Source organism: Platalea leucorodia, assembly GCF_965183815.1.
Source record: "Platalea leucorodia genome assembly, chromosome: 20".
Lineage (NCBI taxonomy): Eukaryota > Metazoa > Chordata > Aves > Pelecaniformes > Threskiornithidae > Platalea > Platalea leucorodia.
The window spans coordinates 2528881-2650776 of record NC_138842.1 but is presented as its reverse complement, the minus strand read 5'-3'; the positions used below and the strand labels follow the sequence as shown (position 1 = coordinate 2650776).

At 47.1% G+C, this 121896-nt stretch overlaps 2 protein-coding genes across 7 annotated transcripts; one reads left to right on the top strand and one right to left on the bottom strand.

Moving 5' to 3' along the window:
• The first annotated feature begins 13406 nt into the window (after window positions 1-13406).
• APLP2 (amyloid beta precursor like protein 2) lies at window positions 13407-61941 on the top strand. Of its 6 annotated transcripts, none has more exons than XM_082330874.1 (18): window positions 13407-13553; window positions 37242-37415; window positions 38651-38780; window positions 42270-42382; window positions 43904-44079; window positions 44640-44860; window positions 46586-46753; window positions 48765-48880; window positions 49245-49319; window positions 50534-50692; window positions 51106-51234; window positions 53517-53616; window positions 54182-54352; window positions 54964-54999; window positions 57944-58023; window positions 58850-58924; window positions 59388-59543; window positions 60337-61941. In XM_082330874.1, the coding sequence occupies exons 1-18, from the start codon at window positions 13473-13475 to the stop codon at window positions 60436-60438; spliced, it is 2262 nt and encodes a 753-aa protein (XP_082187000.1). In that variant the 5' UTR covers window positions 13407-13472; the 3' UTR covers window positions 60439-61941. The 6 variants fall into 6 exon arrangements, with proteins under 6 accessions (XP_082187000.1, XP_082186999.1, XP_082187003.1 ...); XM_082330873.1 differs by having other exon boundaries at window positions 13408-13553; window positions 57944-58026; XM_082330877.1 differs by lacking the exon at window positions 46586-46753 and having other exon boundaries at window positions 13408-13553; window positions 57944-58026.
• Window positions 61942-77588: 15647 nt separating this feature from the next.
• Window positions 77589-92654, bottom strand: TMEM45B (transmembrane protein 45B; the record flags this gene model as incomplete). Its single annotated transcript, XM_082330526.1, has 10 exons — window positions 77589-77718; window positions 78002-78147; window positions 78804-78988; window positions 79349-79561; window positions 79838-80042; window positions 89311-89338; window positions 89718-89863; window positions 90732-90916; window positions 91916-92128; window positions 92471-92654. 10 exons carry the CDS (start codon window positions 92652-92654, stop codon window positions 77589-77591), a joined length of 1635 nt encoding a protein of 544 aa, XP_082186652.1.
• Window positions 92655-121896: the final 29242 nt, after the last annotated feature.

The window sequence follows — 121896 nt, the reverse complement described above, 5'->3', positions numbered from 1 at the left end:
TTAGCAGTGGGCTCACATTTTCCCTAGTCTTCCTTTTGCTACTGATATACTTGAGAAAGGCCTTCTTGTTGTCCTTGATATCCCTTGCCAGATTTAATTCCAAGTGGACCTTAGCCTTCCTCACCACATCCCTGCATACTCTAACAGTGTTCCCATGTTCCTCCCAAGTCGCCTTTCCCTTTTTGCACATTCCATAAGCTTTCTTCTTCCATTTGAGTTTTGCCAGAAGGTCCTTTCTCATCCATGCAGGTCTCCTGCCCCCTTTCCTTGATTTCTTACTCACAGAGGTGCATCAATCTTGAGCTTGGAGGAAGTGATGCTTGAAAATTAACCAGCTCTCTTGGATGCACCCTTAGCTTCTAGAGCCCTAATCCATGGGATTCTTCCAAATGGGTCCTTGAAGAGGCTAAAGTTACCTCTCTTGAAGTCCAAGGATTACAGTCCTACTTATTGTAGGCTCTGTTGCCTTTCCAGCAGAGATCAGGGTGCTTGAAGTCCCCCATGAGAACCAGGGCCTGTGATCATAAGGCTACTTTCAGCTGTCTGTAGAAGACCTCAGCAACAACTTCTTTCATCTTCCTTTGTGTAAGATGTTCTTTATTCCCTCATCTGTCACTAGCCCCTCTGCTAGAGTCGGACAACAGGGCATTTCAAAAGAAGCTTTCGCCTTATACAATACATTCTCCAAAGCAGCTTTAGAAACCCTTTGTGATTTGTAAGGGTAAAAAAAATAATCTTCCCTGGGAAGTCCCTAGCTCTTACCCAAAACTCTGGATCCCCAAGTTTGTAAAAGTACTCACCAGCTACAGTCTCATCCTTCAGCACCTGAATAAGATGAACAAGATTTATCTGGAGAGAGTAGTCAGGGTCATTTAAGGATGTAGGTCATCAGGCAAGTTCAAGAGGATGAGGCAGGTCTGAGATCCAGACAGGAATTAAATTTGCAGGTCATGATGCAGCCTAGTAAGGACAATCAGGATCAGACAAAATCCAGTAATCACTTACTAAGTCCATAGCAATGAGGCAGGCTTAAGATGAAGCTGGGAAGTGATGTTGGAGATCCATAGCCAGACCCCCAACACCCTTCTAGGACCACTCAGACACAGAATGAGGTCCCAGGGCTCGGCTTAAATAGAGCTCCTGGGCCCGTGGGTGGAGGCCACAGGTGAAGCTGCTCAGGATCAGTCAGATTTATTAGTGGCCTCAGGTCCCTAGCAGGGTGTTTGTCTGCTGCCTGGGTACTACAGGTAAAGCTTTGTCCCTACAGTTATTTCAATGTTAGATAGAGTAGGTTGTTGGGGTTTTTCCTATAAGTTTTGCTTTAGAGTTTGTCTTAAATGTAATGTTCGTGCTGTTACCCTATTTATTAAAAGCTCGTGGGTCTAGTTCAAAAAACTATAATTTTAGGTGAGTTTGCATGCTTTACTTACGTTTTTCCTGAGGTTTGAGTCTTTACTTATTGTATGTTCAAGTTTTCCACTAATCTTTTCTCATAATAATTTTGAAGTTAGACCTTTGAAAAGAAAAAATACTGTTGAAATTTTCCTAGAAGGTTCTGGGATTTTGTGGCTAAGTATAAGGAAACCCAACCTTTGCAGCATTAGCAGAGCTGTATTGCTATCAACATCTCTGGCACAGGAGCCTGCAGCGTCCTATTTGAGTACCTGACCCCGCAGGGAGAGCTGCGCAGACAGGCACCTGCAGCGGTGAGGGGCTGTATTGATTCAGATGTCATTCTGGATTGCATTTGAAATATTTTTGTAGAGCAGTTCTTTGCAGCTGGATGTGTCCTTCAAGAGGATAGTTGTGTCAGTAGAAGAAAAATGTTTGCTTTACTGACTGATTAAAGGAGAGGATGTTTTGAAACTAAACTGAGTTTGAAAGGTAAGTATATTCCACCCACACTATAGACTGATACCTTAATGCCTTTGAAAACAAGTGTCTTAGGAGAACAGTAGGTATCAAATGGAGTTAATGTATAGCAAGTGCCAAGATTTGTCAGTGAGTTCAATGCTGCCTTATCTCTAAAGCTGACAAAAAGAAAAGGGTATCATCTGAGACAGCCATTAAGATTGAAGCTGCAGCTTCTGCCCTGCTACAGATGGCTACAAATGAAAAACTCCTGCTGCCAGCCAGACAGGAAAAACATGAAAATTTGCTGCACAGAGGAAAAGCGCAGAGCTGCCCAGAGCAGGGAATTCTGGCAGATCCTCCACTGTGCCTCAGACAAATGACACTGGAGGAAAGATACAGGTACAGTAGGCTGCGAAGAAATAACGTGTCAATCTGCTTCCCCCAAATGTTTTAGTGAACAGAACATAACCCAATTATTTTGAGCCATTCTCTCTTTTTTTTTTTTCTTTTCTTTTTTCTTCTTGCAGGAAATACTCCTCATTGTCAAAGCTCATGTGATGTTATTTGGGTGCACCCAAATGTTATGTATTCCAGGTGTGCCCAGGCACCTGGCCAGCTTGACCTGAAACAGAGGTGTTTTCTTCAAAGCAGCGGATTTACACAGTAAGGTGAGAGCATGTTTTAAACACAGTGATGACAGGAGTTATCATTTCTCTGTTATTACAGAATTGTTCAACTGTTGCTTTGAACTCTTGTAACCTCAGCCTGCATACAGTGGAAAAATTCAGGATTTGCTTGCCTGAGCATGAGGCTGCAGTTCACAATAAAATATTTGCTGCAGTTCCAGCTGAGAGTGCTTGTGTGTCCTGCGTCATGTTAGGTTTGCTCTGCCTTAATTTTGCAGGGACTCTTCCAGAGATTTGTTTCAAGGGTTTTGCTGTCAGAGTAGAATTGCTATTTCCCAGGGCTCTAAAATCCTTCTGCTTGGGAAGACTGCCTTTAAAGCTAATGCACTACAGTGGGAGCTCAGGTAGGATCTGGGCTGTATGTTTTATCAAAGGATGCCAGAATTTGACCCCTGATTTTTAGAATGTTCTGAAATTTGCTGCTTAGTGAATTTGCCTGAGTAGTAGAGGACTGCATTAATAGCAAGGGCATTTCTTAAAGCAAATTTAGTCATTTTGATCAAGAGACTTGCCAGCTGCAGACCCATCCAATCAGTAGCCAATTTTTACACTGAAATGTCTTCTTTGCCACTGTGGTAAGACTGTCTTGAAAGTTACTATTTTAGTTGCTGAAGTATTTAGAAGGGCAAAGGAGAGGAATGTACCTAAGATGACTAGGTCATTTTAAACTTCTCAGATCAGTCTGATAAGGCTGAATTCATCTCCTGAGTGAGTTCCGTTTCATTCAAGAATATCCTAATAAGTTGAATGAGCCACTTCAAGTCCTTGTGGTCCTCCTCGAATGCAAAAGGTTGTAATGAGACTTCTCCCTCTGTGTTAATCTTTGTAATGAATTCCAGAGCCTGGCTCCCCTTCTCTGCCCTCCCTTCGCTAATTCCCTGCAGAACTTCTAGGAAACCTGCTGGTGATGTCTGTTTTCAGTTTTTCCTTCCCAAGTTTGGCCCTCACCTAGTTTGATTTTTACCCATTCAGTTCTCCTTATAGTGGTTGCAGAATCTGTAGAAAAAATATTTTCCAAAACACTATTTCATTTAATACAGAGCAACTGCAACACAGCAGAAACACATTAAAGGAGTAATTAAGACTAAAAGACAATTCAGTATTTCTGTAACACCTGCTGGGGGTCTATCTCCTTTCATAGTCTTTCACCAGGCTTTCTTTAACAGCTGACATGTTGGTTGATAACATAAATGCAAAATAAAAATGAATGAAAGAGCCCTCTACCGTACAGAATGCAGGCTTCTTTCACGATGAAATACTCAATAGTGAATCACGCGATTGTTGAAAAGCTATTGGCAAGCATTTGAGTCGAAGGCAGAAAAAAGTCTTAACGTGTGCGGTGTTTTTCCTTCCCTTACTTCTAAGAAACGTTTTCACAATGCAAGAACCTTTAACGAAGAGAAAAACTTCTGTAGCTGTAAACTCATTTGATTCTAATTTTTCATTGCTGTACTTCTTGGATGCTTTTTTGGTAAATTATTTCCTGCCCTGTGCCAGATGCTGTTTTCATTCACAATGAAGTAATAGTCCTTTGTGAGTGATATCACAGTATTATACCACAGCCCTTATTGTGACTTCTCAAATTTAACATACTGAAATACATTCTTTGTTGGTTGTTTGGGGAATTTTAGATCTAGGGTTTGACTGAAGTCAGTCTGTAACAAAAAAGAGAGAAGAGAGCCCAGAGAACTTGGACAGTATGCAATTTGCAGAAAAACACGGAAACAAAAGAAGGGCAAAAAGGAGAAGTTTGAATATTTGGTATATTCTCTCTCCTCTTGTATAGACAGAGGAAAAACTTGAAGTAAGACTTGTCATTTGTTGTTTTTCAGGTTTGGAGATGGTGTAGGTACTTAATTGCTGACCGTGCCAAGGGATCTACCCGTGTGCCCGCCCTGGGCTGCTGCAGCCGGCGCTGGATCAGCAGGTGGTGTTGGGCAGGGGTACCTGGGTTGGGGTCTGCTCCCATTTCACACCACTGCGTGTGCTCTGGCTCTGCGCCCACGTGCTAAAGCTAATGTATCCAAATACAAATAATTCCTGGTTCTTCAACTAGATCATGGGGTTAGGCCCTTCTAAATTTAGGCTAGAAACTTTGCTGTTCCCTTTTAGACATGTGATCTGTGGGTTTCATATCATGATGACACAGTTCCATCCTTTGCCGGTATAAGGCTTATTAAAACTGGTGTATGCGTTTGTGCCAGCGTCCATGTGCATAGAAATGAATTCTTTTGAAGGGTTATGTAAAGATATATTTTCCAGAAGACAGAACAAATACAAGGAATCCAGCTGAGTTACTTAAGGCCTGATCGTGCAAGGAGTGGAGCGCTCGGAATTTTAAATGGAGCACTTTGCATCCCCCAGGTCTGTCTAAGGTTGTCAGGGTGTGTCTGTGTGTGCACATGTATATGTATGTATTTAAGCATAAATTGATGTAAGGACATAATTATATATGCTTATTTCTTCCCCCTTAGAAGTCAGCTGGTAATTATGAAAAAGAAAGTGAGATGGAAGATGTTCCTTTTGAAATTGGTAAGTAAATATTAGCTTAATGTCTTTGCTAAGAGGACACTTTTTTGGGTAGCTTTTGAGCCTTTCCAGTCAACAAAGGAGCTGGCAAACAGGTCTGTCATCCAGCTCTATTTTCAGGAAGTATGGAAAAGGTCTCACTAGACTTTTCAACAGAAAAGAGGGAGATATTTATAATACCTGATAGAATATTGATACATTTAAATGTGCTGATAAATGAGATTTCAAGAAAACGAAAACGTGGTCAAATTTTGCCCTCGTTGTGGTCCACTGAGACTGCACCAGGTAATAAGTTGAGGAAAAATTTAGCCAAAAGGAGTTTTGAGGGAAACTATTAAAATGCAGATAAATGAAGATGTCTGGCTGACCAGAAGAATCTGTATTCATGTGGCGAATCTGTCATTACTCATACTGCAATGCTTTCTGAAGTATATTTTTGTATCATCATTTCCCATTTTAAATTCGGCTCTTAAATCCCAAAAGGGAATTAACTACCAGCCATTTGCATTTTAAAGGGAAAACTCAAACCTCAATAGAGTGCTCTACTTAAGACTCCTTTTATATAACTTAGCCAATGAGCTACATCTTGATAGAGACCTTAGGGAGTCAACCAAATGACTGAGACAAGGCAGGAAAACCTAGACTTGGAAGAAGCCTTGTAATTTGTTTCATAAAATGCAGAACATGCTGGTATCGGTGTGAAGCTCTCCTGCAAACTGGTGTTTTCATCCTTGTGGGGCAAAATGCCTTTATTGTTGGGGGAGAGAAAAGGGCCTTCGACCTTTTGGCAAACTGGGGACAGCTAGAGCACAGGCTGCTCTCTCTTCCCGTGTGCGAGGGAAAATCATAGTAAAAAGTTGTAAAATAAAGAGAGCGACTTTTAATTCAGCCTTTTGCAAGACATGGGAAATGACAACTGGAAAGTTACAGGAGAAGCGACATGGGTTTTGTTAAAACAAAGATCTCTCGGGGGCTGACTCATCTTCTGAGAAAAATGTGATTCAGGAGAGGGATGGAGGGGGCTGTTCTCCCCCTCGGGCCATGGGTTTGCTGGTGGAAGTTGTAGGCGGTCCCCTCCTTCCCTTGGAGACACTGGGATTCATCTTCTCAGATGTCCTAGTTCCTTTCCGCTGTGTCTTGCTGTATGCCTTTACTGAACTGATCCAGACTTCAAATACATGTATTTCTTTATTTCTTATCGCCAAGAGAACCTATCTTCTGACTTCTTGCTGCCTTAGGAGCTTGAAAGCTGCGAAAGTACTGCTACTTCTCATCATCTTGTGGCCCTCCAAAGAACCGTACATTTCAAAGGTTGAAAAACCCAGTGCAGAATATGAAGCTGCTCTCTTAAATGAGTTTATAAATAAATAGTACTACAGAGCACTGTCTGTATCTGGGGCATTTAAAAAAAGTTCTAGAGCAAGTTCTGCAAATATGAATTCCCGTGCCTGGGATTTCCAAAATCCCACTGATTTCCCCCTCACTGTGTTGAAGACTAAGCTGCTAATCCGCACAAGACCCTTCAGCTCCTTCCTGAAGCGTGGCTTGGTGACAGGCGCCGGAGGGCAAAGCTGCGGGTCCTGCTCGTCCCTGCGATACCTTGTGTGCAACTCCCTTCTCTCCAGGGTGTGCGTTTCAAGAAACTAAAATAAACATACCTCTGTTGATATAAGAATTGACTGGGTGACTGGGAGCCATGAAGCTTCTAATGATGATTGTAACAGGAAATCTGTCTTCATATTTGTTTAAATAGAATGATGCAAACCGCAGCAGTCTGCTGATATCAAATTAAAGCGAGGAGGTGATTTTTGGTGGAGTTATTTTGCTTTTAAGTGTACCAGAAAAATAAAGCACTTAAAAGTGTCACGCAGCTGATGGAGAACAACGGTTCCCATAATAAAGCTTTGCAGTGTCAGACGTGACATGTCTCCTAGACGTTTTAAAATCCCTTATTGCCTGTTCCTGTGTCACAAGTTACTTCCTAACACACCCTGTTGCTTGCAAACTGAGTAACTGCACAAACAAGGGATGGGGGGGGAAATAAAAGGCAACTTCTGTACGCAGTAAAAGAGCTTGTTAGCACAGGTTATTCCGTGATGCCTGATGTAACAGGCGCTGAATCAGACCTGATTGCGGAGGGAGGGGTAGATTTTTTTGTTGTTGAATTGCACTTATCTTCAAAGCTGCTGGAAGTGATTGTACATTTATTCAGCAGGACAAGTCCTGAGGTTTTTATATTTGATGTTGTTCATTGCCGTGCTATTTGTTAAGATGATTTGGCTTTTAATCCACCAATGAATACTGAATGAAGAATTCAGTCGTGAATCAGATCTCTTCTTTTGCTTGCCAGTAATACAAGCCATTTTTATTTTCAATTTCAGGTTTCTTTTACAGTACAGGACAAAAATAAATTATGAATGGAAAGAAGTTAAAATTGTTCCTCTCGAGCAACTCTCCTGCATCAATGCTTAATCCTTCCATTATGTGTGATATCGTTAATCATTCTACTGTAATACTTGACACGCACATTTGTGGGACAAATTCAGTTCTAATATAAAAGCTGCAATAATACTGACTTATGTGGAACTGCAGCTAATTATAACATATTTGAATTTTCATTTTTCATGAAAGACCTCTATAAAATGAACAACCTTTCACACTGTTCAAATGAGACTGTCTGAGTGAGACCGGCAAGCAGACGAGGGGAGAGGAAAGAAACATTGTCCAAGGACAACAGGAGAAATCTCAGCATCCTAATGAGCCAATATCTGTGGAAAATATGCTCGGGTGTTGGTGGATTTCTCTTAATTGTGTTTGTTTTTTCTTTAAGCTCTCATATGGCTTTTCTACCACAAACTGCACTGCTCGGCTTATTTCAGTTGGGATAGTTTGGTTGCCTTGATATATGAACACCTGATCCTGCCATCTTCGGAGACTAAACGATGCTTCTGTCTTCACAGGTAGACTAGAAGAGGTAAAGATGACAGGACGCCTTCAGCCCATTGTAGGAAGATATTACGATGCAACAGGGTGAGAGTTTACTAAATATTTTCTGCAATGCAGCCTCTCCTTCCTCTCTCCCCCCAGTGTCTTGACTATGCCTTTATTTATAGACCTTTAGATCCCCTGCCTTTTGAGTCCCGCGTGTCAGGTTAAGTGTTTGCTACAGCCCTTTGGAGAAGCATCAGGCGTTATTCTGCCTGGAGATCCTGCCAGCGCCCAAAACCTCGCATCCATCTGGAGGGAGAAAATGAGCAGCATAAACACCCAGTTTTTGTATGCTCTGAAAACCGATGGTCAGCTAAAAAGGTGGCTAGGCTCTCTTCTGGTTTTGCCTTTGGGATCCTAAATCTGAGTGTGGGCTCATTACTCTATTGAATTATGTATTAGAGGTAATTTCCTTTCCTGGATAATAAATCCTACAGATGTGCATATCTATTCCAAAAATGATAGCTGGTATCTTTCAGACATGGCATTTGTCTTGGGTAGCCTTCTTCAGACAAACAAATTGCCCAGTGAAATTCACCGTGATCATTGGTTTTGCCCTCCATCTAGAAAGTGAGAGATCATAGACTTAGCACATTTTCCAGACGCTAAGATTCATATGCAGCGTACTGAAGGAGCAGCGGCTTCCTTGAGCAGCCACATTCTTGTTGTTCTAGCCTTAAGCATCCTTGATAGATGTATTTTTCTTTTTCTGATGCATTGCCACCTTTTCTGTGCTGGTGTACTTCAGCAAAGCAGTAATATTTCTAAACCGAAGAGAAGGGGTTATTTTGAAGTTTGCCGTTAGGGTAGAGTGAGTGTTAATGTTATGATAGGTTCCCTAACAGTCTGTTACATGCTGTAGGCCAGGATCGTGCTGGTTGAGATTAACATAGCACAAACTGCTGTTTAAATCTCCCCCCAGAAAAATCTCAGCATACCTGCATGAAGTTATGATGTGAAAGCCAGATTAACGGCGCTGTTTTGGGCACAGAACAGAGCAGTAGGAAAATGGCCATCAAGAGTTAAGAATTCATTGATACAGTAAAGGGTAGACTTTTCCTCCCTTCCCTGCCAAGCCCTTTTAAAGATGTCTTTGAGTAGAAGCAGAAAGGCTTGTTGTCCACTATTCACTGTGTCGCTTCCTTTTCACGGATTCCTGTGCTGTTTTTCTTCACGCCTGCAATTACTCCTTTTATCCCTATTTTTAAGGTACGACTCCACTTGCAAGGCATCTGTTCTTATTTATTCTTCATCCTTTCACTTTTCTAAACTTCACTGTATTCTCGTAGAAATCACCTTTCTTTTTTTAAACTCCTATCTGCCTTGCATTTTCTTTCGAGGCCTAGGTCTCTGCATATTTTCTGTCGCCGTCTTTCTATGGAACATCTTCATCCTCTGTGCATACCTTTATATCTTAAACACAGTTTCTTCAGCAGTTTCCTTCATCTCATTGCTGCTGGGCTTTCTACACCTTGTCTGCAATGTGTTGTCCTTTTGAGTTACAGATGGAAGACTGAGTTGCAAAACTGCAGGAACCCTAGAATTCCACAAAGAAATTACGCAGCCAAATATAGATGTCCCATTCCAGAGCAGAATGGCAACTTTCTGATGTTATTTATGGGGTTTGGAGAAGTATTATTTCCCAAAGGCACATACATAGCTGGATGGTGGATCAAGTTTTAGTTGGCCAATAAGTTTTGCATTGCCTTATGCTCCTCATACAGCCTTGTTAACACATAGAGGTCTTGTCCTAAGCGCAGCATGGCTCGTGATGAGTTGTGCCAGTTAACTGTATATCACTCATGCAAGTTGGGTGGTGTATTTTTTTCTAGAAGCACCGTTTAGTATTTTTTATATTGCTGAATTGTGCTGGAGTAAGGAGTTCTCTTTACTCAAGCCCACCACATGCTGTAGTAATTTTCTAAATTCAGTTTGCATTCGACTTCCTAAAACCAAGGCTGACTCAGCTCTACCGCTGCAACCTCTAACTTGCACATATCTGTCACGTAGAGCTAGTACGAATGATGTGATCTGCCATTTAAATCTTCAATCAAGTTTTTTAATTAAAAGAACCGCATAACATTACCATTCACAGGCTAGATCAATTTTTAGGCTTTAATTTGTGGAGTTTAGGAGAATGGTGAGAATATTCAAAAACTTTCTCAATTCTTTGAGCTCATTCTCCAGGTACTGGCAGGATCTCGGCACATCAGGTTGCTGAAGTTGATGTTCCCAGTGACTTTAATGGTACCAGACACATTCCTAGCTGACTTCTGTTTGCCCTTTTCATCAAGAGTTTAACATTGCCCTTTCAGGGCACATTTTTGCAATCATAAATATGTTCTTTCCGATTACACAGTTGTGGTCTTGGAAGTGATAATGGGCAGAGATGTTCACATGAAACACTTAAAGAATAAACAGTAGCAGCCAAAGGTGAGGATGAGATTCTCAGTGCTTTGTTAGCACAGATGTACTGGGAAAAGGGCACTAAAAGCCCTGGAACCAAGCATATAAAATGGGATTCTTGGAAGGAAATGAAAGCTGCCACCTATCTAACGGGGTTAACAACAGGAAAGGTGTTCTAGGGAATGCCGCAGCCTTGCGGCATTCATTCAAACTGGTACTGTTGTCACAGGCAACAGATAACTACCGGTTCTCATCTGGAATATATCTACACGCTGAATTAACCGTGACCATTGCGAGTGTCAACACACCTGCAGTAGCGTAACCTGCTGTTTGTACTCATCTGAAAGCATCCAGCTCCAAAGCCTTTCTCTGCTGAAAGTGTTTGGCTTTTTTCAATTGCTGGAATTGCATTTGCATTTTCTGGAGACGCTGTCTGAATCTCCCTTCCTCCCTGCCACCCAGCAGCCGCATGAATTCAGTTGCTTACAGAGCTCTTGATGACCACCAAGGAAAGAACGAGATTTCTGGTGGCTTAGAACTTTTTTTTCTGGGGACGCTTTTTCCTGGGGAGGACTGATCTATGTATGAAGGGGAATTGGTTATTCTTAATGAATTCAAATTTTAATTTGTTGCTTGTTTTTTTAGGTAGTGAACTGAGCACTGATGGCCTCGCTTTTGAAGCAGAATATGCTGTGTTGCAGCCTCGCGACAGGACTTCGGCTCTTACACGCTGGCGTGTCTGCAGCGTAGCACTAGGAGAAGGCTATGTTACTGGAGGTGAGAATGAAGCTGAGGTCGTACCTCGTGCTTATCTGTGAGACTTCCTCAAAAGTTCCCAGATTGAAATTGCTTTTCAGAAAAAGGAGGATAACGCTGTTGTAATCAAGGCTGTCTCAGTAAAAATACTCCAAAGTGAATCAAGTATCTGTTTGGTATGTCATGCCTGCGTAGAGGGATGCCGCTTTCTTTTGCGTTAACAGCCACTGTCCTATCATAAATTATTATATCTGAATATGTTGAGGCAGAGGGCTAGGTGTATTCTGGTTGTACTGTTGCTCTGACCTCTGACACTGGCACCACATGGCCGTGGAAATTGAGACTCTCATGAGGGCCCACATGCTTTGCACGCCTCTGTACTTAGACATTTGTGACTTGATTGCAGGAGGTACTCGGTAACGTGCAGCCAATTACTTCAGTTTCTGCCGTGCCCCAAAAATCAAGTCTTCACATACCCCAAATTAACAAATCCTTTTTTTTTCTTTTTCAGCTTTTTTGCCATCCTCTAAATGTGTTAGCTCACAGAGGGATTGTGGACATTAATACTCACCAAGCACTATGTAAATATTTAAGTATTAAAAGTATATTAATTTATATAGCACTTTAAATGCTATATAAATTCAACCTCGAATGAAAGCCCCTATCCAAAGGTTTATAAAGAGCTTGTACATTTGGGGCTGGGGAGAAAGGAAAATACCTCCTTTTTTAAGAAAAGGGAAAAGCTTAACTCAGAGTGTTCTGTTATTTACTCATGTATTGATATTGCACAATAAAATATTTACATTAAAATGTATCAGTTTTCAAAAAACTTGTTAACTCCATTTTCCAACTGAATTTGGCCAAGCTGGAAAGAAAATTATATGTGCCAGAGGACTGCAGTAAAAAAGATTTAAAGGTTTTCAAATACCATAAAAAAGAGACTATAATAAGTGACTAGTGGACCAGTCAGCTGTTTTAATTAAAACTGGGCTGCTTATTGATCTATTGCAGATTTACCTCCATCTGCAACACTTCAGCAATATTCCCTTCAACCATTTCAGAAAATAGCGCTTGTCGGGGACACTAAAGACTATGGAAGTCGACAATGGAAATGTTGTATAACTATGTGACGTTTTGTACAAGGATCTATTGTTTTTTTATAAGTAATGTGGTGAAATTAAAATAGCAGCATCAATGCACGTTTGGCACAATTAGTTTTAAAGCCAGAAATGTGTCCTTAAATAGTGGCACCAGCTGTGGCAGAACACCTGCACTGAAAGAAACTGGTGTTTGGCGCTGACCGACACGCAAACTGGAGAAGAGGTGATGACAATGATGTCATGGGGATACATGCCTGTTGTTTAATTAAAGTTTACGGAGAGCTTTGCTGTTTACAGAGATCAGCAGCGTGTTCGCTGCCATCTCTTCCAGGTAGCGCCCGGTGAGCACTTGTCCTCAGTGGCGGTGGTGGGATGGAGCAACCTGTGATTGTTATTCAATACCTGGTTTTGAAGGAAAAAAAATATTAAGAAAAAACACAACTGTCTTGGTTTTTATTGCAAAACAAGAGGGGAGCTTGCTGATAGCACCATGGGGCAAGGGTTTTAAGACATCAGGGATAGATGTAGACATGGTTTACTCTTTAGAGTGGGAAACATCATGGTTTTCTTTTTAGAGGAGGAAATCACCTCATTTTCCTTTTATTACCCCAGGAAATCCCCTACTCATGGCGGTGGTAGGGAGAAGCAACGAGGCCAGAAGGCTTTTAGTCCCCGGACCGCTGTACAGCCCACGGCCACACCACCCCGCAGCCTTTTAGGCTCCTCGATGTAAGGAATTTCTATAGCAGCCTAAAAATAAGAGGGGTGAAAATTCCCCCCGGGGCGTTTCCCGCCCCGCGTTTCCTCTCAGGGCCTCCTCACCCTCGGCCGCCATTTCCCGAGAGGGCGGGGCTCGCCCCCGTGGGCGGGGCAGTCTGCCCCACGCCGCCTCCTATTGGCTGGTAGCGGGGGAGGGGGCGTGGCTCCGTCGCCCTGCCGTCCTTACTCACCCGGGGGCAGGGGCGGTTTTCCTTAGCGGCGCGGCGATTGGCCGCCAGCCGGGGCAGCGGGACGTCACTCCTCCGCGTCTCCGCGATAGGTCAGGGCGGCGGGGTGGGGCGGGGCCTCGAGAGGCGGCTCCCGACGCGCCGCCGAGGGGGGCGCCGAGGCCGCAGTAGCGTTTGGGCGGCGGCGGAGGAGGAAGGTGGCGGCGATGGGTTCCGCGCTGCGCTTTCCCCTCCTGCTCCTCCTGGGGCTGGCCGGCCCCGCCGCCATGCTGGCCGGCTACATCGAGGTGGGTAGCGGCCGGGGGAAGCCGGGCTTCGGCCGTTGCGGGGGGCGCCGGCGGCCGTTGGGGGCGCGCGGGCGGCCGTTGGGGGCTCCGCGCCGCTGCCCTTCTCCTCAGGCGGCTGAGGCGGCGGGTGCGGCCCCGCTCCGAGCCGGATCCCCCGGGGGGAGCCGCCCGCGGGGGCCGAGCATTGTCTGGCGGCGGCTGAAGGCGGAGGAGAGGCCGTGGGGGGAGCGGGCTGCGGCGCAGCCGAGGTGGGATTCTCTCGCCGTCGTACCGAGGTGTTTTATCGGGGGGGTGCTGCGTTATCGCCCGGGGTCAACCTGGTTGTGAAGGCGGCAGATAAAGCGGCGTGTTCAAGGTGCCTCCGCTCGCACGGGAGGACCTGGAGGTTGAGCAGCTCCTGCAGGGACCTTGTAGGGGTAGGCGGTGATGAGTTGGTGTTCTCCCCTAGTTTTCGGGAAAGCACTCCAACCAAATACCGCAGGTCTCTTATCTGGCCAGAGATCGCATGGTTTAGCAGCTTCGTTTCACTGGGATGCTTGGGGGATTTTAGTTTTGGTTTTGGTTTTTTTTTTTTTAATTGAGAAGTGACCTCTGCATTCTTGGCACGGTAGCAAGAGCTGTGAGCTTCAGATTGGTCTAGAAGCTTAGAAGAGTGTTAGAGGGCAATTTCGTAGAGAAAAGCCTCGGTGAAACGAATCCATTTGGTTGCTGCCCCCTTGGTAGATGCCGAATATAGCTTCGGGTTTGAACTCCTACCTTATCTTTCAGAGGGGATGCTTCAGCCAAGTGTAAAAGGTGTGCGTGTAATGTAGAAATGGCTTAGATGCCGCAATTTATGTATATACGCGCACATATACCCGCACACGCACGTATATATATTTATAGACATGATATATATGTATATAAATATATATATACACACGTATATATATTTATAGACATGATATATATGTATATAAATACATTGTGATGTATATATGTGAATAGATACTACATTTGTATCTCAATATATGAAAGTAATTGGAGGGGGGAAATTCCAACTTTATCCCTAAAAACAAAAACGTTGTGAAATCTAGCTATCCAAACGACGAGATGGGTAGGAAAAAAAATCTTGTCGATTTAAAAACTTCACGCTATAACCTATCTATTAGAGTGAAACGGCAAAACAAAGAGCAAAGTACGTGCTGCGCTTCAAACATGGCACATAAATAGAGTTTAATAATCTACATCTGAATGTTGTTTGGAAATGCAAAACAGCTACCTCCGTCTTGTATAGATTCTGGGTTATTTAGGGATGGGTAAAGAACGGGCTCGTGGCTACTTTGAATGGCTTGATTTGACAGTTTACAGTAAAATTTAACAAGCTTGGTTAAGCAGAACATCTACCTCGGTGCGATGCAAAAATCAGAAGCTGGCGGTAATTACTAACTGGCAATAAGTGTGGTTCTTTAATATTTTTAATATGTGTCGTGTGAAATTAGTCTAGTCAATGACTTTTGCTTATTCAGCCGCTACTGAGGAATAGTATTGCACCTACTTTGTACCAGACCTTCTGTTAAATTTCTATAAATCAATGGAAAGTGGGGATAATTGTCTTTGGAAAAACTTGTGTGGAGGTTACCTTGCAGGAAAGACAACTTAAGGCTCGGTAGGGCTGCTCTGAGGGTGTCTAGCTAAAGCCAAGGTCAGGTTACTTGGCATTGCCTTGGTGGTGGGGGACTGTCCTGGCTGCTCGGCGGCGGTGGCCGTGTTAAATCTGATCTCTTCCACCTGTTTCGAAACTCCTCCAGCTGTAGGTCACTTCCTCTGTCATATCCGAGGCAAATTCGGCTGCTATGCACATCCCTTCTGGAAGCTGCTGCTTGTGGATATGCGCTGCAAAACGGCAAGCTGGAAAACAAATCTAGCTGTAATTTTATTCTGAAGCCTTGTGTCCGTCTGGAGAAGCAGATCGCAGGATTCGCCAGTCACGGGACTGGCAAAGGGTTTGGCACAGAGGGGAGAGCAGCAGCGTCACACCTCGGCACCCCAGGAGGGGCCGGCAACCCCGGAGAATGGGGGTGTTGACCTCTTTGAAAAGGATTAAAATGAAACGGTTTCTGCCTCGTTCTTTTTCAGAGGATCAGCGCGGGGTTGGTTTTACAGGCTGTGGGTTCGCTCCTAACCTGCAGCAGTCTAGACTGGCACGAGTCGGTCCTAGCGTGGGGTTATGTTAGTGCACCAGGCTGTCCTCTGCGCCTCTTCGATCTGTTCAGCCATTCCTGCAGCAGAATTTGCATCCTCTGAAGGCACGACAGCCACCTTAATCTGCTGACACAAAATGTCAACGGTGACGTTTTAATTCTGATTTTTTTCTTCATCCTCTCCCGTTGTCTTGTCTGGGGGGGACTGCAGCTCTCGAGTCTTTATTGCTGCCAGATTTTCTCAAGAATAGCATCTTGATGCAGAGCTTAGGAAATGGTTACTTGTTTTTTATACTGTGATTGTTGCTGAATGATAGCAGGTAATGTGATGAAAAATATGCAAGAGTTTTGGTTGGTTTTTTTTTTAAATAATAAAGATGACGTTTGAAAGCATACTGGAGTTAAGGAAAATGCGTACCAGTGTCTGCAGTTATTAGTTTAGTTGGATTGGCACGGTCCCGTTAGGTGGATTTTCTTTCACTTGATTATCTTAGCTACCAGTCCCTGTCCCTAGAACACCCGGTAATCTTCTTATCGACTACAATTTGTTTTTCTTTCTTTCCTGCACAGAGGAAGGGGAGTGGCAGATTTTTTTTTAATTTTTTTTTTAAGTTATTGGTATGTGAAGCTTTGAATAGGGCGTTCCCAAGGGCTTGTCGTTGGTGACAGTCAGTCTCCCTTTCAGATCATCCTGTGTTGATGGCAGATAACCTTTGACAATCTCTCTTCCAAATGAATTTGAATAGAAGAGCCTGGAGAAATCATTGATACCCAGCAATTAATGTTTTTTTTTCCCACAGTAATATGTCGCGGGGTTGTGTCTGAATTCAGTGACTGCTGTGTTTTGCTTGTGAAGTCCCCGAGAACTTCAACTAGGACACTGATGCCAACTGGAAAATAGAAAATAAATCTATTCTAATTTGATCTGTATTCCAATGATAAACTACTTCTGCTGTGCCCTCAAGGCTTTTAAAGATGCAAAGTTTCTTTTTTATCACTTGACCTTTTGGTATAATCAAATCTGAGGCGATGCAGACTCGATATTGCTTTTTTAAATCACATTTGGTTATAGCGGTCTTTTTCCAAAGCTGTCTTGAATGCTTGTGTCTGTTACCCACCTGTTTCAAATGACTCGGATTTGGGGTGAGAAAAAAACCCCAGTGTGTTTTACAGCAGAATTGTGCATTTCATGTTATTATTCTTGTATTGCACGCTTAAATTCTCACCGACAAAAATATCAGTCTTGTGCCATTTCTGCAGACCGTAGGGACTTCTAATTGCCTGCTGCATTGAACAAAGAACTCCACCTAGGGGAAATTTCCACTCCGGTGTTGAAGTCCTGAGTAGAAGCAGCTCAGTAAAATTCCAGTCTTGAGCGTGCGGCCTTTAGTTTGCTTTCTGTTCCTAAAACTTCCCATCCCGGTAAGTGTTAGGAAATATACTGTCATATGAAAGTGGTTATATGCAACGCCTGTTCTAAGCCTCAACAAAAGCTGCTCTGAAGCAGAGATACGTATAAGGAAATAAAGCAAATCAGATGGACATCTGATATTGCAGAGGGGCTCTGGAATTTCTGCTGCGTTGTAGAATGCCACATGAAGGTAAGCTCTGCTCTTTGGAGAAGGCCTTCAGCTTGCCTTGTTTCACGTATGAAATATTTATGACCTTTCTTAAATGTTATTTAGACATTAATATCTCTACCAGGGATTAAATGATTTTTTTGTTAATACGTTCATTGCATTGCCGGAGAGTTATTCAAAACCTACTCTGTAGGTGGCTTTAGCTGGATGTGAGCCTTATTAGTACATACTGCTCCTCCTTCAGCACCTTATAGTGCGGGGAAGGATTAATGCCCTGTCTGTGTTCTATGTACCAGTTATGCTTCTCTCTAGATGTTGCTTGTAAAAATTCTGCCTTTGCTTTTTTCCTATGTGTGCGTCTTTTGGAGGCGTACGGACTCAATCTTCTAAATATAAGTTATTTTGACTGCGGCATCTGCTTCTACAAACGTACTTAAACCATAATCTTGTTCTTCAGTTGAAAATAGAAGAGAAATACGCTATCCCCAACTATCTCCTTCTTGTTAGAACAATAAAGGTTTCACTTCTGTTTCGACACTTTGGCATTTCAGACTCTTCTCATTAACTACTTAGGTTTTCCGAGTTGACGTAATCCTTCAGACGCTTGCTCTCGTGCTACTTATGCGCGGTAAAACTTAGTGTCATTGATTTTTAGTTCATGCAGTCAGCACCTCTGAAATATGTTGTTAATTTAAGATGATGCTCACTCTTAATTGAGTGCTTCAAATACTTGCAATGGCCTAGAAACCCTTCTGGTAAGGCTTCTAATTGGGAACTGTACTTGAACTTGCAAGATTGCCCCTTTTTTCTCCGAAAGTGTTGTCTACGCACATAGTGGGCATGCTCTGCTTTCCCTACTAGCAGTGAGTTTGTCGCGGGCAAATGGCATGTCCTATCATATCCTATCCTATCCTATCCTATCCTAAAGTAAGTTTTACCTTACTGTTTACCTTAAATGGAGTCCTTAGGGCACTTTGCCTGTATTAATTTTGTAATTTCCATTCCGATATTGTCATTTTCAGCTCTTTGCTGTAGGCGCCAAGTCTCAGGTTTGTGGGGAGAGGGAGAGGAAATGGATTGACAACATTGTGCAAAGTCTCAAAGTAACTCTTCCGTGTGTATGTATATATACTTATTGTATGCTTACAAGTGTGAATTATAAAGCAGTGAGAAGGAAGACGTGAGCAGAGTAAATTGTCAGGTTTCTCTTTATCGTGGATTGACCAAAACGGCATACTTCTTTCTTTCCTCTGGTTCAGGAGAGCTGGTGGCCGCTCGTTGGGCGCGGTAGGCTGAAAGTTACCTTGAGCATGCTACTACTCTTACGTACCTCGGGCAGGTGGTACTTCAGTCCTACAGGGGAAAGAAACAAATGAACCTTCGCTCCTGAGAGGCAGTGCACAAGGGAACATGCATTTCAGGAGAAACGGTTTGGCTGGGTTTTTTTAGGGTAATCTCTTAATGTTAGATTGGCACTTCTTTTAATTTCTGAATCCCTGCAACTGTAAGCAGGGATATGCTCCACTTGTAGATCTTGCATGTGAATAACACTTGGTTTTTTTGAACTTGTTCAGCACTAGATTTACTACCTTCACCCCCATCTGCCTTCTCAGTGGCAGTTAAATATATATTTCTGACTGCGCTTTCTCTAAGCTCTACTACCTCACGCGAGAACGTGGAAAATGCACGTACAAAAGAAAACAGAAGTCAAATTTACCTTCTAGCATGGCTTTTAAATGGTCAATACGTTGTCATGCTTGTTCCACAGTCTGATTGGGTTTGTGCATTTGTAAAAGTTTAAGCTCCAACTTGAGATGAAAGATCAAAACACTAATGTCCTGCAAATGGTGTTAAACTAATCTTTCCAGCAGCAAAACATAGCCTGCTTGGCTTTATGTAGTCAGGTGTCCACCTGATCAGAAACGCGTGCGGCTAAGCGGCTTACCAGCGCTTCATTTTGAAGTATTACGGTGGATGTTTTCTATATAGCCAGTGGGGAAAAGAATCCGTTCATTATTTTTGAGAGATCGACCCATATATGTATTAAATTTAGTTATAACGCTTTGGTGCCATATTCCGTGCTGTCGGCCATGATCATGTTCCTGTATAAATTTATACATTGCAGACCTTCGTTTTGGCTTATATCTTTAGCAGCGTGCTAGGCGCTCTTAACTAGTGTGCAGAGTCAAATGTTGCCGCTCTCCGTGGCATTTGATGTTTTATTTCACTTTTCATTTTCATTGGCGACAATGGAAAGTCAAATCACATGTTCGTTCTCAGTGTTTTGTAAGGGAGAGAACTGATGGATGAGATCCAGAAAGTCTTTTGTTTTCTGTTAGAGGCAGACCTGGTTCCTGAACAGGTACGTATGTGTTTCTTCATCTGTTTTAGAGATCAACACTTGATCTCTCCCAGCCAAACTGGCACAGTAGTCCGTGAGGGCTGCTGCTGCTGCTGTTGGGCTACCACGATGCTGCTGTGCTGAGTGCAAGGATAATGGCTTTGCTTGAGGTGTTTTTTTCCCTGCAGATTTTTTTCTAAAGGTGACTATGTTAGGCCTTGCAGTAACATCTTTTAGCCGTGGTTTGGGGGAAGTCTTAGTTTTCAAACCTCCTGAGCAGTGTCTGGCTACAGAGTTTAAATCGCTCTTTGCAGGTGCCTTTCTGGGCGATTCCTCCTCTGAACCTTTGAAAATCCCACCGGTTATTTAAGCTCCTAGGATTTCCTGTGCAGATGGGCAGTACGGCAGGTTGCTGTGGCTCGGCAAGCCCTTCGCTTTATGAAGCAGGGTCTGAAGCTGTTACGGAGTGCGTGAGCTTCAGAGAAGTTTGCAGGGAAGATGAAATCAGTAATTGTTTGGCTCGGATGGCGCTTCTGTGTTTTGAGACTAACTGAAAATCATTATGAAATGATGACTTTTGAGTTCAAGTTTTTCAAGTCACCAGATGTGAAGGGCTTAAAAATTGCCAGCATAATTTAGATGTAGGCTGGAAAAAACCCCCAAAACCACAGAAGGTGGGAGCTGACTCCTCTTTCCCAGTTGTCTTGGTAAAGCTTCATGTGTCTTAGTTCTGGGCTAAGGCACTGAGTCATCAGTAGTGTTATGGTTCACCTCGACTATTTACGATGTGACTAATACGTGGTATCATGCGAAGGTGCAGCGTGGATGATAACTGTTCTTCAGCACTCGGATTCCAGGCTTTGGCTCAGTGACAGGGATGCATTTAAGTAATTTCATACAGTAAGCTTCTCTCTAACAAAATTACAACGCTCAAAAGTGTATTTTGATTCAGGTCAAGGACAGAGAGAGACAGACACGCATAAGCACGCAGAGATGGCTGGGGCCACGATTCCTCCTTACTGTAACAACAGGGTGATACTTAGTGAGGTTTCCGTTTGAGAAATCTCCTTTCTGCCGACTTCATGTTTAAATAAAAGTAGTGTTTAACCTTGAAAGTTCCCTTGCTCATTTAGGTCTTTTTTCTTCGGACAAACATTTGCTGCTTAGGTTATATTTTCAAATGTCTGATATGTTCTGAGGTGTTGGTCAGTGTTTTGGGTTTTTTAATCCTCGCAGTAGAGAGTTGTTTATTATTCTGTTAACTCTCTACTATGGTGGGGGCTTGCATTTTCTCACGCAGCTGCTATGCTTGGGTCCTTTAATCTGCCACCTCAAAGCACTAAAATAGTCAGTGAGGAGACCTCAGAAATCATCGTCTGATGATGTTGTTGCAAAGATGAAACAGCGGTTTGGTAAACGACTTGGTACTTTCCAGGAGTTGCCTTATGCTTACTTCAGTGCTGAGATGCTTAAATCAAAAGCTGAACATTTGCATTTTTAATCTTTGGGCTTTTCTTTAAAGGCTCTTATGTTATTTTTAGCTCCAGCTCCCTGCCAAAAGCTTTGTCCCTTTTCTTTTGGATTTTGGGTCGATGAATCCCACTAGTTATGATGTCATTGCGTAGTGTGGAGTGACAGCAACAAAAAGAAAAATCTTGCCGATACCATCTGTTACAATAAACATGATGCACTCATGTTAGATTTCAAGCAGATTTGGATTGCATATTCACAACAGAAGCTGGTCGCTGCTTAGACGTATGGTAACCTCCAGCATAAAGCTTTTAATCACCAAATTCTCTATGTGGTTTCGGACTTGGCGTGACACGTTGCCAGGTCTAAGTTAAGTAGTAGGGTGTTTTATCAGTGTTTAATCTTTTCCCGTTCATATTGGGACTATAACTTGCCAAAAAATGGTCCTAGAGGCATCTGCATGAATTCACTAATACCAAATGCTGGTTGACTTCTTATGCTGTAGTCCTACAATAATTGTGGCCTGAAATAGAGAGGGGGAGATTTGCTTTAATCTGCTAAGTATTCCTCTCAAAAGATTAAATGAAAAATGTTGATTCAGACCTGTGGTTTGAGTTCCCAGTGAGTATATCGGCATTTGAACGTGAGTCTTTCTCTGCATAATTTATCAAAGCTCTTGCTGAAGAAATTGAATTTGGTGTCTGTGTTGTTTTACGCAGCAAGATCACGTAGGGGTTTAGAAGCCCTGAAGAATGAGACAGTGTCGGGATCCAAGCTAAGCGCGTTAGCCTGTGTAACAGTCTTGGTCAAAGATTAATTCTCAAGTGTAGGGTATGGCAGGGCTCATGCATGTACTTAAATGTTGCTGCCTGTCAGGAGAAAGGGAAACTGAGAAATTGTTGAGGGTGCACGTTATCATGGAAGCCAGTTATTACTCTTGAATGGAGCAGGATGCTCGCAGCTCCCATCTGGACTGTTGGAATAAGATTAAGTGCCTCTAAGTAGTTTGAGTTGCAGGGTTTCAAGTAACTGCTTCATTTCCAGAGTCTTTAAGTAGAGCCTCGTAGCCTCAGCACGGGAAACGTCAAGCAGCAGAGAACTTTTTTTTTTTTTTTTTTTTTTTCTTGGTAGCCAGCCCAAAAAGTTGGGATTTTGTGTTTGCACTGTATTGGTGTATCAGAGCTCAGCCTTCGGACACGAGTGTACGCAGTGCTGCGGGCTTACCTGGGCGAGAGCCAGGCCCCAGAAGAGGCCGAGTGGATTCTCGATGGGGGTCACGGAATGAAGTTAGGGTGTTCTTGTGGATGCGCGAAGCTTGGGCCCGGGAGGGAGCATCATGTCGCAGCAAAAGAGACACACTGGAGGCTTTAAAAACAGGGGGAAAAAAGTGTTCCTGCCCCCGTCACTCCTGATAAATGCTGTCTTGTTCAAATTGCATCAATACTTGCTCTGCAACAAAGCTAGTCAGTATGTGGAGATTCTGTTTAGGGCAACAGCCGCTTTCTCGGAAGCAATTTACCAATAACAAAGGCAGGAGATGAATGGCCTGCCAGAGCGCAGGCTTGGTGCAATGTAATATTTTGCACTGCTGTATTCCCTGCGTTGTCCGCAGCTGGCTTTATGGTCCGAATCACAGCTTGTGATTTGCTCAGGCCCCTCACCTTCTGCCTACGTGCTTATGCTTTTGTTTTTATCGGTCTTTTCATTGTACGCGTGTACAAGATACGTTTGAGTTTGCAAATAAGAACTTGGACTAATCACAAGAGCTGAAATCTATTACCTGCGCTTGAATCCAGAGTACTGTGCTGTATGCATAGTGTTTTAGATAAATTAATCCTTCATTTTAAATGCTTGCATCTTGCTTCAGAATGTCTTCGTTTCTCAGGTTAAGAGACAAAGAAATAAACATCAACCAGCTGGTCACCTTGAAGTCCTTTTGCCTTCCCTCCTTGTGCACCAGGTCCTTTGCTCAGCAACCTGGCTCCAAGGAAGACTAATGAGAAGAGCTGGATTTCTAATGTAGCAGGGCTGTTAAGATGGCAGGATATCTTCTTTCAAATTTGCTTAAATGTAAAATCCGCAATACAGACAAAAGGCATTTTGAAGTTGAGGCTGAAATTCCTAGGTTTGGATGGATTTGTTGCGCTCAATTATATCGAGCAAGCTTTTGCAACTCGCTTCACGTGGGAGTTAGCGTGATGAGAAGAATACTTTTCAAAGTATAACCGTATGGGAGGTTTTCCACAGGGCATCTATAGCATGTTAATTCCCTCTTTCATTGCAGGGCTCCGACTAGAATGCATCATTGTAGTCCTTTTGTAATGGATGCTGATGTATTTCAAGAGCATTACTGTTCTGAAATGGCCAGTGTCATACTTTTTAGTCGTGTGTATGCAAACAGCGAAGCTGGTTGCTCCAGAGAAGAATAGTATGAAGATACCCGCAAAACTTTGGGCTGCAAGCTTCGCCTATACTGTAGAAGAGAAGCGAGGAGGACTGCTTTCTAAGACTCTAAATGGTCTTTTGCTTCAGGCAAAAGCAAAGATGACTTTACTTCGTTTGCCTTGCCGTCCTTGGTTTCAATTTGGCTTTTCGTGTTTCCTGTCACTATCTTTGCAAAAAATTAAATCGTTATTCCGCATTATGTAAGTGGCTGAGAGCTTTACTTGTACTGTTCTGTTATTTTATTTAATAGTCTCTGATTATTACATTTATTTTGATCATCTAACTGAGGGCATAACGAGCATTTAGCCACAGCTGGCAGCAAACTTAGCTGTCTAAGATGGGCTTAATGTGCACAGCTGTTTGTAGCTAAACTTTCAGCAGCTATTCCCCTGGTGTTGACTTTGAGATGCATTGCCACTTAGATAGTTATTTGTTTATTTTTCTTTAGGAGGATGCTATGACCTGCCTGTAAGCTGCTTCTCGTGCTGTCACAGGGGGCTGGTAGATATTTACTGTTTATAGCAGCTAGCTTTAAATACTCCAGATCAAGTAAAGCAGAGATTTTTGTTTTGTAATGTTTGCCTTGGAATGACTTCTGTGCTTTGGAATATCTCTTCAAATACATCTCCGAGCAGCATCCATCTAACTATGCATCTGCATCACATCTAGGATGACGTTCTTCAGTGATGAAGAGGATTAAAATAGTCATTAAGCTGCAAAATACACCACATGTCATGTAAAGCACAAAATAAAGATACAGACAGACCGAGCATGCTGGAGTGGTACAGTCTGTTGGAATGCATCAGGATGTGAACATCCTTAACTCGAGCCGAATTTCAAATGCTTGTATTGCAGAAAGATGAAACTGGGGCTGGGTTTGCATATGGAAACACTCAGCCTGTTGTTGTCTGCAGACACACTTTCTTGCTTTCATTTTCTTTCCTGTGTGTGACTGGATAGTTGGTCCCCTCTGCAACACCTTGGCTCCTGAGTGAAACTTAAAATCATGTGCTTAGCGGTATTCATTAGCGTACTTTCTGTAGTGGTGAGAATTAACTTCGGGGACAAATAGTGGCCTCAAAGCAGGGGACTGTTCGTATTATTCCTGCCTATCTGGGCTAATATTTACATCCGTTTTATCGATAGGTATAACTGTGAAAATATAGACAGCCTCTAATGGAATCATGCAACTGGATAGTTAGTCCATTTGTCTTTGCTGTCCGGGCTTTAGAATTGCCACACAGCCTTGACAGACATGAACTCATTTTGTGCCGGTTACCTAACCCGTTTTCCTCCTCAAGCTGGTATTACAATCGGATACAAAAATTCTCAGTGCAGCATTCTTGGAGTCTTCTAAATGTTCCTAGCCTCATAACACAAATTCATCTAGTACTGGTATCACTGCTGTCTAGGCTAGCTGGGGATTGTGCAGGGAGAGGCAGCCTCAAAGATAATTAAGCTGTAGTCTGTTAAGGAGCTCATTTGTGCTCTCAATGATTTTTTTTTTTTTTTTAAGATGTCCAAAATGAGGATATGAGAATGAGAGATGTTTCTAGCTGTCTCTTGCTGTTGCATCATCAAGCTATAATTTCAACACGGCTTTCTCGGGTGCTGATCTGTTCTGATGCGAGACATCTGAATATATTCCATAGGGCTAATCCACAGCAGTGACTTGCCAGAACCTGGTGAGGTTAATATTTGCAGCTGAGATGGGTACACAGCCGTGTTTCTGAATTAAGAAAATGCCTTAGTGGGCCATGTCTGAAGTCAACTAGTGAAAAACACAACCACCACTCCCCAGGGTTAGAACTGTATGCAATATTTTCATCCTTTGACTTTGAGAAAGCTCTGTTGAAACTACTCAGCCTATGGCTAGGAAAATGGTGAGTGGCCTATTGCATCAATACACAAATCAATCTACCCTCTGATCACTGACCTAGTGATGGGATTTACATGTTAAGTCAGCATTTCCATTGCTCTCCATCTCTGCTTGTAGGGTCAAGGAAAGTAAATTTTGTTTGTGCTGGCTGACCATTTCTTTCTTTCTCACTCAAGTGGGTAGCATGTCAGGCGAGCATCTGAGCAGGCAGAAAAGCTTCTCCAAGGAAAAGTAAATAGTCCTCCTCTTCTCCTGCCTGATAGCCTTTTCCAAACAGGAAAATAAAGAATTGTTTGGAATCCTGTGTTCAAAATAACACATCTTGAAGTTTTTCATTACTGTTCCTCCAGCTGGAGAATACCAAGTCTTCAGGGGGAAAAAAAAAAAAAAAAAGGCAGTTTTGCTGCTAAGATGAACAGCCTGGACAAAGGGTTTAAAAAAAACCCCAAACATAAAATACTAGTAGCTTTCAGAGACCTTGAAGAGGAATTTCTGTTGAGGTGATGGAAGTTCTTGATGTATACTGCCGCTTTATGGCATAACTAGATTGTCTAAAACTGTTCTGCCTGCTCTTTTTCAAAGAGCAATTTCCCTCACTGTTGCAGAACAGGTAGTTTCTGCTTCCACGTTTGTAATAAAGCTTTCGGCTCGTGATAGTTCTGTGCTTTGAAGCCCTTACTGAAGTGTCAGAGTTCTTAAAACTCGTCAAAGAACTGACCATCAGGTGTATGCAGCTGCAGTATATAACTTCTTCCCCCAATGTAATGTTCAATTGTAGTTCAACAAAGTAGACAGAAGAAAGCGCTGCTTTCTATCCCCTGCCTTGAATATTTCCAGAACATGCTTAAGGAAACCTCAAGGAAATAGGTATCAGTGTACACAGAGTTCATTCTTCCCACTGAAACCCGGAAGAAATCGATAACGCGTTGAAATCGCATTTTGTCAAAGATAAAAAATCAGTGTTACTGTTTGTATTTCCATGCAATGCTACACAATCTCGTACAGCTCCATAGACGGAAGAGCTATAAAACTCAGCATATGAAAATCAGGTGTGTTTGTACAACGTACAAAGCCAGTTCAATGTTATGCGATGATAGCCCTGAAATATTTGAGGTTCTAGGCTAGGTTCTGTTGAACTGGTTTTACTTTCTGGATCAGCAAAATCAGTAAAGGGGATCTCAACCTAGCCAGCTTTAGTCTTCATTTTCTAATAGCATTAAGCAGTTATTCTAAGTAGAGATCTGTTGCTTCCCTTAAAGGAACTGTTTAATACATCCATTAGAGTTTCAGTATGCTAGCCTAGCTAGGATATGACGCTGTGACTATTAAACCCCAGCTGGTAAATCAATGCTTCAGAAATAAAATGGTACTAAATTAGTCAGGATTGCTTTTAAAGAGTAAAAAATTGAAATCCATTAAGCCATAACTGAGGTCCTTTGCTTTCTGTGACCCTGCTGCTGACGAAACTTTAGGGGTACTTCGAAAGGCTCTTTGTCATTTGTCTTCTCTCTTGCGTCAGACTGCTGGATCCAGCTGTTTGAGCTCTCGGGGACAGATAGAAGTCCACCTTTTATCCTCTGCTTTGGAAGAAGGAAGTAAGTTGTGAGACCTGAGCCTAAACTCTGCTAATAGTACCGGCATCCTTCTGAGAGATGTTTGGCTGTTGGGTGGCTGAAGTTTAAAAATAAACAAGTAAAGTTTTCGCCCTCTGACTCTTGGAAGTAAGAAGTGTTGCTCCGAGCCACCTTCCCGCACCTCAGCCTCTTTGCTACTTAAGTAAGAAGTGCTTGTCATTCGTTATCCTGCTCTTGTTTGCTTGCTTGCTCACCTCCGGGTTGCCAGCATTAGTGGAAGGAAGCTGGCAGCCTTTCTTCAGTTTCGTTGCTGTTTACTGTGATCAAAAATAGCTGCAGTCAGGAAAATGAAAGACCAATTCTGGGGAGAATTTGAGATGGTTTTGCTAAGTTGATTCTCTTGCATTTATTTTTTACCCATAAGTGGTAGGAACTTTTTCCTAATGAGCAGCTAACTGAAAACTAAACTTTTTTCAGGCCATGTTCACGTTGAAGTTTTCTATTTAAGAAAAAAAAAAAATCATTTACTATAGCTGGATAAACTTACAGTATCAGTATGGGAATCTTTAAACGGCAAATACAAAGAGTTTTTTTTTTTTTTTAAAGCACTGATTTCTGCGCCCCTAAGCATTAAAGGTTCTTAAAAGATTTTTGTCTTGTATGCAAGCCATGATGTAAGGTGCTGCCTGAAAGATGCTCCATAACAAGCCATAAGCAGTTCTCAGAATAAATAACAGGAGGAGGTGTGTGGGAAGGTGCGTGGGGAGATGTTTTTGGTTTAAAATCCCAATTTGCATTATTTCCTAAATATATTTAATAAGAGCTACAGTTAAGTTACCCGTTCTCGGTAATACTACTAACTGCTGACTATTTTCATAGCCCTATAATTTATAGAATTAACCTGTGCTTTTGACAGAACGTTAAAAGTTTTAAGTATAAAGATACCCTCAGTTTGGACGCTGAAAACGGCAAGGCTGTTCCATAATTTTTTTGGTAACATGTTAATTTTGGTCTGGTTCAGCATTTACTTGCCAAAGCTTTGGGAGCAGCAGCAAAGATGAAAGCAGCCCTGTATTTTAGCTGTGGGTTTCCTATTTTCAAAAGATGGTCATTAGCATGGTTTGGAAAGCCAAGATTGAAAAACCTCATGGTTTCCTCTTCCAGATTTGAGTTTCATCTGGACTGTTTGGAGGGCAGCATTACCGATTCTTTTCTTGTTTGTTTTTTTTTTCTCTTCTTTTTCAGAAGATTCTGAATTCGGGGGTGGAAAGCGATCAGTATGACCCACAGAGCTTCAGTGGGGTTAGAGCAATGCCTGTTGAATTATTCCTGTGTGCTGTAGGGACGTTCATGTGTAGCCTAATGGCAGGACTTAAAGATACCAAATGAGTATTTTATCATGTTCCAAAACAACTGCAGTCTGTGCACATAAATAACCGAGCTGTGATACCAAACAACGTCTATAAAAGGAGGGATACTTGAGCTCAGGAATGGTTGAAACCAAAACCAAACTGCATTGCAGACTGCATTCCTACTTCTTATCTTTCCTTTATCTTGCATTTTTTTTTCCCAGGTATTTTTCTTTGCCGCTTCCAATTCTTGATGCTCTGTTAAAATGTGCCCTTCGGTTTCCTGCTTGCTTTTCGGATAGTCGTCTGTTAGATAAAAGCACAATCTGTGCAGCCTTTTTATCTCAAGTCATTGGAGTGGTTAGATGCATGGTTAGACTGAGTAACCACAGGTTCCTACAGTGGTCTCTCCATCGCAGGCTTTTTTTGTGACGCTCCCAGTGAGCTTCGCAAGATCTCTAAAACAAATATTCATGCTGTTTTGGGGGAGGTATTTTGGTTTGGTTTTGTTCCCCCCTGGAATGCTAAATCACTTTGAATCAGTAGTAAGGGTTTGGTTTTTGCCTGCCTGATGTTAATGAATGCTTCTCAGTCTCCTTTCGGCCAGTTTTGTCCGCCAGGAAAGCTAGTGGACGGGTTGTGTGTCTGTGTGAGTTGTGATGAGTTTTAGTCCAGAAGTTATCTTTGCTTCGAACAAACTGAAGTGATGAAAGGTTTTGTAAATGTACTTTCCTATGTATTATGGAATCTCTGTATCCTGGTAACCACAGTGATTATATTCACTAACTCTTATGGAGCTAAAGTGCCTTAAGATGGAAGGGACTCGCTATCGAACCGTGTGGAGAAGTTACTTACAAAACAGCATGTCTCAGTACTCCGCCATGTGTGTGCCGTTGTCAGTGAAGCCTTTATGCTATGAACAGCGATAGTTCATACTAACAGTCAGCTCGGTAATGAAAGTTAGATCTGACAGGAGAGTCAAATGCTTTTCCTAAGCGGAGTGAAACAGTATTAACTCATAGCCACTTTCCCTACGTTGTGTTTTGGATCTCCCTTCCAATTGTCCAGGAGGGCAAAATTGCCCTGCGACCTTTTTCTTCAGTAGATTTTTGGTGTACGTGAAAACATTGAACTTGCGCTGAAGTTTTCACTTGCTGGCTAGCTAACAAGACATCTTGAGTCTCTGTGGTTCAGATGCCCAAATAATTCATGTGGGAAAGCAGTAATTAGTCTTGCTGTGCAAGGCAGAATGATGACACAGATTGGAGCGACGAGGGGTTGAGGATTAAACCGGGCTGAGCCCGCTGACGGGTGACCTTAGGCAAGTCACTTGACTTTGTGCCTTAGTTTAGCCCAGTAATAAATAGGTCTAGCCTTCATGTGCTGTGATATGACTTAGAATCGCTCCACTAAAAAAAGGTACTTTAAATAGCGCCGTTGCCGTGTTTTGCTGAAAAGGGGAAAGAAGCGGCCGTAAGTGCAGCCGTCTGACACTTTGCGTGAAAATTGTTCCTGGTGTCCTTGTGACGAGTGGAAGGCAGCCCGACTGATTAAGCACATCCGAACCTACCTGTGCACTGTGTAAGGATTCTTAATGGCATAATAGTACTGCCTACCTCTTCTCTCGCCCTTATATTTTTAGGGTGGCCTTTGTGGTAAACTGTTCCAGTCCCAGCCATTACACACAAGCTTTAGTTTTGAAAGCTTGAGGCCTATCAATTAATCTTTTTTAAAGGACACTGTTCCGGGTACAGTAACATTTGTTCAGGGAATGTTCCAACTGAGTTGTTCCGAACTTTGTCTCTTGGGGGGTAGGAAAGAGGATGCCAAAGGCAACCATGTTACACAAACAACTTCAGGAAGCCAAGACTGTGCTGAATCGCGGCTCTACTGAATTTGGTCTCTGCTCCCTGAGACCAGCTATGCACCAGTACTGCCTGCAGTGTTGCTTTCCCCGTCTGGATGTGGCAGTCCCTGAGCGCAAACGTCTGACAGGCAGATTATCTGCCCAATGACTCATGTAGGCTTGGTTTATGGAGCATGATAAACTAGAGGAGGAGGGGGAAATAACCTGCTACCTTATTAGTACAAATTCCAAGGGCAAAAAGGCTGCCCGTGAGTCACAGGTACTTGGAAATCTCCCCTTTTCCCTGTAGAAAGGCAGAGGAAGGTGCAAAAGCAGTAAGGAATTCTTCAGGCTTTGGCAATGCTTTGCTCTTTGTAATGCTACGGTTGCTGTCGGCACATGTGAAAGTACATAGATTGTCGTCGCTGAACTTCCGAGTGTTCGAGGCTGCATGTTAGCCATAAACAGCGGCGATCTAAATATAAACCGCACCCGAGCTAGCACTGCAGCTCCTGCATTGGCTTCCAGTTTTCTGCTGGTGCAGAATCCTCTACCACAAAAGTCAATAAAGGACGAGCAGATGAGAACTCCACCCCTTCCAGCAAGTTAAAGTAAGCCAAAGACTGCTTTGCTGAGATTTCTGCCATTTAAATTCAAAAGCAAACACAGGCTGGTATTATCAGCTCACACCAGATCTGCCTGCAGACAATAATTCTTCCTGTCTTGGACCCCTGCCCATGTGCATTATTGTAATTATCAGCAATTTAAAAAAAAATAAAGCAATAAAGCTAGGATGAGCTGCTAGTCTGTAGATTTACTGCCTGCTGTGTCAGGCATTCATTAGCCTTCCTGGGTTCAAGCCACCTATCTGCTGAATAAAAGCAGGAAGAGAAGCTAAGGAAAACAAAGCGTGAAACGCTATTTGAAGCACGAATTGAAAGCTCTGCTCGTGTTTACGAGTTATAAATTCAAAACCAGGGGAATTTTAAGTATTCTGTTCAGAAGTTCTTGGGCATACAGTCCCTCTGCCAACTTCCCTCGCTTTTTAATTGAAGTGGTGGTTTCCTGAATGCTAGCTTGCTATAAACCATTAATTCACAGGTGAGATTCATGGCAGTGAACATTAGGTTTAAGGGCTGTGCGGCACGTCCAGACCCGGGAGGGCTCAGCTCTACAATTCCAACCCAGCTGTTCTCCTTCCAAAAGCTTCAGCTTAATGCTTCACATCAGATGGCAGTGGTAGAGTTGGTGACTGCAAGCATCTCTTCCTGATTTTTTTATTTTTATTTTTATTTTGCCAAGGGCTGGCCTCTCCTTATGGAAGGAGAAATGCCCATGAACTTCAGTTCTGTAGACAGCAGTAATGTCGGGTGCGCAGCCAGGCTTCGAAGCAGTCAAGTCCCCGCACAAATGTGCGTACTAATTCTTCAGCCAAGGAAAAGGTGCAAAGTTGGAATACTCACACATTTAAAAGCGGCAGCCATCAAGGCTTATGCTCACGTGAAGGCTGGTAAGGGAGCAAGACTCATTTTTGTATCAAAGGAACTGTTAGAATTCCTCAGTGGTCTTGAAGGAGTTCAATCTATATCCTCCATATCTGTGGATATTGCACTGCCACAGGGAGAGTTGCAGTGCTGACACCCCTGGGTTGCGCTCTGCATAGAACAGGAAATGTATTTAAAAAAAAAAAAATCCAGAAAAGCTGCTTTTTTTTTTCCTTCCTTTTTTTTTTTTCCCTTCTTTAATTAAGTAAAGGTGGGAAACGTAATTTATGTGGGTAAGGACTGTCCTGAACAGCATGTTCTGAAGTCCCTCAGGCTGTGGTTCATGTGCATTCTGATTTAATAAGCAGTATTACTTTGGAGGGGCTTCGCTTAATTAAAAACAAACAGCACGAGTAATCTTTCAAAGTACTGCCTGGCATTTTTTGTCAGTGTAGCAGCAAATACTTGTGGAATACTTGTAACTCTTCTGAGCAGGAAATGTGAGCCGACCTGCAGGCAATCCTGCAAAAGGCTCTGCATTTTCTTTTGAGGCAGTGAATGCCCTCAGCAGCTATTAATCTGTGTTCTCAGGCCACCAAGTCAATGCAATTCACAATTAGAGCTTTTTTTTCAGCAGCTTATAAATTCTAGAGGCTGGAGTTTGAGTTTTAAAGCAACTTAATCTTCCATGGTTTCATCCGGCCGGGGCTGCTCATGTATTGCTGCAGAGGAAGCCTGATGCCTCATACTCATAGGAGGAAGCCTGGTACTGCGCGAGCAGCATGAGTTTTCCTAGCAGGCTCTCGCTGTTTCTCAAGCCTTGCAGCCCTTCTGCCCTGTAAGCAGGGCCAGCACCTCTCGTCGTGCTTGTGCAACAGGGAGCGCACGTGCCCAGTAGCTGGCATGTTTGCACCAAACGCGTGAGCTGGGAGACTGTGATTTTTCTATAATGCGTGTTCCTAGATTTTCTTTCGAAGCAATATGCTATGAGAACAATGTTCTAGCGTAAACGAAAAGCGAATCTAAGGTTTCCTGCTAAGCTCCCATCCACCCTGGCTTTGCTGGAATAGACTGATATTCTGGAAGGCTGGCTGGAAAGGCTGATATTCTGGCTATTCCGATCAGGTGAGCAAGGTTACTGTAATGTTTGACCTCATGGAAAATTCAGAAAGTAGTTAAATTTGACGTTTTGCAGATACCTTTGTGGTATAAAGGAAAGCTCTCAGGAACTCATTTCTGTGAAATATAATGAACAACAACTCTTCAGAAAAGAGAAACTCCAATCACTCTTCTATCCTGAAGTCCCCAGCAGCATGCCAGCAGGCTTTCCCGAATAGCATTCGATAGGGAGCTGAATAGACGGCGTGCTCAGTGAGCTATGTTGTGATGAGCTTTAACAGATCCTGGAAGTACAAGGCAAGGAAAATGAGTGCGTTTTTCATTTTTATGCCTTTTTGAACCAGAACTGCAGTGTACTGCATACGTTTCGGGAGTAGATGTCAAATATTCCTTACTTGACACAAGCTGATAGGAATTCCTATACATTGTTGTTCCCAGCATTGAAGTAGAGGAACACTAGAGAGCAGAAATGACTTAAATTCACAAGAATCCTCCCGAAAGAATGTTGTTGTGCTGTGCCGTGCCCATAATCTCTCTAGCCTCGCGTCCCTCTTTTGAGATGGTAGATAGCTGCAGGAGGAAAAGGCATGACCCTTTTTTAGAGCATAGAGCCCAGGCCTCTGGATGGGTAAAGCTCACCGATCAAACCCGCTGTCACGAGTCGAAGAGGCTAGTAGTAAATAAAAGACTGGATACTTGGACAGAAACACTTCCATCAGAGAAAAAGAAGATTTAGAGGTTTGAATTCCAGTGTTTCGGGACCATAAATCAGGCGCTGCATGACAGGGTGAGGAATTTAACTGACGTTAACTGGCCAGAGATTTATGTGTTTATGGAATCTAATACTTCTTTGGTCTTGGAAAGCAAACTGGATTACAGAATTATACCAGAAGGCAGAGCGGAATTTATCGTGAAACATCTTGTAAATACAAGTGCCAGTGAGGAAGGGAATGGTTTATGTAACAAGTCTTTTCCCAAATAACATTCATCTTGCTCTCATGTTATGGATATGTATTAATAGGATAATAGCTACTAAAATAACGTTGGATGTACACAACTGGATGAACTCTCTTCCATTATGTGTATGTTGCCCCTCCCGAGCTGTCAGTCTGCTTATTTAAGAGGTTGAATTGCTGCTCCCCAGCACTAAAAGAGGCGGCTGCTTCCATTTATGGCTGGGAAATTCCCAAAGCAAAATGTGCTGTCGGTTTGTTCATCCCTCTGCAATGTGGAATGGGTGAATTCTCTGAAGTACTGAAGAGCTTAACTAAGGACATGGCTTTATCCCAAGCTTCGTGCTGGCTTACACGTTCCCCAGCCCTCCTTTTGCAAAATGATGCTTGAATGCAGACGAGCCAACCTCAGGCATCATCAGCCGGAGTGATCTGCTTTTATTTTTAGTGCACCAAAGGCAATTGTGGGGAGCAACAGAAACTCGCTCTGTCCCAAAAAACTCCTGTAGGCGACTTTTCTTCACTACTTAAGGAGCAGTGTTAAAGGCGTGGCCTTCACCGTTACAGATGAAATTTGCTGTGCTGTATTCTCTCACTACAGGTAGAACGAGATAAAAATGCTGAATTAAATAACTGATGTGTTTGGCGGCTGGAGTGGATTGTCAGCGGTGGAAAATTGAAGCCCATTACTCAAAAATCTTATTTTGTGGGTCATGGGGTTAAAGATTCAACTTGTGTGTATCAAAGTTCATTAACTTACTCAACAGTGCAATTCAAGAAAAGATTTCTTCCATTTGATTAAAAGTGATGAAATCAAGCAAGTAATTAGTCTCGTTTGTTCAGCTGTGAATTGGGGCTTCGCATGTTCTGGTAGCTACGGCAACGGCACTCGACTGATATGCAAACTATTTGAGCAATCCAGGGAGGAGGAATGGTACCTTTGCCACCGTGGCGAGGTGTCAGGCCGGGGAGACAGCAAAAATAAACACGAGCTCGCATCAGTGTGTGAATAGGGGGTGGTCATGATTTCAGGAGGTTGGTATGTGTTTGAACAGGAGTTTTGCTCACGCAAGAGCTGCTATGAATGGATTACTGATGGATGTTTGTGCCTCTCGGGGTGGAGCCTGCACCTCTCCTGCCTATGCAGCTACCTTATTTTACTGCATACTTGTTAAGTTGGCTTTGAAGAAAACAGGTTTCAAGCATAGGCAGTGCCAGTGCTCTCCAAACTGTTCGTAACACATGCACTTTATTCTCTTTTGATGCACTGTACTCTTCTTACAAGGGCTAATGCTTTGTGCATACTCGATCTCCCGTTTCTTTTTGTTCTTTTCAGAGTTCAGCTCGAATCTTGGATGTAGTTGTAGTGTTGTCACCAAACAAAATTGCGTTGTGGACTGTTTCCTCTAACGTGTCAAGTCTTGTGCTCTCTGGAAAGTGGTTGTTGGTACCAAAGTGGCGTTTGTTTGGAGAGAGATAAAAAGGCCCTCTTACAAAGTTTGCATGTGTGTGTTTACAGTTATGAAGGATCATTCCACGTTTGCCTTTTTCTTCTGAAATGGTATGGCAAAGAGGAAGGCAGCGCAAGAGCCTAGCTTTGAGCGGTATCAGTCAGCACTTGTTAGAAGCACGTGTTTATTAAATGGTTTGATTTCCGAAACAACACAGTTATTGCACCCCGTTACCCAGCCTCAGGCTGTTCATCAGAAGCCCTCCTATACCTGATGTGCGCAACTGTCTTCTCTCCGTTAGGACAGAGAGTACGACAAATGTACCTACAGTAAATTTGAAACTTGGAAGCATTTCGTTCCTGGGACATCAATGCCGGTATCTGTTACATACGGTTCAGGATTTATTCCTCTGTGATCTGTGCTAAAACTTGCTCTCGTGAGGGTCTGTGGGGGGAAAGGGTTAGAGTAACTAGAAACCGCTTGTATAAGACTCTTTGTCTTAAGTGATGTGCGGTTAAATAGTTCTTAAAACTCCAGGGGGAATTTTTGTGAAGTTAAGACGTGAATTTACACTTTTGTGTCTCAAGTTGGTCTCGCCCCCCAAGCACAAGCCGTGTGTTCAGCACTAAACAATCCTTGACTCTCTGAGTGTTGAGATGTCTTATCTCCAGGCAGTGGGTTTGTGTGTAAACGGGGAGGGGGAGAAATGAGCCAATTGTAACGGAGTTAATTTTTTCCGAATATCCAGCAACTAGGAGCTATACTCAGGGGCTGTCCAGTTGAATTTTTCTCTTTGCTCCTTTATTTGCTTTAAGCATACATGTATTGATGTAAGTTGATGGGGATCTGCAGGGAGTAGGGAATGGACAGTGCCCACAGTAATGTAGGCATTTTTGAGTGCATGAAAAGTTAAATATGAAGGCAGGACTGGTGGCCTAGGGTGCCTGCCAGGAAAAAAGAAGCTTGGGGCAGTGGTGCCCTGAAGCCTCTGGGTATTGCTGTTTCTAATCTGCCTTGTCTGAAGTAGTTGAAATGGATTTCAGTCCCCTAAACACCTTAAAGAGCTTTCGATTTAGGAGTTCATCTGTTTTGTGCCTCATACCTTTTCTTCTGTTTGTTTTGTTTTCTTTTACAACAGCTAGTAGCGATGTAGGGAGAGGATGTTCGGCTCCTGGCATCCGCTCGGTCTTTTCAGAAAACCCCCAACTCTGCAATTTAATTTAATCCCCTTTTTCTTCTTTTGGTCAGCCAGCAAGATTTCAGAAAGGGAACCTGACCTTGTTTTCATTGATCGGTCTGCAGTTTGACCCGAACGTGGGTCTGGGTTGTCGGGTCTTTGTCTGCTGGGGCAGGGTGGGAAGCGCACAGAATACGCATCAGAAACCAGGCAGTGCAAATACCCGTAGGAGCGCACTGAATGAGAGACAACAGGCTTTGAGGAGCTGGTTGCAACAGCTATGTTTTTCTGATTCAGCAGAAGTCGTCTTTACTTGTATGTTTGGGCAAGAAGCTTAAGTGTTTCTATCGCAAATATTTGAAGACTTTGGGAGAAACACATGGCTTCAAACTCTGAGCAGGCTTCGTGCAGTTGGAAGTAGTTATTTTATTAGTAGTAGCAATACCTGCTTTGTGTGTAACCTCGTAGAGGTATTTCTGCCAAAAGTTATTAGTTATTTATCTTCAAATACTGGTTTAAGCTTTTCAGATGTCTGTTTTAGCCTTTGTGGGTGCAACCTTTAAGTGTGAATTACTCTTGGTTTTGTTTTTGGTAAGCTGTCGTTGCAATAATAAAAACAGAGTTTTGGAAAAACAAACGCTTTGCTGGTGAAAACTTGGTGTGGGCTCACCAGCTTTAAGCAATGCGGTTATGAAATAAGTTTGCAAGGCTCCGCCGCTACCTGGATTAAGCGGGAGCTCTCTGAGGAGATGCCAGAGGATTCCTGGCTCTTTGAGTTGTTCTGCTTTTGATCAGATAAAGCAATCAGCATGTTTTGTTTTCTGTTTGTCTTCACAGGCGCTCGCAGCCAATGCTGGGACAGGGTTTGCGGTGGCAGAGCCTCAAATTGCCATGTTCTGTGGGAAGCTAAATATGCATGTGAATATCCAGACTGGGAAATGGGAACCTGACACCTCCGGGACCAAGAGCTGCTTTGGAAGAAAGGAAGAGATTCTGCAATACTGCCAGGAGGTGAGTTTTTCTGTGTGATCCTGAATCTTCACCACTGCTAGGGAATTGGATTCCAATTTAGCCGCTCAGTAGCAAATTAACCCTGCAGGAGACTAACTGGCGTGGGACTAGCTCAGTTCCCTGAACTGTCTTGCTGTGTTACTGCCCAGGAAGACAGGGAGGACGCTGCAGTGGGATGTAGGAGCTACCTCTGATTTAGATGAGCTTACACTGCCACAGAAGGTCCTTGGTCTGTAAGTCAGAGAGGTATCTGTGTCTGTCTTCGCAGGGGTTTCTTCAAACGGTCGGCCTCTGAGCCAGTTAACCAGCATCTGCTCCGTGTCTGTGCAAAATGGAACCTGACACCTATTCTAATTAGAATGTGGCTGTGTTGTTCTCGGTGACGTGTTCGGATCAGCCAGGATATTAGAAAAATAATTTCATCAAAATGTTGATGGTATTTTTAGGCTCCTCATGCTTCATTGTAAAATACATAGTCTCTTTTCAGTGTGCCTCAGATGCAGTGTAGTGTATTGGCCTTGATAAGCGTCTTTAGTTGCTCCTCTGAGGTGACAGGCATGTAAAATACCACAAGGAATATTTTTTTTTAAAATGGGAAGGTGATAGAGCACACCGTGTCTGGACTGGAAAATGTTTAGAACTGTTTTACAAGGCTGATATAACTGGGGCTACATTTGGTTCACGTAGCGGAAGCCTAAATGTAAGTCAGTCAGTGTCTGGACTTGAGAACTGGAGCAGGACATAGGGATCATATTAATACATCATAAATGGAGCAGGCATAAGGAAACCTGAGGAGGTAGGTGCATATTAACTTGGCAAGGGACGAGAGAGTGTGAAGATGTTACTAAACCCTATTTGTTGGTGATTGCCCTCTTCCGGAGGGTATCATGCTGCACCGGACAGGATAGCACAGATAAATGCTTCTCCTCCGCTACCGTGCAAAGCCAAACACCTCAGCTTAGTGCCAGTGAAGGCTCTTGCCCCTGACCTGGCTTTCTCCTGCCACAACGAAGCGATGAGACATTCCGTTTCTGAAGCCCTGTGTGACAAACAGCTGGGGGCTTTTTTATGCCTTCAGCTGTTGTAAGCTTGATGTGGAAGAGAATGTGTGTCCATGTGCGAATTTGAACTTGTTTTTGTGTGGAGAATCAGCCTCGCTCCTTCTGATTAGGAGCCACTTTGCACATTCTTTGTCCTTTCTGGAGAGAAACCGATCTCTGCGTCTTGTTAAACAGATGTATCCAGACCTTCAGATTACGAATGTCGTGGAAGCCAATCAACCTGTCAGCATCGACAGCTGGTGCAAGAGAGGGAAGAAGCAGTGCAAGGACCACACTCATATTGTCGTGCCCTACAAGTGCCTGGGTGAGTGCCTGTATGACGTGTTTGTGCGTTCTTGTGGGAGGAGCAAAGAATTGCCTCCTGGTGTCTTACAGAGAGAATGACTGAGTTTATAAGGCTTCTCTCGTATCAGATTGCCATTTCCCCATCCAGCTTCCACTTAAACGTTTTTATTTCCATAAGATGGAACTCTGCCTTTCTCGAACAGATCAACAGCTTGATAACAGCTGTGGTGGAATAATGGTGCCTGGCGTGAAAAAGAAATTCCCATTCTCTCTGCAACGGCCATGAAAACCTGAAGGCTATTGTATTTGAGTATCACAAAGACATTGGGATTTAATACTCTGATCCTATTTTTGTGGAGCTTTAATATTTTGTTGCCTTGGAGACTTGAAATGCTCGGTGTGTTCAGGCTTCCTGCTTTGGTCTTGGCAAGAGATCTCCATTCTATTTCAATGACTATATTTAAACTTTGCTGTTTCAAAGAGGCCCTGCTTCTTGCAGCTGTATCCCATGTCCCCACTTTGAACTGCGAAAGAATACGAGATAAGCTGTGATGGGTTTCATGGTGCTTTCCAGAATCTGTCCACCCACTTGAATGAGGCAACATGTTTAGCTTGTTTACCGTGGGGCTTTTGACCTGTAGGTTGTGCCTGACACTGTGCTGCACCGCATGTGTTCTTAGTAGTAAGCTTAGTCTCAACTGGCTGAACCTCTTTTCAGTTATCTACTGAAAAAGACTTGTTTTGCAAGAAGTCTTGTGCATTCGTGGAGAGTCTGATTGCTGGGAGCGTTCAGTGGGAACCAGTTTTCATGATTCATATCCATACCTCAGGTTAGCTGATGGTTTGACATAGGAGAACACAGGCAAATCTGCAGAACTGTGTGGGTACTATCCTCCTGTATGTAATGCCCTCCGCTAGACGATCGTAAAGCACTTCATAAGAAATGAAATTTGGTGGGGATACATCCTGGGAGAAAGATGCATCTCTTTATAGATGTGGAAATTCAGGTTTGAGAAGCAACCGTACCCAGCTGATTATACTGAGAACTTCTAATGGAAATGAGGATGAAAGCAAGATCTCTGGATTTATAAGGAGTCATCTCTTTTAGAAATAATCCTCCCCCAAGCCTATTCTCCAGCTGAAAAATAAGCTGATTTTAGTGACACGGCCCTAAAATTTGATAAGCATTGAACTATCTGTTAAAGGTTTTAATTAGCGTCTTTCATAGTGTTCTTGACTTGTTCGGCCCAGCCTGCCAGGCAGCTTTGGTTTTCAGATCTGAGTTGCAAGTCAGTAGTCCATATATGTATAAAATGCCTTTTTGTTGTCTTTAGCAGTACACAAATTGCTTGTTGTAAATGGATGACGTGTTTCTCTGGGGTGCCTATGATTATAGTAGAACTATGGTTTTTTTTCTTCCCATTCCTGCTTGTGTCTTCCTCGCTACGTTAATGCGCGGGCTGTCTTGAGGTAGGATCTTGCTATCAGACCATGTTTAACCTTCTCCTGCCTCCCCCCCCCCCGCCAATGAAAGCTCTTTTGTATTTCAAAGGTGAAGAGGGGAGAAGAGGAGAGCCCATTAGCACTCTCACTGAACTGTAAAATAAAGGTAACAATAGGATGGTGGGAGCAGGGCTGAGCCTGGTGAGGTGTGAAAAGACAAACTGCTGACAGTTCTGGCTAAGCTGCTAGGTGGCATGGAAATGCCTCTTACGCTTGCTCTGATCTGAAAAGGGAGAGGATTTTTCTTTTTTGACAGCGCAGTGTGTAAGGGTTTTCTGGTTTCTAGGTGAACTGAGAGAACCTTCCACGTGTCTTACGCAAAGGTGGCAGGATTCAGCGTTGTTCAAAATAGCTGTTTAATGGCTGCTGTTTATTGCCGAGTGTTGTATTTGATCGGTTTGAGTCTTCTGCCTTTCAGTCCCCAGAACCACAGTCTCTTGATGTTAAAGTTTGGTCAGTTTTAGCTTTTTTATCAGAAGCTTTTTAATTAACCTCTCGTGAGAGGGAAGGAGGAAGGATTATTAACTCAAAATTGTACCTGGCCTGTTTTGAGAGAAGAAAATGGGGAAAATAACATTTCTCTTGTTGTGTCTGCTAGTTCAAAATTTAACTAATTTAAAAGGGATGATGAACGCTAGTCGATTCTGTTATCTTGCAGTTGTCATCAGATAATCTCTCCCTAAACTCTATTTGACTTGTGTGTAGGAGAAGAGTGAGCCTTTGGTGTCAGTACTAAGGGGCAGCAAAAAAATGGGTCACACGAAATATTAAAATTTATTTTGAAAAGATAATGTTGAAGACTGGTTGGACAAATAATTCTGCTCCCTGGAGACTCGGTGAGAAAAGCCTTTGACTTAAAACTTTTCTCCAATTTTAACAAATGATTCCTAAAGCTGCCGGTCATGTGTGCAAGGTATGGTGCTTTGAAAATCTTCGACTGTAGATCTTTTCCTGGCCTTCTCCAGAGTATGCAGGTATCCCCTTATTTTAAAATTACTGGATGTGGCATTTAAATCTGCAAGAAAGAAAGAAAAATCTCAGCTTTGAGAAAATTTCACATTTTAGATTCCAGTGGCAGTGTTTGTTAGGACTTCTGGGCTAGGAACTGAAAGCTCCCGATACTTAACTTTGCGTGTGTTGGTAGCAAACTGACTGGTGGTGGAAATTTAGGCTAAATAGCTTTTAAGTCCAACTAATACAGAGTCTGTAGAGCAGACTGATTCTCTCTCTCTCTCTCTCTCCTCCCTGCCTTCCTCAAAAGCAAAAGTCTGGTTTTAAGATTGTGCCGCCAAAATTTCATCATGCTGGTGAGGCTGTGGTTATCTAGTGTTGGAATGCAGTGTATTTGCTGACTCTGGTTGTATGCTGGGTTTTGGGCTGTATAGTTTTTATTTTTTCCAGCCCTCTGTGTCTTGGTTAGGACTGTCCGAGTCAGGGAATGTGCTGCAGTTGATCCTGAATTAAACCATCTGGAAGCAAAACAAAACCAAACCAAACCAGACTTGCTCAGATATCCAGATACTGAAAACATAGATAACACTCGTGGCTTATAAAAATTTCCAGGCTGTTAGAGCAGCAGACAACATGAACTAGCTTTGGTGTGACGCAGCTCATTTGGAAATTGGTGATTAAGTGGTTTGAAAACTGCCATATGCAGATGCAATCTTTTCAAAGATTTGCATGAAATCTCTTCAGTCAATCCTGTCTGTTCCATGAACAGCTATTTATTAACATGCATTGTAAACTTGGCCTTCAGTTCAGCCTTAGGGTTTGCATAATGTTTCAGCGATCAGCCCCTCCTCCTGCTTTTTACCTTGGAAACTCTGAGGCTCTGTTTTTCTCTAAATTTGCAGAGAGAGCTGCTGATCTGACCTGTCCCTGTTAAGAGTATAGCAAACCTTTAAGGCACTCGCAACGAAGTGTACTTTGGGAGGGTTCTGGTGGTGGCTTTGTTTTCTGTTGGAAGTTGGACATGTGTGAACTATGGATGTTTCTTGGTTTTCAGTGGGTGAGTTTGTAAGCGATGTCCTGCTGGTTCCAGAGAAGTGCCGATTTTTCCACAAGGAGCGGATGGACGTGTGTGAAAGCCATCAGCACTGGCACACTGTGGCAAAAGAGGTAAATGAGCTGCCGTGGCAGGAATATTTATTCTGGATCTGTCCACTTGGATGCTTGTAGTATTGCAGCGTAACAGTGTTTTATCTCTGGGGTCTGTTATTCCCATGTTGCAGTCTATGGACTGAGGCAGAGAGCAATGAAAAAAAAATTTACAAGTACTCAAGTGACTTAAAAAATCTGCGTAGCTAGTTATTCTTCACTCATGAAAAGCTATCCTAAGTAGCTTGCCCAAGATCATACTCTAGGATGGAGCTAAGAATTGAAATCAGGTGTCTAGGATATTGCTTTAACCAGTGGCTCATCCTTCTTTCCAGGGTAGAGCTACAGTGGTCATAGGCTGTTTCCTATTTTTCTTGTACATTTTGCGTTAATGTGCCTGCTGCTGCTGGGGATTTGGTTGGGAGTGCTTGCTTGGGGACAGTCGGAGTTTCGTTGTGACTGATTAGTGGAGGTTTTACATAAGAGATGGATTATCTTCTCAGAATAAATCTAGCCCATGAGGCGGGTTTGTTTGTTTGTTTTATCTGACGAGCAAAAGTGTTGCAAATTCTCTGCACGCCCATTTGAACTGGGAGTAATAAAAACAAGATGATGAGGAAATATACCTGTTTTTCCATTTTGTAGAAACAGCAACACAATGATTAGTTGTGATGGTGTGAGTAAAGATGAGGTTAAGGATGCACCAGTTAAACTTCCTATTTCTTTAAAATCCTAGGAGCAAAACCCCATCTAAGTAAAGCTGTGCTAGAGGAATCACCTTTTAGTTGAGGATAAACTTGTTTATGTCTAGCAAATATAAAAATCACTTGCTTTCAACAGAGTTGGAGAACTTTTCCGGAAATATTTGGCTCGTTTTACATTGGTGCTGTAACGAAGCAAAGCACAAAAGGGTTACGATGTACATAATAAAGCCTTCCTTACTTCCTTCTTTTCTGGGGCACCACAAAGCCATGTATTTCCTTACCTTAAGAAAAATGTACAGACATAATGTCTAATCGCAGTTTGCATTTGGCTTTTTCTTGAATTATCTGATTGATTTTCATCTACAGCACGTTAAAATGATCTTGACACAGAGTCCATTTGAGCGATTATTTGCTTACTCCAATGTAAAGTTTAATAGATAAAGTTTAATGAAACGGCCAGCCCAGAAAAGCAAACAACAATTCTGTTTCTTTCAAGTGCTCTCTCCCTTGAGTTGGCACAAAACGTCTCGTTATTTTTCTTGAACTTAGCCAGGCTGACAAATCAGCCATTGTTAGGGGCTGAGGGGTGTTTGATACGTTAACACCGGGAAGCACTGCACGGCTCTGAATCTGGGACTTGTCTGGGGATTTTGCTTAAGCTACAGGTTGCAAATCCATTTGCCTTTGATGGTCAGACTTAGGTTGTATATTGCTGTTGTCTTTTTGCTGTAAAATTTAGACCACGGGTAGTATTCTTGGGATCTATGATAGGCAGACTTTAGCTTTATGCAAAGCAAGAGCTTGATGCTGAACTGACATACTTGGGCTCCTCTTTCAGGCCTGTCTGACGGAAGGCATGATCCTGCACAGTTACGGCATGCTGCTGCCCTGTGGAGTAGACAAGTTCCACGGAACAGAATATGTGTGTTGTCCTCAGACAAAGGTTGTGGATGAGGCTCTGTCCAAAGAGGAAGAGGATGAAGACGAGGATGAAGACTATGACCTTTATAAAAGGTAGGGTTCTTACTGGCATAGATGTTAGCAGCTCTGTATGTGAAGCTGCTGTCTGTGAGTTTTTCACACGGTGCCTCCCTTGTGGTGAGGATTGAGAGGAGAATTTCTGTGCTTTTGAATCTCCCAAAGGAGTGTCCCGAGCCCGAAAAAGCCTTGCAGAAGGACAAATGACTTTGCAGTGCTCCTGTTACTGGAGGAGCTAAACAGCCCCCCTCCCTTCATCCTTAGACAGTCAAAAAGACTGTCTGGTTGCTACGGTAGGTACCTCCCCCAAGTACGGTAGACTTTTACTTACTGAAAAGAAGCTGATGAGAAAATGCAAGGAAACCCCACTAAGGCAGAGGCATGGAGAAGCTCTGCCTGGAATGGCAGGCGTGTCCGTCATGAGGGACGTCCCGTTGCTGCCACTGATGGGCTGATCGGTAGTTGGTACATCTATTTTTCCCATCTCTTGTGTTGCTAGCACAGGTGAAAGGAGAGTCGTTAGTCTGGTACATCAAAGGTTGGCTGCAAAGTGGTTAGCCTTAACTTTCCTCCCTAACTTAACTGTATCCCTTCAGTGAGTTCCCTACAGAGGCAGGTGTAGAAGACTTCACAGGAACAGCTGTGGAGGAAGATGAGGATGAAGATGATGAAGGGGAGGAGGAGGAGGAGGACGTGGTGGAAGACCGTGATTACTATTACGATAGCGACAAAGTTGACGACTACAACGAGGAGACCCCCACAGAGCCTAGCAACGACAAGGCTGTTTCCGAAAAAGAAGTCAGCAGCGATATGAAATGTAAGACACATTCCAGCGTACAGGCCTCTTGCTTCCTTGAGAGTATTCTTGCTGGCTGTCAGTCGGTGATGGGTTTTTGATCAAGTCAATAAATGCCACTTGGAAGTTTTATTTGCCAGATAAGTTAGCAAACAGAGGGAAGCTGATGATGCTTATGTTTCAAGTGTTGAAATTAACTCTCTAGAGCATGGGCCATATGTTTCCAGATAAACAGCAGTTCTGCTGGCAGAAAGCCCAGTGTTTGGCACAGTGAGCGAGCACCTCCATGAAGGTGCGGCATTGAGTCAGAAAACCAGATCTGCATAGGCTAATTTTGGAAAATATTAAAGAGGCATTTGGGGTACCCTGTGGATTTAAAATCCTAGTTTGAGGTGATTATCTTGGATTTGGTGTTTGATAGCAGCTTACGAAAAGGAAGCTAAAAGTGGTGGGCCATACTCTGCAGAGGTGGCGTAAAGGGGCCACCTGGCCATTTAAGGTCGAGGAAGATACTTGGTGCTGCCTTAACAGCCTTTGCACAAACCCCTCTCTTTCATGAAAGAAAGTCAGCCAACACAATCGGCCCAATTTTATTATATGAGTAATATATAGTTACTGCGGTAGTAATACATACTGTACTTGCGGTAGCTTTTGTTAAGTGGTAGGTGCCATTGCAGAGGGCATCTGCCGATTGTGTGGTGCCTCAGCGTTATATGATGATCTGTACTTTACGTGTAGAAGTGTCTGCAGAGGAAGGAGGAGGGGAGAGGGAATGAAATTCAATTAGCTACAGATCAGTGAATCATTGCCAGCAGTTCTTGCATCTTTTTGGTAAAATGCCAGCATGCTGCAGATACTTCTACTTGCTGAAACAAGACTTAGCTCACATATGTACAGGACTGTTAGAGATCTGCAGGTGTTGAAGCAGAATTGGAACAATATGATTGAGGTGTCTGTTTTGGGGGTACGCAGGTGTTTTTTGGTTGTTTTTTTTTTTTCCCCTGAAGTACCGTGAACAGTTGCTAACTTATACGCCATATCTGTTTTCTTGCCTCAGAATAACCTAGCTGCTTATATTGCCCGTTTATTGTGAAGCGGTCCACATGCTGTGGCTACCTGGAGTTTCAGTGTTTAGTGTATAGATGTTTCAAAACTTAAAAACCTAGCAGCTGAGATTGCCCTGGCGATCATGTTCCTTTTGCTTAGCCCGCCTTTTCACTTGCTCTTATACCTCACCTTTAAGATGCGAAGTGTCTGTCCAGGCAGAGTGCAGCGGAGTAGGACATCTCTGAATGCTTTATGCAGCCCTAGTGGGTTTTCTCTCCATCACGTTGGTTTTATACAGTGGAGGCTCTACCACTGGGACACCCAAGGCGTAGCGCTGTGGCATCAGCAAAATTAAGATCCTTGCTGTTTCAGCCGCTAGCTAAGGAGAAATCACTCTAGCAGATGAGAGCTTCATGTCGAGACAACTGCTCGGGTAGCCTACTGCTGCGCGTCCGCTCCAAAGCACCACGTGCAGGCGCTTCTCTGAATAGCGCTGGCAAGCCTTGTGGTGGATGCTTTCGCAATGTTAACAATCCCCCCAAAACCGACAAGAGCCCTTTGGTCGGTGAAGTAGGGATGCTGTGGCCAGCGCTGGTGCCCCAGAAGAAGGTGTGAACTAGAGCCACCGCTGCTTTGTCTAAGTCGCTCGGCAAGACCTGTGCTCCTCACTAGCTCATGTTCTAACCCGTCTCCACACAGCTGTCTGCTCCCAGGAGGCGATGACAGGGCCCTGCCGGGCTGTGATGCCTCGTTGGTACTTCGACCCTAACAAGAGAAAATGCATTCGCTTTATATATGGAGGCTGCGGAGGCAACAGGAACAATTTTGAGTCAGAGGAGTATTGTATGGCTGTGTGTAAAAAGATGAGTAAGTTCTGCCTCCCACTGGCCCTTTTGCAGCTAGCCTCTGTCTGTCTGGCGTTTGGTGTCTCCTCCTCCTTGCCTGGGTCAAGAGAGGGTGCGTGTGTAGCTCATCCTTTTGGTTCTGGTGTCTGCAGCAGTTCTGTCTGTCCTTTTGCAGCGGTCTCCTCTTGTCTCTGCTTCTCTAGGTCTTTAGGGTGAACTTCCCTGGGGAAAGCGGCCCTCGATGTATGCTGTCTGTGCTCACCGTTGGCTTGCAGCTCTTGCTAAGGGCTTAGTTGTCATCTTCCAGATCTATAGCGAGGACCAGGGGCTGTCTCTGACCTCTTGTGGAAACACGTCGCCTGCCTGTTTGCGTAACTGGCTTTTTTTCCAAATATACGGAAGGAAGCACTTTCTTTCCCCAGTCGCGTTACCGTGCATATGTTTGACCAGTCGGTCCTGAAAAGCACCATTCTCCTGGTAGTAAGCGTTTTCTTGCTATTGTATTTTGGGAAAATATCAGAGAAGTAGTATAGGATTCAGATTTCCACTTTCAGCTCGGTGTGAAACATGAATCGTGACTCAATCCCTGCATTTTTGAGAGCTTGAGGTTTTTGGCACCAATTTCAACTGGCTTTTATGTCAGATGATAAAACTACCAAAAACATTTTAACCTCCTTATTAATCTTATTGTTGAACTCCAGCACTTCCACTTCAGCTACCATTAAAGCCTTTTGAAAGGCTTTTTGTGTTATCTGGGGCTTGGCAGTCTGACTGTACAGCCATAATCCTATTTACAAAATGGGCTTCGTGCAAGTGCTTTAGATTGGGCTGATCTAACTGAAGTGCTGAAATAAAAGATGCGGATGTCGGGAGCTTTTTGTACAAAAGTTTGTCCTGTTACAGAGGGATTTGGGGCTGGAAAGAGAGTTCTCTGTGTCCAAGCTTGGTTCAGAAATGCCACGAGCAGGCCCAGAATACGGTACTGATCCGACGCTGTCCCTTGCACACAACAGTTCTTTGCCCTTCTTCGCTCCTCCTTCCCTAGTTAGAGCAAAGGTTGGTGGATTCAGGTGCATGCTAAGCTGCAAGGTAATTTTTTTTTTTTTTTTTTTTTCTGAAGCGTACTGTCTTTCAGTGATGTGTTGGAGGGGTTTTTCCCCACCCAAATTACTAAAATGGTTGAAAGGTTGCCTTAACTTTCCCTTTCTGCCCTCCCTCTGCTAAAGGACAACAACGGAGTGCATCATGTTTGCCATAGATCCTTTTAGAAAGGGCTCTGGGGTGTGTAGTTTCTAGAGCTGTAGCACAGAACCTTTGTTCAGCCTTTCCTGAACTGCAGTATATGGAGTACAGAGCCCCTGTCGTGGATTTTGCAGATGCTTGAAATTGTCGGTTCTGAAATTTTATTTCTGCCCTTGTCGGATTTGAATGTCTTAAAGATACAAACTGTTCAGTTTATTGGACAAGTGAATTTGTCACACTGAGCCTCCTTCTGTTGCTGTCTTGTCTAATATCATTGCCTGTTAGTCCTGCATGGTGCATCTGGTAGGGAAGGTAGGTTTGAAGTGTAAAATATTGGGAAGCGTTTTGTGCAGATTTATTGCCGAGCTCCCTAATCATATTAATGATGACTGGAGCCAGCTTGTCAGCGAACAGCTAATGCACAAAATGTCATTTAAACTATCCAAAGCCAAGGTGAAAGGGAAGAGAAAACAAGTTCTTTATTCTGCAATCCAAGTCATTCTGTTGCTGGAGCTGAATAATGCTCGTCTCAGAACTAATGAGAAGACCGAACAGGTGCTGGTTGCCGCAGTGCATTACGGTGTTTTTGGGATGATGTAACTAACTGATGTTGTGCAGTAAATTGGCAGCTTAAAGATACCAAAATGGACTCCTGGTAGGTGGCGGTTCAGTAAACTCAGCCTGCCAGATTGTTAATTATGCAGGCGTGGAGATTCCTCTCCCTACCTGTCCTTTGCAATCCAGGATCACAGTTTGCTGGACCTCCACTGATCCTTACCTTCTCTTTGCAGTGCCAACTGATGATGTGGATGTCTACTTTGAAACCCCAGCTGATGACAACGAACATGCCCGCTTCCAAAAGGCGAAGGAGCAGCTGGAGGTCAGACACCACAACCGCATGGACCGGGTGAGCGCCTAGCTTTAGTCTTTTGTGCTGCGCTGCATAGTTGCTGCCCATGGTTTTCTGGGCAAACTGATGGTGAACGGACTTCCTTTCCAGTCACCAGCCCTCTGTGTGTTTCTTGCAGTAAGACCGCACTGTGGCAGTTAGATTTTCATTTCTTCAGAGCGTTGGGAGAGGAATCACTGAGGACACTTGGCTTGCTGCTCAGAGGGCTTAAGTGCTAGGTTTAAACCCCGCAGCAGCTCTGTTGTGCCTTCAAAACCCAGCCAGGCTGTACAAGAATCTGCCTGTGAAGGTCAGACCTGGCTTGCAAAGGTCAGACCTAAATGTGTGTCGTCTTGATGTGTTCTGTCCTTTTCGTGTCCAGGTGAAAAAGGAATGGGAGGAAGCAGAACACCAAGCCGTAAATCTCCCCAAGGCAGAAAGGCAGACTCTCATTCAGGTAAGAGTTGAAGGACCTAAAGAGGAAAGTTACTGGTGCTTGGCCTTCGTCTTCTCAATAAACCAAATGAGAGATTGTAATATCCGAAGCCAAAGGACGACTGAGATGGAAGAACAGCTTTCCTGTTCTGTCAACAGCTGCCTTTTAGAGGAGATTTGATTCAATTGCGTGCTTTGTTCTTAAAGCTGGAGATGATCCGATACCGTGCCAGGTCCTTTCCTAAGCCCAGTAGTAGGAAGCTATCTCATCCCTCAAGCGTAGCAACAGCGGAGCCAAATTGTAACTTCAGACCGTTGGCCTGTTTTGCGCTAACCGGTGGCCTCACAGCCGAGTTCAGATTGGCCCTGACTCTCTGGACACACATTTCCTGTGCGGGCAGACTTTGTGAAAACCACTTGGGCAGCAGATAAAGCTGGTTTGCTGCCAAAATGCCAATCTTGTGCCTTATGAGGAGAGTTCAGTTAGACGATGAAGTTAATCAGGGATATTCGCGGTATGGGATTGTTAGGGGCAGGCTCTTCTGGCAGTGACAACTATATGAAGTTCCCTCCAGCCACTATACAACTAAGTGACTGGCTCCAGCTTTTAAGCCCGCTTTGGATTTTATCCTGGAACGTGGTTTTCTCTCTCTGTTTTTTAACGTAAGCCACTGTTTGGAAATCTGTGCGAGTCCAAAAGAGTTTTTCATCATCTCTGTCGAAACATAAGAAAGCTTAGTGGACTCTCCTGGTTCGTTTGGAGATGTGGATTATGACCTTTCTAATAGAATAGGTAGAGATTTGATCTGAAGGCGTGCTGATGAAAAATCCCCTGTGCGTTGCCTTTGTACGCTTGTGCAAATTCGTATTAATGGCTCTAGGCTGAAGGGATCGATCCTGGTTCCATATCGCAGGGTCGAGGGAAAGAGGTAATGCTGCGTCATTCATTCAGCACAATCTGGATCTCCCAGTCCCCGCATGATCTTTATCTGCAAGGCCGTTCGTCCTCTTCAGACCTTTGAAATGGCTTGTGAAGGAAGTTGGGAAGGCAGATCGCACCACTGAATTTGCAAAGATGAAATGTGCATCAACATTTCTCAGTGCCCTTGTCTCCTACTGTCAACGCCTAGGACATGGAGTGTGACGGGCTCCATTTGTTCGAAGGAGTTACGTGAGTGAGAATAGGTGACCCTGATGGATACAGCGCATTTCACGTGCATCCTTTCTTGGTTCCAGCACTTCCAGGCGATGGTTAAATCTCTGGAGAAAGAGGCAGCGAGTGAGAAGCAGCAGCTTGTGGAAACTCACCTGGCTCGTGTGGAAGCCATGTTGAATGATCGCCGCCGGATTGCTCTGGAGAACTACCTGGCTGCCCTGCAGGCTGACCCGCCGCGGGTGAGTTTCTTTGCGACAAATTTTGACGGTAGGGCGGCGCCGGGTAGGGCGGAAGGTGGGAATGGCTTGGTGAGAAGGCTGCGCGTGGCCTGCCGGGGCAGAAGCTGGGGATAGGTTCCCAGTAAAGCTTTCTCCATCGTGGCAGTTTGTGCTGAAGACCTAGCAGTGGGTCTCCGAATTGACTTACTCTCCTTTCTGCCTGGGCAAAAACCGCTCCGCTTTGTTTGGTGTTCATAAGGCGTAGTGTTCTGAGTCACACAGACTTAATTTAAAAAGAAAATATCTAAGAGGTTAGCACAGGTGATTGATCTGTCCGGTAACAAAGGAGGCTCACATCTGAAGTGCTGTATTTCAGCTGTGAATTTTGGTTGAATCAAATGGATCTGAACTCTTCCCCTCCTCAAATCCTGCAGCCCCACCGCATCCTGCAGGCTCTGAAGCGCTATGTTCGTGCTGAGAACAAGGACCGTCTGCACACCATCCGCCATTACCAGCACGTCCTGGCAGTTGACCCAGAAAAAGCTGCACAGATGAAATCTCAGGTATAAGAATGTTTCTATCAAGGGAGGCATTGTTACCCAGCCCTGGCTGTCGGAGGCTCTAGAAGCCGCGCGTCGAGTCCTGACGCTGATTTGCTGGGTCCTATAGCAACTTCTCGTACTTGTGCAGAGATCTCCCATTCTGTACGCGTGTTGCCTGTCACCAGATACGCTGTCTGTACGATTTTCCTCGGTACTAGACTCGGTGTTAAAAATTGGAACTCTGGTTTTAGCCATGAACTGTTGTTGGTCACAATGACAAGGCCAGGGGTTTAGAACCAGTTTGGTACCACTTTTGTGCTTCCTTTTGTCAAGCACCCGTGAAATTATTTGCTGGGGACTTGAACAGACTTCCTCACTTCTTTCAAGACCTCGTGTCTATGTGTTCCTTTCGTTAGGCTCGTTCTTCATGATGCTTGTGTTTTGGGTTTGTGGAAATTCTCTTGTGCCTCTGCAGAGTTACTGCCGTGTTTCCAAAGCGTAATATATAGCCTTTGCCAAGCACTTGATCATCGTCGTTAGCTTTATTAGAAAGTCTGTTTTGATGAGTTTATTTTGTGCCGTTGCCATATATTTTACCCCTGAGCAGCCAGAGAGTCGTTTTCTTTCTGCTGGGTAGCGTATGTGAATAATGCTCCTTCAAGTGGGTGTCCAACCTGGCCAATGTACTTGTAAGAGTAGTTGCAGATATTCCACAAGTCCTTGGAATTATCTCCCGATGCTTGTTTTTACAACCCACTTTTAAAATGGTGGAAGATGGACTGAAAGGCCTAAGATTCAAATGAAGGATGGCCTGTTAGCCTCGAAAGGCCTGCTCATAGGGGAATGTCCTTTCACAAGTTCAGGGAGAAGCGGAGAGAACTGACTGTCCAGTCACAGCTGTAGGAATGTAATCTGTGTTTTACCAGTCCCAGTTTACTGGGGAGAAAAATGCTTTATTACTTGGCTGTCTAACCATTAGGTGGAAATACTGTGGTTTAAGAGTAAGACGGGGACCGGAGTCTGTCACCGTCACCTCTGGTGAGGTGTAGAGTAGTGTTGCGGTGATTTTCTAGAAGCAAACCTCACACTTGGAGGGGTCTGGTCCCGTGGCTTTCAGGTTGGTTCTGGGTGCTAGCGGCGGACCTTCAACTCTTTGTGTCTCGGGTTGTCTGCCACCCATTCTATGGTTCCTGTTAAGGTGCGCATCCTTAGAAAGGGTGGTAGCAACTGTGGTATTTACAAGCTGATGTTTGGCTTGTGATGCGGAATATGTGGTAGCGTTTTCAGAGACAGCTTAGCATACCAAGCACAGCCCACCCTGACCCTTTGTTCTGATGCTGCCAAAGCCCAAGAGGGAGTGTGTGAACTGTTTTCTTAAGCTAAAACCTCAACAGTCCTTAATTCATTCTGAAGGCTGCAGTGTCAACAAATCGACATGCGAGGGATGTGGGTGGTACAGTTCAATTTCCATTCGCTTTACTTTTCAGATGCACTTTAAGCTCCTCAATCGATTCCCTTGATTGACAAGCTGCCACATGTAAAATTAAATTGCTTTCATCCTTGCTCTTAAAGGTCAGGTACACGTCAGATTGTAAAACAGGTCCATTCAACTCCTTAGCTTTTTCCAACATTTGGCCGTCCATATAAATGTTTTTCTTGGTCTGCATGATCCCTGATTGTGCAGCACCCTCTTCAGGTCAGGCTTGACTTCACCAGTGGATTTAATATGCTAGGGAAGAGCGATTTGAGGTTGCGTAGAGTTTGAATTTATTTCTCAAAGGAAGGGAGAATGCTGTTGCCAGTGAGTGGGTGTAAGACAAATGTAATGCCACCGTTGTTCTGAAAGGCACCTTTGTTCTGAAACCGGAGCTGATAAATAATATTGTCTGCTCCCTTTGCATGTATCTTTTCTAGTAGTCAGGAATGATAATCCATTTAATAAAGCGCTTGCTTGTAGCTGCTGCAGGAAATGAATTATGACCATATCTGGCATATGGGGAATGCCGGCTTCAGTGTTGCCAGTGGAGAGCTGGTTACAGCAAGAGTCAGCCGAATCCTCTCTCTCACCCCCAGCCTTTCCCAAAACGCTGAGCGCGCCATGTACAAATGGCCAGTTCCAGTGAAGCGTGACATGTTAGAGAGCATCAGTCGGAGAACTGGACTAGATGGACCTGTGTCCCCTTCTGTTGTCTGTCACGGCAGATCCCCCGGTAGTCGATATTTTATTTAACAAGTGAAGTATCGGTACCAATCGAGTGACTGACAGTCTTTGCCTACTCCAACACACTCTTGTACATTTGCAGGTGATGACACATCTCCATGTGATTGAGGAACGGATGAATCAAAGCTTGTCTCTGCTCTACAAGGTGCCATATGTGGCTGAAGAAATCCAGGATGAGATTGGTGAGTGTCTCTGCGTGCCAGCTCCCGTGCCAGTGTGTTAGACTACGAGCTTTTATATCAAGTGAAGCGGGCTCCAGAAAGACCGCTAGCTCCTTTGAGGGGATGCCGTCAACAACAAGCGCTTAGGCTTAGGCTTAGGTACCGCAGGGCAGATGCTCTCTGGGTTTTGCAACACAGCCAGTCAGAATAGCTTGTTCCTAAGAACTTTCACGATCCCTTTAAAAAAAGTCAACAGCGTTCAGAGTAGCAAAGCTCTCTCTCCAGGGGAGATGAAAAAGATCCATAAAAATAAGGAGATGCTTTCCGGCTTTATAGGAGTTTAATCCCATCTTGCCAAAACCTCTCACCACATCAAGCCTCTGGGCCCTTATTTGTGTGTATTTCTAGCCAACGCCTTTACTGAGAATTCCAGATGAGACTTCAGAGCATGCGAGATAAGATAACCTGGCAGCCCCGAACAGTGTTCCCCTGCAGCCCTGCCTCAGCTAGGTTCAAACCATCTGCCCCTTTCCGTTCCTGCCAGGCCTCATGCAGTTTGTGTAATATTTCCTCTTATTCCTTTCAGATGAGCTGCTTCAGGAGCAACGTGCAGACATGGATCAGTTCACATCCTCCATTTCTGAATCCCAGGTGGATGTCAGAGTGAGCTCTGAGGAGAGCGAAGAAATTCCCCTGGAGGGCAAACCTTTCCGTCCGTTCCAGGTGAAAACCTTCCCAGCCTCACCTGAAAGCGAAGGTATGTGGAACTGAAAGTCGGGTTCACTGGCTTTACAGAACGTAGGCGCTTTTTCTTAGCCAGGAGGCTCAGCTCGGTGGAACAGAAAGGTCCGTCCCTTTGGGTGATGTAAGAGTGAAGCAGTCTCCCCAGCCGTGCCCCTCAGACTCTGTCCGTTGGAAAGAGGCAGTGGTGCTAGTAATTTGCGCTGAGCTACTGTCTTGATTCTCTGATTCTTCTCTTTGCAAAATTGCTCGTATCTCTTTCCATTTTGCCGGGAGTGTTAAATTTTTTGCTGTGTGGTTTGACTCTGCAATTAATTTTCAGTCTTTAACCAAAACACTCTCATATAATGTTAAGTCTTTGTGCCGTGACCTGCTGAAGGGCTGCAGGAATTCTCTTTATTTTTTTAAACATAGATATCTATGGTTTTTGTATCATCGGGTGTTGACAGCTGGTGCGTGCGTGTGTATTTATTTTAAAAATGCTTGAACAGAGTCCTGAGCTTAAAGAAAGCTGTAGACTAAAAGCTTTTCCCAGGGCCTGAGTCGGAAATCGTGCGCAAGCCTTTTTTCCTTTCTCTCTTAATCTCCTTTCTCTGCTATTTTTGTTTTTGTTTTCCCTCCTGCTAGATCCTCAGCCGGATTTGTACCATCCAATGAAAAAAGGTTGGTTCTAAGCTGCTCCCTCACAGTGCTTTCGATCACTCTCCTACCTTCTCAGTGTGTTTGATAGCTTCACTTTAGTTTCATACTCACCTTTGTTTTCATTTCCCTGCTCTCATTTAGATCAGTAACTTCCGATTCTGCTTGTTTAGGCCTAGTATTAAAGAAACGAGCTAGTCTGAGCGTCTAACTGATTGTGTATGTTCCTCCCTGATGGGCTCACAAGGTCTCCGAGTGCATGGAGTAGCTTCTTTGTCCTCAAGAAATGTGGGCCTCGCAGTCTGTCTGCAACCGTGCCGTACTTTGCATCTCTCCATGTGTGCTCATGTTCGACACTTCTCAAAATAAACCTTGCGGTGCTGATGGTCGATAGTCTATAGAGGCTCTTCTGCCTGATGTGGAACGTGTCCTTACTGCCCGATGACAGCACTAAACTAGGAGTGAGAGCGCTGCAGCAGACATAGGCTGTGTTTCCCGGCTGAATGTCCTCGTAGATATTACAGAGGGCAGTTGGTCTGGGACAGATAAATTAGGAGATTCCTTCTTTGTGTTTGTGGTCTCCTTGGCATCACGTTTTCACACACAGCATCTCTCCGTACTAGCAAACTCCTGTGTGATTAGCCGTTTCTCCTTTAGGTCATTATTAATTCTGCACTAACTCAGTGCCTGGCTAAAAAGGGGCTGCCTGGGCTTTAAGAGCGGCATAGAAATATTGGCATTACATTAAGTCCTCTGTTAGCGATGCAGTCTCAGGTAAAGATCAGGCCTGGCTGATCTGCTACCACAGATCTAGTTCCTGAAGTAGAAATGGAAGGCTGATTCTTAAAATGCTCTTGCAGAGCGGTGGTGCATGCGCTATGTGTGGGGAGTAAACCCGGCATTTTACTCTGCCTTTGGTTCCAAATATATTGTGCAGAATCTCCAAGGAGGGCAAAGGGTTTTGCCAATAACCATTTAATATGAACACAAATAGTTTTGTCACATGGTGAAGGCCAGGTAGCTTGAAACTCTTCTCATTATCAGCGTTTCGCTACAAATGTAAGTCACCTTCATCCCTCTTGTGGAACAGCGTACAGCTAATTCACTGTACTGACTGCTCTGGGAAGAATTGGGACAGCCTTTAGTTTGAAAGTTGGGGTTTTTAGGTTGGTGGTTGTTTTGTTTTGGTTTTTTTTGGACAACTGCTTTGTTGACTTAAAGATGATAAATACAGGCTGCTTCTCCTCCTTTGGATAAATGGAAGAGTTTCTGATGACTTAGGAACAGGATTATATCCTGCACTTGCCCCTTCTCTCCCTTCCGTTTTCATTTCATGAGGGCTGCTAGGGAGTTTGGGTTTGGGGTTTTTTTTTTTGTGCGTGCGTGTTTTTTTTCCCTGGGAAGTATATGATATAAACTGTGCCTTTGAGCTACGTAGAACTGGGTCTGTTAGTTGGTGCAGCGCTCTGTGACAAATGGCAAAGCTCAGTGCAGCAGCTGAACCCCCAGCCCTGGAGACCAAGCTACGTTGGCTCCTGAGAATTGAATAAAGCAGCCAGCGGCCAAAAGCTAACACAGGAGTTCTCTGAAAGCTGTTTGTGGCTAGTCTCTCCAGAAAATCCCAGTCATTGACTTTCACAATAACATGACCTGCTTCGACAGCCGTGAGAAGTCAGACTGGCGGTCTTGGCCGTGCCTGGAATCCGATTACTGTCTCCAAAGAGCCGTACAGGAAAAGGGGACGCACTAAAACCCGAGATGCTTCTTTTGGGAGGAGTTGGAGTAAAATGTTAGTTTCCTTGGCATTTTCAGGCAGTAAAGGCTTGTCACTGTAAAAACTTGCCTTGGAGCCAAACTAGCCTTTCCTTGCATCTCATCAAAGAACCTGCTGCCAATTTCAGCAGCAGTTGACATAATGTCTTAGGCAACCTGCAAGCTTAGCAGCTTGCGGAGAGGTGTGTGCGATCACTGGCAAAGTGTTAAGTGCTGTAGTAATATTTCCCCCACCTCGTGCTCCTCGTTGGAGACACCCTGCCGTAGGTTTGAGGCTTCGCTGTCCTCCTGCTTTTGCATTAGGGAGGCATAGGTGTTGTGAAGAACGTTAGGTTGTGCCTACTGATAATGGAAAACTGGCGTTCTCCTAACTTGCTGTGTTATGTTAGGTCTGAGTATCTTGCATCAGGCTCTTCTGTTATTGATCTGATCTATTTATAAACGCTTTGGATCAAAACCGTTTATGCAGAGCAGCTGCCTTCTGTTAATTGATATTCTTCTCTTGAGCCTACGCTAGTTTCGGCCTAGAAATGGGTGAGTGATGTTCTGGTACAAAGGCACAAAGGCTGGTGTAGTTCTTTGCTCCTCCCTTGCCCTGGGATTTATTGTTTCTGGGCTTGTGCCAGATACGGGGCAGCAGCTCATTACAGAGCCGCGCTGGGTGACCTTGAAATTGTCATTCCCGAGGCGCTCGCTGATGCGCTTGATTCCAAAAGAATGGGCGATGCTGACCGTGGGGTTGAAAGCGTTCCCCGTGTGCTGGCTCCCGGCAGAGAGGAGATGCGTGCTTCCGTCACGGGGGGCCACGGTGAGGTGGTGGTGGCCCAGGGTGACATGAGCAGAAAGGAACTGCGCGCTCACAGTTTGCGTTCCGTGTTGCCTGGGACCTTCTAACAGCAGCACTTAACGGTACGGTATTTCTGGATTCACGCGGCAGCCTGGTTTTGGTGAGTCTTGTCCGCTCCTCTCATTGCCACCTCATTTCCCCTCATTAACAGAACCCCCTCCCAATCACTTGTCACTGTAGCATAGCTTATGAGCTCCCCTTCTGACACAACAGCATGAAGACAGATTAATAATCAGCGGTCCATGCGGTTAAACACGCTAGCCATGGCAGCTCTACAGAGAGTAGGTAACCCTTCCTGAATATCACTGACGGCTGGCTGACGGTCCTTGCCTTGCTCTTTTGGTGCAGGTTCTGGCATGACTGAGTTGGACGGGCTGATTGGCGCTGAAGAAAAAGTGATTAACAGCAAGAACAAAGTGGATGAAAATGTGGTGAGCCCTCCACCTTTATTTTGTACGGCGAAGCCTGCCGTGGACACTAATTAATAGCGGTGGCTTATTTCCACGTCTCCTTCCTGCTTACAGAATGTCAGTGTATTCATTATCCATATGGTGTGGGGGAGTCAGTTTTCTGACTATTGTAGGCTCTTAATACTGATTAGCATCAGAAGGGTGGGAGGGTGAGGGAAGGAGAGAGATCTAGATCTTTGGCAGCCTGAGCTGGAGAAGTCTCTGATTTAGTAACTGCTTTCCCAAGCTGAGACCCTTTGATACGCCTTTATTTTAGCTAGGTAACTTGCTGTCTGAATACTCCAAATGCTGGTGTGTTCCATCTGTCTTCTCACCTATAATTCGTGGCAAGAAAGGCCTTACCACCTTCTGAAGGTGAGCGACCCAGTAGGTATTAGCTCTACCTACGGGGTAAAGAATTCACTAGGTCAGAGGGGCAGGTGACTTGCCTCAGTTCCCTGGGATTTTTAAAAAAAAAAGTCAACTTTTGAGAGTTTCCTTTCAAAAGTGTTTTGAAGCCACAGGTTAGATCTGACGCGACAGAAATGCTGTGTGCAAGGCAAGTGCCTGGTTTTTAAATTGGGTCTTAGTTTGAGGTAGTCTGAACATCCAAATGGTTGCAGTACTAACTCAAGCGGCTTTAAAAGTTGGAGAACATCCCACGCTGTTGAGAGCAGGAGAAAGATGGTAGGTGGTTCTGAGCCTTTGCTAGTATTCATTAAAGGTCTCTTGCCTGCCTTCATATTCCTTCTCCCACCTGTTTTGCATGGCTCCTTTCATAAACCGCTTTTGTGACTGTTTTCAGGTAATTGATGAAACCCTTGATGTGAAGGAAATGATTTTCAACGCGGAGCGTGTCGGTGGGCTGGTGGACGAGCCGGTACGTATGTGGCTACCGAGTCTGGCCGAGCCATTGGCGAATTCTTAAAAGTGGATTTCGGTTCCTGTGTGTTACTGAATGACAGGGGTTTGGTGCCTTGACGCTGCTCTGGGAGGTCACGCAGAGTATAATGCAGTACAGCATTTCTGCGTGAAGGTGTAAAGAGTAAACGCCACGTAGCTGCTAACCTGACTCTTGAGTTGCAAAAGCGTTTTGTGGGATAGGAAAGCGGCGTGGGTCGGCGCCTGTCCCGAATGCCTAAGTGGGGAAACAACTGTGTGTTCGTTATCCTTTTGGTGAAATAGTTAGAGGTGAAATATTTACGCTGTCTAGTGTAATCAGTCGTGTCTTGATGCCACAGATGGTTGAAGACCTTCTCGGTGGCCGCCTTTAGGTTTGTGTTTGGCGGCGCATCTCCCGCATCGCTCTTCCTCTACCCGCTCCGTTGTTTTCTTCCCTCCAGGATAATGACAACTCCCTTCGCGATGACTTCAGTTTCAGCAGCAGCGCCCTTATTGGTCTGTTGGTGATTGCTGTTGCCATAGCTACTGTTATAGTCATCAGCTTGGTGATGCTGAGGAAGAGGCAGTATGGGACCATCAGCCATGGAATTGTGGAGGTGAGAAACAACTCCTGCTCCGTAACCGAGGATGAAAATAGTCAGCATTGAATCACATGTCGTGTGTAGGGGGCGAAGATGGCAGTAGCTGCCAAGCCTTCAGCTGCTCTGCTCCTAGCTGGATGGGACTTAACTCTGTAGATGCCGACATCTTCATCGCTCATTTATTAGTATGCAGGTACCAGTCATCGGCGTGCCATGCCTGGGACCTGTCGCTTCCCGGTTGTATTTGCTTATCACAAGGAATTCAATTAGGCTTCCCTGGCTGGCTCAGGGTAGGACTTAGCAGTAAATGAGCTTTTCAGGCGATATCTTTAGCAGGGGAGTAAGTCAGTCAATCTATAGCAATTTGTCCTCCCAGCTGATGTAACAACTATTAAGACGATCGGCTGAACGCTGAGAAGCAATTCCGTCTCCTTCCTTCTGCTCCCAACACGCACATTTCTAATGACAACGTAACGGAGCCTGGAGAAAGCTGCTTTTCCTCTTTGCCCAGCCGATGCGGGGAAATTATAAGGACCTCTGCAATGAGAGAAGCGGGTCCCAAATTTGTAACGTTAGCGAGCTTATTAGGGATTTGTGGAGGACGTCCCCAAAGAGGTAAGGGCGGGCAAGGAGGCGTTAGCACCCCAACGAGGAACTCTGTTAAGCAAATTATTTTTTGTGGCTTACCTTTTTTCCTGTTTGCTGCTTATCATGGTATTTATCCAGCGTTTGTCTGCCGGCTCCCGTTACTATGAAAGAAGGCCCGCAAGTACCTCCTTTGACCAGTAACCCTCTGGTCTTTCTACAGGTTGACCCGATGCTTACCCCAGAAGAGCGGCATCTGAGCAAGATGCAAAACCATGGCTACGAGAACCCCACTTACAAATACCTGGAGCAGATGCAGATATAAAAGAGATGAAGATACAACAGCCCTGACCGGGAAAGGAGCAGGGCGGAGGGCCAAAGTGGTCCAGCGTTTTGGATCAACTACTGACCAACAGTTGCTTCGAGAGGACTTCATCTTACATTCAGAACTCCTGGATCATTAAGACTATAATTACTACTGTAGAGTTGCAATTTCCATTCTTTTAAATGGGTGAAGAAATGATAATATAACAATATGATATATAAATCTCCTTAAATGGGAAAAATGGATCTATTGCAGATATTTGACTGAGATGTAGTTTTCTTTTTTTTTTTTAAATAATCTGAAAAATACCAGTTCCGTTGTACTGTTGTCTGATACAAGCTCTATATATATATAAAATGGGAAATGTTGATTTTTATTTCTGATAGACCACCTGTATATTGAGGGTCATTTGTACCAGCCCGCCTTGTAAAAAGGAGACAGTTGTGGCTCTTCAGTCATTTTGGCTTTTATATATAAAGCAGTATTCTTTTTTCCTTTTTTTTTTTTTTTTTTAAGTGAATTTTGCTGGGAGTTGCAAAGAGATTAATTTAGGGATAGGAACTATGACAGCATAAGCAAGGAAGCAATTGGGAATGGTAACTAACAAAAGTCCTTATAACGAGGAAAAAAAAAGAGAAGGAAAAAAAAAAGAAAAAAAAAGAAAAAACCCATCCTCATATGCCAGTGATGTGCACCCTGCTGCTTAGCAGTTTGGGCTCTAGGAATCAAGACTCCCTGGAGGCAAGGAGTTAAAAGGCTTCTAGCATCTCTGTTTATAGTTATTCTAGTGGAATGTTAGAACACGGTTTGTGCATACTGGGGTCTGCACATTCCCCTTCCAGATTCAGTTCTGCTCTAGAGTTGGAAGTTCCTGGTATCGAATTTAAATCCTCCATTCTGAACCAGTTTCCTTCAGTACTCACCTGGCATTAACAGCCCCCCTCTCGCTACTACTTTCTAATTTTCCCCAGCTCTCCTGCCTCACCAACATGGTAAGTAGTTGAGAGACGCAGGGTTCTGAGCCTTGGCATCTCTTTCGGCGATGTTGGGCCATAGGCACGGCTTTGGGTGTTTGCCCAGAAATGACAAATCACTGCAATAATCAGTACCTTGGGAGCTGACGAACGTGGAGTTTGCTCTAAGTGGGGTTAAAACAGCAGCTCACTTAACTGGGGTTAAGAGAGGGCTAAGTTGGGAAAGGGAGACTGCCTGCTTTAAGGGAAATTGGATGCGTAGGCCCCGAGAAGAACAAAAGGGGTATTGTTCCACTCACCATCATGTCTTTGTAATGCTTGTATAGTTGGTGTTAATGCTCACGGCTTTTTTAAATCTGGAGGTTCTGGTAACCTGTGGTGTATTTTTTCTATTTTTTCCTGTGACTTTATTTTTTCTTCCCCCTTCCGTGTCTCTTCCCACTATGCACAGATTTACCTGCAAACTCCTTAGTGTGGTCTGTGGGGAATGTACAAAGTTTAAACACATCAATAAACACTTTAACTTCCAGATCGTTTCTTCTCTTTATTCACGGGCTCGCTTCAGTTTCTGTCTCCTCCCACCGTGTCCTTGCCAAACCCGCGGAGACCTTTCCCCACCTTTTTGTCCGCCTCTGCTTCCGCGACCGTCGTTGAAGGAACGTGCTGATGTTGAGTGTGTGTAGCCGTGCCCAGAGTCTGTTGTGGTGCTTCCAGATCCCGCTGACCTTTGCGGAGAGGAGGAGGCACGATACTAAACCGACGCCCGGGACTCCTGAATGATGTTACGTCCTGACGCTGCAGCCGTTAGACGCTGGAGCGCAGGTCGGTCAGAGCTTTGGGGCTGCTGTTCGTCGTCTGGCTGGCTGTAGAAGACCTCACGAATGGTTCTGCGGCGGTAAAAAATGCCAGAACCGCTCCCCAGATGAAGGCGGCCGCTGGCACGGCTTCTCAGAGCGAGCAGAGCCAAAGCGCTCTGCAAAAGCAAGCTGTTCCTGCCGCTCGGCCGTCCACCTGCACTTCCTAGCGAGCGGTCGGAACAGAGCCGGGCGGTGGGGAAGCGGATTTGGGTAGCGCGGAGCCCGTATTGCCCGCAAGCCGTAGAAACAGGGTTGGACAGAAGGAGGAGGTGCAGGAAATCTTCAAATTCATAGATAAGAGGGCATAGAAAAAGACAGGCCTCTAACAGTGGCACAGTTTCCTTGAATGCTTCCTGTCGTGGATGGCCAGATCTGAAAGACTTTGAAGACGTAAAGGCCCCGGGGCAGTAATTGGCTGACTGTGGTTAGCGTTTACTGTATCACTTTTAACGTTTTTGTTTTAGGAAGGGAAATGACTTGACAGTTTGGTTTAACTTTCTCTTCCAGAACACGTAAATGGTTTAACTTTCTCTTCCAGAACACGTAAAACTAACAGCCTGTAAAGCTCACAGCTGTCTCTGCTCCTGCGTGCCATTCCTCTTCTATTTTCCTTCTTTGAAGTGTGACCTCAAATGCAAATTCCTCCTCTCTCACGTCTCGGCGAAATGACCGCAGAGTCATTGCCATTTGAACGCTGTTTTGGGAGGCCACGAGGCAGAATTCATCTTCCTTCGCGTTGGTCTGCGCGGTTCCCGATAACGTCTGAATGAAGAGGGGGAGAGGAGGTAGGAGGAAACACGAAAGCTTGGCGATTTTGAATAGGAAACAATGGCGTGTCCTGTTTCTCCTTAAACGTGGGCTCCTTGGTTCCGCTGGGACTTCCATGGTCTGGTTAAATTATTCAGACTCTGCAGGAAAGAACAGATGCTGTCCTAGAAAATGCCGTCTGTTGGCTTGTCACAACTACTTGGGAAAGAGTTTTGATTTTTAAACTGTTAAGTTTCGTTTCAACGATGCCGGAGCAAATCTTCAGTGCAAAGCTGTTTCTTGGACTGCACCCTCGGGTTGGGTGACCTGAAAGAGAAATTACAGAGGCTGCGGGTCGAATTCCAGAATTGAATTTGGGCATTAGATTTTTGCTTCGATAAATTCTCTTAGTCCTACCAAATAAATACATCAGGCTGGAATCAAAGTCTATTGGTTACATGCTTTGGCACAGGCTGCCAAGTGCTCAGGATCGATTCTTTATGATGGATTTTGACTGCAGCTTCTGAAAAGTAATGTTTAAAAATATTCACTCGGAGAGGGGTGCTAAGACACGTCCCAGCTGTTACTGGTATCAGCCGTGCAAATGAAGGGCTGACGTGCCGGCAAAGAGGCCGCAGGGCAGCTGGGGGCAACGTCGGAAGTCTCGTCGCGATAAGGCTCGTAAAATGAGGTGATCCGGAGCACAGTGGAGTAGCGGGTTGGTAAAAGACTTGCAGAGTGCCGTGGAGAGCTGCGTTTCAGAAGGAAACTGTGATTTTCCAAAAAGAGTAGGTCTCCGTTTACCCTTAAGAGGAGCGGCGTAGTTCTCGGTGAAGGAAAAAGGACGTTGGAGAGAGGGGCCTTTGGTAACGGGGAAGGCTGGCTCAGTTCGTCTCCTTTCTTCTTGTAAAGCTGTTCGTTAATATTGCTTCTCCGAGGGCGCGGTGGGCTGACATACGCTGGGACCGTTCTGTGCACGGCGCTAGGTGGATGGAACGTGGGCGGATTTATTTTAGCAGCCTCGCTTGTCTTTCGCGTGGAAAGCAACGCTTGGCGAGATGCGCGTGGAGCGTGTTTTCTACGTTCAGCTCCGGTCGACGGAAGAGATTGAAGGCGCTTGTGAGGAGAGGAGCCCAAGTACGTGGTGATGTGGTGCTTTTCCCTCTGCCGCTCCATCGAAAGGTAACCTGACGGAGCACGTAAAACCTCCTAACCCTTAGCCCTAGGGTGTTTTAGCCCTGAGCATCCGTGTTTCTGCAGATCTCGAGGTGTCGTGTGTCCATTTGTCCAGCTCTAGTGCAGCGCTTAAAGTCGGTCTCACCGCGCGGGAGTTTCTTTGGGCGGGTCTCCAGAGCAGTTGCAGCTCGGTGTTCGGCATCAGCGCTTTGCTCTGGCTGTATTGCAGCGGCTTTTAGATGTGCGCAGCAAGGGTCAAACAGCGGTGAGCGGCGAGAAAGCCTGTTTTATAGGACGTGGTAACAGGTCACTGGCAAGCGGAGTAATAAGGAGTAAGGGAGGCAACGCGAGGGCAAGTGGAGCGAAATGCCAACGTTGGGTTGTTTGGAAAGTGTGAAAATCTCGCAGTCAAGCCTTTGAAAAAGGGTGGGCTGCTGGAAATGAGCATTGATCTTTGCGTTGTAGGCATGATGGCAAACGGAGTCGGTGTAATCAGCCTGTCTGTGCTGACCCGATGTCCCGCTGCCGGCGAGCACGCGCTGCGTGCCGGCTCTGGGCCGTGCCGGCTCTGCAGCAGTTCCTCAGCCCCTGTAAAAAGCTCTTCGTGCTCTCGGGTCTCAGGTCGCGGTGGGACCACGTCCAAATCACCTGGCCGCGATCCTTAGCAACAGCACGGGATGAAAGCCTTGGGGAGCTGTAAGGCAGCAGGCTTAAAAGCTGTTTCTCCGGTGCAAGAAGTCAGGGCAGCCGTAACCCGTGCCGTTCCGTACCAGGCAGTGCCGGATGCCCCTCCCCAAATTCCCCCAGTGATCCCAGCGGGCGCTGGCGTCTTCGCTGCAGATGTGGTGAGAAGGCTCTGCCGAGTGCAGAGGCGAGGCATTAATGCGTGTATACGCGGTTCTGCAGGAACGAGCATGTTAAAAACGCAAGAGTTTTTTGCTGTATTTACCAGTGACCCGTGGGGAGCCCGCGCTTTGTTGCAGGAGCACTTAACCTCTGGCCTGTAGGCTCTCGGTGCGGTCTGCCGGGACGGTTTAATGTAGACTCTTTTATTTCAAGCAGCTCTCCTTTCCTGAGAGCAACTTGAGAGCAGGCTGCGGGCTGAACGAGTCGCTTGTTAAATAGCATCAGCCGGCCTCTGGATGGCATCTGGGAGGTTCTCCGAGCGGCCGCCGTGCCCGTCGCTCAGGAGAGTTGCACCGAAGGTGATGGGAAAGGCTGGAGCTTGAGGGAAGCGGTCCGATTTCCCCAGAAAGTTGCCACGGGGCAAGTGGGAGGGGGTAAAGACCCTGCAACGGCAGAGGTAAGAGGAGGAGGTGATGGAGCACGGTCTGCGAAGCTTACTAGCCTCTTCCAAAATTGCTGGCTCCAACTGGAACAACTTGGGGATATTCCTGTTTTCTGGAGGCTTCCTCATTCTCCCTCCTTGCAGCTCCGGGGCGCTGTGGGTCCTACAGCCTGGCAGCGTGTGTTGTGGGAAGGTACGTGACTTAGCAGATTTTTCGGTTTGCCGTGCCTTAGACTCCCCCAGATGGTCCCTTTGACCTCTGGGTGGGAGAGCAGAAGGGGCAGGGAGAGACAGTTTTACCTGTGAATTTTCCACCTAGCATCCTCTAAATCCCTGCAGTCTCCACGGCAACGCGAGACGGTCCAAATCCTTCCTCTGAGCCTGGGCTCGAGGCCACTCTGGAGGCAGAAGCCTCTCGAAAGCTGGCCGCCCAGGACCCGGGAGCTTCTCGCCGTGCTTCCACGCACGGATTCCCCCGGAAGGCACCCTCGGCCCTTCCGCCTCCTCACCGGCCCCCTGCAAACGCTGCGTGGCGGGGAGCCCGTCTGTTCTCCAGCTGGAGACGGCGTGGATGTGCAAACAGCCGGTGGGGCAGCCCCACGGATCGCCTCCGAGCCCGTGCCCGCACGACTGCGGCTTTTCTCCGCAGCAATAAGTGAAGCGCTTGAGGCTTTGAAGGTGTTTGGTCTTTGCTTTGAAACTTCTGCTCACGCCGGCTGCATGCATGGCTGCTCCTTCCAGGTGTCTGTGGTCGGAGAGAGGAGAAAGACGTGATTTTCCCCTGCAGCGTGCCATCGGTTTTACCAGGAGCTGCGGCATTTCTTTGGTCTGAAGAAGCGGAAGATGCGTTTGCTGCGAGAAAGGAAGCTGCTCATCACGAGGATGAAAGGTACCTGGCTTAGCCTATAAGCCCCAGTGATTCCACCAGTCTGCGTATAGCTGTAAAGCCGATGGGAGGCGTCTCTGGTGCCGTAGCCTTGAGAAGGTCCCGTTCTTACGGCGCCCGTGCACCCGGAGCGCTTGGCGTGCGGCCCCAAGGCCCCGAGTTCGTGCTGCTGCCTGCTGCGATGCCACCCGCGTTAGCAAACCCCGCCGGCTCGCCGGGTGATAGGGACTCTCCTGACTGCTTTTTCCCCAGCGGGCTGAGTTCTATATCCTAAATTTCCGGGGAGGCGATGCCACGAGGGAGGCTGGGTGTCCTCAGGACGCATTTGTTTGCTGACTACACAAGATCCCGGGGGCTGTGTGCCGTAGGTTCTTCTACCGGCAGAAACAAGCATGGGCTTAAACTGTTTTGGAATTCTCTCCCTGTAAAACGTATTGCTCTGATGTCGAAGAGGCTGAGGGTGCTTTTTTTGTTCTCCTGCTCACGCTGGACACGGTCGCTGAGGGGTAAGGAAGATGCAGTTGTGACCGAGTATCCCTTCTGGGTTGTATCATAGCAGCTGTTTAGCGCGTTGTCCTGCAAGGTCTCTGAAGCAATGGCAAGCTCAAAATATAGGAAAATTCTGGAATTCTGGTCTGTTGGATGGTGCCAGGGTGGATTTTTTTTTTTTTTTTTTTTTTTTTTAGCTGAAAGCACAGCTGCTTCAGAGAAAATACCTGCAGGGAGCAAGTGGTGGAAAGGCTTTCTGAGCGGAGGGAGGGAGGGATTGATTCCCTTGCCTGCTCCCTGGGTGGCTGCTTTGTGTTTGTGCTCCCGGGAAAGGTACCCAGTGTCGACCTGCAGTTCCGACTTTGTTACCTGGAGCTGGGCTTGGTGCCCCCAGGATGTGCTTTTGAAGGTATAGCAGAGAGAGGCAGTCCTAAAAGCAATCTATCTAGTTGAAAAGAGGCGTTACACGGTGAGCTTTTTGTGTTGCTGCCCGGGTTTGCGGGCTGTGTTGTTTTTCTGCGTGTTTACCAAGGCCTCTGGTTTCTGCGGCGCAGACTGGCACAGGAACAGAGCGGAGCTGGCACTGCGTAATCAAAGGCAAGGTGAGTAATAATCGTTTTCTTCAGCATGTGGCGGTTTGGCAGGGAATAATCCTGCAGCTGGTGCGGGCTCACGGAGAAATGTAGGTTGGAAGGGACTTCTGGAGGGCATCGTCTCGCCTAACTCCCGCTGAAAGGGCCAGCTCTGAAGTCAGATCAGGTCGCTGCGCGGTTGAATATAACGCTGCCTTTTTCTGCAGCGGCTCCCCTTCCTCTGTCCATGGGTTTTGGGGCCCGAAAAGCTATGTGAATTATTACGTGAGGTCAGTAAAGTCTACAGGTGAATTCCTGCTCCATCTTAACAGTGGGCCACAGGAAAAATGCATCCTTTTTACCTCCACTGGACAAATGTACTTATTTGTGCGCAGCTCTTTTTACCGGGGATGCAGTCCTTGCGATGCTAAACCCTACTTCTGTGTGGAGGGAAGGGTCCCGGGTGTTGCTTTTTAGTATCTGTTCTTTGGACGTAATGGGATAATCTGCTTTACAGGCTTCGCGATTTGGCCTTATCCTGTGAAAACATGGTTGCGGACGTGAGTTTTCAGCAGGCGCGAGGAAGGCGCCGCTCCTCGTGCAGCACCTTTGCCACGTGAGTACTTGCATGCTGGAGAAGAAATGAACTGCAGGCGAAGCGATGGTCTGGCTGTTCTCTGCAGGGATGCCTTGTGTTTTTTCTGGGCTGAATTTTGTTTTGAACACTTGCTGGCAGCAAGTCATCGGAGCTCAGTCCAGCTACTGAGAATTGGAGCCAGGCTGGGACTGTCCCTGTGGCAAGCACAGCTATTGCAGTTGCTTAATGCAATAATCTCGTTTGTAAAGATGATGTGTATTTTGTGCCCTCCTCTGCTCGTGTTTGTTTTTTTTTTTTTTCTTACCACTGTCTCCTTGTTTTGAAGGGTGAATACCAAGAACATCACAGAGGATGTTACTGCACTATGTGATGAGGCATCCTTCGTTTTTCAGGGTGATGCATCAAGAGCTACAAGCTGCGCACGAGGAAAAAACTGAGAAGCCATTGCATTTTACTCAAGTTTATTTAAAAAAAAAGAAATAGAGAACACTTGAATCTTCCCCAGAAATCAGTTTTGGTATCCAGCAGGGTGCTCCAAATCAGGTATTGCACGCTCTTGGTTTAGAGGGTGCATCTTTTTCCAAGGGACTTAGACATTGGCTTATGTTGAGATGTTCAAGTGTTCTCTACAGGCTGAATACGGGACTGGACCGAGTCCCTCCAGCAACGCAACACTTGACGGTGGAGCAGGTCCCCCACTGCTATGTTTGGAATACCTTTATGAAGAAAGAGACAAGCTTCAGCCCAGAAATTAGGATTTCCCCCCCCCGAAGGACTTGGAATTTGGCTCACTTTAAAGAAAGAGCTGTTAATATTCTGCACTGTGGTTTTTTTACAGCTGCCTGTGGGGCAGGAGCTAGCCGAGCTCCAGTATTGGAATTCCTCCTCCATATGTACTTTATGTATATAGAAGATGCTGTGCAGAGCTGAATAAAAATGCAGGACTTGGCCTCTTTGTGTGGTGGGGCGTTTTTTTCTCTCTCTCGCCCCCCCCCCCCCTTCTTGTAAAAAACCCTGGGGGGGGCGGGGCTGCAATTTTCATTCCTACAGTAGTAAACGTCAGGCCGGAACCTATCTCCTGCGTTTGGGGGCTGGGGCCGTGACTCGTGGGGGGGTGTGGGGTTTGGGGTGGTTTTTATTTTATTTTTTAATTATTTTGAATTCATTTGGAGTTAATTACTTTACAATTTGACTTTATTTAAAGTAATTAAATCTAAATAAAGTCAAAATGTAAAGTAATTAACTCTAAATGAATTCAAAATATAGATTTAATTACTTTGTATTTTAATTATTTTTAACTTAAATAATGAGAAGTATAAATTTAATAATTTTTTAAAAATTTTTATTTTCAAAATATTATTTTTATTTTTATTATTTTTATTCTTGGTTTGGGCTGCTGTGTTGTACTTGAACAGACTTCGAGTAGATGATTGCTTGCAGAGAGGTGGATGCCTTCATCTGCAGCCATCCCGAGTTCTTTACCTGAGCTGTACCGAGTTAAAAGAGATCACGCAATTGGTATCAGTCATCTTTTATTTTGAGGCTTCTCCGCTTACACCTGGTACCCATTGAATCACAGCAACAAGAGAAAGCATCCAGCACTTAGAATAAAGCATAAAACACAGGGTAAAAGCTTTCTGTCAAAACAAGACCAGACACGGATTTCTCCTCGCTCCCGCTCTACCCCTGGAGAGCTAACAAAACAGCTTTACCGTCATGTTTATACATCCGTTGCTGCCTGATAGACAGAACGGGCTCCAGCACTGCACTTAAGCCTGGTCCAAAATACAGACTAGTTTCTACATAAGGGGAATCAAGCAATACATAAGGGGAATCAAGCAATACATAAGGGGAATCAAGCAATACATAAGCTCACAAACGTCTCAGCCCCTGAGCCCAAGTGATAATTAATTAAGCAAACCGCTACAGCAGTGGCTCCAGGAACGAAGCTGTGAAATACATCTCCAGTCCTTTGGCCACTTAAATCTAAAATTTACCTGTGCTTCGCTACAGAACAACATCAGCTGGCTTTAACTGCGGCCACACACGTGCATGATAACTTAGGTTTCCCTTCAGTCAATAAGAAAAAACAGCAGCTGAGGTTTTCCATTCTTCTTCATTGGATCCTCTCGGAAAGACAGGGTAGATAGGCGCACAGTTTTCGTCCGACCCGACCCTCTTCTCTGGTTGCATCTTGCAAAGGCTTCTGTAACAAAGAGTGTTGTTGCAGTGTTAATTTAAGCTGGAACTACAACGCAATGGCAGCACAGAGCAAAAACCCTAACCACCCCAAAAGCACTCTAACAACAACCACCCCCCCAAAAGCAGCACTTAAACAACTACTGGTCAGACACAGAAGAATAGAAGACCAGTTGGTCAAAGACAAATACTTTGAATTTAAAGCTAGGCTAAATCAGTTTCATTGTAATAAGAGTTTAACTCTCTATTTATGGGACGCTGCTGCGGCCCAAGTAAACTGTAGATAAGACCCAGACATCTCCTCCAAGCTGTTCGCTTGAGCCATGCCACAGCTTGTCCAGGTCAGTCTTTCAGACAAATTCCTAGCCCACAGGGGAAAGAAGAAAGACCCAAACCCAACAAACCAGACATTTTGTCCACCCTCGCACCCCAGTGACAGTACTCACCAGGTGATGGAGCAGCTGAAGTGACACGGGGAGCGGTGGTAGCACACCGTAGGCAGTCGGGTCAGCAAGAGAGGTGTATCACAAACACGCTGCAAAATCAAATGAGAGGTTATCATCTAATACATTCACCAATAAACCATCTTTCTAAGCTCACACATCAAAGCAGGCACTACGGACGTTTCCTTTTCCCACGGTATCACCCTCAGCCTGGAGAAATGAGGGGCAATGACAGCCCCCAAGGGAGGAAAGCTAGGAGGTGGGTAAGAGGCAAGTGCTGCTTCTTTCATCATCGCAGCAGCAGCAGCAGCAGCAGCAGCAGCAGCAGCTATGGAGCTCTAATAAAAGCTATTCCAGTTTTTGATACAATATTAATGGCTTGAGCTGCATTTCCAAGCAGTGCTGGCAGCTCACCGTTTAATCCAGGTATTTCACGCTCCTGCCCCCCACCACACATAGTTATTTCTACCCAGCACACACAATCAAACCAGATTCTGGAGAAGAAAAGCCCTGACAACGACATTAAGCATTAGAAAAACCTTTCTTTATATTGATACCCAACCTCTTAGACCTCAGCACGTGCGGTAAGCCCGAAGCACCCCAGACAGGAGCCGCAGAGACAAGCCCGACTGCTGTCGCCGCTGGGGACGCGGAGTACCACCTCAGCTTTGCTAAGGCATACCGAGGACAAAAGGCTTACCAGATTTTAGCAGTTGCACGCAGGATGTTTTCAACCTTCTTTAAGGAAAACAGTAGGACAGGTAATTACAAACTCATCGGACTCCGCTTTGCTATATGGAAATGTCGAAAGCACTCAGCGCTTACCACGACTATCGGTGCACGCATCTGTTCCCCGGCTGCCTACTGTGTTTCACTGCCTTGATCTTTACAGCGTCAACGCACCAACTGCTGAGCAGTAGCTGGGGAAAGCTGGCGGGGCTCCGTCTCCCCGACGTTCCTCCTACGCCTGTCCACGTGCAGCTGAGCTCTACCGAGCGCGACGAGGGCATGGACTTACCTGAAGCCACCGAGGAAAACAGCCTTCTCTCAGCAAGACGTTGACCTGGGAACTTCTCGGGTGACCGACACGGTGCTGTACAGGGCCAGGGTCAACGGTGCTTCCCGCGAGGAGAAGGATGCTCTTGTTGAGCTTCAAAATGCCCCACGGAACCGGCACCACCTGGGCATCCGGCACAACGAGGTAGCCCAAGACCAGTCTTGGCAGGTAGACACAACGCCTGAACCTTACCGTGTCCTGTAAGGCAAACAGACATTCTTAATCTTAAGTATAACATAAAGATTGTCATAGTTTGGGCTTTTTTTAATTACGTTTTGAAATACCTCCGCTATACCCAGAGTTTTTGGCTCGCCCGAAGCTGCCGACGTGTTTCTACGTTTTACAAAGCAGCTGCTCTTATCTGGAGCAACAAGCACATTACACCTCGCCTGTTTGCTGAACATCCATAAATCTGCAGCGCTGCCGTTTGATACCGAAGGATGCCCTACGAACACGGCAATTTGTTTTGTGAAACACATAGGCACACCTGGGGTTTTTTAATTTCAATTTTTTTTTTTCCCCTGACAGTCGCTCCTATCTATTTTCAAAGCAATGCTGGAAAAGCTCCCTGCCAGGAATTCATATACCTGTCCACGTGTCAGGCAAGACACGAGCGATCTGAGCAGTACGAGACAGGTTAGATCCCGCAGATGGTACATCAAGGGGGAAATTGAACATTATTTCATTAACGCCACTCTAACCCGAGTGTCCCCGAGACTCCCAAAACGCATAATTTCTGAGCATCGCGTTATATACACGTGCATCCAGCAGAGCATTCGCTTGTCTGGGGTCCCATGAATTTTAGTACGAATGTGTTAACAAATAACAATTGGTTTATCATCTCTATCGCATCGTATAATTCCTGATGAAACCGAGAACGACACAACAGCAGAACAGCAAGAGCGGCCTCCTCACCGAACACTTCACGACCGCCGTCCAGACACAGCCCGGGATACCGGACTGTGCCGACGAACGCGCGCCAGCTGGGAATTCAGTCCGCCAAAGTGCCGAGTAAGCACCTCGGCCTGACCCAGGGTAACGCTAAAAGCGCACGCCCAGTTTTAAGATCAAAATCGCAGCTTCTCCAGCAGCGTTGCATGATGACACGCTTAGCTGGATGAGGACAGAGCACTCGGCCTTTGGCAGAAAGGGAACCTGCGTTTATCACAACAGGTAGGCCAACTCCTCTGCAAGCAAGTGCTCAGAAATAAACGTTCAACGACCAAACTCATCAGGCACCCAGCCCTCAAATCAGCGCCAACGTCGGCACGGGACCCTTTCGCCAAGTTTCACCAGCGCCCGCACCCTCTGTTGGCAAATACGACGTCGGCAGATGAACGCCCCAGCAGTCCCACCAGAAAAAACTACCCCAGCCAAAGGCAGAAAACTTTCCCCTCCTCGACAGCACTTATCTGTATGCTTTGATTTCACGTGAAAACTTGCACCCTCTCCTTTTTGCGGCCACGTGCTCAGTTTGTAAGTTAACGGAGAGAAGGATTTACACTTGATCTGAGCAGCTCTAATACAATTAACATAGCAGGCCTCCCACATCTTATGTTATGACAGATATCAGGCTTCCCTCACAGAGGCATCAACTGTACAGACTCACTAAAACCTAACCCCAAATTGCTTCTTTTAAAAATACCTCTTACTTCGCAGGAGATAAAGCCAGCGGCAGAGACGCATCGTGCACGCCATTCGCGGGAGCCGGCGGGGAGGCCAGGGTGGATGCATGCGCCTGGCTTCGGCTTTTCAATCTTGATCTGTCCCTCTCGGGATCCTCTTCCGTCTCTTCAGGCAGCTGCAATGAAAAGCTTAATGCAGGTGCTGTTTCGAACAACCCTGCGAGGCACGGCTCACCAGGCACCCTTTTTCAGCTGGGATGGACCAACATTTATTTCTCTGCTGCACCGGGCTGGCATAGAGATGACAACAGCTAGCACGTGTCCGGCGTTTCGCCGAATAACGTGATGAAAACGGCCAAGTAGTGCTGTACTGCTTGCCACGAGTCTTACCGACTGCTCTGTCCTTGCCCCTCCGGGATGGTTGTTTGCAGCCGAGGTCCGTGAGCAACCCCCTGCCCACACTCCCAAGGGCGGGTGATCCCATCTCTAGTCATGCCACGCACGAGCGGCCAGCGTAGGCAGGACCCCTCCGTTACTAAAACTGCTGAACTGTTCATTACAGGCTGCTGGTATCATTCGTGGCCAACCCGTGCGTTTCAGATGAGATTCGAGTTCTGCATACCTATAGAGGACGTGTAAGCATACACTGCTTACTGTTGTCATTTAAATCACCTGAGTTAACAGGCAAGAAGAGTATTAAGTTTGGGTTTTTTTAGATATTATAAGTTCTGGAAGAGAAAAGCGACCTAGAAAATCCAATGGTCCTCTGAAGAGCAATTGCACTAAGTGTGGAAACCAAGCGCACTAATTAAACCAAAACAGTAGATTTTAGTGGTGCTTAAAGCGCTAATTTCAATTCTTCCTTAGACCGTGAATCTCCAACAAGTCTCTCAGTCACAACAATAAAAAGCTTTGCATAAAGATGCCAGGTACCGAGAGTCTGCAAAGCATTTCAGCTCTTCTAGCAGCACCTTTCCCTACGGTATCGAGAAGCTTCTCCTCCCTCCAGCTGCAGCAAGAGGGTACCCTGAATCACACCTTGCGTTCACCAGCCATTCTACTGAAGGCTTTCGTGGCCAGTTCCTCCGGGCTAAAAGCCTGTCCCTGACATTTGCCCCCAGCAGAGGATTTGTAGAAAGGGGAAAACTTTCATCTCCCCCTTTCAGTGGTCTTCTCGCAGCCCTTCACCACTTGCTCACTTAAATCTGGAAGCACAAGGGTCTCTGTTCCCGCCGAACACTTCGGCACGCGTGCGCTCCGGGTAGCTCAATGAATTCCCTAGTCTAATTGCGCAGCAGAGAATATTTGCCATTAAAAACACCGGTCTTAGTGTTTCTGTATGCTAATAGAGAGGAAACAAAGATAAAAATGCAGATAAGTATTACCTTAGCTCCTGGCTCGTGCAGTACCAGTTAGTGAAACATTAGCAACTTGCTCATGTGCGGATCAGCCGAGAGACGCAGCATCGCTTTCTGGCCAAGGTGCTTCCAGGAGCAGATCACAGCCCGCCAGACGTCCAGAACCGTGAAAAGAGAAAAATCAGCGCTGGAGCGGCACGTCCGCATCGCCGCCGTCTCCCTGGGGACCGACAGCACAGACAGACCGTAGGAGCTTCGCAAGGAATCAAATGTTCTTTCACAAAATAACACTACATCAGCAAGGGAACAGCATCGGTTGGGTCTGTGTGTAATAACGAGGTCCCCGGCGATTAAACCCACCCAGGCACACGTCGTAACCCACCTTGGAGAGGCAGGGATTGCAACGGAGCGGGATGTCACGGCTCCATTTCAGGGTCGCCCACGTCTGGCCGTGGCGCGCTACCAGCATGGGCAGCGATGGGTTCGGGTGGACAGTGCAGGCTTTCCCGATCGATAACACCGTCTAGTCAATGAGTTTTATTGCCTTCCAGCTTCAATGGGAAAGAGCGCTTTGGGTTACAGGCTCGTTACAGATGATATCAATTCCACACGCAGGCTAGCTAGGCTCTACAAATGCAATTACAGCCACAACAATCTCATTTCTTCTTTCTACTCTATTGACCCAACGAACGTTAATCATATCTCAAATACGGGGCACTTCTATCACCCAACTACACGACAGGTAATTTTGCGCGCCCTGTTCAAAGAAACCCTCGCGCGTCAGCTTTAGGCTCAACGTGTGATCCCGCTAAGCTTGCTAACACACCCAGCCAGATGATCAGTAAGTATTTGCTCTTATCTGCATTTATTCAAGGAAAGAAGGAACATCCCTGCTAAAGACCTGCATTTTAAGTATCAAAACCCTCACTAACAGAGGGATTCAGCATTACCTAGATGACACGAGGGCAAGAAAAAACAGGAAAAAAGTATCCTTAGTCGATCAAAAGGAAAAGAGATTTTTTTTCCCTTTCTTGTCAATCAAAGTGCAGTACATAAGGTTATAACCTAGGCACTAAGCTTCCCGTTAATGGCAGCTAGTCTATAACAAGTTGACCGAACGACCCTGCTTCTAGTCCCACGAGGATTATTAATAATCAGAGCACATCACCTCCACGGAGCACGTTTGAAGCTCTTACTCTGGCACAGGAGATCCACGTCAGTCCGGTTAAAGGCAACCTCCCCACCAGAGCCTGGGGAAACCATTGCTCGTGAATGCCAGCCTGCTTTACAACCCCAAAAAACAGTCCTCTGTACGTGGGTGCCAAACGTGGGAGCCCCAAATGCTGCGCTCACCATGGTTTCTTTGCTCTTCAAGGTCCTTTTCTTGACAGCTGCCAGCCGCACAAAGCATCGGTCTCCTTCCAGCCCTGCTCCAAAAGGAGAAAATAAAATAAAATAAAAATATAAAGTGTTTGCTCTTCCAGGGACCTTCTGTGGGGCTGGGGATTGCAACCGCTTTGAGCCAGGGAGGATTTTTCTTTCCTCCCAATGAAACTTGAGTTTTTAGAGTTGTGCAGACCAGCAGCAAAGTGTTTAGACTAAGCTGTCTTCTGCACGTCTCCGGGGAGGAGTACAGCAAAGGTATTAAAAGATAATAATAATAATAACAACGCTGTTTGTGCTCCCCTGTTCACCTAGCCCAGCCCTTAGTGAAGGACAGCACAGGCGTTTCAAATGTTGATGATGAACTTTCTGATGAACTTGCTGTTCTTTCACTAATCCTGCTTAATGATGTCTTTTAAATTCGGTTTTGATCTTGATCTCCCTGTACTATTCTGCTGCAAGCCAAACAAAGGACCTAAGGGGAAAAAACCCACATATCCCTGGACACCAAGTGCAAAGCAGACACTAAGAAGGGAAAGGTTCTGTTGGGAAGCGACCAGCTCCAGGGGGGGAATAAAGCTGTTGGTTGAGAAGAAAAGCCATACCCCAGCTGAGATGGCTGCACAGCCCGGCTCGCAGAGACGCACCAGGAGCATCTGTACGCCCAACCCGCGCCTGCTGAAGCCATCGTCTTGCTTCAAGGGTCTGAACCCTGCCCAGCAAACACCCCATCTCCCAGGCACGCCAAAATCCATTGCAACCAGGCTGCCTCACCTACCTAACTCCTCCTCTCAGCTTCTGATTAAAAACATGGAAGAAGGCAGCTACGTGACGGTGCTAACAGGGAAACCTCCATCCCTTCCGTCCGCTGGCCGCCCACCCCTTTCTGCAGGCAGATTTGGCCATGTTGAGTCACAGGCCGTCCCATCCCTCCGACGTTTCATCCATCCCCCAAACCATTTTCAAGCTGGACATTGCCTTAACCATGGCTTCAATCTCAAGGCATCGTATTCAAGAGATCCATCGAAATGGTGCATTAAAGTACTTTATTGGTGATCACGTATACTCCGTGCACGTCAAGCTTTGTACAAAAAAACCCCTCCATTAACACCAGAGTGAGCGACAGCCACCGGGAGCTTTGAATGCTGGTTTGGCTCCCTTCTGCAGAAGCAGAAGCGAAAGCAATGTTAAAAAAATAGCTAAATTGGCCACACCAGTTGGACTCCACCTGCAAACCGGTTCTGCAGTTCACAGCCCGAGCGGCAGCACGGAAAATTAAAAATTCCCTCCCAGACGAGCCTGGTTTGCTCTTGCTACCGCCAAAGGGACGCACGGGAAAGGCTTCGCATCTCCTGCCACGCTCCGCCTTCGGGGTCCTGCCGCCCACTTCTGATGCTCTGCCATCAAGTGCCGGTGCAGTTTATAAACACTAATTAAAAACCTCATCTCAAGAGCTCTAAGCCACAGCGGGGAAGAAGTTTCCATGCCCGCCACGGCCTCATTTGTCGTCCGAGGTGCTTTCCGGCAGCAGCGCACCGCTGGAGCTCTTGTTGCCTTTGCGGATGCACATGCCGCAGTCCAGCTCCACGTCGATGTCCTCGAATTTCAGATGGCAGGACTCGTTGCAGCTGCGGGAGGGACAGTGGTCAGGTATTCACGGGCAGCAAGAGCTGTCTTTTCACCCCAGCCCACTCAGAAAAGCTGCTAAGGACTATCTGCTCTGCGGTGGGACCGAGCCGATCCTTTCCAGCCAAGCCATGGACTAGTCCGTGCTTGGACACCCACTTTTCTTATCCCGTGATACACTGGCAGCTGGATTTCCCAGGGTAGCATTGGGACTAGGTATTGCTCTTGGCCATCCCAGCTTGCGCACGGTGCCAGGACCCCCCGGGACCCCTCGTGCCCACGTACCAGCGAGATGCGGCAGAGTTTGCCGCCAAGACGGCGAGAGCGCCCGCGTAGTGCCAGCAGAAGCACATGGTGAGGAACGTGAAGTTGCTGCGGTCGGTCTGATCCCAGCCCGGTCCTCCCCAGGGAGGGGACAGCACAAACCCAATCTGGTCACAGACCAAAGAGATGTTAGGCATCAGCACACATCCCTCCTTGCTTTTCCTCCTGTTTTTAGGCAAGCTGCTGCAGCTGACTATGGACTAGAAGCACCATAATCCCAAGTAACACCCGGACCCCTGCCCTGAGCACCCCCAACCATCCTTTTCCCCCCAGACTGACACAGGGGGGGCATTTCAGGAGGAGCGGGACACTCCGCAGACAAGCCCTAGGGCTCGCAGTGCAGCCCAGCATCCCCAGAGAAAGCTGACAACCCAAAGGCGACACGGCCAGGCTGTGCATTTCTCCTTAGACCTAAAGCTGGGTGATTACGCGAGACGTTTCCAGATATTTCCAGTTACTTTGAACAAATAGAGGAAGAAATTGGACCTAATAAAAAGAACAAAACCTCATGATTGTGGCTTCCTCTTCTTGTGGGGTCTAATTCCCATTTAGCATGCAGGTTTGTCCATGCTGCATATATTACACATACATATCTCCACAATGACGGCTCTTGCACTAAGCCTCATTTCTTCCCAAGATATTCCAACCAGCCTAAAAGTTTAACCCCAACAGATGTGCCGTAAAGGGCAGAGCAGCCCCCCTCTGCTTGCCTTCCCGGGTGTGAAGCCCACTGCCCGGAGGAGAGTGCTGGGCGTGCACTGACCTGCCAAAGCCAAGAGCCCTGGAGAAGGAAGGAGCTGGTCCTGAAGGTCTCCAGGATGATGTGGTCTCGGAGGAACGCCTCCAGGAGGGCACAGAGGGCTCCAGCAAAGATAGCCATGGCCAGCAGGGAATGGAGGTGGTGGTCCAGCGCAGCATCGCCGTAGTCACGGAAACAGAAGAGCAAACCTGCCAAGATTCACACTACATTAGAAAAGGATGCTCTGGGATTTGTTTTTTTTTAAAAAAACATCTGAAAACTGAGACTATGCTCCAGGTCTTGCTATGATCTGCCTGGTGGCAAGAGCCAGACAGCAAACAGCCTGCTGTCATCACCTTCGCTCTGCGAGGACCACGCAGCCCCCAGCGCCGGGGTCTGCTCTGCCCACAGAGTAGCCCCCGGAGCTGCCGGCATCCCCGTGCCCCAGCCAGGGCCATAGGGCTGTCAGGAGGACCCAGCCTCAAAACAGCCCAGAGATTTTTGGTGGCCCTCCCAGCGCTTCCCCTAGCCCGTACTCCATACTCTCCCAGGCACCACGTGTGATTCACCTTCAATGAACAGAGCCACGGACAGCAAGAGCCGATCTAAGCCAAGCGGCAGCTTGAGCAGGGAGTGCGAGACGACGTCCACGATGCCGGAGAGGAGGAAGAAGAGGTACATGGTGGTGTAGTGCCAGTGGGTGAGGTCTGCCCAGCTGTGCGTCTTGGGGTTGTGGAGCTGCAGGTGGGGACCAGCGGGAACAAACTGCTCGGCCAATATCCCTAGGCAGAGAGCGGAAAGGTCACGTTTTTCCTTTTACACCGGGGGAAAGGACAAGCTTGCAGGAAAGCTTTCTTTGCAATGGTGACGTCGTGGTGGTATTTGCCCAGAGGAATGAAAGCAAAGTCCCATCTCTCTGTGATGCTACAAGCATGTCCCCAAGCCCTCCCACACCAGTTGCAGCCATTTCCCACCACAAAAAGCCCCAGTCTCATGGCAGAGAGTGGCTGCAGCGCCAGTCGATACTGGGGCAGAGACTCATCATCATCATCTCTTACCTGCTAGAGCAAAGAAAGCTTTGACCGCCCCTTCGAAGACTTCCACACGCTGGACCCCATAGCTTGGCTGGCTCTCGGCGTTGGCTTTCCGCCCGAGATACTTCAGGGGGTATCGCACAGACCACCAGAGACCAAAAGTGAAGAAGAAAGTGCCCCGGAGGGCACTGCCGAGGAAACTTGTTGGCATCGGGCTCGCTTGCCGGACCTGCAATGACAAACAGTGCCTGAGGACCGACTCAAATTATTCCCAAGAGAGACGTCAGGCCGCTCGCTTGCTCGGTGTCCTCAGGGAGCCGCATCCCGACAGAGCAGGTCTGCACGGCCCCACCATCAGCTCCAACGGGTGGTACCAGAGGTGCGACATCACCTTGGAGAAGCTGCCACCATGTGCCACTGTATACACGTGTATATGTATAGAAGGATGCGGATGCAATCATCAGGACTTCATCGTGCCAGAGAAAAATACATTAGCGCCTAAGAAAGCGTAACAGCTACATGCTATTAGAAGAGGAACCATAACAAAGTTTTTGCTAATAAAAAGCAACACGACAATTATTTTCTCGGAACATAAACTCCCTCCAAACTAGATAATTACCAGGGCGTGAATCCAGCCGGCGTGTTCAGCAGCTCCAGCCAGCCAAGGCTTTGCTGGGCCCTACCAGCTGCGCAACAGGAGGAGGCGGCAACCCAGGAACCATTCCCATTTCCAAAAGGAGTCTCATGCATATTCCACGCAACCTTTGTGTTGCACACGAGCGGTGATTTGACACAAGGGAAAGAGATTTCATCTCCAGAAGGAAGAGCTCGAGGACTAAAGGCATGAAAATTGCCTTCGTGCTAAGCCAGACTAACGCCGCTGAGCACCAGCAAGGATGGAGAGGAGCAGAGGTACGGCAGCATGACCGGCTGCCGTGGGCAAAGTTATATCCTGCAAAGTATTTAAGCTCATACTGAAACTGTCGGAAAAAATCCCAGAGCAGCAAGCACAGATGGGAATAAGTAGTGATCTAAATGCTTATAGCAGTGAGCTTTTGATGTTACCTTGGGATGGTCTTGTTTCCTCCAGCAAGACCTCTCTCCGTGCTCTCTGTATGCATCTATCACCTGAGGAGGTCTCACTCTTTCCCTTCTCACAGGCTTTCTGGTCCTTTTCTACCGCTCAGATGAGCACGGAAGAAGGCATTACTCATCCTGAAGCTACCACACCGACTTGCCCTTGCATCACAAATCACATCCTCGCTGTGTTTATAAATACCAAAGTAAATTGCAGAGGCTGGATGAACAACTCCAGCACGTTCTCCAAGTCCTCCCACGCTAGAAAGTAATTAGGTACTGCAAAATAAGGGTAGGAAGTGGCGTGGCATTGCCTTAGGTGAGGGAGAGCTCTGCGAGATGTCCCCGGTCGGGTTTTGGCTGCGGAGCTGGAGTCGGTTGAACTGGCTCAGCCCTGCGTGGGCGAGCACGGCGTTTGGGTTTGGAGACTATGGTCATCTTTTGCATCTCTGGGACACAGGTAAGCTGGGGAAGGCTCAAAACTGTTTACACCGTGTTAAGGTTCCCTTTCAGGAGGGAAGTTACTGAAGAGCCTTTCAGGCAGATGAGAAACGCCGCATCCCAGGAGCTGGTTCGGGGATCGGTGATGGCTTTCTGCTCTATTTTGGACACCTACATTAGGGTGAGACGGCTCATGCCCCAGGAGGACCCATGACTTCCCTCATTATAGCCTGGACGCCCAGTCCAGGACACACATCTTCCTTGCACTGACATCTACATGCTGAAGTGCCTAAGAACAAATGCTATTAAAGCACATTTAAGCAGCACACAATCGCACAATACTTAACCAAATTTTACCATTGTCCTACAGGGACTGTGACTACAGCCTGAAGCTGGAGTCAGGAGCATACCCTGACCGAGATACGCAGCAGAAGCGTTAATTTGACATGCTTAATTAGAGGAGAGGAGGAAAACAGAGACATCCCAGTGCCGAGGCATCAGCAATGACATCTGCCACATCCCACCTGCAACTCCAGAGGCTGAGCTGCACCAGCATCCAGCCGTAAGCCAGGGATTTGTCACCCCACATCCACCGGGCATCCCTCCTTTGCCTTAGTTACCAGCAGCCCCCAAACCACTCTGTTCCAGAGCTGTCCCTGGCATCTCCTACCCCAGCCATCCCTCTCCCCAGTGGAGTACTCCCGCTCTTCTTTTTTGTTCTGGGGACACTTTTGCCCAATTCAGCAAGGCTTTTGGTAGCTGTCATGAGTCCCCTTTGCTTCCCAGCAGCCCGACACAGCTCTTCAGCAGCCACCACATATCCCAGGACATTTATCACTTGGCAGAGATGTCCCAAACCCACCCTTGGATCAAGCAGAAGCTTGGATATAACCCACTCAAAAAAACCCACCTTCTCTTATAAAACGGCCGCTATTTTGCAGAGAAACCAGACATGTTTCCAAGCAACAGTCCGCTTGCACAGCTCACGTATTCAAGGCACAGCAAAACCACCCCTCCACATCCACACGGCCCCTCGACCAGCTCACCGAGCCCGAACCTGATACCTCTCACCCGCCAGCTTCCCCCAGCCCCAGCTTTTGAGTCCACGCTCACATAAAAGCTGATTAAGCCCAAGTGAGCCGCAGCCGGGGAAGAGAGCACTGGTTGAGGAGAGGCACCCGGGTTATTTATTTTTCCTGCAAGCTAGTTTGTCTGTCAGAGGACTTGAAATATGGCTGCAGTCAGAAGTTATTACCTGAGCCGCCCTTCTCCCTCCGCAGCTTCCAGGCTGCGATGCTTTTGCCTAATAGCCATACGGGAGCTGCCTGCTTTCCTTACGGTGCCTCGCACTGACTGCTCGCAGCCTCCCTGGGCTCGGCTCGGGAAGGACGGCATTTCTGCCCAATTTCCAGGCTCTCCCCGCAGAGCCGTCGCAGCTCCAGGTCCATCACCGTCGATGATTTTGGCTCCGTGTGGGGACTTGCTCCCGTGATGCAGGGAGATCGGTGCTGGCGGGAGGATGCTGTTCATGGGGACGCATGGGTAGCCCCTACAAGCACCCGTGGTGGGGGCAACCATCAGCCTGGCAGGCAACATCCTAGTAGGACAGGCAGCACGCAGAGGGCAAGCTCAGCGCCTGGCCACGGACATTTGGAAGGTCTTCTCATTGTGGATCCCCCTCCAGCCTTGCTACCCAGACACATCTCTCTTGGGCCAACAGCCCTCACCCAACAGAAGAGGCACAAGCTCCCTCTCTTGCCAATCCTCTGCCATGATGCAGCTCCAAAACACGATAAACCCCCCGAAAAAGAGCTAAAGCCACAGATTGCTGGCAGACTGCCTCCATCAGCAATTCCACCAGCTTCATCAGTAGCCATCATCACACTAAACCTTTGCCTTGCAGAGGTGGACTCTCCCCACATCCCGTCTTCCCAAGCTCAAGCAGCCACGTCCATCCCGTGGCACAGCTGCTCACTAACGCATTTCTCTCTATGGGTAGGAGAGTTTACCTGCAACTCCTGCCTGTCCTTCTCCCAGCTCCAGATGCGGCAGCAAGGAGCGGTTATTACTCAGAAGAGGCAGATAAAGGGAGAAGCCACCACGGGGAGGTGGCCCTCAGACAGGATGTTTAGAGCCAAACGTCCTGCGGGCCAGTTCAAAGCGCACTGAGTCAACCGGCTTTCACAACCTAGGACATCTCCTGCCTGCTATTTATAAAAAAAGTCTCTCAGAGTTTGCCACAAAAATCAGGACGAGCAGCCAATTCCCATTCCCATGGCAACCACGTGTATTCAATTATTATGTTGGTGTTTTTGGATGACTGGGGAAGGAGCCAAGAAAAGACAAGGCTGCGGCATCGCCCGGCATGGCCAGGCTCTGCTGGAAGGGCTCTGAAGTCTCTGACCTGGGCCACCAGGATAACCCTTTTAGTGGGGCATCTGGCCTTACAAAAAGTGCCTGTAGGCAGGAGATTTTGAGCCAGGAGCTCCCAAACCAGAGCAGAGCCCTTCTGAGATCCATCTCCCAGCCCACAGCAGCCAAGAGGAGGAGGACGATGGCCCTCTCTCCCCCAAAAGATGGATTGGCAGGACACAGGAGCCCGTTTCCACTCCTTTTCACCTATCCAACACTCGACGCTGCCCAATGCCAAGCATCCACAGACACAAGCCACTACCAATCTGCCGCACATCGCATCGCCAATGGCTGCGTGCCCAGCACCTCCCTGGCTGCATAGACAAGCAACCCAAGTGCCTCAAGGCAAATAAATACCACGGGCTACCCCAGCGTCCTCATCTCCTTCTGAAGCACCGAGCTGATGGTGCAAAACCACTCGGTGCTGCTCAGGAGTGCTGCCCGAGCCTCTGACCACTAACAACCCCTCAGTGCATTCCCAACCCAGTATTTCTCCGGGTTGCAACCACACGCACATAACTCCTCCTACAACCGAAAAAAACCCCAGGAGGGCTGCAGGATAAGCCATGCCCAGCCCTGCCAAGAGTCACACACGTGAGCCAGCGCCCCAGGGAAGCCCCAAGGCTGGAACAGCATGGAAGCAAACCAGCCTGCACAAGCCTCCCCAGGGTGATGGGCTGTTCTCCAGCACAGCCATAAAAGCCACCAAGCCATAGCCGGGAGCTCTTTTATACCCATTATCTCCATATCAGCGGTAGCAAGTAGGAGGAAAGAAAGAAAACAAGAAGCTGGTGGTGGTGCTGGCACGCAGCCGCGCCGTACGCCTGTCGCTGCTCACCTCCAACGGTGCTCGGGGAGCAAGACGCGTGGCAGAGGGCTGAGCACACATGCAAAAGGGTCCTGTAACATCAGGGAAGCCCACAGCAGCAGAGGGGCTTCCATAAACACAGGCAGCTTCGCCCAAGCTAAAGCTTCAGGAGCTTGCTACCACATTAAGCCCAAGCACAGAGAGAAATGCAACTCCCATAGGAGCTCTTCCTTACAGACCTACCCCTAAAAATAATACGACAAAAAAAATCATACCTTTCTTGCTGGAAAAAGAGCAGCAGCACTGTCAGGGAGCTCTTTGCAGCTCAGTTTTCCTTTCTGCAACCGCCCAGCTCTACAAACCATTACCCCAAACGGCAGCTTAGCAGGAAGCTGCTTCCCAAGCAGGACGAGTCAAGCCCTCGGAGAAAGTGGGAAAACGCAAGCTGGGAGGGCAGCAGCTGGAGGGAGAGGGGGGAAAATGAGGCCCAGGTGAAAGGTATCTGCTCAGAGGCTGAAGGTGCCTTTTCCCGTGGCGTTTAAAGGGACAGCAAAGAGTAAAGCCCATAGAGAAAGGTTTCTATGAAAAGGGCAACTTGTATTAAAGTACCTGCCAGTCAGACAGGGAAAAAAGTGGTAGGTGCATGAAATGGTTGAGGAAAGGGGGTTTCCAGCCTTTTAAACCATCCCCACGATAAAACCGAGGATGAAACTGTGGCAAGTGGTGAGGAACAAGAGCCCGATGAGGGGATGGCAACCCCCCGCCCAGATCCCGGAGCGGCTCGCTCACACACCGTGCGTGCTAAAATCACTGCAGGCACAAATGGATGCAACTCCATTACAGTCCCTTAGCTGCAAACCTCTGAGGCGTGGAGGAGTATTATGGGATTGCACCAGCACACGCCTGCCTTCCTCTTCCTCCCAGGGACAGACCAGGGGAGGCCGATCCGTGTCCGACCCACTCCAGCCCCTCTAACGTTCTCAAGCTAAACCCCGAACTGAATTTCATTATTTTTTTTTTCCTTCTTTTTCTTTTTTCTCAGCTGTAACTGCAACATCCTCTCCCTGAAGGTTCATCATCAGCCTCGGTGCTAATGAAAAAATGTGATAATGTTTGCCTGCTTCCTGGGGGTGGTGGGAGGCACAATCTAATTAAAGGTTTGCCAGCAGCTCGAGCACTGCAGATGGATGCTTGTTCGGGAAGTGCAAAGTATTATTATTATTATTATTATTATTATGACGAATGCTAACACCGGGCTTTCATAAACAGGCAACAGAGGAGGTGAAGCAGGTGGTATGAGCATAGGCAGGGCTTGTTCTGCTGCCTACACCGTCATTTCAGCCTTACATAAAGGTGGCTGTGAAGGGTTGCCGCGGTAGATCCTATCTCTGCCTGAGAAATGAGTGGCTCGTGGTCGGGCTGTGCTGGGGCTCTTGATGAAGGGCTTGCCTTTCGAGCTGGAGGAAGAGCCATCTGCCACGGTATCTGGCTGCTTCGGGGTGTGTTGCCTGGGTTTCCTCATCAGAGGAGGTTAGATATGACCATCGGGAGGATCAGCAGCTCCTTCCTGCCTCAGATGAGCAGGTCACTTATTTCAGGAATACCGGCAGCCCCCATGCTTGATGGACACCGTCCGACAATATCAGGCTGCCGTTACACAAGACAAAAACCACCCCCGAGACATCGCCCAGGGCATTACAGTCCCTTTAAAGCCAGCTGTGGATATGGCTACAAATACAGCCCAGGTCCCCTCCAGCTGCATGGCCAGTGGGTCTGGTACAAAGTTTCAAGACACTAGCTGAGAATTCATTTTATATGGTGAAAAACAGAATCCAGGCCTACTGGTTGACAGTAAGTTTGTGTTAAAAGTAACACTCCGTTTAGGACTGTCCTGGTATACCTCTCACATAAGAAATAAATGCGAGGATGGCTTGTGGCTGCACCTCGCTATATGATAAACCGCCTCTGGACCACTCACCATGCATCCAGCAACCTTCATGCCCTTGTTTGGGTACCTAAGCTATTTACAAAGGTGGTTTTTAGGTAAAACAAAAATCCTTAATTCTCATCCAGAAATGAACACCACCTGTATTTTCTTATTTAATCACAGGCTATCTGCCTCCTCCTTCGCTGACCTTCATACCTCGGGAAAGAACGTGCTCCAGAGCTGGAAAACAAATTAGCGAGCGCTATACTGACAGTCCTGGGATGTTTGTAGGAGCGGGGAGTTAATGAGGCAGACAGAAACTATTCCAGCGACCGGGTGCTACAGAGGGGAAAAGTGTTTTGTGGCCATGTAGTGACAAGGGACAAAGAAAACCTGGCGGTGAAAGGAGACGGGGACTTGATTAAGAGCAGCAAAGAGAGCCGTGAAGAATTAAATCAACCCACTCCCACCTTCAAAAGCAAGGAGTGCTTTTAAAAGCCAAGGTCAGCTTTAATCTGTGTGCCCTCAGATGGAAATAACCCCTGGCTTTTGGGGGTAGGAAGGAGGAGGGTGGCTGCAAGGTGACTGCAACCTCAGCCAGCTTGGAGTATGTTCCTGCACGCCCAGCGCCAGCTTTGCCACCTGGTGCTGCCCTCATGCGGCTATTTAATGGGAAATAGGGATGTTTGATCCATTTTCTAAAAGAAAATAATTCAGAGCAGACCAGAAGTAATTCAGAGCACCACGCAAGGCCTTTTTGCGGTTCAATTCAGCTGGTTTCTGTCCTGCAGCACTCTAGGTAACTCGGTTTGTCACCTTGAAAATAGGGTTTTCTCTGTGCATTAGGAGGCGGCAGCCTGCAAAATGCTCTCCCCGGGTTGTGTCTCATCATAGCAGCAAGAGGAATGCGTGCAGGCTAGAAAAACTATTCCACTTGGCAGAAAAAAAGGATCTGCAAAATGATCAGCGCGTTCAGCGGTTACAACTCAGGAGACTTAATTGCACGGCATTTATCAGATGGATTTACCGAGATGTATTGCTCCGCTGCTTAATTCTCTTCACGCCGAGCCTGTTTGCAGCTCCTGATGTCCAGCCCTGCAAAATAAACCAGCTCAGCGGTGGAAATATAGGAAAGCTGGCATTCAAGGAAAGCTAGTTAGTCTTTATAGCACTGTTAATAAGCAATAAAATCCAGGCTGTAGCCCCCATAGTCTGCAACAAGCTCTTTGCGCAAGGGGAAAGGGTGTTAAAAGACGAGCTTTGCCTTCCCTGGGCAGACGCTTGGACCTGCCAGTAGCTGCTTTTCTGTTCAGTCACGAGCATGAGCACAAAAATCAGCAGCCATCCATCCCCTCCGTTACGCAGCAGCGAGAAGACTTCAGTGCAGAGCATCCTTCCAGCCCCAGGGTTTGAGACGCGAACAGTTGCAATTCAGCTTGCGCTGGTGTTTATTTTTTATACATATATTTTTTTAATCCCCGTACTCACTACTGGCACGTTTTCCTCCTTTCTAGGAGGTGACATTTCCAGTCACTTTTTGCAAGCAATTAGCTGGCAAAGGCAGGCTAAAAACAAAACGTGTGCCTGCTTCATCTCGCTTTCCAAGCTGAGGGGTTTATTTTCAATGGAAAACTGGGACGTTTTACGAATCCCTGCTGCTTAGCCATGTATCTTACAGCCCTTCAGGCTTTACAGGTCTGAGGGATGGATTTGTCTAAGCTATTATTACACACTCTATAATTTATCAGACTTAAATTTAAGGATATCAGCTCAGTGAGGATTTTTAATTCACATTTATTCACTCTTTCAGCCTTTAAGTGAACATGAAAACTATTAACAAAACCCCTCTTTAGTTCAAAGCTTCGGTAATAAAAGTTGTATTGTGCACAATCAAGCCATGATGTTGCAAATTTGACATGATCTCACATTCAACACTCTTTTACTCTTCCTCCTTGGGATGATGCCTTGGTCCGCAGGGATACGGCCTCAAGCCTGGAGGTTTCCCCAACTTAATCACGGCTGGTCAAAGCCTCCGGGTACTTGGAAAAGTCAACTGGCCAAAGGATGCCATCCATCATTATGGAAACACACATGGGAACCCACAGGACAAAGCCATCTCATCATGTTGAATTTCTGCACTTAGTTTTGTTGCTAAAAATCACTGCAAGCAGTGCTCGTTTCAGAGATGGCGATATTCGGGTACGGACGGAGGGCAGATACCACCCAGGCGCTCAACATGCTTCCCAGCAGCGGAACGGTGGCACCTCTCTTTGCTCTTCCAAAACATAAATATGTAATGAGATTTAATTTTTTTTTTCTTCTAGAAAACATATTTTTCACATAATTGGAGAAGGAGATTGCACCCCCTTCATTCTTCATCAGATCCGTTTAAGAAGGCGGCTTGGGAGCTCGTGTCATGCTTTTGCTGCCGGACTCCGAGGCTGATGTAGGGCTCTCCGCTGCCTCTCCCGCACCTCTGGATGCAGCTGGAACACACGGGAAATAAATCGCCCTCAGCAAACCCCCCAAACTGGTGCCACTCACCAGACTGCTCAGGGGAGCGAAGTGCATTTGTAATGGATACATTATTACAAATGTCCTAAAATGCCGGGGTTTGGGGGTTTGGGGCTTTTTTTATTCTGTATAAAGTCTATTTGCTTGCATAGACTATCTTTTCTGTAGCCCATGTCTCGGCAAGCCATGCAGCATCTCTTAGAGGCTCATAGGCTGTAGGAGCACCCCTGAAAGTGGGATAACGTCCCCTTCCCGCTCCCTTGGAAAAGCCATGCCAGGGGCTGGCGATGCCTTAGCAATCAGACAGTGCTGTTGTACCTCGGTGACTGTCAACCGCTTCGAAATCCTTGCAAGGGAGAGGACAAAGTGTCAGGCGGTCCTGGAAATGCTTTGATTTCTCTATTGAATTAAAGTTTGACTTCCAGCACTCGGTGCAGAGGAAAAAAATTGGCCTGAGCTCCAGGAGCAGCTTTGGGGGCTCAGTTATTTGACCTCTCTGCATTTAATGCCCGTGCCTCTTGCTGACACTCTTTTGCATTCTGTGCACTCGACAAATAACATGCACGTTTGTCGCCGTGCCCTAAAACTTGCAGCAGTTAGGGGCTGCTTATTCGGCTGTGACTTTGTACTCCAGGATCAGCTGGAGTGCATCTGCATCTCACTCCAGACATCCCCATCCCCGTCTTCCCACCCCGCTCCTGCCCAAATTCATGCCCCAGCCTTACCAGCAAGCGAGAGTGTAGTTTATAGCCAGGATGGCCGCAGCGGCTGCCCAGTGCCAGAAAAAGCACATGGTGAGGAACATGATGTTGTTGTGGTCCTTCTCATCCCACATCGGACCTCCCCACGGCTGGAACAGCACGATCCCGATCTGGATGGAACAAACAATTTATTACCTTGCAGGAAAAAAATCAATGTACTCGAGCCTTCCAGCACCCCTCTGTCCATCTCAGTTATCACCACGATTCACGTGGTGACCGAGGGACTTGAGCCCTGACCAGGACAGCGGTTTTTGCTGAGGCAGTGCTGGCCTCGTGGCAGTCCAGCCTTGCAATCAGAGGCCACACAAAGCAGGTCTGTGCCTGCGGTCTCTCTTTTTCTGTACAATATCCAGACACAATTGTCCCTCTGCATTGCAGACCCCTACCCGTCCTTTAAAAACTCCAAATTTAGTATTTTACAAGCTCAGCCCAGTTTTTAATCTCTGAATAAACTGTTGGAGTTAGCGCAGCAGACCTGGGGCTGAGAAAGAGGAGGAGAACTCACATTTCTTTTCGGCAGCCTAGTTTCGCGAGTGGTTATCTCCAACTAATTTCTTTGCTTCTCCAACTACTACCAAAGCAATCAGCTGGCCGTATTTTTACTCAGCCATTTCATTGCTTGGTGGGGTTTGCATCTTTCCACTAAACCAGAGGGAGTGCTGCAGGGTGCATTAGACACATTAAGCAATTAGTACTTGGTTGTTAGATACTGTAAAGTGTTGCTCGCTCACTGCGAGCGCTCGCTTTTGCTGTTCCCCCCAGAGAAGCAATAAGCCAAGACAAACAGCTATTTCAGCAGGAGCAGTCATCAGAGATGACCTGTGATAAGTAAATTTTCATTCTGGGTTATGATCTATTTATGAAGCCAGCCTGGCAAAATTATCCTTTGGAGACGTGCGATTGATACGTGATGTATGGCTTCTTTCCGCTTCCTCTCCTACCTCGGTGCTCTGCTCCACAAGAGAAGGCAGAACTGACCTGCCAGAACCACGTTCCCTGGACGATGGTGACACCGGCTCTGAACATCTCCAGGACAATGTTGTCACGGAGGAAGACCTCCAGCATGACGCTGCAGGCCCCTGAAAAGATGGCGATGAGCAGCAGGGAGTGGATATGCTGATCCAGCATGGGGCGGTGAAGGACGTGGTAATAAAAGAGACAACCTGCCAAAATATGAACCACGCTTAGAGTAGCATTAGCAATACCAACCATGACCACAGAGCCCTGGTAGAGTAAATCACCTGCCCCATCGGCAAACTGCGAGAGGTCGCCACGAAAACAAGGGACTCCACATAGCAGCATCCCTCTGGGATCATCCTGGAGGGATGAGATGCCCAACCTTGGGGCAGGAGGATCTGAGCAACATGGGGACCAAAGACAGAGGACAACAGAAGGGTGGTTTTCTTCTCGTGTCGGTGCCATCACCTCTTCAGATCACCCTCCCCTTGTAGCCTTGTTCCTGCTGTGCCTTGCTTTTCTATTGCTAAACTTCACCATTTTCTTGGGAGCTGGAAATGACGGATTTCCTTTGCTCACATGCCAAACTGTGCCTGTTGAGCTGCCCCTGCTGCTGCTTCAAAAACCACCGGGATCAGGGAAGGGAAAATAACAAGAGATGTGCCTTCATTAAGGGGTTTTCTACATAAGCAAGACCTTCATTTCCTAGTGGCTTTTCCCTATGTGAGCCAAAAGGGGTCTGAAATCCTGGCTCACGACCTGCAAGACAGCCTGAAGACAAAATGATATTCATGATGTGCTGAAGCAGGAATAAGTCACTTGAATTTGCCACATGCAATGCAAGCAGATGAGGATGACGACGCCTGCAGTGCAATTAATGGCTCTCGGGGGGGAACGCGGGGCACGCAAACAGCTCCGTAGATGTAAGATAAATGCAGCATCCACCAGCCATTCATCATAACGAGGGACTCAGCCTGCTGCTTTGTACCGCTGTCACCCCAGAAATCCCAAACCAGGCAAAGCCAGGACCTATCGATGCCTGCATTTCCCATCTTGCTACAGACCGCCCTTCGATAATATATCACCTACAACGTGTCCTATCTTCAGGGGCATTCAGAGCAATATCTCAGTCTGGCAAATTTTGGTTCCTCTCTGACTCACCCTCCAACATCCCCCCCCTGAATTAAGCATCACCTTCTACTGACCTTCAACGAACACAGCCACAGACAGCATGAGGCGATCCAGACCCCGCGGCACCGCCGGGGAGATGTAGGTGAAGACGTCCACCACCCCGGAGAGGCCGTAGAAGAGGTACATGGTGGTGTGCTGCCAGTTCATCAGCTTCACCCAGTCGCGGTTCTCCCCGCTGTAGATGTACAAGTGTGGACCGTCCGGGACGAACTGCTCTGCCAGCATCCCTGCACGGACATGCAAGAGCACGCGTGATGGTGTATTTGCAATGATGGCTGATGCTACTCGTTGCTGTGAGGCGTTTCTGAAGCCAGAGCTGGTGGTTTTGCGTTAGGGAGAAAGGACTGGATAGAAAAATCAGGCCTGCCGGTATTAATGGTAGCTGAGCTTTGGGAAAGGGTACAGCACTTGGTGTTTTCACATCAAACTCTATTAGAGATCAAGACAAGATGAACATCAAGGACTCATCCTTCCACGTCTGGACCAGTTTCTCTGGAGTAAGGGCTCCGGTACAGTCATCACTACAGGCTGGGAAGTTACCAGCATAGCTAGTAAAATATAACCCTTACCTACTATAGCAAAGATGATTTTGATTCCTCCTTCGATAGCATCCACACGCTGGAAACAATAAATCCTGTGCGATTTCTTATTTACTTTCTGGCTGAGATACTGCAGCGGGTATTTCACAGACCACCAGAGCCCAAAGAGCAGGAAGAAACTGCCTGGAAGCGCGTGACCCTTGAAGTTCGCCATCCTGACAACCTCCTCTGACTACAAGGCAAAGAAAAACAATGTCATTATACGAGTTACACCAGTTATATGATATAACGCTGGAAAAAAATGGGATTTCCCTGTCAGGGAGGACTGGAAAAGGCTTGACCAGGCACGTGGGAATAGGAAGGAGCACTGAGAAACCAAGGGTGAGAGGTGGGGACATCAGGGACCTCTCTGAGGTCCTTGCCCCCAGATTAGGAAATACCCGAAAAAGCCGGAGCCCAGACTAGTTTAACAGAGGCCCCAGATCTGCTGCAATCTCTGATACATCCCAGCCTGAACTTTGCATCCCCCAGGATCCCTCCCAGCAGTGGCTCCTGCTTTTCCTACCCTTCTGCAGGTACGAGCGAGAGCATCCGCTGCAGGCCAGGGCAAGGTGGGCTTTTCGGGACCAGGCAGGAGAGAAAATACACAGGGAAAACAGTAAGGTCTAGGGGTAAACATCAGTGGGTTTCTTTAGCTCCTTGAACAGGCACAGAAGTGGTGTGCTATGTCCAAAAATTTTTTAAATTCCTGGAATTTTTTCGGCCCATGGAGGGGGAAGAAAAACCACCCCACATCTATTTCACAAAGCCAAACCATTTTCTTAAAAATATAGCTTCAAAAATATCCCAAAAGCTGCTGGAAACAAAACATTTTGGTTCTGGGCAAAGAAACCAACTTGATCCCTGCATCACCGCCTCCTCCCACCCCTTCTCTCTCCAGAGCATCCCTAAGCTGGGATTTGCACCGCGCAGAGCCCGGGGATCCCAGCCGAGCTGCTCGAGGCTCCGTGCCCCTTCGTGCCGGAGCTCACGCGTGCACGGTTTGTAGGAGAGCCGGGGGACCCGTTTCCTAGGAGAATTACAGCAATTAAAAGCCAGCCGGCTCCTGTTTGCCATTTGCTGGTTTGCTTAATTAGGTGGAGAAACGATTAGCTCTTTCATGTGGGCTCGAGCATATGTTCGGGGGCCTGCCTTGGCGCAATGGCAGGTCGGTTGTGTCAGGCTGGTCAATTAGGATTTTTTTAATTGATAGCAAAAGCTGTGCTGCCAGCACCCAGGACTTCCTTCTCTGTTTAGTAATGCTCCTCTCCACGCTAAGCTGCACTTAACGCTGGGCAGAAACCAGCTCTCTCATGGCACGGATGCCATCCATCCACGTAGCAAGGGGCTGCGTCGTTTGGTGCTGGACCTGACCTCCCCATCGCAGACGCCCACGACCCGGTTATCCTTAAACGGCCTTCCCCGGCTGCATTTTGGGTTTCAATCCCTACTCGCTGGAAATATAAACCAAAAAATGCTCCTATTCTGCTGTTGCCAAAGGATAATTTGGGCGTGCGGTTGAACATGGCTTGCTGCTGCCAGCCTTTGAGAGGGGAGAGCAGTTGCTTTGGCTTTATTAATATGTGATTTCAGGTCAGTTTGTCCCAGGGACGCCTTGTTTCGCCCCGTGAAGTCCATGCCCCTGGAGCTCGGCTGTGTGCAGATACCATCTCCCAGAGGCGGCTGTCCCCGGGCAGGAAAATCCACCCGGTTAGATCAGAGCTGCTAAAGCCCTGGAGCCGACCTGCCCGATTTGAACTGGTTTAACCAAACCAGCTAATCCAACACCTCGAGGTAAGCAAACATTGCCTCCTCCAGCAAACACCCCCCAGGTGCATGCAGCTACATGCCGCAGCAGACATGGCTTATGTCCTTGCAGCCTGGCCCCGCAGTCCTGCCTTCACCAAATACCTGTGAGCTATCGTGGTGGGTTTCATGCAAAAAAAAATTAGGAGGGGACTTAATCCGAGGGTGGAAAAGCTGTGCATGGAAATATTCTTTTCTACCGTATTGGCTAGCAGCTTTGCAGGCAGCTTTTTAGCAGCACTGTAAGGCTCTGCCTTATTTCATGACTTAAAAGGAGAGATTTATTGACAGCGGGTGCATTGGGTAATTAAACACAAAATCAAAGCAAGACGCTGTTTAGCAGCAATGCTGGCACAGCCCGGTGGGTTAATACAATAGCCTCTTCAGTCCTTTGAAAGAGACAGCCGGGGAATCAGAGCATCCACCTGTATCCCTGTGATTAAGGGAGCAGCATACCTCAGCCAGGGAGATGGCTGAAAAATCTGTATTTTCTGGGTGAGCAGGGAATCCTATCACATACATGCAATGATATAATATCAGGATAATGACTGAAAGCAGAACTAAACCGATCCCGGAATACCACGACAAGAAGTACTGCAGCCATATCATGCCATATTAATGCTATAATTATAACACTACCACAGCAATATATAGTCAAATGTATAACTCCATGACCTAGCTCCAGCAGTTACATTTTAAAGGCAGATATTTAATGGGACCTGATGCCTTCCCACATGAGATCAATGCAGTCAAAATGGGATGACCTAAAGGATACACTGATCAATCAAAGCGGGGAAACTTAAAGGTCACCTAAATGGAGCACGCGTAACCTGGCTGCCCAGCACGTCCCCCTTACAGCGCTTACGTGAGATGGGGAGAGCTCGGCAGGGCGATGGGGACTGTTTCGGGGTTGCTGCCGTCCGTACCCGCCCGATTGCTCCCTAGCAGGAAGCAGGGCGGCTTATCTGGGACGCGTGACCAGCAAAACTATTTCTTCTGCTTCTCTTCCTCCTCGGAAAACACGCAAAAGGTGAGCGCAGGGGGAAAAGAAAAAAACCCAATTATGTTTTCAACTGTGAGCACCCTGGAGCAAACAGCTGTCATTTATCCCTACAGCTCCAAATGCAGTGAGACTTTGCCTGCAATCAACCACGTCAGGGAAAAGAAAAAGCTGAAGGTCCAGCTGATGCTGGGGTTGGTAGCAACCACCACCATTACAGGGCATCCCGGCAAAACGTGACTTTGCCCCGTTCCCTCGCCGTCTAACCTGCACGTTCGATAACGCACCCGCGTCCCTGCTGGCTTGTATTTAATGCACTTTGCTCCCTGTTTATTACAAAACTGTGCACTGCGCCGGCTTAATGATTCACTGTTTCATCTGCTCTTATCACCTCCCAAAGGAGCTGGTTTCTTCTTGGTTTATAGCTAATGCACCCAACGACCCGGCGAGGCGTCCGGAGCAGCAGGGAGGACGGCGAGGAGCCCGACTAAGCTTTCGCCTCCTCCTCTCGCCCTACCGTGGCAGCCACAGATAATCTCTTTTCAGCCAAACCCTGGGCCCTTTGAGTTTTCCAAAGGTCTCATTTGCTTTACCGAGTTTTTTTTCTAAAGGTTTTATTAGTGCATTGACAGTGTCTTGGTCAGGCCATCACTTCCATTTTCCCCAGCTTGGAAATTACAGTCTGAAGTTCTCCATTGGAAACAGCTCCCAGCCATCACCCCTGCAATTAACTTTGCCCTTCGACCTCTGCAAATCAGGCAGTTCAGACACACCAGAGCTGGTTTGCTCGCCGTGGGACCTGCTGCCTGGCTCTCGGAGCGACTGCGGGTGACAGGGACGGTCCCCGGGGAAAGGCTGACTCAGTGAAGAAGAGAAATGTCTTGGCTTGCAAAAAAAAAGAAAAAGGCTGAGCTCAGGCTGAGCTGGGGAATGCCACTGGGGTGCATAGCTGGAAATAATGAAGCTATTTCCAGCCTTCTCGAGGTGGTTTGGGTCTCCTCGTGCTGAATCTGAGACTGCAGGAGAGCATCAAACCCGGACCGACAGACTGAGAGCAGCCGAGGTGTTTCGGCCAAAACCGCGTCCTCCATCAGCCCATTTCCTACCCCGTATGCTCAACACCACCAACCCCCCAGCCCAAACACTCCACCAGTGACTCAAAAAGGCTGGGAGGGAAGGCAGTGGTCCAGCAACGGGGTGACTGGAGGAGAAGACGTGGAAGTGAGATAACTGCGCCTCTGTGGACAGAAAGACGGCAGAGGAGACACCCAAGAGATGTCGGCAGAGGCATCATCTACAAATACAAGCTCTCCTGTTGCCCACTGCCTGCCTGGACTGCCTCACCCCATTACCAGCACTGTCTTATTTCTCTGCAGAGGCACTTCTAATCATAGCAGCACTTCCATTAGCTCCCCCAGGAGCTGGATCCCTAATGCATTAATGTCAGACTAAAACCCCGCTCTGAACCATTTCATCCCATTATCGTTGGTTTTTCTTCTATCCCTGCCTCCATCTGCACCGGGGAGCGTTAACGGTGACACCGAGCAATCATGTTATTTGTTACTAATACTCGCGAGCCCAGCCACATCTGCAAAACCAGGAAAGCAACTTTTCTGCCTCTAAAGGATCCTTAGGGGTTTTAGTCTTACGTTAAAAATTATCATCATCATTGGAACCTATTAGCCTCAATTGCTGGGGAATATCTGAAGGACCATCAGGTACTGCAGGAGCTCGTACAGCGGCTGCTGATAGACACATGAGATAGAGCGAGCTGATCCTAAAACAAAGGCCTGCTGCGATGGGAAAATGCAACGTGGAAGTTCAAATCGGGATGAAAGCTTCAAATTCGGGATGCTGGACCTGAGGTCTATTTAATAGACACAACGAACCCACTTGAAAAGCGACACTGGTGAGGGAGAGGTTCTATTGCTCTCTGCCTGCTACCGCTCTTCCTTACGCTGCCTCTTTTTGCCTTCTGTTTTACAGGTCCCTGCTTTGGGCTCTCCATCCCTACCCCTGCGCTGAGCCCTGCCACCAGGGAAGCAGCAAGAAGCAGCTCCGAGTTACAGCCCAGCGGAGAAAGCTGAGAAATAAAACAAATTAGCCAAAGCCATCTTAATTACAGGGGCTCGGAGCGGGCGCTTCATCATCCTTTTGCTTCTCTTTACGACCTGCATTTGTTTATTTGTGGTTTTAAGGCAATGAGGTCTGACTTAAAAAATGATCTGTTTTGGGAAATGCACGTTACCATCTTAAAAGCCATTTTTCTTCGCCGCTGCGTGATGCCTAAGAGATCGAAGTGCTTTCTAAAGGTGGTGGTTGCCACGGGACTCGGTGAGCCAAGCTCTGTGCACCGACCTGCCTCTCCAGCTCCGCGATGTGCGATGGTGGAATATCCCTGACTCCACCAACCCCTACTACCTCACAAGTGCCGGCAGAAAACGGTGACTCAAACCCAGAATTACCGCCACCAGCAATGCCGCAAAAATCACTGTTTTCCAAAGACGAGATGATTGCACATCCTAAAATTGTCCCGATTGCCCCTCAATGCAACACAGGCTAAGCGCTCCTCCCACCTGCCTTTGACATTCCTCAAAGAAAACTGTCCAAGACAAGCTACTAAAGAAATCATTTCCATTGCAATATATACCAGATATATCTAGTTATTCACCTTAAACACATACACCTAAGCTTGTTGAGCAATGCAAACGCACCTCGATTTATTAGATAGCTGTGGCTGCCTGACACAAACCTCTGCAAACGCCCTGTGCCTCGGCGATTGCACCCTGTGCTGTAAAAGCGAGATGTTATTAGTTTTTTAATGCCCGCTGGTAGAAGAAGGAAGAAACCCTTCCCCAGCGGTCCCCAGCTAAGGGAGGCACACCATCCCTCGAGCACAGCGGTCCCCTGGGCTCCGGTTTTCCTCCTAATCTGCACATTTTTGGGCATTAAAAGAGACTTTTCTGGGTAATTCTGTGGGGAGAGGAGGGCAGGGAAAGAGTTTCTGGTTCGGTGCACGCAGCAGCGATTTCGGTCTAGCTGTTAGAGATTTTGCATTTAATTTGGCTGGGAGTGGAGCAGGGAGCCGGCGAGGTCTTCCCGCAGGCAGCCCAGCAAGGGGCTCGGGGGGCTTGGGGGGGACCGCTTGCCCCCAGGCTGCCCTGCTCTCTCCTCTGCCTGCTTTGGGGCCCCACATATCGTGTTTATTTTTCAACTTCCTCCTTGGAAAATGTTGCTGCCCGTTTGCCAGGCTGCCCCGTGGCGTCCCACCACCGCAGCCCAGCCTGGCAGGGGCAGCGGCAAACCCTCCTCTGCCCCGTCCCGCCGGGACCCCGGGCTGGTGGGACACCCCGGTGGGTCAAGAAGGGCAGAGCCCACACCCTCCCCGTGTCCCCCCACTTTGCTTTCCCAAGGGGAGGGTATCCAAACTCGCCCACCCTGACCCCTCTCCCTCCCTACAGGGCTGGTTCGGAGGCCAAATTTAGGGGTTCCCCCATCCCTACCCACCCAAAGGGCGGGCAGGTGGGATCCCTTCCCCTCCCAGCTATGGGGGGTGAGTCCCACCGCGCAGGGTGGCTTTCCACCCTCCTCCCCAGCCCCTTCCCGACACGAAGCCCCCTCCTCACACCAGCCCCGGCCAGCAGAGCCTTACCTGTCCCGGTGATCCCGCTGCCGCACCTGCGCCCAGGTGAGCCGTGCTCCTCCCCTGCCTGGGGCACCTGCCTCCTCCCTGCCAGCCCCAGGTGCTCCCAGCCTCCCCAGTCCCCGGCCGGAGCAGAGAGATGACACAGGACACATAAAAAAACCCCACCCCTGGGCACACCAGGTCCTTTAATTTGCAGTTTCCCCCCCAAAAACTCATCTGCAACTTCTTGACTTGAAAAACTGGCTGTCTCACGGCTTTCCCCCCAATCTTTATTTTATATAATCATTGCAAGGATTAAATTCCTTTCTGTCGGACTCCCCCATCACCCACCTCGTGCGGGGACGGGGGGGCTGCCTGGGGCGTTACCGCCCCACCGCAGGTCCCTGCACCCATCGCCGCAGCCCTGGCCATGAAACACTGCAGAACGGATTAATTTCTTTGAAGCACTTCATTTTCTGTGCTTCCCAGGTCATGATGGATGCTCCTCCGGGGATCCCGGCTCATAACCCATATTTCAGCTCCGAACGCAATTTTCTGACCAGGCCTCCTATAAAACGTAGTTTATTCTTAATAATACTTTCCACTTTCATCTCCAGCCCTGCAAGTGCTTTACAAATGTTAAATAATTAACCCTCATGACGCCCTTGGGAGAGAGGTAAGCATTATTATCGCTATTTGTAAGAGAAGCACTGACAGAGCCTTCTGTGCAATAGCCCTGGGTTTAACTCACTTTTAGAGAGCAGCGCAGGTACTTACATCACGGGATGTAAATACACCTGCCGCAGGGAATTTGTAGTAAGAAAGCTGAATTTTAATGTTTTAAATATATTCACCCTGTTTTATAAATGACTTCATGGTTAGAAGCGCTGCCTGGTAATCCCCTGTCTTCTTTTTTTATTATTTTGATTTGTTAAAATCAAATCTATTCCCTCACCCTGTCCTGCAATGTTGTTTAAACAGGTGACTTCTTGTAAAAATAATTATCCATTAATTCATCCTTTCTCACCGCTCGGAGAAGTGGGCGCTGCTGGAAGGGAGGAAGCATCCCGCAGGCATCCTCTCGCCACTGATTTTATCGGCGGTGGGGCTGGATGCCCAAACCGTGCGTGTTTTTTCAGGTGAGGCGATTCAAATTTTCCAGAGGCAAAAGCCAAGCTGCAGGCATTTCTTTTCTCTAGTCAGGCAGCTCCTCCATTAAATTGGTTCATGAATGTCCGAGGAGCCTGCTGCCATTTTAATGCGTGTCCTGCAAGCCCTGCAATAAATCAGAATAAATCGGGGTGCTGCAGGCACATGGGATGCTTTACCCCAGAAAAACCCTACACCTGAAACTGAGGCTGTGAAATAAATGGGAGGAAAACAAGTGGTGAGATGGAGGGCCTGGAAACACGAAGAATTATTTACCTGGGGAGCTGCTGCCTCTCTGTGCAAGCGCATGAAAAGAAAACAGGGGATGTCCAAACATGCAAATGAGACACCAAAAATGCCATGCAAAAATCTTGCTCATTAGTGATGAAGTTGCTGGACCTGGTACATAAATCCCACAGCTCCTCTCATCTTGAAAGGCTGAGTTTAGCTAAAAACTAAACCTTTAGCTAAACTTGCTTCTGAAATGGAAATTCGCCCCTACCGAAGGCTCTGCTGTGTCGTGTTGGTGTTTCTTTGCTACCAGGAAATTTGCACCGTCAAATATTTGCAGAACAAAATCACGGGGTGTGTGCGGGGGTGGATCTTACTATAAGGAAACAAATAGCTTCTCCATGTGTATTTATTGTAGTAAAGACCATCCCTGAGCTGGAGGTTAAACAGAATCCGACCTCAGCAAAACTTCTCATTTCCACGTGGTCCAGAGCAACCACTTCCCAACAAAGCACGTCAAAAAAAAAAAAGAGTCATCTCTAATTTATAACTATATTTTCACTGGGACTCAGCCACCGCTTAAAACCCTCATAGTTCCTTAAACGGCCTTGAAATCACATGTGAAGACTATAACCCATCTGACACATTGACAGATTTTGGCCTCTCACCAGCCACAGGCACCGGGCTACCACTGGAGGTGGGAGTCCTGGGCACCACGTTGCACCAGCCAAAAAAATCCAGGGCTCAAGTCCTGATTAGCAGCTTTTCCAAAGCTTGTTGCCTTCACGTGATATCAGTCCTAGAAAGAATTCACAATTCCTTTTCCAGGTATTTTTGAGGTGTTGGGAAACTGTTTGTGTCCTGCTCATCTCTAATTTTCCACCTCCTTATGTCTGTTTTCTCCCTGCCTCTCCCACGCAGAATTGCAACCCCTGAACATATCCATAGGACCTCTGACAGCAACCAGCAGTCTCTTTACACCGACACGCAAATCTGTAGGGAGTGACTGGGAAAGCAGGAGTTCGCTGCTCTCAGAAACCTCTCGGGATGCCCTCTGGGAAGATGATACGCTCCTTGGTACCTGCAGTCTCCAAGGATGCAGTGTTAGATACAGGCTGGAGCACGCAGTAAGAAGAGGAGGGAGAGGTGCCTAAATTTGCTCGGGAAGAGCTCAGAATTAATTGCTCGGAGAAATGGGGGAAATGATGGAGTGTCAGAGCCAGGAAATTAGTTCCCTCGTTTTTGTGTGCTGGCAGAGGGGACGGGTGAAAGAGTCGTCTGCCGTGTAGACACGCACGCGGAGAGATGAGCTGCCCAGGTTGCCTGCAATTTTAGGATGCAGGAAAATTGGAAAGCAAGCTGGAGAGCTGCCTGGCACTCTTGCCCAGACACAGATATTTATGCAGTCCCTCACTGGGATATCGATGTGTTTTCCAACCAAGATAATTAAACCTTGTTTTCCTTTCACCCCTCCTGCACCCGTGTATGGGCGCATATGAAACCTGCCTAAATGAGCGGGTGCTGTGCAACGTAGCACCCGCCGCAGGCAGCACATCTGCGGGAGAATGGTGGCATACCTTCATCCTCCCATTTTTCAATGAGCCACCTCCTGCAGATGGACCAGCAAGCAGCTCTGCCCCGTCAGGCTCCCTGGTACCCAGGGAAGTATCCCTTCAAAGCATCCTCCCAGCTCGGCGATGTTTGTCAGCTGAGCACTTACCCATCGCATGCAACCTGGATTTGTAGTGATGCCGAAGGACCTTGCAACAGGGGAAGGGGCAGAGACCTGCAGCTGCCTCCAAACTACCATCGGCACAATTTACTCCTCACCGTGGGCAGCTTTAGACCCCATGCAGGGTGCAATGGGGAGTGAGAAGAGCCCCAGGGAGGTGCAAACTGGGAATTAGCAAAGGAGCTGGCAAGGGGCTCTGTTGAACTCTGCTCGAAACGTGACCTAGTTCTTGCAAACACCCTGTTCCCTTGCAAAGATGTCTAGGAAGGATTTTGCCAGATGACAAAAGGAGAAGATGAATAAATCCGATACGGCACATCTGCAGCTGCGGAGAGCAAACAGCATCCGTGCATGGCCGGACTGAAAAGGGATTGCTTTGGGGCAGAGCTTGGCAAAGAAAGCAGACACAAGCAAAGAAAAAACCCAGAGGTTTCTATTACAGCCCCGCCGTGAACAGATCTGAGAGCCTGGCTGGGTAAAAACAGGCGAGAGGGACTGGAATTAAATAAAAGCAGGGAGAGCTCAGCCACGGTGTGATTCAAACTGCATCAGTCCCAGCTGGATGCCAGCACTGTAGCGTGCTTGCACAAGGCAAAAGCGTTAATAAGGGACAGAAGATCATTAAAAAGAAAATTGTGTAGCCAGATAAAAGAAATGTAAGAGAAAGCAAAGGCAGAGAGCAAGAAAACAGTGAAAGGCAACAGAAACGGAGAGACAGGGAGAGGTGGTGAAGGCTAAAGGTTAAAGCAATTGCACCCAAAAGGGAGCACAAAGTGGGCAAAACTCCGTGGGGACTTTTAACAGGGGCAAGCAGGGCAAAAAAATAACTCACGGCTGACGCAGAGCAAAAAAAGCAGGCAGGCAACGAAATGCTTGATGAAACCACCTCCGTCCCCGCATCGGAGAGGGGGTGACAGCCGCACACCCCGTCCGGAGAGGTACAGGCAGCCGGCGGGGAGCTGGGCAGCCCCTGCCCGCAGGTGCCTCCGGGCTCTGCCATTAATATTGCCCCCCTGGCAGCCAGGCAAAATTAAACCTTCAAATCCCAGGAGCTGCCCCTTTTTATCATTCTTTGCACAACTGCAGCGCTTCTTGGCTAAATAAATTGCCATTTTTTCCCCAGGCCCCTTTAAAGGGAGCTAGTGCAGGCAGAGGAAGGGCACAGCAAAAAAAAAAAAAAAGAAAAACACAAACTTCACAAACTTCCTAGAGGTTTGATTTTTGGGTTTTTCCCCCTCTCCTTCAAGCTGCCATTCAGCGGTGAGTGGAGCAAGGGCACATCTCCGTGGCAGAGGGAGGAATGTCACCTCCCCAGCCCCACGGCTGGGCTCGCCCTTGCTGTTCGTCCCCACGGCACCTATTAAAACCAGCGGCATTTATTTGGGGATTCGTTGATCTTCAACACCTGGAGCTGGAAAAAACGTCTCTGACTGATGGTGAGGTTACTGGGGACATGAAGCTGCGAGGGACGGGCAGGAGCAGACGTGGTGGGTAGTTTCGTCTGAAAAGAGAGGGAAAATTAGTTCGTCGTCTTGACACATTAACACTGCACTCTTCACTTTTTAAATTATGTTTGAGAAGTGTCACTGTTGATGCCGCTATTTACTTTTTCTTCTTATTTATTATATTTATCATCAGTTGGTACCCACAGTTACTCTCCTCCCCAGCACTCCAGCTCCAATTCTCTTTCCTGAGCAAACATTTACAATTTCTGCTAATATTCGACATCCCGATCAATCCTAAAAGTTGCACTTCGTCAAAATCCCAGAGACGAGAGCAAATTCAAAACCTGATATTTATTGACCTTTAGCAATAAAAATACAGCCCCGACGCGCTACAAACCAGCACCTCCCCAAGCTCTGCAGAAGCGACCTTGGACGGTGAAGCATTTCAGCCTGCTCTGTAAATCCGTGCCCACGAAGGAAGATGCTTTGGGAGGGCTATGGGAAGCGGGTGCTGGTTTTTTGGGGAGCAGCCTTCACACCTGAGAGCTTGCACAAGGGATTTGTGTGGTTAAATGGGAGAAGAGAGGCAGCAATTAGGGAGAATCCTTGCGGATGCAGGGACAAGGGTTGCAGGATGCAGCTGCTGTCCTCATCTTGGGGACCAGCTGCCAGGCGGCATGGCCAGACGTGTCTCGGATGTGCAGAAATGAACCCCAGAAAAAAATTTGGGAACACTAGGTGGTGCTGAGGGCTCGCAGAAAGGCTCCCGCGCCACCGCCAAGGGATGCTCAGGGGTGCGAGAGTGCAGGCCTAAGGGACCAGGGGCAGCATCCCCATTTTGGGGGTGGCTTTCCACTAGTGGAGCCCAGCTCCCAGCCAGCCCCACGCCGCTGGGCAGAAGCTCCTTGTGTCACTTTGTCACAGCCTGCCAAAAGCACTTTGCAGCAGCTGGGCTGCGGCACTGGTTTTAGGAAGACCAGCTCTAACCTGGTCCCTTCCCCTCCTTTTCTAGGGTTGTACTGGACATCGCATCCCTGTTTTACCAATGGGGAAACTGAGGCACAAGGGCAGGCATTAGCCGGGGCAGTTTCCATCCCCACCCACTGTCCCAACCCACCCGGCAGCATCGCTTTTCCAGCGAGGAGGGAGCATTGCCTTTGGGTGAGCCCTAAAACAAATGCCAAGAGGTTCAAACCATCCTTAAAAAACTAAGGATTGCAGCAAAGTGCCTGTTTTCAGCCACCGATCTCTTTGGTGCTGCAGCTTTTGCGTGCATACACGAGTTTTCCAGCACCCTTAGCCACCCCTCTGAGAAATGAGGGGGCTGTTAATTAGGGTGAAACCGGCTCAGCGCTGCCCCCCCTTCTCCCCAGCCCCTTTCGCCCACCACCTCCCATTCCTCCCCGCCGCCCGCGGGCTCCGGTTACGCCGCGGGTCCGTAAACAGCGTCTAAAATAATTGCGCAGTTGTCACCGTTGGGCAGGGGAAGGGAGGGGGGACTATTTTAAAACGCCCGGCTTAGCCCAAAGGGCCGAGGGGATTGTGGCACGGCCCAGCTGTCCCCGCCGAGCGCGGGCGGGCGCTTCAAAGTACCAGGCGGGATGCCTCAGCGCCAGCCTGTCCTCGCCGTTTCAGCTGGGGAAGGGAGCCAGGCTGGCCGGGGACGAGCTAATGGTGTTTTGACATGTTGTTTCAAGAGCAATTGCTGGGGCTTGGGAGATGTGGGGAGCAGCTGGAAGGGACCTGGGGGTGATGGAGGGAGGGTGGGGGGGATAAGAGGGAGGTTGGGAGAGGGATGCAGCCATGGGGAGGCTGCACATCCTATTCGACTTTAGAAATAGGGGGAAAACCCCAAAGCAGAGGGATGCCGCAGGCCCCGGACGGGGGCACAGAGACACGAGCCTGAAGAGAAGCGGATCTCACTGTAGCTTTTCTCCTTGTCCTGTACCACTTCTGACAGCAATGCAGCCATTATCTCCTCTCGCCAGGGCAAAACTCAGAGTCTGGAAGAAAAGGGAAACACATCTCCTAATCCCACGGGACTACCAAGCTTTGCCCATGCCTTAGTCATCAAGACAGGGCTTCTCTGTAGCTCCAGGCCAAAAGACGATACTTTTTATGCTGCCTATATTGTAAGAGCTGGTGATTAAAGTGTTATCGGTGCTTGTCACCCCTAAGCAAAACCCAACCAGTCATTCCCTTTGGTTAGCGTGAGGCTGGATGGCCAGGAGAAGACAGGGATGCTGTCTTCATCTTGGCCTCTTGCTTGTACTCTTGCTCTGCCCGCAAGCGAGCAGGATTGCCCGCCCTCCTGATGGTCACCTATTGCTAAGCCTGGTGAAATGGGAATGCTCAGCTGGGGCGACTCTTCCAGGCTCTCCGCTTTATTTTGCATCGTTTCTCCGCAAGCCGCTAAAGCACGCTGCCTGCATGCTTCCCGCATTTAGATTTCCAGGGATTGCGTATCCATCCCGGTGACCTTCCTGTCCCCTATGCAGTCCTGCTGCCTTGGCCATCGGGGTGAATTTACCCCCTGAGTCAACCACCCCAGGAGATGAACAGCCTGATAAATAATAGACTTGCTTGTCCGTATGCTTCTTGTTCCTCCAAATAACCCTTCCTTCCCTTTCCCAGAAATACTGGGCACTAGCTGGCCCAAAACTTTGATTTTTGGGGAAAAAAAAAAACCCATAATTAGCATGCTGATCAATTGGGCATTGCCACTTTTCATGGCTCTCATTCATCGCTCACCTCGTGCTTGCGCAAGGCAGGGGTTACGCATAAGGACCGAGTCTGTTCCTCCACTGCCACATGAATTAACGAAAGCATGATTAAGGAAAGCGGTATTTCATCGCACCCACTCTTGCGGTGCAGACGCCCATCCATCTCACACCTCAGCTGCATCAGATATATCCACCCGGCTGGGCCAAGCCACGCACGGGCAGACATGCGGGATGCTTTCAGCCTTGCATCCAGTAGGAACGACTTCCCGAAAGCCATCTCTCCCCCTTCCATGAGTAATCAACTATTTAAGGCCTCATGTAAAGACTGTCAAGGGTTATCCTACATGTCCTGTACAACAGACATATCCGGATAATGATGATATGTTATCCCGACCTTGTGGTTCAATGGGGGGAGGTTTGCCAAACCGAAACAGAGCTTTACCTGAAGCCAGGACAAACCATTTAGGAACCGCATGGCTGTCTTGGAGAGGCCCAAGGCTCGGACCCCTCGCAAGGTGAACCCAGAGCAATTCCCAGCGCCAGGCAAGAGCCATCTTTCAGCAGCTGCGAGCCATTTATTAGACGGGTTTGAAGGCTTCTGCAAAAGCTGAGCCTGGGGGACGGAGGCGGAGGGGGCAGACAAATGTGAAAAAAAAAAAAATTGTGTTAATTGCCAGTCCATTTGTATGACGTGAAGCTGCCCTGGTCCGTCATCTCGTCCCCCCAAGCCGTGGTTTGTCGGGTCTTAGGCTTTCATGCCGGGGTCCCAGGGGAACCCGTGTTTCTCCGCATTGCCATAGGGACGGCAGCTGCAGCTGACTTCTCCTGTTAGAAGGGACCGCCGGCGCTTCAGAAACCATTTCAGGAGCATTTGTCGCAACAGCTTCTGCTAATCTCTCTTTCATTTGTAATTATTTTCTCGCCCAGGCACTCCGACACCGGAGCCGCCCTCCCAGCCCGCCCCTGCAGCCGCACGGGAGCATCGTCGGCCGCGCTTGGGGATGTCGTGCCGAGATAAAAAAGGATGCGGAGGCGGAGACGGTCTTGCGAGGAGGATGGTGGGCTTCAAACAGGCTGAGGCTCCTCCGAAGGAGATTGAAGTGGGCCGAGGGATGGAGCCGGCAGCCTTTGAGGCAGCCCGCGCCATCTCGGCCAAGAATAATTGAACAAATAGTTTATCTGGCGAACCAACAGCTGTAGGGAACAGGCGATTTCCAGAGGATTAGGGGAGAGCTGTGAAAGGGAGCTCCCACGGGAAGCCTAAAACCCTCATCTTGAATTCAGCCGGCCAGGAACACATGTTGGAGCCTTTGACTTACTTTTTAAGCAACTTTTTCCTCCCTTCACCCCCTTGTTTTCCAAGCTGCTCCACAAACCAAAGGGTTTTAGCTGTTGAAGCACAAGGCAGGAAAACAGGATCCATGGGAGAGAGATGAATTATTTAGTGGCAGTTGATTTCTAAATGGGGTTTTCCTATTTTATTTTGTTCTAATCCTGGCAGTATTATTGTAACTTTTCCCCCAGTGTTTCCTTTATTGGGTTTTATGTTCCTAGCAGTCACCAGCAAGGCAAGGAAGCAGGAGAGATGACTTGTCAAGCAAAGCTGAGCCACAGGGTGAAGCTGGGACGTGCTTTACCTTGCAGCCACTTTACACTGCAGCCTCTTCTTCCTCTGCCATGGCACAAACACCCAAAACAAACACTCTGCACCCAGCTGCTGTTTTGCCCGGGGTAACATCAAAGCAGATCTAATCCCAAACCCCTCGGCTTTTGATCGCATGTGAATAGATACAATTAGAGATGAAGATAAAGCGCCTCGGGAGTGGGCTGCAGCTCAGCTATGGAAACTGCTTCTACGTCTTGTCCCACGGAGTGCTCCAACCTCGACCTGAAGGATCATGTCTGGGAGAGATCATCCCGGCTGTGCCCCGCACTTCCCCTCCCCAAAGACAGATGCTGCACCACCTCTGAACCAGTCCCTCCTAAAACCTTTCTGCAAAACCATTGGGTCCTGCTTGGACACAGATTACAGCTTTTTCTAGCATTGTTTGCAAGGTCAGGAGCCTTCAGTAGCCAGGGCTCACATCTCTCAAGGGTCAAGTGGCACAGATGTGGCACGGTGGAGTTGGAGATGCTCAGGGAAAGCCTCCAGCACCTGCTCTACCCCCTGTCAAAACGCCTGCAGACCACCTCAAAACCATCTCGATCCACCTGCAGACACCCACAGAGGAGTGAAACCCAGTGAGCATCACCAAGGATGAGCTCACTCCGGCCAGAGAGACTTGTCTATAAGAGCTAGGATGAGCTGCTGGCTTGACCTCCCTCTCTCTCCCTTCATTGCAGAGTCAAGACACCAGCTTTGATTAAACATCTCATTTTCAAACAAACAGCCGTATTAGATAAAACCCTTGTTCCCAGCCAGAGGTGGACTCTGGTCACCCATGTGGCCAGGCACAGCAGACCCTGCAAACCCAACGCCAAAATCGTGTCCATGTATTCACCCCAAAACAGCCCAAGTTTGAGGTTCTCCCCATTTTCCCCCAGCACGAAACAGTGCCTTGGCCTAAACCACACTGTATTTAAAGATGGGGATCTGGTGGTGTCCACACACTGGTCACTGCAGTCTTCCTCCTAGCCCTGGTCTGCAGGAGATGAGAGTACAGAGCTGACGGAAAGCACTAGGCTCAGTGGCAGCCCCCTTCCCTTCACACCAGCTCCAGATCTGTCCTCGGACTTAATTTGGATCATGAGAGAGACAGAGTTAACGATCTAATCACTATTTTTAGAAAACTAGTCCTCTGTTGAGTATGTATTTGGCAATCCCTGCAGCTGCATCACCAGCAATGAAACCTTTGGGGATGGGTTTTGCCTAACTCCAGTCACTCAGAGAGAAAATAAACTTTTAAGCCCTTCCCTTGCTGGTACAAGACTATTCTTTACTGCCTTTTCACCAGGGCATTATCCAGGCTAGTTTTAAATTCACAGGCAGCGAGAGCTCCCTGTAAAATTATGGCAGTTTCTAATTTTTTTTATTATAGAGGGGAAAAATGTGAAAATTTCTGGAGGAGAGATTTGCTGGAGGTTATTAAACCCAGTAGTCTGGGGGCAGGTTTCAGTTTAGGGAGGTTATAAACCACCGACTGCTGAAAGCTGCACAATTTACTAGGAAAAAAAAAAAAAAGCTTGTTCTGTGCCGTATTTCTCAAGGATGCACAGCTCAAAATTGTCCTTTTCGTGCTCTCCTTCCCTGGCATTTAGGGAATCTGTGGTTTCTGCTGGGTCCCACCTTGTAGGTAGAAGGGGTGAGTGTGGAGGGGCTAAAGGTCCTCAAAGCCTTAGATGAGGCTCACTCAGCATCTAAAAACATTATTGTCAACTTCTAGATTTGGTGGACAGAGGGGCGGTTTCTAGAGAAAGCCAAGTTCAAGGCAGTTCTAGCAGACTTCAGTACATAAACCACAGTTCAATGGAAAGAAGGGGAAAAGAAAAAAACCCTTTTAAATTATGGGCTGACGAGAGCTTAACAAAAGGAGTCTCATTTGTTGGTTTTTGGTTGGCCTTTTTTTTTTTTTTTAAGTACCATTCAATCATTCCACTCACTGGAGAGGCCTTAAATTGAATCTCAGCCCTAGAAAATGCATTAGTTACTGCTGAATTGATGTCACTGCCAAAGAATTTTCTCTCGGCTTAAGCTGTCTGCAGCAACACGCCAGTGGCACGTTCGAGATGTTTCCCTCTTTGTGGAGTGAAATTCCTTGTGTTGGTTCTTCACTTTTCCCCTTTCGCCCCGTTTGTATTTAATTCCTTTTTAGGGGTGGGATGGGCTGCTGAAGCTCAGTGGACCGAACGAAGCAGCAGTTCGCTGCAGATTTCTGCGGTCAATGGGAAACGCTTGCACATCCCACCTGGGTTTTGCCCACAGCATCAAGGATTCGCCTCCAGATCCACCACGGGCATCGCTATGTCTCCCCTCTAACCTACCACCCATTGCACGAGCTGGACTTCGACAAGCATTAAAATCACAATGAAGATTCAACATCTACCAGGGGTTTGACCTGGAGCCTCCGCAACCCAGGACCTGTTTGTCTCTTGAGTTTCGAGGCGGGTATATTGATGACAAACTCATTATCAGTGATGGATCCTATCACTACGGCTGGCACGGAGGCGCACACCTTGTTTGCACCGCCACGCTGCAGTTCCCAGGACGCGCCGGCCACAGGGTGCAATCGTTGGAGCTCCTCTGCAAAGGTGGCTGCTCCAGGTCACCGCTTAGGCACGCTGGCATGACATCATGCATTGCAATATCATCATCTGCAGTATATTACAGGGCCGTTAGATGTCTCTGTGTGCTGCAACAGGAGCTGGGGTGGAATCACACCTGGTAACAAACAGGGACGAAGCTGGGACTCGAGCACAGCAGGAGTCCAGCTGGCTGCATTCTCGACTCTTTTCTGGTCCGGAAGGACATAAACTCACTTAAAACATAACATTAAAGCTTCACGGCGGGGCCAACAAGCCTGCAATAAATAAAACATATAAATAAAACACCGTGCCAGCTCTTTGGGCAGACTGATATTCTTTAAAGGTTTCAGTTTAAAGCATCCTCAGCTTTGCTTGTGTTTTGGTAGAAATTAAGCATCCTCATCATTTAACATCCCAAATCTTAATTTCTTTGTTTCTCACTGCGGATTTTTCCTGCCTTCCCATTCTGGTGCTCAAACCACAGCAGTGTCCCTTGCTTTTACCTTCCCCCTTCATTTTCTGCCAAAAGGCAGGCAAAAAAGCAGCCAGGACTCTGCTCGCTACTAGATTTTCCTTAGCCCCTGAGACTCATTACCTGCTTTTCTTCTTGACAGAGCTTTCAAATCAGGACTTTTCCACATTTCCACACGGGTTATTTGTTTCTGTGGCTGTAAAGGCGTTGCTTTTCCCCTTTTTGCACAAAGTGAGCAGAGAACAGCTTCTTACCATTTGCATACAAAACCATCTCAGTCTCTTGGGCAACAGCTTCATCCAGGTTTCATTATAAAACTACAAATCAGCAGGTGCTTATTTGGAACTTTGTGCTGCCAAAATTATCAGACAGGAAAAATGGCCACAAGCCTACAATTTGCATACTGGGGATGAGGGACCTATATGAATCCAGTGTGGGAACCAGAACCTTTCTGATTATTAAAATTAATTCATTAACTTCAACTTAAGAAAAAAAGGATGTTGAGAAACATTTGCTCCAAGAGATCCCACAAAGCGGTTCAGAGCCACTGGATTACCTTTCCAAGTACTTTCAGCTTACTGAAATCTGGAAAACACAAACTCGCAGCAAGTGCAGGCACAGAGGCGGGGAAAGGAGCTGCATCCCTGCAAACTGGGGTTCCCCTTCGAGCCCCTGGCTCCCCAGACGTCTTCTCCATCACCTCACTGGGCAGTTTTCACCCAGGACAGGGACACAGCTAGCTGCCCACCAAGTTTTCTCAGCTCCACAGTTCAGCTTTTCCTAGCAGCAGAGCTGACGCCTTTAGTAGGAAACAGGCTGTGGCTGACACATTTTATTAGGTGCTGGTACAGAGGGGTTTCACCTGAAGGTACTTGGGAACACCAAGGCCCATTGGCCACACTCAGGTCTCTTCCCCAGTCAGGCATCTCCCATCCCCTCCAAGCCACACTGCTCTGGCTCATAGAAAACCCCTGAGATCTGCTAAAACAGCTTGATATCCTGGGATTATTTCATACGTGTCCATCCTGGTAGGAGACAGGGGGTTCACTCGTAACACTGTCTTGTTTTTATAACACCGCTCTTGCCCACCCCTGCTTGACCTTTACCAGAACCCATCAAATCTGTCTTCACTCGGGTTGTTTCCCAAATCTCCTGAGCCCCAAAGCCTTGTAGTCCCTGGCCATTAAACAGGCTCAGCGCAGAGTTACCCGCACAAGGGCCAAGGGAGAAGCTCTCAAGAGCAAATACGCAAAAAACCATAAAGGAAACTACATCCTAGTGAAATCAGGAGGATTTACGATCACACCGGCATGTAAGCACCTGATATCTGGCCCTGAATACATATTTTAAGTATCACACTAAATATAGGAAATGTGCTGAGCCATTTCTATAGTGCCCTGGGCTCTTTTTACGGGTTCATTGCCTGAAGCCAGATCAATAAAACTGTGCAGTAAGGGGCTCTCAACCTACTTTTGGGAACGCTGCTTGAAGCCAGGGATTCTCAAACCTTTCTTACTGTCTCTAAGGAGGACAAATGCAGCTAGCCAGCATTTTTGCCAACCCTTTCATTCCAATCTTATTTCACAACCCCTCTGTCTCCCTCCTATCATCCTCCCTCCCTGCACGTACAATTGCTGATGTCTTCCCAACCAGATGCACACCTGCAGGAAAAGTTGGCATCTTCTCTTTCCAAGCTGTCATGGAGTCAAATAGTTTATGAGTCTATTGATGACAGATAAATTAATTGCAGAAAATATGAATGACTTAAAGTTTTGTGTGCTAATATCTTTTCTTCTTCTTCTTGTAAATCCACGTCATGGTATATCTCAGGCTATTTGCATCGTGTTCAGATTCCCATGTCTCTCCATCTGCTTAAGGTGGCAGAAGATACCCTATGGCTTGTGAGCTCCTGGATTTGATGTTTTAAGCATGCAACACAACTTTTCTGGAAAGGCGCTTAATGAACTTAACTCAGCCTGGACTAAGAATGGAAGTACAGGGACTTTTGGGCAAGATTTTTGCTGGGTGTGAAGGCATGCCCAAATCCCATGGCGCTCACTGGTATCCAGATTCATCCCACCCTGCTTAACCTCAGGGCTTAGGCTCTCTTTGTGGACATCAGACAGAGAGGAGGTAATTCAAACTGCCCTGATCATCTTTGGCGACAGCAGTTTTTCTTCAGTGGCTGCATGGAGGGGCAAATAAAGCTTTTAAAGGCTGAGCCCCGTATAAAACATTGGAGAATCCACAGCTTCTATGGCTCATGCCCCTGTGACAGTCCCCCATGATGGATGACATGACTGTGTAATTGCTTCACAACTGGGTCTCTAGTTCAAGCCATGGAGAGTTGTGGGGATTTGTCAGGTTTTGGTTCATTCCCCATCATTGGGCAAGGGCTTGCAGACTCAGAGGGAGCCCAAATTACGTACGTAGATGACCTGGATGTGGATGTTGTAAGCCCCGGTTGAATCTGGCCACAGATGCCCTGTCATTTATGCACGTATCGATGACTAACCCATTACTACTCAGATAGAGATCACTAGTCAATATATTAGATCATCATCTGATATCGATCCAACAAGCTTCAATTATCTGCTTAGATTTAAACGAATTTCAGTTTGTGGATTGAGGACAATCATCTGTCTGTTTTATGCAACAGAGTAAGCAGCAGGATTGATGAGCAGTCTAGAAAGCATGACATCTAAAGGAAGACTGCGTAAGACAGGGTTGCTCAGCTGAGAAAAGGAGGGTTGGAGAGGGAGGAATAATTAAAACGCAAAAATAGTTAAGTGAGGTAGTGAAATAGCCTCTGTTCACTCTCAATAGGATGAGTGAGGAATGAAGTGGAACTGGACCAAAGGGGTTCAGGCTGACCTTTAGGAAACAGCTAAATGTAATGAAAAACTAGAAGAGATTCCTTACAGAAGTATGGAATTTGAGTCACTGATGGTTTTTAAGGACAGGATATTCAAAAGTGTCAAACATGCATTAAGCAGAGTTGCCTCTGCCTTTGCAACTTGAGGGTGCAGGTAGGTTAGATGGTGTTTCAAGGTTGATCTCCGTCCCTGCTTTCTAGGCTTGCTAGAAAACATTCGGTCACAACACTGTCAATATTGGGACCGAAGTGGATGTTTATAGCTAGGCATGTACTTAACTGGCCTGCAGATCTCGCACTGCTAAAGTCAATGGCAGATATTGTAAGAGCAGCCCTCCTCTTTCTTTTAATCAGTCATTGAAGTAGGATAACACGGTGGTAGGAGTGCTGCCTAGAAGTAAGAGCTAGGATTAAGACTGGTTACATTGGCTCTGCCCCCAAATCTTTACTTGACTTTAGAAGTTCTGAAACCGAATGACCTAAATAACAGACACACAGCGATGTGTTTGGTCTGTAAACTTGATTCCTTATTTGAGATGAATGAGGTCACCCTGCCATTTGCATCGCACCCATTAGGGATGGGATGCTTTGTGAGCAGCCAGAAGATGAGATTGCTGCTCCCACATACCAAGACAAGATCGCTGAGTCTGCGGTGCTACCCAAAGGCGGACTCTGCTGTCTGAGATCGTTGACAACTCTGTTATTGGTGGGTTTCCCCCAAATTCTGCCACTGATTCCTATGGCCCTTGTTAAACCACTTCACTTCTCCCATTTTCCAGATAGGAGGCGCATTATAAAGCACAGCACGACCAGCTCCTGGGCCGGGCAGCACTTTAGCAACACTGTCTGGGCTGAAAGTAATGCCATTGCTCTGCATTTGCAATAGATTTTTGCTCAGTGTGGTAATGCACCATGGGTGAATTCCACAATTCTGTTGCAATGACTGTTAATCGGGTCTGCGCTTTTCCAGGGGAATAATTATTTAAACAAAAAGGAGCAGGTTTTTCCCCACCTGCTATTTAGCCTCTAGGATGTCAACAGAAAACAAGTCCCAAGTGGCAGAGGCCATAGCACAAGCCAAGCAAATGTAGCAAGGTCTCTGCTCCCCTTCCAGGGGGGACAATTTGGTCTGGTAGAAACGTACTCACCTTAGGGGTGTTCGTTTTCGTTTATGCTGGGGTGATCTGGAGGAAAATATGAGTTCCTGACTCTAGAGCCATTCCACCTTAATGTAAAATAAATAAAGAAATCATCGAGATCAGATGAGAATGAAGCCAATGGAAGAGAATCTGGAGAACTGTGCTGTAGAAGACACTCTCACTATAAAAAGTGACTTTTGATAATCGCTGGAAAAGTGCCGGAGTGTATTTTGGGAGAGAAGGGGAAAAAAAAGAAATTAATCTATGACCTAATGTTTCTGGAACCCATCCACCAACCTGGGTGCCCTGTGGCTGTTTAATTTTTTTATCTGCCTTTCCAACAGGCATTTCACAATCGGGATTGTTTTGTGTGCAAGGCAGAAAGAGCGAGGCTGCGCCCTTTCAAGGGCCCTCTCTGGTCTCTGCCTTGAATGGCTCTTATTCAGGTGAAGAGCAGATAACGCTTCTACAGCCAGTTCATCATCATCTGTAACAACCTGAAGACCTCATTAGAATGGAGCCGTGAAGAAGGGCGATAATTAAATTGAGATGTAATTAGACGGATGCTCTGTAGTTTTACTGCTACTACTCTAACTGCTATTGCTACTATTGTCAAACAGCAATAAAAGAAGAAAAATTCCAAAGGCAAAGTATGAGTAATGAGTAAATGCAGTTATTTATGCTAGCATGTCATTTCTGCTATGCTTTAATATATAAATATAGCTGGGATGATTCTATGAAGTCTGTGTCTAGGTGAAGTTTCCTAGACCCGTTTTCCCATGGGGAATGATGCTGTGATCTCTCGGCTCCTACCGGGAAATGCTGCTGTCTCCGTGCAGTACGCGGTGCAGGATCATGATCCGAGTCTCTTGGGGACACAAAATGAAGCAGGATTAGCAGTAAGATGTAAGTGGTAAGAGATAAAGTAATTAACCACTGGATCAAGAGTTCATGTAGCACAAGGGGTTTTTGCCAGTTTTCTAGGCAAGTCTTCTCTTCAAATGTGGTATTATAAATGAACCCAAAGCTACTGGCTTAATGTAGGAATTAATATGTTTTCTTGCTGGACTGGGCTTAGCAAGAAGCTGGTCTAGATGATGATTACATTTGCTTCTGGCTGTAAAATCAATGTGACTATATTAACCACGTACTGCACGCTGGATTGCAACGTCATCTGCAGTTTGAGGAGGTTGATGCACTTAGAAAAAAAATAATCTGTGCACTTTTGCTTTCAAAACTTTAAGCTTGTTTGACTTCTGTTGGCCAAGAAGTATCTATAAACTGGTGGTTCAAGTAACTACCTTGTTTATAACCTACCGGTCCAAATGCCTGCTTCTACCCTGTGCAGAGGAGGGAGAGTGACCCATCCCGCTCTCACCCTCTTTACCCTGGAAAAGGGCATGCATCTCCCTAACACGCTCCTGCTATAGCATGAGGACTGTGCTTGAACTCATCCTATGTGACAGCTGTTTCTACCATCGCATCTGTGCTCTGAACCAGCCTCAACCCCTCCTGATTTAGCTTCGCAGAGATCTCCCCGGGTGACATGAAGCATCTTCAGTGCCTGGTGCCGGGGCTGCACCGCTCTGTGATTCCCATGGGGCTGGGGGACACTGGGACCATCCAGCTGAATTTGTGGCAAGCCTCTCGGGCGTGCTGGGCTTTGGGACCTGATCTCTAGACATCTGTGAGAGTTCGGTCCGGACATGTGCGGAGATAGTTTGGAGCATGAATCTTTACCTTGCAACCTCCCGGCCTCCCCCGTCACACCCTTTCAGCTCAGACTTTGGCTGTGCCATGTGAGCCCACATTTTCCATTTGATTTTACAGCCTGTAGGGCTGTTTGTACAAGATTGGCCGGTAGGGATGTTAGCAGATTACGAATCAAAGGGGAGGAATTTGCTCCAGAAAATGCAATGGCAGTGATGGCTCCCACTGAAGCCTTCATCAGATGTAATTAAACAAAGCTTCATATTAGGAAAATGCTTGTACTTGCTAGCTCCCCTAGGCTGAACTGGCTCTTGTTTCCCCATCAGTTAACTCTTTCGGTCACAATCTGTGCACGAACAACCGTTGAATCCCCCCAGCAAAGGAAAGCAAAGCAAGCTGCTGTCCTCAGCCCAGGCAAGGCAGCAAGCTCGCCCCTCCAGTCTCCCACAAAAAATGGAAGCAACAGCACCAGTTAACGCAAGACCACAGAAGCCCGAAGTAGCAGCTTTCATGCCACTTTTCACCTCCGTGGCACCAGTAAAGCAACAGCAGCCATGGCCATTTCAGCCACCACCAGTGGCTAAGACCAGAGGAGACACTAGACCCCAAAAGCCTAACTCTCTGCAGTCCATGGAAAGCAACCAGGACATGAGCTATTAGGTGCAAAAGTAACATTTTCCAGCTTACCGGCTATTACAGTTTCTCTCTGCAGTTCCACATTTTTCCCCGGTAAATGGGGGCAGTAGCTCATTGCTACAGCAAGCCGTTCTCCTCAACCGTGCGCTCAAGGGGAAGGCAGAAGCTTCAGGCAAAGCATTGCTGTTGTGAGAGAGGCAGGAGCGCTCGGGGATGATTTATGAAGGCCGTGTGCTCTCCTGGTGAACGGGATGCTCAGCATCTGCACATGACTGAGAGGAAAAATAAGCTGGGAGAAAACACGGTGTTTTAAAGTCACCCTGCAGCACACACCTGAGGGTTGTCAGAGATGCTGCTGAGAAGCTTTAAGAGCTTCCCGTTTCCCTCACCAGCCTGCACAGTTTGGGGCTGAAAGGGTGAAGGTTGGAGGATACAGAAGATCAAAAGGACGATAGCATTTACAAAAGAAGAGCAGGGACCAGAGATGCTTTGGGGAGCAGGCTGGGACCAGGGTAGCCCTGGAGCATTGAAAGAAGTTGACAGGTAGTGAGAGCAAGTCCTTTTTCCTCCTGTAAAATACCCTTTTCTCTAAACGTTTATCTTAAATGTGCTTATTGTTAAGTAAATTTTACGTTCCTGCCAGTGTTCCTCGCTGGTGATGGATCCGGTAGCACCAGGGCATGCACAGGGTTGCTGTGACATAGGACCAGGGCTAAGAGTTGGAGAATTAAGCAGCAATGGGCTGCAAATGTGAAGCACAAAGAGGCCCGGGGTTCAAGCTGGGGCTCGCGAGGAGGGATTAGGTTATGTGACAAGAGCAGACTGTCCCTGACAGCCCCTGGGAGGGGGGGTCTGCTCCTGCGTTCCCGGTTGAGCTGCGTGCCCCTCGTTGTGTCCCCACCGAAGGAGAGGCAGGTTGTGGGTCTGGTCGCTGGTGCGTGACCAGCCAACAGAGCAGAAGCAAGCCCTTCATTCACTGCAGGCTTGTCTAGGACCTCTGAGTTATTTCGCCTTATCCCCCTCCACAGTTCAGCTACTTCTTGTAAGTTGGTGGCATAAAAGCATCTTTGATCTAAGAACCGTGTTGCCTTTTGCCTGAGTCTGCAGGTAGCATTTCCAAGATTTTTCTGTTTAGTACTCACCAGGTGCTTCCTCAGAGTCGGTGGACGAACCACAGCCCCTTTCTCCTTCATCGCTGAATTTTTAGCACATCTCAGAGGCGACGCGGCCTCCCAGCCACACAGAAAATGGGGTAAATCTTCCCTTTTTGGCGGTGCCACTGACTTACTGTGTGGTCTGGGGCAAACCGTGTAACCTCTCTGTGACTCTATTTACCAGTCTGCGCACCAACGAGCACAGCATTTACCTCATCAGGGGTTGAGAGGCTTAATTATTCCCAGACTGATGGATGCTGCATAAGCGCAAAGTGTTACGATGACTAAATCTTCCTGGAGGTGCCTCTAATATCTCTGATTAGTTTGTTTATCCCCCAGATTTCTGTACCATGGGCATGACAAAGATTACAAGGAGCGTGTTTAAGCAGGGGCACGAACGCCGTGCCAGATACCTCCAGGTCAGAGGGAAATAGATGATGGAAAACCAATTAATTTTTTACAGCAAGAGAAATAGCTACAGGATTAAGAAACATTAATTATTTATTGAACTGCTGCCTTTGCAGAAAAAAGAGTTTATACCTATCTATATGTATAAAATAATCACTCATTGTTCACAACAGGATAACAACTTCGGTAATCTGAGCTCCTGTTTTGATACTGCTCTTTTCTCAGAGGTCAATTAAAATAATAAGAGCAAAAATACTTAGGAGTCTCAGGAAGAAACTACTATCACAGTAATGACAGGGGTTTGAGTTATTGAATATTTAGGCCATGGTGCATGGAGGTATGGCTCCGGTCTCCCTGGTACGAATTGCTGTACTTCTGTGTGTCTGAGTAAAGCGCATTTATTTTAGCTGTGGATCTGCTCTGAGATGCAGGCGAGGTCCAGCGTCAGCGATGGGGAAGAGCTCAAGAGCCATTGAGCTACAGCAGCTTAGCAAGCTCCCATCGGTCAGCTGCAACGCAGACACCGGCCACATGCACCTCCAGCCCAGGGCAATTGCAGGATTAAATATCTTTTCTGAAGCCACCTTCCTGCTGGTAATGCGCTAAACCTCGGTAACTCAACACTGCAAAAGCCTATTCACCTCTGGTTACCTGCCTGGATGTACCTCGAGATACTGCTGGTGTCTTCTACAGACCTGCGCTGATGCCCTTGTGCTGGGGTAACTCTGCTCTCGTTCTGCAAGGTCTTCTCATCGCTGGGCAAGAACTTGCATTTTTCGTGGGCTTTGATCGTGGGAAACTTGTATTTGGCTTCCACGTTCTTGAGAGATGCACCTCGTTTCCCTCACGTGCTCACATGGACACACACACACTTCACTAGCATTCAAAACAAGGACACTCAGACAAAACAACTCTTTCCTGTTTTGCCTGGAAATCAGAAAAAACAGTAAACAATTTTAAACAAGCAGAGAGGCTGGAAACTGAGTGCTGTAACTGAATGAGTCTTTAGCTGGACTTGTGGAGGACACCAAGGCTCTTGCTGTGTGAGCAGTGGGATCTCCTGGTCCCCTGTGTGATGCTTTGCAGATCCTGAGCTTAACAGCCCTTGCCTCTCGTTCCCCTGCGGGTAAGGCCCAGGGGCGCTGGATGAGCCCTGCCTAAGTATCTGGGACAGGATTAGCTGTGCAAGGCAGATCCTTTGGGATCCTGCTGGTGTCCTTGCCTGGTATATCTAGGTACAATCCTCAAAATGCAAACTCAGAGGGACACGAGGAGAAGCAGAATATGTTTTAATGCAGCTTCAGACTGGAGTTTGCATGCATGCCCAGGGACGAGGGGACCTCCAAGCTCCATCACTGGTGGAGCGTTTCCCACCAACAGCCTCATCCGGAGGAGACAGAGGAGCGGAGCCAAGCCGGGGCCGTCGCGGCAGCGACTGGGAACAAGACAGAGGCGAACAGCAAGCCCATACAGGCCTCCAGCGAGCGCACCCAAGCGCGTTTCATCTGCAGAGGGGCCCTCACCCATTAGAGCCTCTCAGGCTATGTGGCAAGATTTCTTTTATCCAGGTGGCTGGTGGATTCGGAGGCTCTTCCCCACTGGAGCTATTCCCTGTGCAGGAAAGGGATGGAAATGATGCCCCGATGAGAAATCACAGCTGTGTCCCTTAAAGCTGGGCCTGAAATTAACCCTTGGGTCTAAACAGCTACTGAACTTCTGGGAAGTGAAAAGGGATGTCTTGCAACATGTGCAGCCTGGGAGATTGATTGGCACTGGTATTTCACAGCCGGCTCCATCCACTGCTCAACTGGATTCCCCAGTCCCAACACCCCCCGGCTCCGCACGGCCGGCGCAGCTCTGGGTTTTACCCCCAGCCCTCAGGCCAGGCTTCATTACTTCTTGCTGCAAGTTCCTCCTTGGATTAGGAGGTTTTTGGAGCACAGCCTGATCTCGAATGTTTGCTGAGCCCCAGCGCGTTGTGTATGTAGCCTGCATACTTAGCCAGACTAAGGTTACCTCTTTGGCCCAGAGAGTCAACGGGTGGGACTTCGCATGATCGCATCCCATGAGAGAGTAGTACGTCAACCAGATTCAATGTCCAGGGCTGACCTGTTTATAGATAAATAATTTAGTTGCAGAAAACTGTTTTTTTCTAATGCAAGAGAGGAAAAATTTCAGATTTCCTTGTCTGGGCACCCAATGGGGTCACTTCAGCAAGCTCAGTGCTCAAAAGAGTTCAGGTCTCTGCTGAGACCTGTTTGCTATGTTTTCAACCCAAAATCCCAACCTCTGCATCCTCCCTCACTTGCCAACCTCACCATCCTCAGCCCTGCCCACACACCCCCTGCCATGGGCAGGAGGCTTCTCTGTCTGCTGCTCTTTTACTGCCTAAAAGGGCTTAACCGATCCTCCCATTGACCCTGATTATTTTGGGCACATGAGTAGTTTTAGCAGGGTCATTTAACCCAAAAGCGACGCAATCATTTGTGCAGTCATGCCAGTCATTATCGATAGAGAACAGCAGTAATTATAAGCCAGGCACAATAATTATGCACTTTCCCCTCGTGATTTGAAACGGCAAAGAACAACTGGGTTTCCTTGCTCAAGCTGAAGCCCACAGCATCTCCAGTTGTTGATGCTGAGGATGAAGGTTTGGCAATTGAAGCAAAGCTAAACACTTCAGCTAACTTGGGAGCAAACTTGGCTGCTGAATTTTATTCCTCATTCTGCTACTCACTTTGGAAATCAAGCCCACGTTTTGGCATGGTGTCGCTGACCATTGGAGCTTAGGGTTTCTTTCCTCTCCAATCAAGATGTGCAAGAACCAAGGAAATGCCCTGAAACTCTGAATCTGGTTTTTCAGAGCCACCCAGAGATGGTTTGATTTGAACTCAGTTCAAGTTTGTGGCAAAGTTGCCAGGAGGGGCGGAGGGGGGGAAGATAAAACAGGAGGAATTTCCTATGGCTCTTCTCCATGAGTCTTCCTATCTCTGTCTTCATTTCCCTAGCAATTATGCAGCAACAGAGGTTTTCGTCTGAGGTTGTTTTAATCCCAGTAAGCCTCAGCCAC

Coding starts and splice junctions, on each gene's coding strand:
- APLP2 (XM_082330873.1), top strand. CDS start 13,473: ATGGGTTCCGCGCTGCGCTTTCCCCTCCTGCTCCTCCTGGGGCTGGCC. Junction 44,861..46,585: donor AGTCAGCAGCGATATGAAAT/GTAAGACACATT, acceptor GTCTCCACACAG/CTGTCTGCTCCCAGGAGGCG. Junction 53,617..54,181: donor AGAAATCCAGGATGAGATTG/GTGAGTGTCTCT, acceptor TATTCCTTTCAG/ATGAGCTGCTTCAGGAGCAA.